Source organism: Cavia porcellus, unplaced genomic scaffold, assembly GCF_034190915.1.
Source record: "Cavia porcellus strain 051 isolate PalLab524CR breed Dunkin Hartley unplaced genomic scaffold, mCavPor4.1 scaffold_30, whole genome shotgun sequence".
NCBI classification, from domain to species: domain Eukaryota; kingdom Metazoa; phylum Chordata; class Mammalia; order Rodentia; family Caviidae; genus Cavia; species Cavia porcellus.
In genome coordinates, this window is record NW_026947513.1 from 7,698,862 (window position 1) to 7,836,364 (window position 137,503).

General features: G+C 45.9%; 1 protein-coding gene across 1 annotated transcript; it reads right to left on the reverse strand.

Moving 5' to 3' along the window:
• Positions 1–11,971: 11,971 nt before the first annotated feature.
• Positions 11,972–111,863, reverse strand: Sel1l3 (SEL1L family member 3). The gene is made up of 24 exons (XM_063240637.1): positions 111,645–111,863; positions 99,402–99,972; positions 88,021–88,147; positions 86,303–86,424; positions 85,504–85,619; positions 82,269–82,327; positions 74,073–74,205; positions 72,003–72,135; positions 70,461–70,601; positions 58,866–59,077; positions 57,005–57,184; positions 47,276–47,395; positions 45,394–45,534; positions 41,804–41,866; positions 38,486–38,662; positions 36,283–36,410; positions 33,504–33,587; positions 26,755–26,845; positions 26,540–26,624; positions 25,351–25,460; positions 21,269–21,396; positions 20,558–20,660; positions 20,403–20,475; positions 11,972–13,098 (listed from the first exon to the last, which is right to left on the reverse strand). Exons 1-24 carry the CDS (start codon positions 111,807–111,809, stop codon positions 12,959–12,961), a joined length of 3,402 nt encoding a protein of 1,133 aa, XP_063096707.1. The 5' UTR covers positions 111,810–111,863; the 3' UTR covers positions 11,972–12,958.
• Between the last annotated feature and the right edge of the window lie 25,640 nt (positions 111,864–137,503).

Sequence of the window (137,503 nt, forward strand, 5' to 3'; positions counted from 1 at the left end):
ATCTCTGAGACACATGACACCTTTTTCCAGGTGCAGACAGGAGGCCTGGTGTGCACCTCAGGACAGACTGAAGGACAGGTGCTGAGAAGGACAGTTTAATAAATACAGCAGTGCGGAGGGGAAGGGAAGTTGGGGCCAAGCCCCTGAGTTGCACTGACCACCATCCCCCTTAACCTGTGGCTTCTCAGCAAGGGGCAGTGCCTAGTTGAGCAGTTCAGTCACAAGAGGTGACAAAAAATGTGAGTCAGGTCAGTTCCTGGAGACCAATCCAGCCCGCCTTCGTGGAGAGAAACTGGAAAGTCTGAGCTCTCCCACGGTGCCAGTCAGCTGTGCTTCCGAGTTCCTGGTTTCCTTATGTCACCTTGCAAAGAAGGGAGTAGACTTGGCCTTTCTAGTGACTCAGATTTGCCCCCAGATAATAATCTCAGTCTCTCTGAGTGATGCTTTGAAGCTGTCGTGACTCTGCATGGTATCAGACAGCCACTTTTTTCAGTTTCTTGATCCGAGGCGAGACCTACTAACACATGGGTGACTGCTTTCTCTGGCTTTCTCTTCGAAAAGTTTCCAGAAGGCAAGTCCAGATACATAGAGTGACTGCTGTCACTGAGCTCACATTTGGCTGAATATCTGAGTCATCAAACCAACTGGGGCATGACAGTCATCCTTGTCAAAGGAGCCCTCTGCTCCACTGTCCCCCACTGTCCCCTGAATACCACGTGCACTCTCTCCACGCCCCTGCCCATCTGATGTGTTCCCTCCCTTCTGCCTGACCTTGGTCCTGCGCCTGAAGGCCACCCTCGCTGCTGCCGTGGGGTGCCTTGAAACACTTCTTGTATTGTGTTGGTAGCTGGGTTGCAAATTTGTTTACATGATGCTCAGATGGGTATTTGGAGGGTAGTTTATTTTGGCTACAATCTAGTTTTTCTTTTGAGGGTTGCATCTCCTGGATATTGATGGAGGTGGATGGGAGAGTGGGAGTTTCGCATTTAGTCCATATAATAAACTAATTCAGTGTGTTTGGGTAGCGCTCAGTTTCTGAAGATAAAGTGCTTACTCTGTTAGAGAACCCTGCTGCACACACAGCTCCTCTACAAAGCAGCACCAGGGGTTGTGAATGACGTGGTCCCAGCGGGTGCCGCTGGGCCAGCCTCCGATGTCAGCACCTGCCGTGGTCCCTTCTCTTTATTTGGGCATTGCTTCCGGACACTGCAGCACCTTCCCGGAACTGCCAGGCCCTGCTTCCAGCTTTATCGGTTCCCGTAAGTGCAGCTCCTCTTAGTCCTGACAGTTGTTATCTCAGAGACCTCCGACATCTCCTTTAGGGCACCTGGAAAGCGTCCATCCCTGAAGAATGCTAGGAAGTCTCGGGTAAATGGGCTCAGGCTGTTCCCCTTCACTGCAGCTGGGGCCGTGGCCCCGCAACCACAGGCCCGAGGCTGGTTCATTACAGAAAGAGGTTTATCCAGTTCACGGTCCTGGAGGTGGAAGACTGGCATCCACACGTGCTGGGCTGCAGTGGGTGCAGCCCTGGGAAGCGTGGCAAGCAGTGTGGACAAAGAGAGAGTCCAGTGCCCTCATAACTACGCTCCACTCCCACAAGAACCAATCCAGTCCTGCAGGTGCTGGCCAGGTTCTCTTCCATGAGGCTCTGCCTCTTACAGCCCCATGAGCTCACCTCTACCAGCCTGGAGAGCTCACACCAGCTTCCTGGGGGACAAATCACCCCGACACAGCAGTGTAGGTGAATTCATACCCTTTACTATGGAGCAGAGCTTCCAGCGTAGGGACAGATCATCATTCCTTTACGTAGTTTTTTGTTTATGGACATTGGAATTGTTTCAGGTCTGGGACTTTTTACGGAGAAAGCTGTTCTGAATGCTGGCATACAAGTGGATATATACTTTCATTTTTCTTGGGTAAACACGCAGGAATGGAACAGCTGGATTCTATGGGAAGCAGAGTTGCCAGATTTAGCAAATAAAAATACAGGGTACTCAGTTAAATTTGAGTTTTAGACAAACTGTGAGTTTGTTTTTAATCTTGTGCAATATTTAGGACTGATACTGAAAAATTATTCAGTATGTTTGAAATTTAGATTTAGCAGTGTGTGCTTTATTGATGTGGCCACAGTAAATTTGGAAGTCTATGCTCAATTTCTGAAGAAGCTGCCAAAGTGTATCTCCTAAGTTGTCGCTTTCCCAGAACAGTAAACAAGAGTTCCTTTCGCTTCGTACTTTTTTTTGTACTGAGGATTGAACTCAGAACCTCACGCTTGCCAGGCAGGCGCTGTGCTGCTGTATCCCTGGCACTTGGTGCCTGTTCTTTCCAACACTCATTCTTATGGCTAGTTTGGTAGAGGCTATTCGGTTAATTTGCCCATTTTCAAATCTTCCGTAATGGGCTTTTAGTCTTTTATTATTATGAGGTTGTACATGTTCTTCATATATTTTTTACAAATTCTTTGTCACATATATGTGTTGCAGCCTTCAGGATTGTGGTTTGTCAATTTTTTTTTTGTGCAAGTCTGAGAAATAGGAGTTTTTTTGCCTAGATCAAGTCCAGTTAATTGATAATGATGTCTTATGTGTCCCATTTTAAAATCTTTGCCAAGTTTGAGGATAAGTTTCTCTTAGGAGTTTTACAATTTGAGCCTGAACATTTGTATTCTTATGTGTGTATTTCTGCAATCTTTATTCTGTCCCATTTATCAATATGCCCACTTTTATGACAATATCACACTATCTTACTAGTTATAGCTCTGTATAGTAAGTCTTGGAATCAAATGTGTTAGTTCTCAAACTTTTTTTTGTCTTCCTCCTCAATAGTGGTTTTGCTAGCCAAGATTCTTTGCATTTCCATATAAATTTTAGAATCAGGTTGTTAATTTCTACAAAAAACAAAATCCTGCAGGGATTTTGATTGGGACTGCATTAAATGCATGAAATCAATTTGAAGACGATTTGCATCTTGAAAATATTAAATCTTTTGATTTGTGAATATAGTATAGCTCTTGGTTTTATTTATTTTTTCCTTGTTTTTTATGTTGTAAATATTTTCTTAAATTTTTAATTTCAGGAGTTATTGCTAATATATCAAAACATATGTATTTTTAATTAATTAATTGATTAATTAATTGTGTTTGTGCTAAATGTAGTGGTGCACTCCTGTAATCCCAGCACTCTGGAGGTGGATGCAAGAGGATCATCATGAGTTCAAGGCTAGCCTTGAACTCACAGTGAGACCCAAAAAAGAAAATTTTTTTTTGAAACAGGATCTTGCTTTGTAATTTCACTACACAGCCCAGGTTGGACTCTAACTCACAGTGAGCCTCCTGCCTCAGCCTCCCAAGTGCTAGGATTACAGACATGCATTGCTATACCTGACATATGATTTGTTTTTGCATGTTGACATTGGATCCTGCAACCTTGATAAGCTCATTTAGTTTGTTATAATATCTTTTTAATATATTCTTTAGGATTTTATTTCTGTAAAGAACTTCCAGTACAATACTGAATAAAGATGAGAGTGGATATCCTTATTTTTTCTTTTGAATCCAAGCCCTTTGCACTGAGCTACATCTCCAGCTCTTTATGTAACTTTTTATTTTGAGACTGGGCCTCAGTGAGTCCCTAAATGGCCCAGCTTGAGTACGGCTGAGCTTGAATTTGCAATCCTCCTGTCTTGTGTCTTTGTATTTTTCCTGTTATAGTGTAGATCTTAAATGTCCACAAATGAGCATGTGTTGAGGCCTGGCCCCAGCCTGTAACAATTGGGAAGTAGTGGAATCTACTGGGAGACCAGTAGAGGGAGTTAGGTCATGAGGGTGTGCCTTTTAGGCCCACAGGATGCCAGTCAGTTGTGTTCTGTGCTTCCTGATTGTCATAGAGTGAAACAGTCTTCCTCTGCCACAGGTACCTTCCTGGGGTACTATGCTCCACTAAGGCAAACAGTAGGCACAAGAGACCATGGACTGCACCCTCTGAAACCATGAGCCAAAATAAATTCTTTATCCTTTTTTTTTTTTTTTGAGACAGGGTCTCACTACGTAGCCCAGGCTGGCCTTGAATTCACAGTGGCCCTCTGCCTCATCCTCCTGAGTGCTAGGATCACAGGCATAAATTCCCATAACTGGCAAATCATTTTAAAATGTGGTTTACAAGGCCCTCTTTGCGTTGACTTCTTCTTTTCAGTGCTGGGGACTGGATCTAGGATGTTTGGACTGAGCTACATCCCTAGCTCTTTTTTCTGTTTTGATAAGGCTCTTGCTAAGCCATTAAGTTGACCAGGCTGGGCTCACACTTGTGATCCTCCTCCTCGGATTCCTAGAGTGCTGGGTTACAGGGGCTCCTTATAGGCTGATTTATTGAGTTACTTTGTCACAGAGACAGACAGCAGGTGAACAAAGCTCCAGACCTTCGAGGGACAGCGTCAGGTCTTTTGTAAGTAAGTAGAATGTAGCCACAGGTTTTATTGTAGATATCATCTATCTATTCTCTACCTAATCTGTTGTGTTTTTATTAGAAAAGAATATGGGAATTGGTCAAATACTTTTTCTGCAACTATTGAGATGATCACATATTTTATATTTTTAAAATCTTTTAATAGGAGGAATTGCATTGCTTTTTTCAAATGTCTGATAACCTTTGTGTTCTTGAGATAAATTATTGTCAGTCATGATGTACTGCATTGTTCTTTTAATTAATTGCTTGTTTTAATTTGCTGCTACATGGTTAAGGATTTTTGTATCTATGGGTATTGATCTAAGTTTAGTTTCCTTTCCCGTGATCTGATTCTGAGTACGAGGTAATGATGTTGTCTAAGATAAATTCATAAGTATGTTCTATTTTTTGAAAGTTAGTATTGTGTTTTCTAGAAATGCTTGACAGAATTCACCACAGAAAAAATTTGAGCTTGGAATTTTCTTTTTTCTTTCTTTTTTTTTTTGGTACCGGGGATTGAACTCACAACCTTGCACTTGCTAAGCAGACACTGGTGCTCCTGAGCCAAACCTCCAGCCCCAGGATTTTCTTTTTAAGGTTTTGAGTTATTAATTCAGCTTCCTTAAACTCATAGGCTATTCAAATTATGTTATTTTTAATGTATTTTTCACTTTTGTGTACTTTTAGATATTTTAATATTGATCTCCATAGTGAGACCCTATCTCAAAAAATTATTGACATAAATTTTTCATAATATTCTCTTATTATCCTTTTACTGTCTGTAGGACCTATAGAAGTATTTTTCTTTTAAAAAATTTTATAGCTTTGGCTTTTTGAGACAGGGTCTTGCTGGGTATTTTATGTTGTCTCAAACTCCCAGAAATTCTGTCTCAGCTTTCCACGTGCTGGGATAACAGACGTGCACCACGGTGCCTGGAGAGGGATCTTCTTCCTCCCTCTTCTACTGGTAATTTTGTCTTTTCTCTAGAACTCCATCAATTTTATTAAAACTTTCCCCCAAAGAACCAGATTTGGGTTTTATTTGTTTGTCTGGTTTCAGTTTACTAATGTCTTTTCTATTCTTCCCTTACACTTACTTCAAGTTTCATTTGGTTTTCTTTTTTTCATACAGGAGAAGTTTACATCATCGATCTGAGACCTACCTTATTTTTTTTAATAAACATTTAATCTTATAAAATTTCACAAATGTTGATTTTTTTATTATTTAGTTAAAACATTTTCTCATTTCCTTTTTGAGTTTTTTCTTTGACCAATATATTATTTAGTAGTTAATTTTCTGTTTTCTTACTATTATATTTTATTTTTGTTGATGTCTACTTTATTTCTATTGTGACCAGATAATATATTTTGTAAGATTTTTATATTTTGAAACTTACTCTTAGGTTGTGGTTCAGGAGATGGTCTATCTTGTTGAATATTCCACTGCCTAAAAAAAATGTATCTTTTACAATTTGGGGCCATAATATTTCATAAATGTTAATTAGATTAAGGTGATTGATAGTGTCATTCAGATGACGTATATATACATATATATGTTTTTCTATTATTGAGAGAAATGTGTCAAAATCTTCAACTTTGTAGATTTGCTTTTATTATTTATGCTGCTTTATTTCATATCTTTTTCGAGCTCTTGTTACATACAAATATAGATCTAGATATCTATGACATTTGTAAATGCATTTAAATGTCCCCCAAAGACTTATGACTTGATGTCCAGTACAGAGGTGGGGGTTACAAAAATATTTAGATCAGGGACTGGGGATTTAGCTCAGCGGCATAAGCGCCTGCCTTGCAAGCAGGCAGTTGTGAGTTTGATCCCCGGTACCGATAAAAAGGAAAAACGTACACACACCAAAAAATTTAGATCATGTGGGCTCAAATTTTATCAAACAGATTAATCCATCCATGAAATCATAATTTAAAGGCATTATTGGGGTGAAGGGGACAGGTGGCACGGCTTAGCTGAAGAGACCACGGTGGTGTGAACTTGGGGACGGTACCGCCCCCTGCATGTGTGGCTTTTTCCTCTGCTTCCTGGCTGCCTTATGGTGAGCAACTCCCTTCCCTCTGCCATGCCCTTCCGCTATGACCTTTCTGCTTTCCCGCAGCCTAACACCAATATCACCTGCTGACCATGGACTGACACCTCTGGAACCAGGAGCCAAAATAAACCTCTCTTCCTTTAAGTGGCTTATGTCAGCCATTGGGTTACAGTAACAAAAAGCTGGCAGCAAATATATGTCTAATTTTCTCTTTCTAATTTACTGATCTTTGTTTCATGTCACCTATTGCTTTTTTTTTTTCCCACCAGACTTCAATTCACATTACAAAACTAGTGACAAGAATAGCTTGATACAGGCACAGAAATAGCCTTGTGAATCAATGGGATGGAACAGAGGTGAAGAAACAGCCCCAGGAATCCTTGGCCATCCAGTGCCTGACACGGCCAAAAGCATACACTGGATGAAAGACGGTGCTAGCAACCCACATTGTTACCGTACAACCTACATTCCTGACCTTGCAAGGACTATTAAAATAAACTCTAGGTGATGCAGGGCTGGATCGATGTCTGTCAGATTCCTGATGAGGAGGGCTATGTGGTACTGGAATGCTGAATTCATTGGACTTAGGAGGGAGAGACGCATTCTATGTACTCTCTGGTTCACCTGAATATATCCCAAGTTTTTACTTCCACTTTTTTTTTTTTTAATCGGTACCGGGGATCGAACTCACAACCATGCGCTTACAAGGCAGGCGCTTATGCCACTGAGCTAAATCCCCAGCCCCTAGTTCCACTTTTTAATTTGGTCTCAAGTCCTCTTTCATCTCCACATTTACTGATTCCTTTATTTTATCAACCTTTTTTCTTTCTCTCGGACTCATTACACCACAGAGTATTATAATTTGCTCAGGGAGGTGATGGCGGTCTGGAGAGAGAGGGCCATTGGGCCACTCAGGATGCTGGGATAGAGGAGCTGTGGGGCCAGGAGCTGATCAAGAGGGGGTGGGTGCTGGCGGGCGCGGGGCAGTGGGGGCTCCTCAGCGCCCAGGGAGGAGGACAGTCAGAGCAGGTCACAGGACGGAGCTACCCATGTCTCCAAGTCTACTGTGCCTGATACTAATAAAGCCAGAGTGGTGTCTTATTCACTCCATACTTTTTAATGTGTTACTCTTAGATAGCTTAATCCATTCAGGTTATTCTAGCAGAGTAACAGCCTGAGCTGTTGAAATAACAAATATGTATCACTCACACTTCTCCAGGTTAGGAGGTTCAAGATCAAGGTTCTGGCAAGATCATTTTAACTAGCGGCCTCTTCTGGGTCACAGGGGGCTGCCACCTTGCTCTGTGTGCATGCGTGTGGCGTGGGATTTCCTGTCTCTCCTTCTATAGTCACTAATCTCACTACGAGGTCCCCAGATGAGGGACCTCAGCTGACCCTCATTCCCACCAAAGGCTCTGCCTCCAAAGAGCAATCACAGTGGGGCGGGGGGGAGGCGAGTCATAAACACTGAGCGCACAACAGAAGTCTTACATATCTAATAAGGCCGCTTTTCTTAAGCTCATGAGCTTGGACTTTTCTCATCAGTTTGTTCTCTGTGCTGCGGCAGCTTTTAGCTCACCTTTTGGCTGTTATCCTCACTGAGCATATTTCCAATACTAGAGCTTTCGTACCCTTCAAGGATGCCTCAGCACCCTTCATTTTAAAGGGAAACCGAAGCTTGGTGAAAGCCAAAAAATGAGAGATTCTGTGGTGCGCAAGCCTTCCTGGCTTTCAAGGCCACCAGCTTGTGGCTGAGTGAAGTGACTGTGGCTGATGTTACTTTGTTCTGATTTTGTGTCTGCCTCATGCCGGGACCTGGGGCGCCCACAGTGAGTCCCTGAGCTCACACACCTCCTCGTGAGCGCACATCTTCAGGGCTGTGTGCAGACCCCACTGTGACTTCAGTATTTTCCCCTCCTCACATGGTGCCTCTCCATCTCTACCTCTGAATACTTAACCAGCGGCTCTAGTAACATCTGACAAATGATGTGGGTCAGTACTTCTTAACCAGGTGACTTGGCTCCTTCCGCTCCAGGAGACATTTGGCAATGACTGAGACATTCCTGGTGTCACAGCTGAGGGGTGCTACTGGCATCTCACAGAGGTCAGAGTTGCTGCTAAATACGCTACAATGCCCAGGTCGGCTTCTCACAGCACAGGACTCTCCAGCCCCAAAACAGAATGGTGCTGAGGCTGAGGAAGCTATGTGTCTATCCTGAAGGAAAAGAGTATTCACATATATATGGTTATATATAGTGCAGAGTACATATGTATGCATGTATGTGCATGCACACAAATCTGTTATGCATATGTGTGTGTATACACATGCATGTACATAGTATTCTTTAGGGATTTGTTTGATTTTTGAGACAGGGTCTTGCTATGCAGTTCAGGCTGGCCTTGAACTCACTGTGTAGCCCAGGCTGGCCTCAGATGCATGGTGATCCTCCTGCCTCAGCCTCCCAAGTGCTGGGATTACAGATACGTGTTACTATGCCTGCTATGGGTTTGGTTTTTAATTTAAGCAAATAACATATACACCTAATTCATTGTTTTCATCATCAATTTTTGAGCACTTTTGACATCCTTGTTTTTATAAATCCAGTTCCAAATTGGGTGTGATGGTGCATTTCTGTAATCCCAGCACTTATAGGCTGAGGCAGGGGGATTGCCACAAGTTTGAGGCCAGCCTGGGGTGCATAGTGCTTTCAAGGCCAGCCTGAACTGCACAGTGAGATCCTGCCTCAAAAAAACAAAAACAAAAACAAAACAACAAGAAAATCGAGTTCCTTCCTTGACTGCTGAATTACTTTCCATCGTGGTTACCCTCCATACATGGTCTCTTGGTGATGGACAGCGGAGTCCAGCCTCCTCCATGTCCTCACTCTCTGCAACAGTGAGGGCGACCACTGTCACCTGCATGCATCCCTTCTTCCATCTGTGCGGTTGGTGCAGCCCGTTTTGGGGGACGGGCTCGCCAGGGTCATGGGCACAGTCTCCCTGCATCCTGCCACGGTTCCCCCACTTTCCCGCCACCAGCGAGGCATGCAGAGTTGTTTCTCCACATCCTTACAATATTATTTGTATTTCTAATTTCCTTGATAACAGGGAGTACAGTGTTATCTTTTGATTTTAATTTAATTTGCGTTGTGAGTTGTAAGGCTCTTTTCTCCTCCCATGAACTGCTTATCACACACTTGAAGCATCTTTTCTGCCAGGTTTTCTGCGTGTGGTGTAGCTGATCAACACATATTCTTCATTTATTCTAGATCGTTCCCCTTGGTGGTGCTGGGTGTCATATGCCTTCTTCCCACCTGTTACCTACTTACCAACTTTGTCTTCTGTTTTCTCTGACAGAAATCCTTCCTTTGAAGATGAGAAATTTGTTTATTTTTTTTATATTGCTTAAAAAATTTTTTTTCTCATTCAAAATGTGTAAAATAGCCTCTTACATTTTCTATGAGCCCTTTAGTTATACCTTCATAGTTATGTTTTTAATTCATTAGAAGTTTTTATGTATAACTATATAGATCTATAACATATATATTAATAGTATGCTATATAATTATATAGCACATAATACAGTACAGTAGATAGGCCATATAGTGGAGTCATACACTGTTATGACTACTACATATATATGTGTATATATTTTCCAAATATGATCAGCCATATTGCTAAAGTCTACTTACCAAGTGTTCCATTTTTGGCCCAGCCAATTTGTGATTCCTTTTTATCACATACCAGATTTCTATCCATTTGTTCCTGGGCTCCTTTATGGTTTTCCATTAAACTATTTATCTATTCTTGCACAGCTTCCTCACTGCTTCCGTTACTATGGCTTTGTAGTTTAACTGTACGTTAGACCAATTCTCTTTACTTGTGTTCCGTCTAACTTTCCATAGCTATGCATGTGCTTCTATCCTCCCACATAAATTTAAAAAGCTCTTGATCAGTTCCTCACCATATTCACAAAATTAGGGCTTCGGCTGGGATATCGTAGCTTAATCACAGTTGTGGGCCAGATCTGTTTCACAGTCTACTGGCCTGCGCCACTCCGGACTAAGAATGCCATGTGCAAAGGCAAGAGGCAAGCACCTGATTCACCTTTGCACCCACCTTTTCCTTCCCCCACTCCACACTGCCTCATCATGCAATTTTCTTCCAGCCAGTTTGGACGCCGACCTGGTGGGAACTAAGATTACACCTTCTGGAGAAAAGAGGAAGGCTGAGGTTAGGCCCAGAACACAGAGCCCTGAAAAGCCTCCAAGGAACATAAGTTTAAGATGAGCCAGGGGTTGACATCTACCAGCTTCACACAAGTGATATCACGCTAGCATTTCCCAGCCTGAACTGGGAGTGAGTGGTATTTGGATGGCTGATGGCACACCTGAGTCCATATTCTGGAGCTCGATCAGTCTCTCATCTTGTTCTGGGTTGATGGAATGGCTGTTTTAAAACTGTGGCAAGAGAATGATTTTCCTGTCATTTGTCCTCACATTGGAAGGGGGTGTAATTTTCCTCCCAAGAGAGTATTTGACAATACCTTTGCCTGTCACCAGTGGGAAGATTGGGGATGGGAGAGCAGATGCTACTGACAGCCAGTGGGTCGAGGCCAGGCATGCTGCTCAGCAGCCTTCGATGCATAAGATGTCCCCCTGCAACAAAGAATCATCTAACCCAAATGCCAACATGGTTCACACCGCAAAACTCCACCTTCAGCAAAGAGCTGATGGCTGCTCTCGCACAGGCACGAGCTTGACCAGAGCCCGGCAGGAAATCTGAGGATTTCTGGTGATAACTGCAGCTGGGAACTCTTAGCAGCCTTTGTTCCCAGCAGTGGGGAGTAGCTGTTTGGCTCCAAGACAGGTTGGAGCCCAGTAGAGTCCACTATCTGGCCCTGTAGATTTCTCTTCCTGCTAGAAACAGCAATCACTTCAGGACACTGCTCTGCAGGTGTTATGTACATAACCATATGGAGGCGTCATGAGGCCTGAGACATACAGATTTCCTTACCCCCCCCCCCCCATAGCACAGGACCCTTGGATCCAGAGCGGGGTCATTACTCCTCAAAGTTCCTGAGCTAGTAAGTTACAGAACCAGAATTTGTACCCAGGACCACTAGGCCCCAAAGTCTGGCTGTACTGTGAACAGGACAAAGCACCAGACCTAGGAGAAAGGGGGTGAAACTGGTTTAACCTAGAATTAATTAATCTAAAGCCAACTTCGGAGCAGCAAGAAGCTCCAAAACAATGCATGACCCTTTGAAAACAACACGGGGCCCACACCTGAGCGCAGGATCCCAAGCAGAGCTGCCTGCCACCTTCCTATCCCGAGACGTTAATGGGTTACAGAAATAATCCCTCTTGTCAGGAGGACTTTTTTTTTTCCTCCTAAGGAGAATGCGTGGACCTTAGCACTTTGTATGACACAATAACTACAAGAAAAGAAAAAGTCACTTTCCGGTAGTCAACTGTATAAAAATAATTTTATTTACTACCGTAAATAAAGTAGTGCAAAGAGTAGTTTGGATCCACAATATTGCATTACTGGTTTATTTACTACGCTAGCAGCACACAGTATACAGACATTCTGCTCTTCCTTGCCCTCCTACACACATGCATACACACACGTGTGCACATGCACACACACACACATGCACACACACACGCGCACTCCCTTGCCCAAACTCAGGCAGGCACAGGGCTAGGAGATGGGACTGAGCTAAAGGCTTGTCTCTGCATATTCCACTGCTGCCAGTCTATTCTAATGGACAATTCATGGAGAAGACTACACTTAAACACTAAGAATTTCCTAGATGTTATTTTGTCGATTGCAATTGAAACATAAAAGTTATCCAACAATGTCATCAAATGATTCGGAAGCACTATGACCCTAGAAAAATTTGAGGAGAATAAAATGTAAACCAATTTACAAAGCCATCACCGTCCCTGCGTTCCCAGCCACTATTTATTCCAAGGCGCTCTGTAACTGCCGGGCTGTGGGAGTCAGAGGAAAATCTGCCCGCCGGGCTTTGAAGAGCAGGCAAACGTGGGTCCTGTGACATTATCAATCATGTAGAGAAGTCACACATTTCTGTTCTCTGATAAAAGAGAATAAACAAAGGACAACGGCTCTTTAAAGTACCTCTGTGTATGTAAGAATCTGGCTGTGCAAACTGTGACTCCCAAAACAGTCACTGGGAACAAAGCCCCTGAGGACCAACTGACCACCCACGCGCCCTCTGGTGATGTCCCTCAGGTTTGTTTGATAACCTTTGGTGTAATGACTGTCTACTCTGGCCTGGCCCTGTAATGTGACTGAAAAAGAAATGACACGGAGTGCAAACTGCGCATCCAGCTGAGGAGGTTTTGAAGGTGTTTATCAGCAGAATGCCCTGGCCCCTGCCTTCCAGTACCAGCTGCTAGAAGGACTCCCTTCGACTGAGCGCGCAGTTCACCCTCGTGGCTCTGTGTTACTGGTGACCGTGGGCTGATCCTGGTCCAGGGCACCTGTGGCCGGAGTCACAGCTGGAGCTGCAGTGGAGGCAGTGGTGTCGGGGGAGACCCGGGCTGGTACTGGAGGGGAACTGCTGGCTGTAAAGACACAGATGAAACAGTGCTTAGCACTCAAGACATCCAAGCACACCCAGGAGGGATGCTTCCGGTCTGCGCTGAGCAGACAGACAACTTTGGACCTCTTTATCTGGGTTCTTTGGACTTTGGTGCCCCTTTCTCTAAAACGGCAGGTTGGAATGGATGTGCAAAGATCTCTGGTGGTTCCAACATCCTCGGATTCTAAATTACCGCATTTATGCTAGCATGTCTGTTGGCCAAAACTCTGCTGATCTGTTTCATGGGCTGTGGCCCTATCTTCTGTCCCCCATGATACAGATGCAATGCAAGCCATAAATCACAGCAACCAGTTAGAAAGGACTGTTGATCTTATTCAAGTTCATATTCCATTTGAATGAAATGCCAGATTTAGTTTCGATTATTTTATTTAAATAAATGTGTGTATGAGCTGTAAAACATAATTACTAGGCTTAATTGTCAATCTATCTTCAGTAAGGAGACTGGATGACCACCGATGGTAGAGACACACAAAGTTTTATACTTTTTTTTTTGTCTTTTTCTTTTTTATTGTTACCGGGGATTGAACTCACGACTGTCTGCTTGCAAGGCAGGCGCTTATGCTGCTGAGCTAAATCCCCAGCCCCACAGTTTTATACTTTATATCATTAAATTTTAAATGGGAGTGATTTCAGCCTCCTGAGGTCAGTGGCAATGTCCAGGAAGAGTTTTGGTCATCATACTCCCGAGGTGGGGGATGCTACTGGCATCTAGTGGGTGCAGCTGCTCAGCACCCTAGAATGCACAGGGCACCCCACAAAAAAGGAGGTCCTGGCTTTCAATGTCAACTACACTAGGGATGATAAGCCCCAAGATTAAGAAGTTCCCCAGTTAGGACTGTGCACTCTGGAACCTGCCTTCTCTGTCCTTTAACAGTTGTGTGACCAGGGACATGCTACCTCTCCTCTTCTGCTTTCCAAAAAAATGGAGAAAAGTATCTCTGCTGAGTTGAGTTATTACAAGAATTCAATGCATTCATGCATGTAATGTGCTAGAACGGTGCCTGGTGCTGGCGAATGTTAGAGCTCCTGGCTTGCAGGGGAAATGGGTGAAGATGAATCTCAGGCGCGCGGCTTACAGGGACAGGAGACTTGGTGCATTTGTTCCTGAGCTGCCTACAGTGCTTTGGGGCCCAGCAGGCCTAAGAAAATTGCACAAACTTCAAAGCCAGAAGACCAGCTGGGCAATTTCCTGTCCCCTAATTTCTCTGACTCTGAACCATGGCTTTTTTTCCTTTTTCTTTTGAGACGAGGTCTTGCTATGTAGTTCAGGCTGGCCTTGAACTCACTGGGTAGCCCAGGATGGACTCAAACTTGTGGCAATCGTCCTGCCTCAGCTTCCTGAGTGCTGGGATCACAGGCATGTGCCACATTACCCAGCTTCTTTTATCTGTGAAATGGGGCTAGCAATTTGGAGTCGTGCCATGTAGAGTCAGCTCAATAGCCTTAGATTGTATAAATAATCACAAGCTTGTCTTTTATAAGTGATCTTCATTAAGCACAGCCATATTTTAATCTTACGCAGTTTTTAGGAAGTGGGGTCATTTTTGAAGGTTCCCAAATATCCTCCCTGAAATGTATGGACTTTAAGAAGATATTCCTATGCCGACAGCCTGATTCCTACATAAAACCTGATTTTTACACCGCTAGTATCTGTGGTCACCTCCAGAAAGCCTCAGAGGGGCCTCACTGCCCCTGGCTTTCCTGGATGTGGACGGCACTTCTCCACAGCGCCCTTTCCAGACCTGCAACAGACGTGGCCCAGAGTCTGCTCAGAAAGAGCAGAAGGGCGTAGGTGCAGGGTGCGCAGCAGTGTGGTGTTTCTAGGGTCACCACAGCCATCACTTTGACTGGTGATTTAGTGACCAGAGACCTGGTGATGAGGAGGTACAAAGACCAGCAGTCCGTGCAGTCATGAGACCTTGCCTGCGGGGCAGGTTTCATTTATCTGCTCTGAAAGGTGACCTTGGTGTAGATACCAGAAGGTGGATGTTGCAGTTCCAAAGTGCTCACATCTCTCCGCCTGTCTCCCCCCTGTGAATGGAGGGGCCTGGAGCCCACAGTGTCCTGACTCCCCTGATCCTAGGACCTCTCTTTTCAGGGACCTGTGCAGACGTTAATGTGACACTAAGCATGGATTTTCAATCTCAGGGAATGTTTAAGTCACCATGGTAACAAGATAAATCAGCAATCAGTTTTCTGATTAAAACAAGAAGTGCCAATGTGTAAATGGAGGAGGAATGCCTAATTAGCATCACTGTTTAAACCCCAATGAATGAACAATAGAAGCGCTGCTGTCCCTGAGTCAGTTTGTTATTAGCTGCGTGAGGACCCCTTCCCTCCGCTGGGCTTTGCAATCACTGTTCCAGTCCCCCTGCTGCCTGTCCTAATTTTAAAGTGGTCTCTTTGTCTCTGCTCACCTGGAATGCGTGCTAATTTTATTACTGGACTGGAGTCAAGGTAACCAGGAAAATCAGCGTGCTGTTTTAAAGAATTACAGAATATGTTTCAGAGCCAAACAGAAGTGATTTGGGCACTGCTTGCCTCCTAGGGGGCCACTTTCTGTACATTAGCAAGACTAATCAGGAGCTGGCCTGACTGCAACCGCTGCCTGGCTTTTGTATGGCTCGTGATCTGAGAATTCACATTTTAAATAACTGAAAAGCCAAAAGAATACTATTTCATGCCATAGGGGAAACAGGTGAAATTCAAATGTGTCCACAGTAAAGTTTTATTAGAGACTCAACCACAGATGGCTACTTCCAGGCTCCTTTGGCAGAGCGGATTCTCAACAGCCCTGGAACCCAAAATATTTATTATCTGGCCCTGTACTGAAAAGGTTTACTGACTTCTGCTGCAGACCACTGTAGGAAAAACATCTGCTTTCCAGCTGACCAGATGTGAGTATAAAATAAAAACATAGGGGACTACATTGATCTTTTGTTATTGTTGTTTTTCTGACAGGGTCTCATGATATAGTTTAGGCTGACCACAAACTCACTATGTAGCCAAGGCTGGGTTTGAACCTGTGGAGATCCTCCTGCCTCAGCCTCCCAAATGCTGGGATTACAGGAGTGCACCACCTTACCCAGAGCATATACTGGGTTAACCCTGGAACGGTAGAATGTTTGTGAGAATGAGGTGGAGATGTGTGCTGAAATCTAATGTTATGAGTAAGATCTAGTCTATTTCATTCAGGCCTCTGGATCGAGCAGGGTCCAGGGCAGGCATAGGATTCCCATCCTGGGACATTTCTTCTGTGTGGAGGCGCTGGTGGGGGCCGAGAGCAGTGAGACGAGGCAAGACAGGACGAGGTCTCACCACGAGATCTCTCTGACTTCAAGGCGAGTGCTTTTTTCAGGAGCATCACTTTGTGACATTTTACTACGTCAGCAGAAACTCTGGCTAGTAGCATTTCATTCTCTCAGGCAAACCATTTAGCCAGGGAGGAGGAGACAGTGTAAAGGAGTAGCATCATCCCCGGCTGCCACTGGCACAGGCCACCTCACACCTGGGAGCAGGGCTGTGCAGACCCCACTGTATACAGTGCGTTGGATGTAGATGGGAAGTTTACACCCTCAGCTCAGGGAGAGTCTCCCAGGAGCAGAGATCTCAGATTCTTCCTCCCTGATTTCAGGATATTCACATATGCATAACGAGGACGGGATTCAAATCTGAATGTGAAGTTCACGGATGTCTCATCACTGCCTGACAAGCCTGAAGGCGACTTCATACAACAGCACCCCCGCATCTCACCTGCAGCCCATCCTAAGAGGTCGGGCAAGTAATTTTCCATCTGTGGCATCGTGTTGCTGTGCAAAAGTGTTTGAGATTTTGGATTCTGGAGAATTCTGGGTGCTGGATTTTCAGAGGGGGGGTGCTGATCACACAGTGGGACAGGGCCTCCCTCGGGCACACTGGGTCCTGCTGTCTCCCCGTTCTGCCTTTTACCTCCCTTCAGGCAGGCAGCCGGCTGGGCTCAGGCTTTTCTGTCTGTTCGTTCGCTTCAGGGAGGGTTGTGGCTGGACAAAGGTGGTGGTGGATTGAGACACATTTTACTGTGAGATATTTTTTGTTTTTCAAAAGCCTGCTCCATTAAGGTAATTATGCTTGGCGTCCTTGATAGGGAGGGAGAGGGAAAGTGCTTTTGAGATGTAGTGAGGCGGCGAAAAGAGCTTTCTGGAGTCTGGGAGCAGGTCGAACCTGGCTGCAGGCTGTACTGCAGCACAGGAAACAGGACCAGAAACGGGAGAAAAGGCTCAGTGGTGCTCAGCTTTGGCAAAAAGACGGAGCTGCCATGTAATGCTTAAGTCACAAATTCAAAGCACTGCCTGGTTGATGAGTGTTCTGCCCTCAGGCTGGTGACAACCAAGTGACCCTAGGGCTACCCCAGACCCAGGGACCTTTGTACAAGGAGCTATTAGCCTCAAAAGGACAGAGCTGCCCTTACCTTGACAGCTAGAAGACAAAACAAGTTCCTTTAAAGGAAATAAGAGACAGGCAATATCTGCTGTGCACCTTGTTGGTACTTTTGATAGATTAGCCAATGGCTTTGTTTAGATGCTTTTAAAAAGAACCTTATGCTTTAGAGCCTCATAGTATAGCAAAGCAAGAGCAGCAATGGGAATCCTTTCAAACTATGTAAGTGTGGGCACCCCCTGGAGGCGGCTGCTGTAATTGCAGGTTAAACACTCCACTGGCCATCACTCCTGGGGTGTGCCTGGCTAGTATGTGGGTATCTCTGAGTATTGAACATGTGATCATATTTGGTTCTCTCAACTACAGTAGACAGTAGGTGCACTATAATTTTTTGTTTTACAGAAAAGGAAATCAAGGCACAGACAGGATCCTATTTTCAGGTCACACAGCTAGTGGCAGGGCCAGAATTTGGTAGCCAGTCTCTACCGAATGACAAAGATCTCTAATTTCTAGCTACAGTCCCTAGCCCATGTTGCACATGGGAAGTTCCTAAAAGCCGTGTCCTTTTTTAAGACTGTGACACAGCACCCAGATGTCATTACCATACTTACTGCTGGACCTCCCACTGTCCTCCCCTGCCCCTGGTCACTGACCATGGAAACCATCTGCTCAGCACAGGAATGGCAATGATAAAAGCAACCTGGCATCTACTCCCCAGGGTTCTGTGCCTGGTCCTCTGCACCACTGTGCTAAGGGAGGACCTTCTTATTTCAAAGAGACTGGCACAATCACCTTAGGATGAGGATTGCCCTGCCTGGTCAAAGTGAGGAATTATTAGGACCACCTAATCCTAGAAGCCCTCTGCACACCTCCTAAGCTATGTTTAATATGATCCCTGTGGGTTTGTGCACATATTAACATTCAGAAGCACTGGGCTAGAATTTACATATGGAAATAGATTCTATTTTATTACCGTTTGTTTCTTTTTATTTATCCTTTATATTGCTGCTAGGGCCCTGGATTCATTTTAAAAATATGTGTGTGGATAGGTCAATTATCATGAATGTCATTTCAAGGTATGAAACAACATGTGACAAAATATTCCTGATGTGAGGGGCAATGGTTTAAGAAAGTCAACAGCCAGTGCTGAAAAGGATGATGATTCTGAAAAGCAGTTTGAAATTCTAAGGCACTACATCTGTTCTTGGCTTCTATTTCCTTACAGGGGCAGGCAACTTCGCCTCTCTGGCCTCAGTTTCCCCATCTGTCACAGGTAGGGTACAGAATGACACTGGTTTTAAGATCTTATTCAGACAGAGCTTCCCTGGGTTGGTTAGAAGGGAAGAAGGCAGGTATGGGAAAGTTTGCAAAAACAAAGAGAATGTGTGAGGGAACAAGGAGACACAGGAAGGGAAAAAATTAACAAAGGACAAGAGGGGCAGGGAGACAAGAAGGCAGAGGGACTGATAATGAAGACATGGAGACAGGGAAACTGGCGACTCCTGATAAAAGCAATTCCACCCGCCCATGAATTTTCATGGCTACCAGCTGGCGTGAAATCATAAAGACAATTTTCAGCTCCTCTAAGGGAACTGCATTTGTAGTAATCATGACAATATTTCTGCAGAGTAAAAATGACACAGATAATTTGAAATGGAAAATACTGACAAGATGCAAAATAAATGTGCTCTACCTGGCAGCGAATTTAGGGATGGGATGGAATTTGCCTGAGGGAGATTTATTTGCTGGCAGGAGACAAGGAGGAAGAGTCACACCTGGAGGGGCTGAGGACGCCTCCCTGTGAGGCTCCTCAGGTCAGTCAGAAGGAATGACCCCCAGTTTGCCTCTCAGAGACTCCCTTCTGTCCAAGGAAGGAAAGGTAGGCTGCATTCCTTTGGCTTCTCATTAGCCCCTACTCAAATAACCACTATTTGAAAGCTCAAATTCCTCGTCTGCCCTATTGTAAAAGCCTCTGTTGGTCTTTGTGAGCCATTCTGTGCTTCCGGAGCCATCCAAGATGGCAGAGAACAAGAATTTCCCACCAAGAGCAGGCTGAGCACCTACTAAGTGTGAAGTATCATACATGACTGGACTAAAAGCCTTCCGGAACTGAGTCAGCCTGCAGCACAACAGCTCGTGCTATGGAAAGATTTTATATATACAGCTAATATTTAACTTCAATTGTCATTTTGGTAAGTGTCTTCTGTGTCATTCTCTCATGTAACTTTGTTTTTCATTTTATTTTTCTGGGAAGTAGCTAGTGTTAGAACCTCATTTGGTGGATGAGACACTGGGAGATCAGGAAAGATAGGTAACTTGCCACAGATCACACAGCTAATGAGTCACTAAGTCTGGATTCTAACAGAAATGACCCGGGCACCATCCCCTTAATTACTACCCCATGCTAACTCAGAAAAATAATAGTGATTAGCGGAAACCAAGCTAGACCAAGCCCTTCTTGGTGTCTCTCTCTGAGGCCATGTGTCTGGGTGTGTTTATTCACTATGTTTATTTGACCTCTCACATATTTGGTTGCTTGACCAGAATGGATGAGAAGGTTTCCCTCAGGAGAGGGCTCTGGAGTTGGTTTTTCAGACACACAGGAGTTTTGATAGACATTTTAGTTCAATTTCTTAAATTCATTTAAAAAATGAGAGAAATCTTTGAGAAATCTCAGCCTTGTGAGCTCCTGGGAGATATTCCAGGTGGGCCCATCTAGCACACGGGCATCCTAAAGGAAAGGATGTAACCTACGCCAAGGGTGCAGGAAGGGAGAGTATCATTTCTCTAGCAGGGAAAAAGAATCCCTAGCTTTTCAACTTGCCCCAGCCTTTCGTAATAAGTCTTTACCTGAGACAGACTGGATGTACTGCACAGTCCCGGCGATCAATATGGAGAGCAGGAAGGTTCCCAGAAAGTAGATCTGCAAACATCCGAGGCATTCGTCAGGTGACTTTGACAAAGGGCAGGAAGCACAGCGCGGGGCTGGGGGATGATACACCTACCAGGGCAGAGTGCAGGACGGCGCCCCAGATAAGCCGCAGGTGGAGGTACAGCCAGGCCAGCGAGCAGGGGCTGAAGGACTCCTCGGTACTGTGGCTCCAGCACCTGCAACAAAGCCCAGGCATTTGCATATGTTGCAGGCTTTAGAGGCGCTACTCATGACTGACCTCTTCAGAGCCTCCAACCTACACCCTTCAGCTTTTGTGCAAGTGAGCACACTCAGGATGAGAAACAGAGACGGAAAGCCTCTGTGGTGTGGGCCTGACTGGAACTCTGAGATCTAAGCAAAAACCTCAGAAAAAGGTTACTTTCATCGTGTCCTTAATTATCAAGGAGGACTCAGCACAGTGGCTGCCAGCACAGTATTTCTGTCAGAGTGCTGGGCCGAAGTCCGGTCATGGGACATGGGAATGCCTCCCTATCTTTCAGAGAAGCAAGGGGCTAATCAGATGCATTACTTTTCTTCTCTCATGGAAAACCTTGGTCAGCACTTGAACTTCAGAGCAAGCATATTCTATATCTTGGGCCTCAGCTACCAGAAAAGAGAGATTTGGGTCTGGCTGAGTGTTCTCTCGTAGAAGCAAATCTTGGGCCCTTTTTCTGACACCTGACAACTCAAGCCCAGGGGAAGGTTAACTTGGGCCTAAATGCAAACCCCACCCACTCACTTGGGTACCCCAGACCTGTCAGTATTAAAGAGGTTTTGAACTCACCTTTCATACAGTTCTCGGAGAATGGAGATGTTACTAGAATGGAGTGTTGGATCAATTTCCAAGAAATCCAAAATATGGTGTGGGATTTTAGCACCTTCTTCAATTAGCAGGGCCAGGTTAAAAAATCCCTAAAAATAAGCCACAGACAGAACTCATCAACCCTTACAATAAAAGCCAGACATAACCCTTCATCAGAATGTAAACTTTTACAACCTCTATTTTTTTTTTGCAGTCCCCAGAGCCAGATGGTTTTGTCACCTCTATTGATGAATTGCTTCCCTAAATATATGCATCTGAGAAATTTATTTCCAGGAGAACCAGAAGGCTTTCAAAGGCTGCTGCGTCCCATCTGCTCAGCAGCCAGTCAACCGGGAGATCTGTCCTTTCCCGCCACTGCTCTCAAAGCTGAACTTGCTGGAAAATGTGCTCAACCAAACCACCACACTGTGCGAAGGCCACGTCCATCACTTACAGGCTGTGTGTCTGGTCACCGCCAGCCTGTCAGAGTCTGACAGTGTTTCTGTGCTGGGTGTTCTCAATGCCTGATGTGCTAATGTCTCTCCCATGCACAAAATACCATACAGGCGCTTTCTACAGCGTTCCTAGGTCAGTGTGGAAACCTTTCATGGCTCCTCTGTAGTAATTTTCCTGTCCCTTCCTTCTGGATTCTCAGAGGTAGAATCTACTTACTAGGCTGTGCAAGTCCAATTTAAAAGCACAGCTCAGGATCCTGACCTCAGAAACATGTCACAGAGCGTGCATGATACTGCTCGGGGGATCACAGACTGTCTTGTGAGCACCTGACCATACCCAGAGGCCAACAGAAAACAATGTGGTACTTACTGCCAGCGCCTGATAGTGAAATGGGATTGTTGCCCTTCAAAGAATTCATGGGCATGTTTTCATGGCTTTCCTCCCTCCTATGGCCTTTCAGTTGCCAGCAATAATAATCTAAGCAAAAATCACCAGATCATCCACTGGAGGACCATAATCATCCTATGCGGCAATTGTGATGAATACGATTTAAGCTGGTGTTTCTAAGAATACACTCTATGCGAAGCATTGGTCTCTTTCATATACACTACACTCTCTTAGTCTTCATAATAACAGATAAAAGTTGGCACTGTTAACTTCCCTGTTTCACAAACTGGCAACTGAGGCAAAGAGAGGTTAAGGAACTTGCTCAAGATCACACAGCTGAAAAGTGGAAGAGCTGGGATTCAGAAGGGAGCAGACGGGACTGGAGTCTCTATCATGCTGCTAAAGAACCTCCTCATAGATTAAAGCATTAAGTGTCTTTAAGATGAACATGCAGCACGCACACAAATGCACACGGCACGTGGCCGCAGCGGAACATACAATGTTTCTCTTCTATTGACAGGAAGAAACAGCTAAAAGTTGAGATATTAGAAGCAAAGTTCAAAAACCTAAAAACTTAAAGGTTCTGATCAGTGGAAAAACAAAATCAAACTAAGTAGGGGACCATTTGTGTACAATATAATAAATCACATTTCATTATGTTCCAGGCCAATAATTATGACTTGAATAAAAAAATCAAGCCTCCAACAAATAAATCAGTGAAGAATAAGAATACAGAATTTGCATGAAAGAAAATACAAAGCATACATTATCATCAAGGATGGGTGAACATGTTTATTTTCACTAGTTATTAATTAAATGTCATTTAAAACAATAAGGAAGTATTCGCTTGTAGTCATTCAGTTAGTGAATTTAAATCATCTACTGCTGATAAGATTCCAGGCACCCAACTCTACTAAGCCACAGCTGGGTGGGTATTAGCTGGAAAACCCTTTCAGAAAGCAGATGACAATACATTACCTCGAGCTTACAAGACTAACAGTGAGTCAGTAATACTATCTTTCAGGATACAATGACATTATTTAAATGCAGAGAAAAGATGGACACGTGAAAATGTTCATTGTAGCCCTCCAGAGAGTGCTGCACAGTGGAAAACGACTAAGTCTTCCTCGGTAGACTACAGATCCCAGAAAGGGAAGAACACTGCCTTTCCACCTCGTGTCTCCACCCCTACACACTGGCTAGGGCTACATGAATACACGTGGAATCAATGAAAAAGTTAGCAAATCAAAGAATGAACATCTGTCAATATGTAGAGCATAAGAATTTACAGTCTCTCATCTCCATGGAATGTGGGCGGCTGTTAAGAGTAACATGAAGAGACTGTGCTACAGGTAGTGATGAGAAAGAGTTACAGAGTGGCGTGCAGGCTGCAGATAACATGGCAGTACGTGTGCCCGTGGCAGGGGCTGGAAGGCAACCTGACAGGAAGGAGTACAAGTCCCTGCCATGGAGATCTCGATGCACTCTGATTTCTTTGAACATTATCCTGTATTGCTTTTGCCACTTTATCTTCCTGAAAAATAACAATCAGCATTGAAAATCGAATTATCCAGACCTAGTTTTAAAAGACAGCAGATACCTTCTAAGGGAGTTTGTCTTGATAAACAATCAAGTAGTAGCAACTCCTTCACTGCAGAAGGAATAGTAAGACAATAGATGATGTTGGCTGAGTGAACTTGGCACTGGGCTCAGCCCTCTTACACCAAGCAGCTCATTCAATCCTCACACCCAATGATGTGGATGCCATTATTACTCCAGTGGACAGATGGGAAAGTGGAGACTCAAGATTTAGGGACTCACCATGTATTAGCAGCTATAAATGGGAGAGATGTGGGCTTTCAACCTATGGACGTAACCACCCTGATTCACAACTTCAGCAGCAGCAACAAGAACAATAATAACAACAAGAAAAGATCCAACTAGGCATGAGTTTCCAGCTTTTGCTGTGTGATCAGGATCTAAAGTACAGCACTGCAACTTGTGTTTGTGGGTGAGAACTATTCCATTTCCAACATGATCCTGACCCCGAGATCTTCAGAGGAGAATTATCAAGTGGAGAGGAAATGGAGGAAGTAGGGACTTCTCAGTGGAACACCATACTAACAACTGTTTCAGGCAAAATCTGTTAAAATTCCTGTGCAAAGTTTCGAGGACAAGCAGAATATTTGCAGAGTTGCAAACTATCTCCCCAAGATATTTTTAAATCAGACAGGGACAAATATTTACTGTCCAATGGAACCCTCCTGAACCCAATAGAAACTTCTTAGTCAGGTGATTAAAACTCCCCTGGCCAGTGGTAAGACAAAGGGACATCACACAGCCTTGCTGTGATGGGGACACATAGCATCTTTAGTGTTTGCATCCCAAAATACATAATCTCACCCAGAGGAGACAGACCGAGATGGAGGGACACTCCGCAAAATACTTGACCTATCAAGGACATGAAAATAAGAGCTGCCTGAAGAGATGTCACACAGTGGAGAAGACCAGAAAAAAAGGTGGCAACAGAATGCCATGTGGGATCCTTCACTGGGCTCTAAAGCAGGGAAGGGGCATTCGTGGGAAAACTGGTGGAATCCAAGAAAGTCGAAATCGGGGCTGCTACTTTCCTTGTGTCAACGGCTCTGTGTGGCCTTGTGAAGTCACACCGAAAGAAGTCAAGTGGAAGGCGTTCAGGAACCCTAAATGCTTTGTGCAATTTTTCCATGAATCCAAAATGATTTCAAAATACAAAGTTTCTAAAAAAAAAGTCACTGAGAACACAGTCTTGTCACTTAAGTGTTGGCTCAATTGTCCATGTAAACTACTTCACACTTGTAGGGTCTAGAGTTTTTAATCTCGGGAGTTAATTTGATGGGATCTGGTAGAGACACCTTAGTGTTAGAGCCAGAGAGCCAGGGTGAGGCGACCCTGCTTTGCCTGTAATCTGACCATCTTGCCTTGAAGGGTTCATTGCCTTGTCATACCTTGGGCTATGTGATGGGTACAAAATCTCCAGCTGGGACTGCTGTGAGGAAGGTGTGTGGAACACACAGGTGCTCAGCCAAGGTGCCCACTGTAGCTTTTGTCCTCAGGGAGTTGCTGTGAGGGGCGGGTGCACAGGGATGAACGAAGCCTGCATATTCCGCCGCCTGCGGGCAGTATGCAGGAAAGGTTTTGAGGTCCTTGGGCCCTAAGAGCTGCTTTTTGTTAGTGTTTACCTGGGAGTCTCCATCCAGGGCTGCCTGCGCGTACATCTGCACGGACAACTCGAGGTCTTGGGACTGGTTTTGGTGGCCATAGTAGTAAAGGTCGCCCATTTTCAAATATGCTGCAGAGCACAAAACACATCTGTATGTCAAATGGCTTTACTTTATGAGCATTTTTAGGATCAGTCCATTCACTCATGGATAAGGGTTTCGAATTTTCTTGTGTCAGCAGGAAAAGAGCAAGCTCTTGCACCAAACAGCTTCATCTCTAGATACACTATATTTCCCAGGTAGCTGCCTGCGCAGCTTGGCTGGTTAGCGAGACTCCCAGCCCCTCCTCCAAGGTTGTCTTTGCCCTCTATGTCACATCTGCAATCTTGCTGCCTGAGTTGGAGGCCTCTTGGCTCTCTACTTGGTTTGAGCCATCGTTTTGTTTTTATCTGGGAGGAAAAACATCTGTTTGAGTACTCAGATTGGCCAATGTCTAATCAGAAAACCAGAACCCAGCTCAGGTAGCTTCAAAGAGGGTTTCCTCATGGGAAGTGGCTGCAGGTGTTGGCAGCATTGAGTAGGCAAATGAGAGTGAGCGGTCAGAGGTGGGGACAGAAGGAACCACCCATCACTCCAAGGGCCGGGGGAGGGGACGAGGGGGGGTGGACCGGAGGGCGGCAGTGACATTTCCAGATGCTCACAGTGCTGTGGAGACTGTGTCCAGGTGGGGTGGAGCCTGGGGATGCAGCCACTGCCAGAAACTGGGCCCAAGGCAGAGAGAGAGGTGAGGAAACACTTGGACTTCTCCTCTCCTCCTACCCCGGCTCCCACTGCATGAAGCTCGCCAGACGCACAAGAGTCTGGGGGCTGCTGACCAGCCCCTCCCACAGAGTGCCCAGCAGGGTAGAAGGACATGGAAACACATCCCAGGGCAAAAGGGCAAGGGACCCAGGCTGGAAGTTGCCTTTTCCTTGGGAATGTGTTTGCTTTGGAAGGAAGGGTGGTCCCAGCCACCATGAGGAAGGGATAGGAGCTGCCCACGGCTCGAGGCTGTGAGCCACTGAGCTGTGACCTTAACAGCGAGGATTTTTCACTCTTTCCTAATCGTTTAGAAATATCACACTTCCCCCAAAGCTGTTCTATGGTCCTTGTTACTAAAGATTAAAAGCTTCCAAAGCTTCAATTTAGCACTCTTTTTTTCTATACATACCAAATGAAGGAGCATCGATTTGGAAAACAGAGAAATTATAATATCTCCAAACACAATTAACACCCAAGTATCTGCCAGCCAGGTCCTAAGAGGTAAAGGGGAGAAAAAGTTAATTCGTGAATATTTTGGCCAACTGACTAATTTTGTCTCTGTAAAACTCAATTCATTATCCTTAACCTTAGAGCGTCTACTCAGAGAAGAATACATTTACTTACTGGCCTCTCCTCACAGATGTGTGCTAAATTTGTCTGTGACACTTCAATTCCAGTTTCTGCTGCTAAAACATAATACAGCAAGGCTTCATGCCTAAAAATAGATGATTAATAATAAATTCCATATAGTGGCTCTTACTAATATTCAGAGAGCTTTATATTCAAACAGAAGAGGGCACAAAATAAGCAGTTTTTTAAAACCACAAAATCATGAGGTTTTCTTTCTTTTATTTTTTAAATAAATACTGTTGTTAAAAATACTGCATGCACTGATTTATTTTCTATCTAAAGGCTGAACTCACAGATAAAGCTGAAAACTGGCTGATACAACAGCTACCTCTACTGGTGGGATGGCGCTCCGAGCGAGTGCCAGCTGGGACTCGTCTCCCTCCTAGTTTCTGGTTTTTGAATACTTCCTTCCTCACGTTGTATGGCTTGTGTCTAGATGTCCCCCAAAGCCTCACGTGGTCACAGGTGGAGCTTTTTCAGAGGTGCGTCTAGAGTGACGCTGGGGTTGATTCACGGAGCAGGGCTAGGCTCAAGGGCACTAGGATTAAGGGCATGAGTAGCATGCATAAGGTATAAGGGACAGAAAAACCGTGGTGATTTTTGCTTGTGTGCTTTTGCCATCTTCTGCCTTCTCCTGTGTGATGCCCCTCTGCCAAGTCACCCTGTCTTGGAGCCAGCCGAGGATGGACTGAAACTGCTGCCAGCTCTGAGCTACACAGACCTTTCCTCCTTTAACTTCTGGGTGTCAGGCCTTTTGTCTCAGCAACTAAGACAAGTGGTATTAAGGACAAAGCTCTGGTTTTACAGTTTTGTGAAAGCTGTGGTAGGATGTTGGATTCTGAATCAGCTTAATTAAAACTGAGCTGCTGTTGTACATTAGAGGTCTGGCCATTTACAAGGGGCTAGGTAAATGCTGGATACCAAGAATAACTCAATAGATGCAAAACAGAGTGACCACTGTTCATCCGGGAGAGATGGCACAGGCTCTGGGGACAGGGACACACTCCTATACACACTGCTGGGGGAAGTTCTGGGAGACAAGGTCCACACCAACGCGGGGAGTTTTAAGAGCACACGGCATCCGGCTTTACAGTTCTTCCCTGACAGGGATACTCTAAAGAAACAACCAGGCAGACGTGCAAAGATTATGTTGTCAGAGCTGTTCATACAAACAACCACAACAAAGAAAACGGGAAGCGAATATCTGAAAATCAGTGAAACATTCAATTAGCCCGTGGGGTAGCCACTTTCAGATGCAGCCATTAAAGTGATGTTATGGCAAAATGTTCAAAACCACCACAAGATTTTATGCAAAATTTTTCATTCAGTGCAGCAGAAAAAAAAAGTAGAATACAAAATAGTGTGCCCTGGTTTTGCAAAAACAAAAATAAAATTGAGCAGGCACAAATACACACTAATATATATATATGGTGGAGAAAAACAGCCTCTAAAAATTATCTACCAAAGGCTAACAATACTTGTCTCTACGTAATGAGGATGCAAGTAGTTTTTGTTTTCTTCTTTTTATTTATCTGAATTTGTTCAGTTTTCTATGTGTGAATCAGTTTGTGAGTAAAAGTTTAAGCATAATTAGTTTCTAAAGCTTATTTTTCATTCCAAGTAGTTGACATTAACAGCACTTTTTAACTTCAGCTTCACATGGGAGCCAGTTTAGGGGAGCATGGGGTAATCTGGGTCAGGGAAAATAAGGTAAACACATTCTAGAATCTTTCCTAAACTGCTCCCAGCAGCTTCTGGCTGATCTCTTCGAGACAGGGAGGCAGCTGGGAACCAAATTAGGACAGCCAGACCTTCAGTAGGTCACAGACCATGTCACTACAGAGTGAGCTGAGTCCCAGCCTCTGAGCTCCTGGGGCAGCTACCTATCAGCCGTGACTCATGCTAAAGACCGACAAGGTCAGCTCGGCCGTCTCCCCTGCACAGGCGGTCAGATAATCAGCCGGCAGCTGCAGTTACAGGCACCACCCTTGAGGCCTGGGGCCTTTCTTACTCAGCCTGCAAAAATCCTATCTGGGTACCACATCCTTTGAGTACCTCCATTTTAGTGGGCACACCAGGGAGACGCCTGGCATGCAGGCTCTACTTGTCAGCAACAGAAGTCTGTTCCTAAAGTCTGAGCGTCTTAAGTGTCTTCGGAGTCACTTGAGCTTCTCCCTGTGCCTCCAGTTCCAGCAGGGACACGTGAGGGAAGGAGATGGTGTAGGTCTGCAACCCACGGGGCCCCCGCCCTGCTGTGGCCACTGGAATGTGGCTCCCATTATTAAAATGAAATCAATGAGCTCGTGGCTGGCTGTCAGAATTGGGGCACGGGTTGGGGGATGAGTCTGATAGCACAAGAACATTCACAAAGATGATCTCTTGTCTCTCAAGCTCCCCGAGTGGTGGGGGAGCAAAGGGAAGGACACATTTTATAGGAAGCCTTCAGTTCCATTATTATATAAATGGGGAGGAAATTTCACAGAACTCTCAGTATTTCCATCAATCAAGAACTGAAATCCATCAAAATGCAGTGTCTAAAAACACTGATGTTAATAAAAGCACTGAACAGAAATCCACCTCTGTCTTCCACATGGCAGAATCAACCACCCAGTGCCCGAATGCACTGAAGTCACCACCTTCTGTGTCATCTGCTGTAGGCCAGCGCTGCGAGGGGGCCAGACATGTAAGCCCAACCTCCCAGCTTATTAAAGCTCTTCAGACATGACGCCTCCGCACAGGTCCTTCCCACACAGCCTCCTGGTGTTCACTTAACTGTGTTTCAACAGAAACCATCTCAGAGTATTAATTACAGATATTTCTGTGCTTACACTCTGAAATAAACATTTACTCAGCACTTGCTAATTGCAGGAAGCCCAAAGACAGGCCTCGAAACTCTCTTGCCCTGCCATGGAATGCCTCCAGGGTTAGGAAGATGGCCAGAGTTTCAAGTTCTGTTCCCAATACGCCGAAGTGGAACTGTTCTCAGCAGAAATGGGAATGGGAGGGATTCGCAGACAAGAGTTTATGGCTGCGTTTGCTTCCCCTTTTCAGATCTGACCCAGACCTGCCCGCATTTCTACAATGTACACCTCAATCATCAGTTCTCTGGCTGTGGCTGTGAATTGTGTCTTTTGAGTCCTTCTGAGCAGCTTCTCAAGGAATTACATTCTTTCCTGAGTGCTCTTTTCTGCCAGCACCTGAAGCAGCTCAGACCAGAAAGATGGAAAGAAATCCTGGGGTCTCAGTGGGATTCACTGCTCTGTTGGAAAGAAAGGGTGAATCGCTTTTATCCGGAGCTCTGCACATTTTCCTGTCTTGCCTCCAGACTCCTGTACACTGGGCCACACCTCTGGGGTTAAGAATTTTGGGTATGTTTAAGACAAAGGACACTGAAACATGCAGCTCATAAAAGGAATACGCATCTATGAGATGAGAGCAATGAAACATGACAGTGGCCTTTCCTGCTAACTTGGTATGGTGTCTGAGGTCAGCCTCGGGCCGGACAACAGCATCTGCTGCATGATGCCGACACAGCACAAAGCCCCTCGCTCTAGCACCTTCTCCTCTGCGTAAATCTCGGAACAACACGGAAAATCACAAGCTCATAAACTTACACACGGAATCTGAAACCAGTATCCAGGATAAATTCACACACGAACACGAACAAAAGGGGGCAGATGGGAGTGGGGCAGATGGATGATTTAGTCCTATTAGAGCAAAATAGATGTTACCAAAAAAGCTGCATTGTGGTTGGAGCACACATACACTTCCATCTAACCCCTGTGGAAGTTTGGAGGCTGAGTGAGCAGGTAGCCATAGAAACACTTTGCCTCAATATATCTGGAAAAAGATCTTCCCATTGTCATGGGTACTGAGTGTTTCTTCTTGCTGAAACAGAGATTTTATACGGCTGTTATCCCAGCACTCGGGAGGCTGAGGCAGGAGGATCATAGCAAGTTTGAAACTAGTTGGGTTATAAAGTAAGCTGAAAGCCAGCCCAAACTACATAGTGAGACCCTGTCTCAAAAAGACAGGAAAAACAAACAAACCAAAGAAACCGAGAGGTCTTGAATCAGATGGAGGCTTATCTTTAACCATCAGTATCAACACTGGCAAGGATGTGGAGAAATACAAGCTTATAGGTGGTGGGCAGGAGGGTAAACTGATAAAATCATTTTGGAAAACAACTGGCATTGTGTTGTAAAGTTGAACAGGTGTCTCCCCTGCCACCCAGAGTCCCCAATAATATATGCAGCGTCTAAAATAACTCTTCTTATGTGTGCTAGGAGGAACGTAAAACATATTCATGGCTGTATTGATCGTAAAACATACAACAAGCTGGATGTAGCAGCACGACATGCCTGTCACCCCAGCACTCAGACGGCTGAGTTCGGAAGACCATTGTGAATTCAGGCCCAGGTCTGGCCTGTCTCAAAAAGCAAAACCAATCAATAAGCAAACAACCCTGCCAAAACACTGTAACAACAACAAGAAACAAACAATGCAAATATAGATTAACACAAATTGGCATGCAACTTGAAAGACAAATTACAGCACAATACAGCAGCAAGTATGAATAAACTTATAGGTGCAGGCATCAAAATACAAGAATCCCTGAAACATACCAATGAGTCTTAGAGCAGCTGAAGAATGATGGCTGGTATGATAGTAATACTTAAAGGTCAGAAAAAGCCAGTATGATGTGATTTTCTAGACTTATCCAGAACTTTCCAATCTCTTTGCTTTTGCACCTGTAATTCCCTTCACCACAAATGCTGTTCCCGGCATGGCTAAGTGGAAATTCCACTGATTCTTCAAGACTATACTGTCCACTACTTTGCCATCTGAGGCTATCCCAAGCTCCCAAGCCATACAGCATCTTTTCCTCCTCCGGCTCCCCAGTGTTCTTCACATGCTGCTTATGGTTATGCTCCTCCACTAAGCTTCCAAGAATTTCCCAGACGCCCATGTGTGGGGCACTGGGTTATAAGTCACAGGACAGCTGACAAGGAAAGAGCCACCATGATCCATAGAAGACACAAAGGGGTGCAGAGCTAGGGTTCCTGGAGGACATCCTGAGTGCAAAGGCTCTGAGTCTAGACCCTGGGGCATGAGGAGGAAGATGGGACAGCAAATGTCCCTGAGCCTTGTGACATTCCCTATAACTTGGGAATGAGCGTCCTGCATCTCAGTGTTTGCAGTAAAATCTGCAGAACCAAGTAAAAAACACACATGATGCAAAATACATTAAAACTCTCTTCCCTGCTACCAAATTGGGAAAAAAACAACCAACATTGCATTGTGGCTAAAAATTCTAAGAAAACAGCCACAAACATCTTAATTCACCTAACCCTTCATGGTAAATTTTAAATGTGCTAGCTGAGGTGTTTTATGATATTAAATTCAAAAGTAGGCAAAGCTAAGCTACTAACACAGTTCTGTTTACAGAAAAAAAGTCAGATATCATGTGTGTGTGTGTCTTCCCCTTTTGGGAAGCCTGGAATTCACACTGGATATCTGAATCCATAGTTCACTCTAAGAAGCTTGTGGGGAAGAGAAAATGAGGTTGAAAGAGAATGAGTTAAGTCAAATTTGGGAGTTTTGTGTACTGATGTTTACCTGGGAGACACAATAAAACACCTCCAAAATAGTAAGGTATCTCCAGGTGGGAAAATGCATTTTCATTGGAAGAAATTTCTTCTGATTGTACAAAGTGAGGTCACAGAGAAGGAATTTTCAGAGGATGTTAATCACACATTTCTATTTGGTGCCTTTTCTTATTGGGCCTGTTTCCCATACAGGCTTTAAGATTCTTGCTCACTAAGATGCTACCTGTTGGTTACTTGCAGCAATGGACCAAAAGAGAAGATGGGTTCTTTTGGACTTATACTGTAATTCTAATTTTTAATTAAGGTTCAGACGAGAGTGTGACTGATGCTGAATCTGGGTTAATGTCTTTGAGGCAGTGGACTGAGGGACTGCTGCAGATTTGCCTCTCCTTTTCAGTTATTACTGGAACACCCCAATCATTCAGGCAATAAACCAGCCAGGAAATGTGGCCCAAGGGAGCACGAAGACGGCTGCTAGAACCGACTGAAGAAACAAACAGAAAAGGAAGTCAGGTAGTGTTTGGAGAGGGGCCCACTTATTTGTCAGTAACAGCAGACAGGGCTTGAAGGTCTTCTGCACAACATCTCGTCTTTTATAGGACAGGACAGACAAGACACACGGCTCCATGACAAGGTCACTGGACACTGGAAAGAGACTTGAATAGTGCCAGCTCCTGGTCTTGGCAGAGGCAGTGGACTGTGAGTGAAAGGACAGGCTTGGGCCCTAGGCACGGTGATTTCTCTTCCTCTTCCTGGGCCAAGTGGAGGTTCTGGCTGTGCAGTGGCCTAGCAGGGAGAGGCAGAGGGTCTCACCTAAGACCCCCGTGCTGCCCCAGGCTGTAAAGCCAAGAGGACAAACTCAAAGGAAAGCAAAGCCAAGGTGTCTGTGAGTCTCTAGTGTGGACCCTCCCCTCAGAGAACTAATTTTTGTGTATAATTAAACATGGAGATGCTATGTTTTCCAATCAACAACCAATTAAACTGCGAAACTCTGACTATCATTACTGGGAAGCTATGATTTCTCTGTAAACCGCCTTTTCAGCTGTATTTTAGGATTCCACCTCCTAAGTCTGTACTGACAGCTTGAAAGCTAAGGGTGGAGGAAGCTCACCGCAGTTCTGGCCCCGCACTCACCAGAAGCCCTCCAGGTAGGCATTAAGGGCTCTGCGGAGGACATGGCCCAAGTATCCATTTTTCTCAGCTACGTGCTTTGCCCATCTGAAAAGGAAAAGAGAGAGAAAATGTGTAAACTGGGGCAAGTTAAATAATCACCTTTTCCTCCAATGATCTCAATAAATTCCACTTGGGGATTATTTTGCTCCTTAGAATTTTTGTAAAGTAACAAACCAGAACTGAATGTTAAGAAGGTAAAGAAAATACATTTTGAGAGTTTGTCATTCAGTGCCTTTCTTACAAATGTTTAGTAGTTCCTATTTTACGGAAACAAAGACATGCATAATGAAAAATACCTACAACATGGAAAAAAACAATCTCCACCAAGAGTTCTGTTCCTCTCACTACTAAAATGTTTACTGACTTATTGTAAGGTTTCTCTACTTTGTTTCTGTTCTAGCAGGGTTACTTAATAATGAATCGCTCATTGGTAATCTTTAGACTTAAGTCACTAGCAGAATAGTATAAAAATATGTAACAAGCAAATAGAAGGGGAGCAGAATAATTTTCACAAAGGAAGATCAACAAAAGAGAAAAAAAGGCACAAAACAAGCCAGGTAAGACAAATAAGAAATGGATAGTAAAATGGTAGATTTTAGAACTAAATATATTCAGAGTTACATTAAATATAAATGGACTAAATATAACAATTAAAAGTTAAAATTATAGATAATAAATAATATTTAAAACTCCATTTACATTAATTACATGTTTTCAAAAGACATGCATTAAAATTTAAAGGTCAAAGAAAGATTGAAAATAAAGGATGCAAAGAAGACATAAATTCCAATAATAAGATATAGTGTAAACTATATTAAAACCAGACAGAAAAAGACTAAGTCAAGGATTATGAACAGACATAAATAGAAAGTTACAAAATAATAAAGGGTCAATGAGAAAAGTAAAACAATACTAATTCTGTATGATCTAATACCACAAATTTGAAATATATAATGCAAAATTGACAAAGCTGAGACAGATAAGTCTACACATAAAGGTTTAACACACCTTTTTTCAGTAACTGGTATAACAAGCAGAACCAAAAGAATCAGAAAAGATAAATAAAATGTAAAAGACATAATTACTGAACTTGAAGTAACTGATGCATCTATGTGGACACTGTGCTCCTCAAATTTAGAAAACACTTTATAGGAAACCAGACCCAAATGACCATGTATTGGTCCCAAAGCATGCCTCAGCGGATTTCAAAAGACTGAAGTCATTGAGAATATGTCCTCAGATCACAGTGAAAGTAAGCTAGAAATCAGTAATAAAAAGATAACAAGAAGATTTCTGATACATGGATATTCACACCAAATATCCTGCATAACAATGACAAAAGGCTTCAAATCCGTCTAACTGAATTTGGTTCAAGACAGCTTTAATTTCAGGTGTCTTATGGGAAAGCCCCTTCTGGAGAGTCAGGCATAGGTATGAATTAGCCTATAGCAGAGCTCAGCGATTTTTTGTTTTATCTGTAAAGGGCAAGATAGTAGATATTTTAAACATTGGTCTCTGTGGAATATTCTTCTTTCTTTGTTTTACCACTTTTTACAACAAGCTGAGCTGGGGATATAGCTCAACGGCACAGCACCTGCCTGGCAAGCACAAGTCATGAGTTTGATCCCCAGTACAAAAAAGAAACAAAATTATACAAAGCATTCTTAGCTCTTGGGGTTACATGAAACAGGCAGTGAGACGCATTTCACTTGTGGGTATAGTTCGCCAACCTAAGGAACATTTCCAGATGTGCAAAGACCTCAAAATATGTATCCTGCTCACCATTCTTCAGAAAACTACTGGAAGATGTGTTCTACCAAAAGGGAGATGCATGTGAGAAAGGAGAAAGAGAGGATCCAGCAAAAGAACCCCCAAAAGTAAGAAAGATAGAGGTAGGGGTGCAAAGAACCCCTATGATGGTGACAAAGTCCCTCTCAGCTGACAGCATCGTCTTGCACAAGACCCAAGCAGAGGTGTCACCACGAACATTTACAGAATACCTGAGGGGTGTGGACATATTAAGAGATGGTTTAGAGATCTAGAGAAGAACTTAAGATAAAAGTGCATAGAGGATGGTAAGTATAGAGAAATCTATGCAAATAAACAATGACAATAATTCTTATTCCCTAGAAAAGCTGATCAAGAAAGACAAAGAGACCCTAATACACTACCTGGCTCATCTGTGAATAGCAGCTCATGGTCATAACCACACAAAGCCGATGCTAATCTAATGGAAACGACATAAACTCATGGGGAAGGAACTGCGCATGTGTGGGTGAGTGGAGGGGACAGAGCAAAGAGAAGTTTATCTTTTTACTTTATGCTTTTGTACTTTTATCTTTCCCAGGGAGGCAGCACCAGGCAAGATGATGAAAACAAGGAACAGTGGGCTAAGTATGCTGTTTAGAGACAGCCAAAGAAGAAATAAGTAAAAGATTAGAAGTGATTTATTCTAGAGAGCAGAAAATAAGACCGTGTATGTTGGGGGCAGAAGGCAGGAGTTTCCTGTTTTTCCTTGTCAGATTACTTTTTAAATTTTTGATTAAAAACTTAAATCATTTTTTTGTGCCCTATTGGTTCTTTGGCTTTCTGATCTAAATGCATGTCATTATTGTAGAAGTAAAAACTCCATGTTAAAAATGCAACCGAAAACTTGTAAGAAAAGGAAGTGCAGTTTCTGAGGCATAGCAAACACAGGACGTGGCTTTTCCGTCACAGGTGACATCTGTCGGATGCTTACACCACGGCCTTCTCAGGGTCTCTGGGGAACGTCTCCAGGTTGCCTGTGATGTAGTAGAGCGAACACCACAAGGTCCCTTCGATGTGTCCCCCTTGTGCAGCCTTGTGGAAATACTCGCCAGCCAACGTCTGCAGAGAAAGATGAACACCGTCACACCCAGGAGTGTACGGCCCGTCCTGGCTGCATGGTTTCCCTTGGTCACTGCTGAGAAGTCCTTTAAGCCTGATATTATCACAGACCAGAACTTCTGATACTGTTAGGGAAACTAGGTCAAGGAATAGTTCCAGAAAGACAGCTCGTCCCAGAAGCCAGCCTCTGGGAGGTATGAACTCGCTAAAAGCTATTCTGTGATTAATTTTGCCCGATAAACACAACTACCTGTAACGATGAGAGCGGCTGCTGTGTCTTTGATCCTCATGCAACCCCTGCGTGCTGGACGGGAAGACCGGGCCAGAAGTCACACTGGGTGAAAATCCAACCATTTGCTTCCTAACCTTGCTTAATACCTTCCTGCCAACCCACGCACAAAACAGCATTTCTAGTAGGAAGGTGAGAATTAGAATCTGACAATAAAAAAATCCACGCCTGCAGATGTGTGGGAGCGTTACCAGACATTTGCAATGCATAAAAAACCCGTGCTGTGTACAATCAGAGAGAGGCAGAGGGAGAAGTGAAAATAAACACTTAGGTGAGTACACAGACTTCCACTGGTCACCATTATTTTTCAGAGCCAGTTAACTATGGTTTCTAAAAGTATGGATTCTGCAGGCAGACAGGCTTGGGCTCCAGTTCCAGCTATGGTCCTGATCAGCTGCGTGGGCTTGGGCATGTGAGTTAATCTCTCCAAACCTCATTTTCTGCAGCTGCAAAATACGGCTTCTGATTGTCCCCAGTGGGAAAGGATAGGGTGAAGATAAAGTGTGGTGCCATATTCTCCAAGGTTAGCCCTGACTTCATACCGAATAATTTTCGTCTGCCCTCCTCCCCCACCATGAGGCCACCACTGCAGTCTCATCCTTCCCAGTAAACGCTACCTCCCTTCCTCCGCCTCCAACTCCTCTGGCCAAACACACTGGAGTCATCGGACTCACTTTTACCTTCAGAGCGCCTGTGGTCTCAGCCCCACCCTGCTGCTGCCTCTTCCACACCATGGAGTTCCCTCACTCGATTCTCAGCATTAACCCCGTCACTAGCCCGTCTGCCTCTGGGGAAGCAGGAAGAGCTGTTTCAAGCGCTGTCCATTGTTGCCCCACTGGAGACCACTGAGGGTGGCTTCCTACCTCCCCGCAGCAAACACTGAGTCTCACTGAGTCTGGGCCGTGATCCGCGGGCATCGTCTCTCGTCCTTCCCCAGCACTCCTGCTAGCCTGCTGCATGGTGGCTGCTTCCTTCCTGGGCTCTTTGTCCCAGCTATGTGCTACTCAATCTTCTCCCAGATATCTGCACAATGTCATCTATCAGGAGCGTCCTCTGGTCTCTTGCAGTCTCCTGCCCTCTTCGTGTCCTGTCCATTTCCCCCAACACTCGTCCCTACCTGCCCTGTGAATAAGCACTGTCTTACTGTTTTTCTCCCTCACTGAGATGTCGGCTCCATCAGAGTGGGCACCGTTTTGCCCGCTGCTGTGCCCCCAGGGCCCAGCAGCGTGTTTGTTATAGGAAGGAACTCAATGAATGCTATGATGGTGATGGCACTCAGCCTCTTATTACCACCATCATCGTCACTGCTAATGGAGGGCCTGACTCCAAGTGTGTGACTCAAAGTCACTTAACCTTTCAGAGCCTCGATCACCTGCTCTGAGCTGGACACAGTTCTAGCAGGTATTTATTTTGGAGGACTGGGTGCGCGAGCCTGCATAGTGAAGCACAGGAAGCACTCAGTCCACGCTGGGACTGTCCCTGCCATCTCCTGCCGTGCAGCCCTGCCTGTCTGCCCCTCCTGCCTGTGCTGCCTCCCTACTGGGTCCTCACCCCAGACCTGCTCAGGTTGTGCCAGCCACCAATCCTGGCCTTTGGCTAAATGCCATCCTTTGTCCTTCACTGTCGTGTCCGCCCAGTGGACCCTTAGCTCCACGAGGACAGCACCTGGATCTCAGGTTACATCCTTATGTCCTCACGCCTGGGCTCATCAGCTTCGCATGCCCTTCCCAAAGCCCTTCATGTAGTAGGCCTGGGCCAGCTGCAGAGCTGGTCCCGATTTACTCACTAGATTCCTTCCAGGAGCTCCTGGGAAAATGCCATCCAAATGCAGGACTCCGAGATTGTACGAGGCATCTGGGTTCCCCATTTCTTCTGCTTTTAACCAGTACTTTGCAGCTTTGGCATAATTTTTCTTGAATTTATGGTAATACCATCCCAAGCCATTAACTGCTTGGTGCAATCCCTGGATTTTAGAATGAGAAAGAAATTACTTTTTTTTAAAAAACGTAATCTAAAGAAATCTGAAAGCATTTACCATGGAAGCATTCGGCTGGAATCTAGCAAAACCTTCCCTTTCTCTTTTCTGGGGCAGATGGCATTAAAGAAAAGTAGAGTGCCAGAAGACAGAGCCCACCCAGGAGGCTCCCCGGTGGCTCTCGCCTAGCTGCTGCTGGGATTTCTGCCCTTTCAGCTCCACAGCCACGCTGGCCTATGTCATGGCTCAAGGCCATGGCTCTCCTGCGAAGCCCTCACCTATGGTGGCCTATGAGCACCTTGCAGGATCAACAGCGCCCTTGAAATTCATGAACATCAACTGTAGCAGGAGGCCCAAAACCTGCCCGGCTGGGACGATTTCTAGGTGATCCACCTGTCCATCTGTTGATTCCTAAGCCCTGAACACTGCTGAGCCTTCCAGGCAATGCACGTGTGACAGCCCACGTGCCAAGCACTGGCTCAGCACCCCCACTCCTGGTGCAGTCAAGGTCAGACGGGGGAGGGTATGGATGTGAGTTGGGGCTCAGGTCTGCATGGCACAGAAGAGGCCCTGTTAGCAGACTACTCCAGCTTTGAGCTCCCTGCTCTGCCCAAGTACAGCTGGCAGGCTGCTTCTTCTGCTCTGGGTCACAGCCCAGCCCAGTTACCCCTGCATGCCTAGGTAGACAGGGCTCCCCTTCCTCATTCTGAGCAAGCTGCCCCTCCTAGATTTGACTTTATAATCTGGGTGCTAGGAAGACCTGGAGAAGAAACCAACAAAGCCCAAGGGCAAGGATACTCCATGCAGAATGGATCCTGGTTTCTGTCCCAAACGCAGCATAGGCACTCAGTATCTATGTGCTAATTGACTGGAAAGCAATGCTCTGAATGCTGATACAAAACAGACTCCAAATCTGCTCAACTTGGGATCCAGAGCAGGGTTCACACCTCCAGGGTGTCCAATTTGAGAGCACTGCACATGTAAGCACTGTGGGTCCAAGCGTGTGCGTGTCCTTCTTGGGCCTGGGGAAAGGCACGCTCCCGGAAAGAACTGCAGAATGCAGCTGGGGTGAGGCCAGGCCTTACAGCAGCAGGGCCTGGCTCGGGACAAGCCTACAGGACATATCAAATGGCTGTTGCAGCACCCACATCGAGTGGCCACAGCCTTATTCAGAGGCACCTGTTGTCCGCTGGAACCTTTTCCAAACTGCCCTTTAGGAGCTGCATTGGAACTCAGGTCAGGATCCTGAGGGCAAGCCTCATCTTTGTTCTTAGACTTTGCTCTGGACCTGGCTGATCAACAGTTCTGCCTGACTGTGACTTGTGACTAATTCTGAAAATCCAGCTAGATGCAGCCTTCACAGCATGGCAAAGTGTAGGGGCTTAAAAGTGCTTGATGAGTACACAGAGTGAGAATCATCAAAAGTCTCTCAAGTAGACAACAAAACTGGGTTTCCCCAACACTTATGTAAGCGCTGCAAAGAATTCATGGAACTGAAGCACATTAGACATCAATTCACCACTAGGGGAGCTAAAGAGATGCAAATGTAGCCAAGAACTGTGGTGCTCTCCAGTAACCTCAGTGCTTTTGGAAGGCTGAGGCAGGATGAAGGCAAGTTCGAGTCCTGCTCGGGCAATGTAATGAGAGCCTGTCTTAACATACAAGAAAAGCAGAAAGGGGAGGAACAGGAAAAGAAAGAATTAAGATGTGTTAATTAAGTACAGGTACCAACTCCCCAAGAAGAATGTGGCTATTTCGTACTACAAACATGTGCTAATACAAAATGAATTAAAAATAACAATAAAGGGGCTGAAGATGTAGCTCAGGGGCTGAGCGCCCACGGCTGGCACTTCCTTTGCAGACTTCTGAGACTGTGGGTTTGGTCCCCAGGGCCTGCCCCTCCATACTCAGATGCAAGTTTCATGCCCACCCAGCAGCCCTTCACTGCCACTCTTTGAGGGGTCCCAGGACCACTGTGTGTCTGCCCATGGTGTGTGCTGGGGTATGAGCAGGTGTGCACGTTAGCAGCCTCCCAGTTTTGGGTCTTGGCGCCTCCTGACCATACCGAGGTGGAGGGAAGGCTCTGGAGCCTCTCACTCCCTACTCCAAAGTCCTGCAGCACAGAACAAGGCCCTCTGAGCTCCAGGAAAAAGAACACGCAAGAAAACTCAGTGCAGTTCCCTGAGGAGCCTCCAAGGATGAAAAGGAAACATTAGTGGCCATGAGGACATAGGCACATCCACGAGCCATAGGAGCCACAAATATCCCCCCCAAGTGTAGACTCAGAGTGCTTTAGACAAACCTATTTACTTGAATTTTTTTTTGAGGCAGAGTCTCCCTATGTAGTTTAGGCTGGCGTCATACCTATGGTAATCCTCCTACCTCAGTCTCTGGAGTGCTGGGGTCACAAGTGTGCACTACCATGCCCAGCAATGTATTTGCAAATCTATACAAAAGCATTATATGTGCATGTGCTTGCAGTGGGCATGTATGTGTGTGTGGGGGCACGTGTGTACATGTGAAGTTCATGCAGTGGGTGTGTGTGGTTGCATTTGAAGATATGCACTTGTGTGTGCATGTGCTTCTCAAGGCTATTATCACCTCCATCCTGTAGAGATCTTTGGAGCCCAGCTCACTTGATGATACCGCTGAAGTATAAATAGTGACAAAGCAAAACTATTCCTGGACCTGGTAATAACCTTGGCAAACAGCTCCATTCTCCAGGCACAAGATGCAGATGGTAATTGGACATGACAGGGTTAACCTTCCAAGGAATTGGGCTTTTGGTTTCCCTAATTCAATGGCGTGTATACCCATTCAATTTCAAGGAGCCCCACTGCTTGTTATCAGGGTAGCTCCTGATTATAATTTTAGCCTTCAAACAAAAAATCCCTGAATTCTATTGACTGGAAGGTGAATTCAGCTTTTGAATTTTCTGTTCCTATTGTGGCAACTTTCTGTATGTGTTGTAACTCAAAAATGACTAATCACTGCGATGTCGGGGACCCCGCCTCGCCCCACTTCCACCTCAGGCTTGCTAGAAAGAGGCTGGCCGTTTCCTTTGCAGACTTCTGAGAGCACGGGTGTGGGTGGTGGCACTGCTTCCCTCTGAAAATACGCGTGTGTTACCTTGGAAGCTGCTTTCTTCATGAGCTCTAAGGCAAGCCGTCTGTTCTTTTTCACTCCTTGACCCTAAACATTGATAAATAGCAGTGATTACTAGGAAAACAAGCCCAGGATATACTCACAAGCATCACACAGACACGCCACTATTCCACAAACAACACAGATAAATCTCAAACCTCAACTCAGTCTTAAACATATCTGTGCAGAGCACTGTTCCATCACTGCCCCGCCCCCACCAGCATTATCAGTAGTGTGCTCACAGTCCTGGATCAGAGGCAACTCGCCTCAACCACCCTGCCCAGCATGGATGCCAAGTCCCCACTGGCCACTGTGGGAACCGTGTTCCTGTCACTCCACAAGTACTAGTAGGAGAGGCCAAGAACTGAGTTAAATGAGTTTGGTCATTCTGGATGCTTCCCTCTGGGGATTATCTCATTTGTCAGCTAGATAAAGCACTTTATCTGGCTTGGACAGTCAAGAGGCTGTCATGCACAGCCTCATGGATCTGGCTTGTGTCCCTTGGATGTAACCTGGTGGCTTCAGGATCTGCTTGGGAACTTGCTATGAAGGAGACAGGACCCCCAAAATCAGTTGTCTCTGAGGCAAGTGACAGAAACTAACAGGGTTCTTCCAGCACAATCCAGATTTTCTAGGTGATCTGCACTCCACAGATAGACGTGGGTTTTGGGTTTTGGTTCCAGAAAGGAGCTCTGTGGACCCTGCTAAGGAGTCTGGAGAAATGGTGGACTCAGCGGCAGGTGAGAAGGGTCCCTTGACACAGGTCTGACAGTGCAGACACGGGCAAGGTGCGCTGGCTGAGAAGAGCGCTGCTTCAGTGTACCAGCCACTCTCCAAGGGCCTCTGGGAGCCACTGCTCCTGGGCTCCGTCAAGGTCGTGAGGATCACACAGGACGTGTCGAGGGGCTTTGCAGGAAGCCAGCTACTGTCCACTCTGTGTTAGTGCTCGGCTTTCCAGGGCATGGGGACAGCACCCTAAGCACTCCTGTGTTCAGTAACAACACCATCTCACCACATAACCATCACAACTCGCTGGGGGTGCCACTGTCACCCCTACCCAGAAAGCCTCCCAGAGTCACACAGTGCACAGGCACCAGCAGCAGGACTGGAGCCTAGGCTAGTGCACGCTCAAGTCCAAGCTTGTAACCACCACACTGTTTCCTCTAAAACCTTTTGGTTCTCGGCTCATACACTGCAAGGACTCAGAGGACTCACAGGATACGGGAGACACACAAGTGTGCTTGACTCTCTTCAGGACCCCATACAACTATGACTCTAACTAAAGGCTCGATTATATCTACCAAGCTTCTGCCAGGCTTTAACTTACCTACTTAATAAAACTGATGGACTGCAGCAATGGGGATGAGGAAAATATTTCCTCAGAACTGCACCATTACTTCATTAGAGAGGGAGAAGAGAGGCACTGAAGGGTACTTGGAATAACTAGACAAGGGATGAGAAAACTTTCTGGGGATTGCTGGGAAAGCATCAGAAAGAAGTGTTAGAGCCTGGTTGAATTTAAAGTTGAACATTTTTCAATTCTTCGTTTTGAAGGAGAAAACGTGGGGCCCAAAAGGTGGACACAGCCACAGCCTCACAGTTACAGCTGCAATTTACAACCCAGACTCCTGAGTTACAGGGCACGGATGTTTCCAGCACACTTGCCATTTGATCAAAATTGGGATAACTTCTTGCACAAAGACTACGTGCAAATCTGAGTAATATCTGAAGATGCTAAAAAAGAGACATGTCAAGTCCTGGTGCCTGATGAGTACTCAGAACTATCCACTGAATACAGGGATGGAGGACAGTTATGATGGTCAAGGTCAAAGCTCCGTCTTCCTATGGATGCACCTAGGCCCTGGACAAACCACAGCCACCATCCAGGTACCTTTTTTGCACACAGTACACTGGGTGTCCTCACACAGAAAAATCACATGATTGCCCTTTACAGTGGAAAAATCCATTTTCCACATGGTGTTTTATCACATGGATTATATGTGAAGACACCTCCTAGACAGGGGAAAAATCTCCCCCAAAATGCTGACAAAGGGTACCCTCAACTTACTAAGAGATAACATAGTAAGAATGCAGGAAAGAAAAAGACCTTTCAGATTTGGGAAATCAGACCCCATAGAAACAAGTCACCAGCACAGGCCTTTATTTATGCCTCTTCCAGATCGGGAGCTTCTAGCCACCAGGATGTCTCTCTCACTCAGGGCTTTGTCTTCTCCACGCTTCACTCAGGGACCAGCCTTAACCGCGGTGGCCCGGTGTCTCCCTACGTCCCATTGCTGCCCTCTGTCTCTCCTCTGGTGTATGAGCCCCCAGAGGCCTGGATGTGACTCATGCCTCCATATGTCCCTCACCTAGCACAGAGCCTGGCATTTTGTCAGCTCTGAATAGATGCTTATTGAATAAATACATGGATGCATTGGCATATGGCAGAGATTCAAACAATTTCTGTGTTGATCTGATGCCTGGAAAGAGAAGGTCTGGGCTCTCAATTTGGAAACCATAACAACCAATAGGTTTTCAGGCTTTGATGGGGTTTAGAGGGTAGGAATGTAGCAAAGTCACGGTTGTTAATCAGTGAGTGGCCGCAGCTGCGGTTCTGGAGTTATGCCTGGCCAACTGAATACACATACTTGTTTGAAGACACTCACTTTTGGGGACAGCTGCATTCTTTGGGCATGGACATAAGGTCCAAAGGTTTCCTTATCAAAGCCAAAGCTCTTTACTTTTCCAAGACTGTAAATTTATGCCCGTGTTTGGGGGTGAAGAGCACAGATTGTGAAGCCAGCCTGCCTGGATCCTCATCCCCTCTGAAATGTACCAGCCAGGCAATCTTGAGTGTCAAAACCTTTCTGTGCATGTATATATATATTGACCACAGTGTGAGAAGCTGTTTCTCAACTGGTAACATGGCCATGAGGATTAAATATATTAATCCACACAATGTAGTGCTCAATCAATCAGTGTGAATGATTTTCTTTTGTATAAGGCACAGGTTACAGTTCTCGAAGCCTTTGGTTGCACTGTCTCATTCCATTTGCAATCATGATCACCAGAAATCCGAAAATCCGATGGCTCCAAGGACATCCACGATGGCTGTGGAAGTGGGACTGACCCTCAAGTTCTTTCTGATCCCTCCTCCTCATTCTCCCATGGGCTCCAAAACAAAATCTCTTTTTCACCGGCAAGATTATTAGGACCAGCCCAAGCATGCACTTGGTTAAGTGACAACTCATGAGGACTCCAGTGCAACTGTGCAACCTCTACGAGCCCAGTGGCACTGTACAATCCAGAAAATATGACCCTGACCCTCAGAATGTCACAGCACTTGCAAAAGCACAGATAACCCAGGTGCCAAATGCAAGATTAACAATGAAAAATGCAATCCAGGGAAGAGTTTCTTTCTGACTACCTTCTTTCTAGTGTTGATCTTGCCATCAAGAGTGACAAAAGCACGCACTAAGTTTCTTCACAGACTCCGTTTGCCTACAGGTACAGGAAACTGTCGGGGAAAGCTATTAAACACTGCATGATTTCAGCACCAACCAGGCGATCCTCACCTTGAACAGCACGATGGCGTAGTCATATATGAGGGCAGGGTCCTCGGTCTCCAGGGCGCCCTTGGCGTACCACTCGATGGCAGCTTCGGGGTTCTTGGCCACACCCTGCTGGCCCCAGAACAGCATCTGGGCCAATCGTTGCTAAGAGACAATAGCAATTGGGAATAGTGACTTCCCTGGGTAACACTTACTGTATGACTTTAAAAAGTGAGCACACAAGCCTACTTTAAGATGCTTTATGTTGAGAACCAAGTATTACATAAATATACTTTATCTTTTGATGGAGGGGCTAGAGGCTGAAGGTGGATTTACATAAATCCAGGCCCTCAACACAAGTGGTGCACACGTGTGTGTGTGTGTGTGTGTGTGTGATTGTACATGTGCATGTCTACTGCCCACAGGACTGAAGCTGCATAGAATCTGCTAAAACTTGGTCAGTGATCACTGAGCTGGATAGAACCCAGTCAGCAATTCAAATTCTGCTCTTATCAACACTTGTTTGACTTTTGGGGTTTTTTTTGGTAGAGGCAGGAGCAAGTTAGGGGCAGTGATCATTATGGAGGTCTCTACGTGTCCGTATCATTAGGCATCATAGCACCAGCCCCCTACCTGTCATTTGTCCACCCGTCCAGATCCACCACCAACTTGGACAGCTGGGAGCTGTCAGGAGGCAAGAAGCTCAGGATGCTGTTTGTCTTTACTCATCCCCATGGGCCCACCTAGCAGAGCTCAGTGCAAGTTCACAGATGCTTCTTTACAGAGATCTGCAGCGGGATGCAGGGAAGAGGGGTGGGAAGGGGGTGGGGTCCCTTCTGGGAAAGGAGATGCAACGTTGGGGGCATCTAGTCCCACAGAAACTGCAGGCTGGGGTCCAGTGACCAAGAATAGGACAAGGGCGAACTGTGTTTCTTTCTGCTTCTCCTGCCACATCCTTCTCTGTTTTTTTCACCAAATCCCAAAGGATCCCCTGACATGCTAGGAAGGTCGCCGCGGAAGGCAGGCGGCAGACCAGCCCTTCAGGTCCCTGAAAGGGTAGTTTTGTCACAGCCTCTGATGCTTGCTTTTGTTTTTCCCCTCTCTTTTCCCTTCTCTGCTCTTCTGCCTGCTCAGCAGCCCCGAGGCTCCTCCTGACTCTGTCCCTGGGAGGGCTCAGCAAAAGCCAAACCCTTCTTTTGGGGAGGAGGCTTCATCTCCACACAATCAGCCTCAACAGGCCCCCACCAAGGGCTTCTCTGCACACTGAAATCAAAGCAGGAAGTCAGACAGAGGACGTTTCCCCCACTCTGCCCCTTCCTGCGTCTTCAAAAGTCCACCCAGATGACAAGAGACGTTCAAGCACAAGGTCAATGCTTCTGGCCTGACACCCCATGAATAAATGATTTTCTATTGTTCTCCCAGCTGAACACATAGCCTTGTTCTCAACGCCCATGTGATTTCTCCCGCACCCAAGATGCTTCCTGTTTTCTATCTGACTCTGCACTGAAATAGCTGGCAAGTTTTTAAGGCTAGTTACAAATCGAGTGGTGCCCCGTTCTTCTGTGTGGGTGGTAGCTCTGTATTCTGGCCCACTTGAAGTCACAAGTGGTCACGTGACTTGCTCTGGCCAGTAAATGTCCCTAGTGACCTCTGCCACTAATGAGCAGAAGCATTAGAGTCACCCTGTTATGTGCTACAGTGTGTCACGTTGCAAAGGTCTGGAAGGATATTTGGAATGGCTGTGGTCAAGTGCGCTCAGAGGGACAGTCTCTGACAATTCCTGCTGGTCATGCAGTGTGAGCCACAAATGAACCAGCAATGTCTTAATCCTCTGACGCAGGGAAGTCTCATCACTATGGCTCTATCAAGGCTGACAGAATCTGCAAGACAGCAGACTCATTTCTACCTGAGCAGCTGCGTTGCCACGGGTGGCTTCATGCTTCAACCACATAAACACGTCACCATCTTCTTTGGTTTGCACCTTGAGTATTTCATCATCCTTTAATCTAATGGTTTCAACATACGCCTGAAAAGGAAGGAAGGAAAGAATGAGGGAGGAGGAGGGGGAGGAGGGGCTGGTGAAGGGAGGCAGGAGGGAAGGAACTATCCTAGTGCTATGGGCATGCAAAAGGCATTGCATTATTTTTAAACCAGCAAGTGCTCAAGCAGAAGCCGTGTGAATAACTGAAGTAGGAGCCATGGCACAGGACCAAATTTTTTTAAATGAATGTAGATCTCACGTGTCTTATGGGCATTTGTTCCTATCAAAGCGCCTGCTCTGATAGGCCAGAACTTTCCCCACTTGCACCTCTACTTCAGACTTGCTGGGAGGTCCACCTGGAGCTGCTGGTTTCACAAAAGGATAAATCAATATTTTCTAAGTGTGACCTTATTTTTTATCCCAAAGTATTACTATTCTGCATGACTAACCCCTTTTATTTCACAGGCTTGGCTTCAAATATCTTTTAGCTGTTTCCAAAACATCTTAAATCCACCCTGAAGAGAAGAGGGCACGTTAACTCTCAGAATTGGAGAATGTTTCAGAGGCTCTAAAGATGAACCCAAAGAAAAGTTAACAAAGCGTCTGAATCTGCACACAGCCTCCTGGGTACCTGACTCCTTTGAAGAAAACAAGATTCCTTTTGGTGTAGCCATTCTGGCTGCTCATTAGAAGCCTGGTCCTGGTGTTTCTCAGGTTCCCCTTACACATGACAGTCTATGTGACAAGGGCAGGAAGGGCCCTAAGCAAGGCTTTCCATTCCTGTGCATGCCATGTGCAGCTGGTGAGAAACTAGAGGAACCAACAAGGGAAAGAGGCCTCAGAGACCTGGATCTCCCTTCCAGGAGGTCCAGGAGGCTTCCAGGCTCGATCTGCCTTCCAACAGTCTCCGCAGTTAAGAAAGGGACTCAGCATCACAGACTCTAGTCCGAAACACCATTCCTTACAATGTCACTCAGCTGCTCGCGGCACTGTGACCAACTGAAGCCAGGGGTCCTTCTCAAGGTCATCAGGGGGCTAGACTTGGGGGGTGAGTCAGGCCACTCAGAACCCAGCAGAAACCCATTTCTGCAAGACGTCTAACTTTGGGACACCATCAAGCTAATATAGAGTAAAAATAACCACTGCCGAGAATAGTGACAGACATCTGTAGTCTCAGCTATTCACAAGACAAAAAGAGGAAGATGGCAAGTTCGAGGCCAGGCTAAGCAACTCAGCAAGACCCTGTCTGAAAAAAAACAATGGAAAAGAAAAAGAGAAAAAGAGGTTAGGGGTATAGCTTGACACTCCCTGGGGGTTGCACCCCCAGTACTGGCCACAAAAGAAGAAAAAAAGAGAAAAACAAAAGAGCAATGATGGCCCGCCTTCTATTGCAATCAACTATACTCTGAATGTTGAACAAGTATTTCTTCATTTAATTCTCAAGACAAAATGGTGACCCCAGTTTATATTGCTATTCCCAATTTATAGGCAAAGAAATGGAGGCTCTAGAGTCAAACATCGCACTTCCCCTAACCCTCTTCTCCTGTCCCCCGCCCCCCGTTAGCAAATGGGAACAAGAAATCTGAGCATCTCCTGGGAGGTTGACCACAGCAAACAAGGAAGATTTTCTTCTACCATCTCTTTGAAGGCAAAGATTTTTATTACTGTTTTGCTTTATCCTGATTAATGGTACTGCTCTATTCAATATTCTGTTTGGATAAGTTCTATAATGTTCTGTATTTCATTTTATTTTGATATACGTGATTGAAAGAACAACTATTGTAAAGATAACAAAATATACTGTGATACCTATTACTGTTTTCCGGGTAACCTGCTGTGAAGCTCTGTACCAATTTCACTGTACGATCTTACTTGGCTTTATTCTGTCTTGTTCTGTTGTATTTTACTACTTTCAAAATAAAATTAAAAAAAAAAAAAAAACCAAAAAACAGAGGCTCAGAAAGTGAAACAATGGAATCCGGGTCACTTTGCAGAGCTGCCGCTGGGAGCTGGGGTGGCCTGACCCCACAGACAGAGCTCTTCAGCACGGGGAGCACGAAGCTGCCCTCTGGGCCCTGCATCTGTAGCTCTGGTTCACTCCTAGCCAAATGCATGACCAAAGGGTATGGAGGGTGTCACATGAGCGCCCGTCAGCTCCGACAGTATCCAGGGGACACTTTGTCTCCTGTGATGAGCCTGGAAGCAAGCAGAAGTTCCAGCTGCTCTGTTAAGGAATTCTCATGGGAAGTCTTTTATGCATCTGGATGATTTGGGCATTTTCATTTTCTTGTTATTTTCTTTCCTCTTCCTTCTTCTTGATGTGAGATATAAATGAAAGAGCTAATACACAGATACAGTTGCTACCCTGCAGGGATTTACAGCCCCAAGTCTCTCTGCTTCACTCTGGCCCTGGTAAGACACCGTCACAACCCTCTCACCCGTGTGCCAGGCACGGCTCCAGCTGCCTACCAGATGGTCTCAGCCAGTCCTTATAACCCCCTAACACGGTCGCCATCAATATTCACATTCCACGCGTGCACGTACGAGGCCCAGGCAGGTTAGCTAACTTCCCCAACATTGTGTTTTAGTTGTCAGATTTAGGAGTCACATCCAGGGTGGTCCATACTCTTCACCCAGCCTTACTATCTTGCCAGGGACTTGCACATCTGGGAACAAGCGAGTTTCATGGTCTCCCATTAAACATGGCAAGCTCTCTCTAACAGCTCTGCTAACACAGTAGAGACCATGATTCCAGCGGAACCCAGGCAAGCACACATAGGCTGAAGAAGGAATACACTGGCTTTCTGTATCCCTGTCCCCGACCCAGACACTTCCCATGGCCCAGGGTGCATCGTGAGCTCTGTAGTAAGACAGGGCCACTAGGAACACGACCCTTCCTATCTGATCCAGGGGATTTGAGCCCAAACTCACCACCAACTACCTGTGAGCCTTGGCCAGCTACTTTATTTATTTGATAGTCATTTTCTGCATCTATAAAATGCAACTTAGCCTAAAAGCTGCTATATCAAAAGCACTCAACCAATTAGCCATTATTTATTTATTTTTGCAGTGTCAGGAGTTAGACCTGGGTTCAAATCTAAGATCCATTACTCATTTGCTGTGCAACTTTGGGCAAGTTCTTTAGCTCTCAGAAGCTCAAGTGCCATTTCTGTAAGATGGGAATAATATTCATACTGACTTTATAGGGGGTGCATGAGGATTAAATGAGATGTTAATGCAGGAGCCTGGTGGCAAGCTCTTAGCAAATGGAAACCCCATTTTCCAGGGCCTTATTTTGTTCTAAAGAATAAAAGCTCAACAACAGTTTAGAACATTGCCTTCTTATTGTTATTTACAGCTCTGTACAGCTCTGAGTCTTATATTGTGAGTATGAAGATCCACCCCAGAGAACTAGATGCTTAGAAAACAGAAATGATAGAGGCTGTTGGGGCAGCCCCACTTGAGAAAACTCATACGTGAGCTGGGCTTTAGTTTGCACACAGCGCATGGCCCCAATGTGAGCTATACACCACTGTGGCCCCATTTTACGGCCAAGAAACTGAGGCAGAGAGGTCACAGAATTTCCGCAGGATTCACACCAGTGAGGCGTGACCTGGGACCTGGACCCATGCACACCGGCTGCTGCACCAGGGCAGGGGATGCTCGGGGGTCACGAGAGTAGCGAGTAGCACCACAACAGAGCCACAGGCGGGCTGGGGTTTAGTTCAGTGGCGTAAGTACCGGCTTGGCAAGTGCAAACTAGTGAGTTTGATGATACTCCGGGGTACCAAAAAACAAAACAAAACAAACAAACGAAAAAATTCCCAAGCCACAGGCCTGGGACCTTCAGTGAAAACAATACTTACAAGGCCGTCTGGAGACAGAGTGACCTTAACATAGAAAGGAGCTCAGTTACTCACTGAACAGCACTTTGTGGTCAGGAACAAAGCAGTGGCAGGGGTGGGTGGAGCAGAGGACTCTGGCAGCAACTCGGGGTCCCAGTGTGCCAGCTCTGGGGTCATCCATGGCTTCCTCAGTGAACTTCTGTTGGCATTTCTTTCTTTATTTATGGCAGTGCTGGATGGAACCTAGGGCCTCATGCGCGCTAGGCAAGTTCTCCACCACTGGGCTACCTCCCACCCCCAGCACTCTTGCTGCTTTTATAAAATCAGTGTTTCCAGGATGAGCAACTCAGAAGTTTGTATCTCAGACTGCAGGGTTAACAGCTGCTGCCAGGTACCAGCAGGCCCCATGTCTGTCAACTCCGCCACCCTCGGACCACAAGAGCGCCATGCTGACCTGGGAACACTGAGCCAGGGGCTTCCCTGCCTTGTGCTCCGCTCAACCTGCAGGCTGCCAAGGCTGGGTGCTATCAGCCCTCAGTCGCACTGATCTTCACGAAGGCCAGAGAGGGGAGGGGAGGAAAGAGAGAAAGCAAGAGAGGAGGCAGGGAAAGAAGAAAGATTAGAGAGCAGAGAAAAGGAGGGAAGGGTAGAAAGAGAGAGAAAGAGGAGAGAGAGAAAAAAGAAAGGAGAAAGAGAAGAGCCAAGGAGGGACATAGAAGAGAGAGGGGGTGGGAAAAAAAAGGAAGGAGGGAAATAGGAAGAAAGGAAAACACAGAAAGAAAGAGGGAAGCATAGGCGGAACAGGAAGACGGAAAAGGCCAGGCAAATGTGAACCATCCAGATCATAGCCAGAGAGGCTCTCGCTGGGGCAGAGCTTCTCCAGGAGCATCTGCCTTCTGCAGAGGGACCAGGCTGCTCAGCACCAGGATGCAGGGGGCCAGTGGCGGCAGCCTGCATTTCTGCCTGCAGAGCTGAGGGAGCTGCCAGGAGCAACCCACCTTTCAGAGTAGAGCAGAGCAGAGTGTTTAAATCAGCTGCAGGGTTTGCCTCCCGGTGAGGGGGAAGTGTTTTCTTTGTTGAAATTGTACATTTTGAGAACTTTGCTAAGGATGGGGAGAAACTGGGGCAGTGGAGAGAAAGGGGAGTAAAATACCCCAAATGCAGAACATCAAAGGGTGTGCTGAAGGCCAGAGAGATGGGGTTTACAGCCGTGTGCTGTGGGCACCCGTATCAGTATGAGACACTAGTCTCATCACAGAGTACAGGCATCGACAAGACAAGGCAGTCATTTGACCTCTAGCCCTGATGGACTCGGAGTCACAACCCACCCAGCTTTCCTTCAGTTGACATGGGGTACCAACTATCTGTAAGCACTACGTGGGTGCTGGGGACCCCAAGTGAATGCCCGAGGTTCTTGCCTTGGGAACTGATATTGTCCGGGGGGAGCCAGTCCTGTAATCCTGAGCCAGACCCAGGCCAGCAGCAATGACAGAGATGCCCCTGGGTGCTGTGATGCCAGTGAGGGGGACTTAGCAAAGCTCCTGAGCACGTGTTAAAGGAGGAGGGGTCCGTGGGAAATGGGGCAAGAAGCAAGCAAGCCAGGATGAGGTGTGACCAGCATGGCACAGCCAAGAACTGGTGCCACTGGGGTCGGCGGGCCAAGGTAAGTGCTGAGGATGAGGAGATGGAGAGCAGTCGGCCCAAGGGATGCCTTAACTGCCTGTGATCAACTGCACTTGGTGTGTTCTGGCTGCACACTGTAATCACCTGGGGAGCTTTTAAATGCACACACATGTACACAAGCACAACCATCTCAGGATCCACTTGGATTAGTACCAGGACATCCACAGACAACGAACTCTTTGGACGCTCAAGTTCCATATATAAAACGGCGTTGTATTGATCTGTAACCTGGGCATACCCTCCACACAGTCTGAATCATCTGCAGATTACTTGTGACACTTGGTCCAGCAGGTGCCATGCAAACAGCTGTCCTATTGTACTGCAGAGAGAATAAGGACAAGGGGGAAGTCTACCTGGTCACTATAGACACATTCCCTTTTCAAATCTTGGCAATCGATGGTTGGTTGAAGCTATGGGCGTGGAACCCACAAACACTGAAAGTGAACTCTGTACACATATTAAATGCCAGGGCTACCCTCCGGTACATCAGTAAGGTGATCTGAGCTGGAGCCTATGCATAGGTGCTGGTTTAAAAAAATATATATATAAATATATATCCTATTAATTTTACAGATTGTGTTTCACTGAGACATTATCCTAACGCCTATAGCATACTTTGCTCAAATCCACCCTCAATCCTAGCCTCCATGGGAGGATGGGAGGTCTGTAAGCCCCAGGCGATGCTGACACTCAGCGGCTGGCAGTGTCTGGTGTCCTCTGTGTCCACAGCCCATCTGGCTTCCTGGAGGAGAAACAGGAAGGGCCAAGATGCAGACAAAATGACCCATGAGCAGGTGTATCTGTTTGCTATGCTGCCACAGACCGTGTTGTTTAACAACAAGAATTTACTTTTTTCTTTTTGGCAGTTCTAAAGTCCAAGGTCACAGTGTCAGTAGGTTTGGTGTCTTCTGAGGGAACTCGCTGTGGTTTGCAGGAGGCTGCCATCTCCTGTGACCTCATGTGATCCCTCTGTGTCATCTGTGTGCTGGTCTCTTCTCACACCAGTCCTCCTGGATTAGAGTCCCACCCAGACAGGCTCACTTTAACTTAACCTCCTCTCAGAACGTGTCCTCTTTCCCTTCCTCCTCTCCTTTTTCTTCTTTTGCTTCCTCTTCCTCCTCCTCCTCTTCCTCTTCCTCTGCTTCTGCGTCTTTGTCTTCGTCTTCTTCTTTTCTTCTTGTCTGTCTATCTGTCTCCAATTATAGGACAGAAGCCAGGGCCTCACATGAGCTGGACAAGTGCTGTGCTGCTGAGCAAGTGTGCCTCCTCATCTCTAAGTATAATCCCATCAGGACGCACAGGGGCTTGAGATTTAACATAGGGATTTTGAGAGGGCACCAGTCAGCCCATAAGCAGAGACACAGCAGCTCAGAGGAGAGATGAAGAGCAAATTATGCTGGCATGCGGGTGGGGAAGGGAGAGAATCTGGTGCATAACACTGCTGGTATTCCTGTTGTGTAGGACGAGGAGGGGGAGAGATGAGTGCCTGTTCTGGCACAGATGATGGTGACACCAGTGGCCACGCATGCAGGGCGTAGAAGGAGGGGCCTGCGTGTTCTCTCTGCACTATGCTTGACTGAAGACAGGGACATGTAAGAAAAGTCTTGGCTGGTGTGGCTACACCTGCAATCCCAGCACTCTAGGATGCTGAAGCAGGAGGATCAGAAATTCAAGCCCAGCTGGGGCAATTTAGTGACTTAACAAGATCTTGTCTCAAAACGAAAAATAATGAAAATAGGTGGGACTGCACCTCAATGTGAAGGCCCCGAGTTCAATCACCAGGCCTGGAAACAGACAAACAACACCACGGCCAAAGATAAAGGGTGGAGTGCCACGGGTAGGGTGTGGGTGAGACTCCCAGAAGACAGGGAGAAAGGAACTCAGCACCCAACCTGGAGGGAAGGCAGCTTCCAGGAAATGGGCGGAATGAGTGGAACTCATTTACAAGTTAAGCCACCAAAGAAACTAACAAAAACACCATTCCTCTTCTGTTTTATCTTTCTGTTTCGTCCGAAGCAGAGTCCTTCTAAATCATAGAGAAGTGACGAGAAGCAGAAGCACTAATAAAGAAGATGAATGTCGGGAAGCACAGTTACATGAAAGAGAAAATGAAACAAGAATCAAGGAAGGGGTTATTGACAGATCCTCGGTTTGTTAATTAGAGGTCTGGCTTTCCTGAGCTCCTCATTTGCTACATTATGCTGGTGAATTAATAGGCATCTCAACAAAAGGACATTTAAATCAAAGTATGACACCTGCTTAAATTCTCAAGAAGCCATTAATTACACATTCTTAGGAAAATGAGCTATGACACAACTCTTCTAAGTGTATAATTCCTATCTGCGATTCTTAATCACATGACTTTTCAGCTGCAAGATGGATCTTTTTTCTGTTCCTCTCCTCTGGTTCTGACCAATTAAACATTTTCTTTCATAATCATAACATTTCACATGCCAAATCTTCAAAAGAAAAGGAGCTTGTTAGCAACATACCATTTCCTGCTTCTAATTTATGCTGAATTATTATTCTTAAAAGAATAATATATACATACAGGACATTATTAATACATTTGGGCTTCCTGGAAAGACAAAAGCAATATTACTTTGTGGCCTGATTTTGGAAAAATGTTCTTTCAGGAAGATTCTTTTTTTATAAAATGAAAAATGTTTATGATTAATAAATCAACTCCTGCCTTGGTGAGGTTAGGCTTTGCACAGTTTACATGCATGGAGCAAATAGCTTGATTAATGTACAAATGAGGCGGGCGTGTAGTTTATCTGGAAGGAATCATCGCTTCTGAAAGGAATTAGAATGTCTACAAAGTTGGGCTCTCAGTCTTTACAGCTTCGCTCACATTTAATGTCTGTGGGCAGCATATATATATCTTTGACTCCTTTATTTCATGACTATACAGTGCTGCTATCGATTTCATTCTCAGAATCATCCATTCCCAAATATCACAGTGCGAGTTTTTGCACTATGAGTTCGTGGCCCAAATCCAGGAGCACAGCTGAAGCCCAGCAGTCTGGTATCCAGTTAGTCACCAACCCCAGGATGCAACAGCCCTACCCCCTCCAGGCCTATGGTGCGGCCTTCTCACCAGCAGCGGCAGGTCAGGCTCACAGCCCCAGCAAGGGCAAGTCCTGCCGCACGGTTGTGCGCTGTCCACAGCGGCACACACCCAGCCACCCATCTGCTTGCACATTACATGGCAGGATTGAGACGCACAGCCAAAGTTGGAAATATTTACTATCTGGCATTTGGAAAAAAACTGTCAACTTCCAAAGCAGCCTGTCTGCACTTTTCACTCTGCTGCCTCACGGGCTCCAATCACGAAGCCAACTACCCCCTGCCACCGTCTCCTCACCTGGAATGCACATTTGCATCGTCCTGAAGCAGCTTTCTTCTTATTTTTACACTACCGCTTTTACTTAGATCCTTTAATTCTCTGTTCTCAGAAAGAAGACTGGAAACAAGTCGCCAGTCTGATCTCACACGTTACTTTGTGTTTTGCAGACACGAACTACTAATCAGCAATCATTCTTTGCTCAATGAGTCAATTTGGAAGGGCTCAGTCGGTGCCTCAGTCTGAGACACCACTTCAGGCTGCTGTCTGTCACTTGGGTGTGTTAGGCTAGCAGGGTCATGTGTGGGGACAGACGCGTCTCAAGATCCCCGCACCGGGATCCTGGCCTCGTGCAGAACTGGCTTCTGTGTACCGCAGCGCCGGCTTGCTCGCTGCGCACTGCACTGGAGGCCCGGGGAGACTGGAGTTTGACGTAAGCCCCCTTAACATCTCCTGATCTCATCATCTCACGTGATCTTGGCACAAACACAGTGTTTCTGGTGTACTGCTTTCTTTTTCAAAATCAAAATCTGCAAAGCCAATTGTACACTTGGCATTACCAGTTACAAGGAGCTCCGCACACACAGATGTGGCCCGTACCTGCAGTCAGCCTGAACACAGTCAGGAGATGTGAACTGGGAGTGCAAGCAAGCTTTCTCTCCACTCACTTAGGCTCCTCCTCTGGCAGCCAGGGACTAAGCCGGCCACACTGCAGGCTGAAAAGTACTGCGGAGGCCCTGGTAGGCAGGGCTGCAACCGATTTCAACACCTCCCCCGTACCTGGTCTCCCTGCAGCGTGTGCTGGTCGAGGGGGGTCTTCATGGCAATGCTGCTGTAGTAGGCGTAGGACAGTTCCCAGTCCATCGGGTAGTTGTCAATACCCTGGTAGTGTTTGTACCCAAGGTTCATTGAAGACAGTCTCTCACTGCCCTGGCCTCCGACCAAACTGTACAACATGCCCTGTAGGGAAGAAATTGGCAAAGTCTTCACAAGAATGGAGGTCAGTCATAAAATCCTAACACTGACAGGTGGTACAGCCCTCTTCCCATATATAATCCTAGCCATCTCCAGAAATGCTAACCGGCTTATGTTTAAAATAAAACTCTAGAAAAGAGGCCAAGCCCAAATTTCAAATGGCTTACAAATTCCAAGGTATCCGTCCTTCTGATGTTTACGAGCTCAGGATCCCCTGACCTGTGCCTTTTCTTGGTAGAAATGGGGACCTTCTCTGATTTCTCTCAGTACCTTTCTGTGTATCAGCCAGCTGTCCTAAAAGACCCCAGGGATGCTTCAGTTGTGTTATGCATGAACACACTGTCTGAATGGGGGTCTGCGCCCCAACTTCACACTTTCAGAGTGTTGGTCTGGAAGGATCCTTGGAAACTGGCTGGATCAATTGCCTTGTTTCATACTTGAAGAAACAGAGCCCAGAAAGGTGAGATCATTTGTCCCCAGTCAACCAGGCATTTCTTGAAACACAGCTAAAAGTCTCTGCGCTACTGCATCTTAGTGAGGACTTTTCAGAAACTGAGGAAAACATGCCATGAACCAGGAGCAGCTATAAACTAGAAACATCACAAATGGATCACTGGGAAGGAACATGGGCACCTCCCGTATGTCTAAACAGTGCGTGTTCCCCCAAAGCAGAGATCTGAAAACTGAAAGTGATCAGAGATTGCTTGAGAGCAGCTCTTGAAATAGTTAATTTTAATGTCAACTCTAATGTGCCTTTGGGAGCCCAGTGTAAACACCATTTCTTGGCATGCCCGGAAGGGGTTTCCAGATGAGATGGGCTCTGAAACTGTTGGACTGGGAGAGGCAGATGGCTCTTCCCAAAGTGCTACGCCTCATCTCACCCCTTGTGATCCTAAATAGAACCCGAGGAGAGAAATTTATCCTTTTGCTTCTCGCTTGCCTGCCTGAGTGGGACACTGGTCTGTTCCTGCCCTTGGACTAGAAGTCACACTATCAGCTCCCCTGGTACTCTGGCCCCCAGGCCTGGTCTAGAAATACCCTCCTGGCTTTCCTGGCCTCCCACTTACAGATGAATGATAAATCAGGGGACTTCTCAGCCACTATAATTGCATGAACCAATTCTTCATAATAAATCTCTTCCTAGATGTATCATCTCATTGGTTCTGTTTCTCTGTAGAACCCCAACTAATGCACCTAGGAAAAGGTGACTCTAAATGTTAGACATAATCAATTTGGACTCAAAATCAAAAAAAGGAAACTGTCTGTTACAGTGTTTATTTTGATGGTAGAGGGCTGGAGGTGACAATACTTTGCTTAGAGGTGCAAATGACTTCTCGTATGTAAAAGTAATACGGGATAATGGTCTCCCAGTTGGAGTACTCACACCAATATGGAAAAAGACCCCTCTTCTCCAAGGACTGAGAGTGTCAGAAACCCTGCCCAAACTGTCCCTCAGATGGCGTCCAAACCATATCCCTGAGGTTGTGTGCAGAAATGGATGACGAATATGACAAAAACTGGGTATCGTGTATTTACAAAGCCCCAGGATATTTATTTTGGGTGTAAAGATTTTTACAGGGCCCCGAGGAGTGGCAACGTGTCCTGCCTGGCACGGGCATAATTTGCATGGGTGACTGATGCTTCCAGAACCCACGCAATACTCCACCTGCAGCGGATCCCGAGGTACATTTAATCCAGTTTCATAGAAGACTGCGAGGTAGTAGGATGCTTTATGGTATCCGCAGCAGCTGGAATCCATCAGAAAGGGGATGACAGAGCTAATTTGGTGAAGTCCATCAACTCTGGAGAGTCTCTTTACAGCCTTCTCAAATATCCTCCCACCGATTTCTAATACAGATTCATTTTGGTTCCTTGACACTGTAAATAACACAATTCACAGCACACAAAATTAATTACCATGAGATCGACGTGACTTTAGAAAGAAGAAGGGAAAGCAATTAAATCACTTGAGTTATTGATATAGTTGGTCTTGCAGTACCTTGAAATATACCACCTTCTAGGGAGGTAAATTAAACCCTTTGGGGACGCCATGGTGTCACTCTGTAAATAGCTTTTTCTTTTCACTAAATGACAGTCTAGTATCCTGGGAAAAGCAGATGTGCCTCACATAGCTGAGAGTCCTCAAGAGAGTAATTTAACTCAGTGCAATTCACCGCCCAATCAGGACCACCAAAACTTCCAGAGACTTTTTCTCTCTAGAACTGAAAAAGGATGTGTTTTATCCCAGAAATAGTTCATAGGTGCTGCTCTAAAAAGCTGAGCAAAAGAGTCTTATTTTGAGGTGTTTCCTTGTTATCTTTTGCCTCTATTTTTTTATTACAATTTTTTTAAAGGAGAGTCTACGTTTATGTAGGGCTTACAAGATGCCAAATACAGGGTTAAACATCTTATGCAAAGTATGTCACTTGACCTGAGGGGTCTTATGAGGTCAGTACTGTTATCAGCCGATTCATTTTTCACAGAACGGGGCTGAGACGTGAAGAAACAAAGTAAATTGTGGAAAAGCTACAAAGGCTGGCAAGCGGCTGGGTCAGCCCCTGAAGCTAGCTTTGCAGGTCACCAAAGCTAACGTTCACATTCAAGTTGCTGCATTTACACGTGGAGAGACTTGTCACACGGCTGCTTGGAGCCACAAGATGCTTCCTTTGACATAATTCTGCCATATATCTATAAGCTTATCAATATCTAAGCCCAAATGATCAAGTTCAATGGACCTATAATGGAACTGAGAGTCTTCTAAAGTCTATATTCATTATTCATCTCCCTTACTTACTAATTTAGCCAACAAATGTTTAGTCTTTACAACACGCGAGGCCCTATCCCAGGTGCCATGTTATAACAGATCCTACAGGATAGAACAGATGTTATTTACTTGTAACCAAGGACTTAAGTTGTATGTAAATAATATCAACCTGAATGTCAAGGTAAATGTCAGTTTAAGACTCAAATTTTACCTGCCTAAAAACTGTTACAGCCAACATTTTCATTTTCTTCCTTCTACCCAAAATAAAAATGTTATTAAAAAAAAAAAAAAAAACTTTCAGGAGGGAGCCAGAGACTTGCTGGGTTCAGCGTCCCACCAAGGAGTAGGCAGAGAAGGGTCGTCAATATTGGAAGGGCTGGGATTATATTTATCTAAGAGCAATTCCTTTGCAGAGGTTCCTACTAAAAACGGAGGTCAAGATCAGAAGGACTGCGGGATGAAACTGAAATCAGAGAAAGCACTTATGAGCTGGAGCTGGTCCCCGAGGGACCCAGGTGCACCAGCTGTCCCGAGTGGGCGTGGACCCCGCTGCACCGCGGGGCCCCAGCACTGTGTGGCTCCTCCCCCACCAGCTGCTTCTGCTTCCCTTCCTTTGATCCCAAGCACCCAGCACAGTTGAGAGTGAAAAAATTACCTTACTGAACAATGGAGCAGCTCTCTTTTTGCCCTCTATTTTCTTTTCAGCTCCCTACAGAATTAGCTGTTTGTGGTAAGAGAAATCAAACAATGCAGATTTCTGTAAAATAAAAACAGAAGTCTCCACCTTCCCCAGTCCTCAGTTACCAATGAAGCTAGAAACTGTGAAAGGCTCAGTGCCTAAGCTTTGAGACTTCTTTGCATATACAAGAATTCACATACACATCTATTTACATATATGCATACATATTTTCTTTCCAACAATAGTGTATTCTGCTACTTCAGATTCTAACTCTCAACTTGGGTTTTAAAATTACCTATTATGAACAACTTTCTGTAGCCATCAGAAGTTTGTGCTTTCTAATGCTTTAATAGTAAGCTGTCCCTTGCTATGCATGGATGACTGCTTCCAGGCCCCTTCCAGATACTGAAATTTCTTGAAAGCCCAAGTTTCATATACGAATTGGCACTGTATTTGCATATAAACTATGCATATCCATCCATGTACTTTAGGTCATGTATGATTATTATAATATCTAATACAATGCAAATGCTTTGTAAACAGATGTTACACTGTAGTTTTAGGAACTAATGACAAGAATAAGTGTTTGTACATGTTCATTCTAGATGCAATTTTTTTTCTTTTAGTGGTGCTACAAATTGAACCCAGGGCTTCATGCATGTCAGGCAAGGGCTCTACCCCTGAGCTACACCCCATTCACTTCTCCAAATACTTTTGATCTGTACTAGCTCACAGGCATAGACTCCTCGAATACAGAGCACTGCATTTTATAGCCGCCACCATTTTCCCAATCAGTTCTCTATTTTTAGCCTCTTGCGTGGCTTTGGTGATTTGGTTACAACCAAGAGCACAGCAGTGGCCATCCTGGATGCTGCCCCATTCACTCATTGGGATGCATCTGAAAGAAAACGTCCTTTTCCACCAGAAGTTGGGGTTCTCGTTATGATTTTCCTTCGCCCGGACTTTGCCCTGTTCAATAGCGACAATAAGAACCTTTTCTACTGGGCTCAGTAAATACAGTAGCCTCCAGACAGGGCTGCGACATAACTTCTGAATAACTGCTATTCACATCTTATTTTTAAATGTGTGCTTATTTCAGAAGCCTCTCTGTGCACATCCCCAGCATCGCACCGTTGACACTTTGTTAATGATTCATCTCTGCCTCAACTGATCTGCCAGGCGCCTAGCTAAGATGACGGTTTTGCCTGAGGACTCATGAACTGGAGCTTTGTGGCACCACAGAAGGAAGAGATTTCAAACCAAATGTTACACTTGCCTTGCTGACCCCTGGCATAAAATCCCAGAAATTATTAGCAGGGGAGCTCAGGTAGCTGGGCATGCTGGACAAAAGCAGAGTCCACTGCCAAGTCTAAACTCTTAGCACTGGGAACTCTGCAGACTGCAACATGGACAGGAGCTAACGGCCTCCTTATTTTTTTTTATATGTTAAAATTCTAAATTCCTCCAAAGTATTACCAATCAGAATTTGCTCTGCAAAAATCTAAACAATTTTATGCCTTAGTCAATGTAATGAAAAATAACAAAGTTTAAGGTAATATTGCTTATTTTGCTCATTTGTTAAAGTCCAAATTCCAATAGTTGCCTGAAATCAAAGCCATGAGATCCTTAGTGATACTGAAAAACTGGTGATTTTAAAAATCAGTTTAACAAAACTGTTAATTTCACCCATCTGGTATAGCGTGTGCATTTTTTTCCTAGTTGATCTGTAACTAAAAATATTCTTTGTTTATGGATATTAATGGTGTAAAGGAGAAACAAGCAAAAGAGAGAGGAAAGATCTATTTCCGATTTTCTTTCTGTACCAGGAGCTAAGGAACAAAAAGCCGCAACCACCTGTAATTAGCCTCTGCTCTTTTCCAAGTAGCAAGTGTTGTTTATTTTGCTTTTTTTCCCCTTTCTGCAATAATGCCGTAAGGTCACCATCTGTGTGCTCATAGAAGAGACGAGAGGTACCACCAGCGGAGGGAGCACTTTGCCAAAGGCCCCAGAGCAGGAGCCGGGATCTGGGGTCTGATGGGGAATTCAGATGGAGAAAGGCGCCCGCCCCTTGTGAGAGGGACAGAAACATCCATAGGAAAGTCATTTTTAGTTTCCAGCTTGGACAATGCATAATGCATCCAAAGTAGAAGTTTGAAAAAGGAGAAAGAGAAAATGTCGCTTAACCATTAAAAGGAGTGTTCTGCACCAAGTTTTACTGGTTTAGAAAACACAGCACATTCCTCATTTGCATCCTGCTCCTGGAAGCCCCAGGGATTCCCAAGCTTAAGGAGCTGGCTTCTATCTCCCTCAAAAGTTAATTATTTGCATCTTTTGGTACTGTGCACATTGTTTGGATTTATATGTCACTTCTCTTCCTCCCTTTCCTGCTCCTTCCCTGTTCACTTCTGTGCTCCCAGTTTCTCCCTCTCTGTTTCTCTCTGTGTCTCTGTGTCTCTCTCCCTCCCTGCTTGCAGGACTGTTATTTTCTGGATGGGAAAATCATAGCCATTCTCTGTTTTCTTCTTCATGCTTCTGTGCATTTAAAAAAACCTAAAATGTATGCTTTGAAGAAATAATAATAAAGATGATTATTATTCAACAAACAGTGAGAGATCCATCTTAAAAAGAAAGTATCCAGGTGTTGTTCTGTAACACAGCCCTACTTCTATGATGTCTTTGCTCTGCATTTTAGGCACATAGACACTGTGTAATTATGGTCAAAAACAAAATGGAAAACAAATTAGAGTTTTGCCAGTGCCATCATCAGGCCCTGGAAGCATCTGCGCAGAGAGGGACACTCTTCCTTCCCCTATGTGCTGTGTCCAGGCGGCGGCATTGGGAGGCGAGCTGAGCCTCCAACCTGGCCTCCTCCCAGCAAACTGCTTCCTGGCAGATCCGAGACCTCTTGTGGTCACAGGCACCAGCTCCATGGGTTCAGTGGTGCCCAGTGTGGGAAGAAGAGAGAGAAAGGAGTAAGCAATTCCAGTTTGGGGGCTGATATCTGTCCCGAGGGGCGGGATGTGCTGGCCAGCTCATGTGGCTGGCTCACCTGTCCCTCCCTAGCTCCATGTCACCTGCTTGGAACCCTGGGGCCTTTGTGTTCTTCTTTCCTGCTCCCTGCCAGCCCCAGCCCTCTGGCCTTGAGCTGCTCTGCCACTGCCATTTCTGCAGCCTCTCTCGGGCCCATTCCCATCACAGCTACCTCACCTTCCTGGAAGCCAGAACCCCATTCAAAGGGTTTTTGAGTTCAAACAGTTCCATTTTGACAAGGAAGCTGACAGAAGAGTCAAAGAAAGAAATAGCCTGTACGACTCTTAAATAATGAAAAACGTGCACAATGAAACACTATGCACTAGCTTTAGAGAAAACTCAAATGCTAATAGGGTCATTTCTATGCCTAGGCAAGAGTCGTTTCCCTAGAGAATTAGAGGCTCCCTGGAAACATCCTAGATACTGATCCACCTGGATCCCCCGCCTGGAGTTCTGACCTGGGGTCTCCCGCTGGATGCCACCCCAGAGCCTGAACACAGACACAGCAGCACAGGAGGATTCCCAGGCCAAGCAAGGCAATCAGGATGCAGAGCGCTGGCTCTGGGATGCCAGGGGCAGGGAGGGTCAGGGGACGCATCTGTTGGCACTGCAGCTGGCACCACAGAGCGCTGCCATCTTTAATTCAAAGGTTTGCCGGCTCCAGGAGGTGAGGGACACAGCTCGCTGTACATCAGAGTAAGACAGCAGAGCTGGGAGGGCCGCACTTCATGCCGGGTTAACATCAACTGTCAACACTTAACGAGCCTCCCTTCCACCCCAGGTGCTTGGCACGAGCTGTGTGTGGGCTGGTCCCGCTTTGCAATGTGGTTACCCCAGGGCCTAGCACAGGGCTGGGGTACCCCAAACCTGGATCTCAGATTGCGTTTGCATGTGCCTTGGGGCAGCTTCCCACCTATAGCTCAGCCACCAGCCTATAGACAATAGGAAGGCAAGAACCAAGAGCCTCGCACTGAGGAGCTGGTTTGTAAGTGGGTGTGCTCGGGTCTGAGAAGGATTCTGGGCTGCTTTTGCAGACAGTGGAGAGCTAGCAAACAGGATGCTGCTGGACCTGGGAAATATCTATGCTTACAGAGTTAGAACAGCCCTCTCCTGAGAGGGCATAGGCTCGGGAGGAGGAGAAAGAAGAAAAATGTAAAAGAATGGAGAACAAGCCCAGCATACTCAGGAGTCTGGATGGGAGCCATGGCTTGGTGAGTGCAGACCTTGAACCTGTGTCCCCTGGAAGTCACATCCCTCATTCCTTCAACGGTTCATTAACCCAACAGAGATGGCTTGAGTACAGTATGTACGATGAGTCCTTACTCATTTGGAGAGTGTTCAGGTGCTCTATAAACAGTCTTTAATGTGGGGACCTTCAGGGCAGCCTAGGGACTCTTCCAGTCTCTGAGGACTCTGAGCAGCTGGACAAATCGACCTTCTTGATATGGGAAGATGTCACTGGGAAGGGGATTCCTACAAAAGGGCAAGAGGGCATGGCAGAAGAAGCCATGGGCATGTGACACAAGAGAGGACACAAGAGGTATGTCTGGGTCGGGACTGCAGGCTGCTCGCCTGGCTAGGAACAGAGGGATGAGGTAAGGGGCAGTGTGGTCTTTGAAGAGCATGGGACAGAGGTGCGGTGCAGGGCCACAAGGACGAAGGATTGATTCATCAAGCATCTGACGACACATACACAACATTCTTGTAGGTGCTGTGGGCACTTGGAGATACAAGTCAGACACTTCTGCTTACTGCTGAGTGAGCGACAGACACATACACAGTATCCCACAGGGAAAAGGCAAGGCAGATCTTGTCCACACGGGGCCTTTCTGTCCAGGAGGCTCTTTCATAGACATTGTGCCACTTTATAACAGCACTGCCTTCTTAATCCCTAGAACAACAGATTCTTTCCAGGATACAAACTTCCCCTCATGCCTATAAAGATGGCTACTATTTAAAAAACAACAACCCCCAAAACAGGAAATAACAATGTGAATGTGGAGAGATGGGAACCCTGGTGCACTGTTGGTGGGAACAGAAAATGGTGCCGCTGCTATGGAAACGGAATGCAAGTGCCTCCAAACAATTAAACCCAGAGTTACCACACAACCCAGCAGTTCTGCTTCTGGATCTGTGTCCAACAGAACTGAGAGCAAATATCTTTGAAGATATTTGCCATATTCACAGACACATTGTTCACAATAGCCAAGAGGTGGAGGCAGTCCAAGTGGCATAAATGGATGACAGGTAAACACAACAAGCAATGAAACATCATGCAGGATTGAAAAGGAAGGAGATTCTGACACATGTGACACCATGGGCAAAGACACTCTCCTAAGTGAAACCAGCCAGTCAGAAGAAGACAAAACTGACAATCCCACGTTATGAGGCCTCTAAGGCCATCAAATACCCAGAACACGATGGCAGCCTCGGGGGGTTTGGAAGGAGAGGGACTTTTGAAATGAGTGTAAGATTCCAGTTTTTCAAGACACTGAGTACCGAAGGTCTGTTGCACAGCGATGTGAATATACTTAACATGACTGAACTACATAGTTCGAATGGGTAAAATGGGGAATTTTATCTTATTCATATTTTGCCACAATTAAAAATTAATCCAAAATGACAAAGGGGACAACTGTAAATGTGTAGCAACTGTTTTCTGCCTTCAATATTGTCATTCTGGGAATACAGGGAAGGTAGTGGCCATGGCTGACTCAACTACACAAGGGTGTGGCAGCTTTCCGTGAGCCTCCCTTTGGAAATGAACCCAAGGCTCCCTCCCCCGCAGAGCTCCCATCCTCCTCTGAAGTGGACTGCTGGCTTGCAGCAGAGTGGATGACCCATCCAGTATCACAGCATCTTCTCACAGCATGGTCACAAAATCCAGGAAAAGTTATTCCACCAATTAATTCTTCAGGGGTGCTAAGTGGGAAAGTGTGTTCTTTGTGTTTGGCCTGAATAACTCTTGTTTGAAGCACAGCCTTTGTTTGTTCTTCATTCTATCCTGGTTTATTGGGTAGAGGGGCTCTCAGTCAACACTCATTTAGTGAATGAATGAATGAATATGACATTTGCGTGACTTAAGGACACACTACTGAGTTAAAGCCCTCACATCTAGTACTGTACCTGTTCAGTTCCAACAGTCAAGAGTCCCAAACACTGAACATCTCACACTTGAGTCTCTTCTCATCAGTCATCTCAGACAGGAAAGATGTAATAGGATGAGTATCATCGTGTGCTTCACATTACTATAACAAACCCCCATGAGACACTAACTTTACAGGACAAGGAGGTTTGGTTTGGCTCACAGTTCTGGAGGTTCAAGGGCATGATGCTGGCATCAGCTTAGCTTTGATGAAGGCCTTATGTTGGGAGCACATTCAAGAAAAAAAGAGATCTTATTGTCAGACAGGACTGAGAGAACAAGTAAGTGGTTAGGCTGATACTTACAGCAACTCAGTCTCTCCAGCACTCAGGATCCCACAAAATCACTGGGTCCTTTCAGAGGCTGGTGTTTCCTCCCACCAGGCTCCACTTCTTAAAGCCTTCTTCACCCCATCTTATGACACTAACTGTCCAACACACAAACCCTCGAGAGACAAACTGCACCCCAAATATCATCAGTTTTCTGGTAAGCTCTGTTAACCGACAGAACAGGACAGGTCAGGACAACAGCAGAAAACACAACTCAAATCCAATTCCTGCAAACCAGAGTTGTTCAGAGTGTGCCAGGATAATAACAAGACCCTAAAGGTAGTTCGACCTCGGAAAGTAGGGTATTCAAGAGGCCGGAAATGGATCACATCATACCAGTCTTACTAGCCTTCTTAGAGACCACAGTAAAGACATGTTGAAAATGTAAACATATCTTTTAACCTCAACTTACAAAATCAAATTTTCTGCATATTTATCAGCCTTGTTAGGAAACTGGGCATAACACAGCCACCAATCCCTCTCCTGGGTTAGCTGGAAGATGCTATTATGGCCCCAAGCAAGGGCACTGTGCCAGGCAGAGGGACAGATTTGAAGGAGTGTGTGCCCTCCCTCTGCAGGAGGCTCCCTGATCTCTCCCTTGTAACCTAGAAAAACAGGCAGAAGGGGCCTGGGGGTTGGTTCTGGAGATTCACCCACCCTGGCTCACTCCTTTCCCAGCCGTTAAAGCAGAGGCAAGCAGGTGGCTGCGTGCTGCAGGCGCAGAGGCCACAGTGGCAGGGGAGACCTCAGGATAAGCTCCTTCCTGCTGTTCCAATTCGGCTCCAGAAGCTCCCAGCTGGCAGATCTGGCACAAACATCGAGTCCTAAATCAGCACATCTGGCTTCAGGACCCACCCTCCCCACTGATGGGGGCCTCAGAGCCTAACCGAGGTCACTGAGACTTGAGTGCCAAACAGGTCTAAGGCATTGAAGTTGGGGAAGTCTTCAGCCTGGAGCACTCATGATTTAGTTTTTAATTAGATTCTATCGCCAGGTCTCTGTGGAGAATAAAATAGTCCTAAATTCTTATAAGCAGAACTTTGAGCTACAAAAATAATATGAAAGCATTCTTATTGAGAGTATTTTCTTTAAAAAGGATGGATTGTGAAAATGATTCACTCCTGTGCCCAACCAGCGAGACTATATTTAAACATGATCCGATCTCAGAACCTATCTTGAGTGGGTGTGGTCGTAGCCCAACTCACCTAAACTTCCCAGCACATAGTTCCCTTCTCCCTCTCCTGTGGATCTGTCTTGGAGGCAGCTGTGCCCTGAATTATTGCAAATCACCTTCTGCCAGGAATAAGAATGATGGCATGACAAGTCCTCAGCAAGGGGACATCTGGGCTCCTCAGGCACAGGTGGATTTGGCAGTGCCCAAGGACACTGCAGGGCATGGTAAAGGGAGGGACAACTCATATCTAGTGGGTAGAACCCAGGAAAGCAGCTAAATGTCCTCCTGTGCATGGGGGAACCCCAACCTCAGAATCCCCTGGCTGCTTGCAATGGGCTCCCCAAGGGCTGGGGCTATAGTAAGTATTTCACATTCACATAGACTCTGAATCTGATGCCAGGAGACAGGTATTTGCCCATTCTGCAGATGAGGAAACCAAGGGTCAGAAACACTAAGTCATAGTCTTAAGAGCACACACTGAGTGCTAATTAATCTTGGAACCTGTCTACCTGGCTCAAGAGGCCACACTGTCACAGGGTATAACTGACACGGTCTCCCAGCCTCACAAGGGCCCACATCCCAGCCATCAGGGGTCATTCAGCACCACCCTCTCCAGCTGCTTTAGCTCTGTCTGTCACTGGCCCACTCCAACCTGCATTCCTTCTTCCAGGCACCATGGCAACGCACTCCCTTTAAGGATCCACCACCTTCTAGAGAACCTCTCCTTTCCCCGTAACAGCCACCAGATAGATCACACCTCTGCCCCTGCCTAAAACCCTGCAAAGGCCCCAGCCTCCTCCGAGGCATGGCCAAGAGTCTCTGAGCTGCTGACTCTCTCCAGGCCCTTCAGCCTCTCTAACCCTTCTGCACCACACAGCACCCTGTCTTGCCTCCACTTCTCCACCTCCACCCTGCCTCCAATACCCAGCCCACCCCAGCTACCCACAAACACTAGGAGCCTTGAAGAGTCAGCTCCAGCAGGCAGAACTGGCCACGCCTTCTCTGCACCTTCACTTCCAATGCTTTTATTGAAATGCGCTACAACTTGTCTCTGCTTTCAAGTCTGTCCCTCCAGGGCAGGGACCCTGTGTTATCTCTTTTATCTCTGGAGTCCAGCCAAGGAACTGAGTGGTGGCTCAGCAAGTTTTGAAAGAGTGAAAGAGGAAGTGTCCCCTGTAGCTTGTGTTTCTCCACAGCAGGGGGTATCACTCACTGCAAGGATAATCAACCATGCCAGCCTGATGGGGCACCCTGGGCACTGCCTCACCTAGGAAGTCGGTTTCAACATCACCCGGACTCCGAGAGCTGGATCTGTGCCCAGGAATGGCAGGTGATCCTGCACACTACCCTCTGCTTCCCCCTACGCACTGTCTCTGGCCTTGTGTGTTCCAACAGGAATGGTTTCGACATCCCTGTGGCTAGGCAGTGCATACTTAATTCATTAAGCAAACCAAAACTGCAGCGAGCCCAAAAATAAGCTGGCAGCATCTGGGAAGGATACACAAGTTCCTGAGATGATGTTACTGCGGATGTCAAATCAGGAGTCTCAGCCTAGAGGTGTAGCACAGGGCAGGCCCTGGGTTCAATCCCTAGCACCATGCAAAAAAAATTACACACAAACCAGGAGTCTCTACTTAAATGCCTACGGGCCCAGACAGGTCAGATCCACGGAGGTAGGAGGCGGGAGGTATAAAACAGGAAGAGGGGCTGCGGATGGAGAGGGAGCATGTCTGGACCCACACCTCACCCCCTGGATCCCTGCCAGTAGGAATAGAAGGCCAGGTCCTTGGATTTTTCAAGAGATTTTCAAGGTAATTAGGTTCTTTAAAAATACACAACAAGCTATTATGCGAACCAACAGCTTTTGGAGATCAGCTCCATTGAGCACTGTCCATTTGTGGCCTTGGCTTTAGATAAAGAACCACTTGAGCCATTCCTGAATTTAAGGTTTTGTAATTAGCGTTGGAAATGTGCACAGATATACTGAGCGCTGTGGACACACAAGGGCAGAATTTAAATCTGAAATTAAGCTGGAACGCTTGTGTTAAAAATAACATGGAGCCATAAATCACCGAGGGTGAGTGAGAAGCAGGGATCCCCCACTAACAAGCACCCCCAGCCAATGCAAAGACTCAATTACCAGTCAGCAAATCCATGTCCAGCAAGGCCTGCAACAAGCTGGGGTGCTTGTCTTTCAGTCCCTTCTCCCAGGGGAAGGCTCTGCATGTCGCGGGTCTCCCATACTTGTGCCTGAGGTCCAGGTAGGAGTTTCGGAGGTCACCTACACAGAAGCACGAGACATCACACTCTCAGGAGAGGCAAAGCACTATTGGAGGTCAGCTGGGAACTTCAGGAATCTGAAATTGGCCCCCACTGCCTTGGCCTTGAGGTCATTGTTCAGAACCAAGTCCAAGGGCAAGAGGCCAAAGTCATGCATGGCTGTTGACTAATTCTGGAAAAATGAGCAGCTGGCCTCCGGCTGGCCCTTGGGAGGCCTGGGATCTAGGTCACTTGATTGGTATGTGAGTAGAAGAAGGGACCCCAGTGAGGAGAGGGAGGCGAGAGAATCCAAAGTTGGGAAAATCCCTGAGGCCACTAAGTAGATTGGCAGGCAAAGCGGCCTCCCGATTTAGGGCGTCTCCTCTGGTATTATGCAAGCTACCACGATCAGTTTCCCTCCTGCTCCGGATGTTACTATTCTTACATATCTTCCCCCACTGACAGCATCGTATTTTCTAGCTGATTCAGTGGTGAGAGCAGCAGCACAGGGCAAGACAGGCTCTTCTTGAATGAAACTGCAGAACTGCTGCCCTTTACATTCACCTGTCATCACCTCTGGTCCCGTGTGAGGCGGAGGGGAGAGGATGGTGACACACACGTTTGCTACAGCCTGGAACGGGGAGATACGCAGGCTGGACTGAAATACTCAGCTCACTCTCTCTGGCTGATGGCAAAGGCCCCACAGGAATCTCATTTCCAGAAGGAACATATGCAACTGGCTCTAGTGCCACCAAACCAAACAAGGAGATTTGGAGCACAGAGAAGTGTGTCAGTGCCAACTCCAAGCAGGAACACAACGAGATGGGACCGTGTTTTGTAACTCATCAACAGCAAGGACGAGTAAAACGGGGTCCGAGTACACATGAGCCTGCACAGAAGCAGGCTCTCCGAAATCCATTCCTTCTGTTCAGGTCTTCCAGGAGTCAATTTCAAGGATGTAAAAAAATAAAACTAAAAAGCTAAGCCCCAAACAATAAACTCATTGTTTAACCATTCTGAAAGCTAATATTCAGATATTAATGGCCCAAGACAAGAGGGCACTGATGGGGAAACATTCCTAAGGATTAATTTATCTTCTGATGCATTTTTATTTTCATAGATTGGCCTTGTGGCTAGGAATAATGTCACACATGGCTTAAAACACTTCACTAGTATTTTTAAACACAATCAGGTAATGCAAGAGTTACAAGGTGTGTTCCAACCCTCTTGGTAGTTGGTGGTGGGATTTTTGGGAATTCAGCTCAACGGTACACTTCCATTCAGTTCTACCTGTGAAGGCCTCAGTGTCACTCTTGTCCCCAGAGGTAACAGAGCCAAGTCATACGCAGTCCACTTTAGTCTTGGTGGGGAGACACCATTGATATCAGGGCTCCAAATGGTTCCCGAGACTCCCCACACTTACATGCTTCCTGCCTCTCACCACCGAGCTGTACCGTGGATGCATACGAGGATATTATTTCTTGAACCTCAGCACACCGCTCATAATATAACTCGATTTGTTCAGCAAGCTGCTTTTCAAGGAAGGGATTAAGGATCTACAAGAAGGCAAGAAAATCAAATAAACAGCAATTGTCATCAAATACCCATCGATCGATCTCTTGCGTCTGGGTTGACTTCATTCTCCCATGAATCACCAGGTGGCTTGTTCGTTCGCCTTGGAGTTGCGAATCAAGGTTGTGATTATTAATTCAGGGACACACCACCTCCACTTCCTCCGTGTAGCATCCTTTTCTCTGCAGCGCTGCTACAATGGCTGAATTTCCCAGAGGCCAGGGCCCAGACCTCCACCTTCTCCTTTCTCCCTGTAGTCGCTGTCCTTAGAAAATTGAGTTGCTCTCCACCCCCGGCTCTCACCTGGGATGCCAACTCTGCCTAGCTGTGCCCACTGCCTGGGACCCTTCCTCCCACTTCCTCCCACTTGGCAGGCTCCTATTCAACCCCTCAGAGCCGCATGGAAGGCCGCTGCCTCGGTGCATACTTCCCACCTCCTTCTCCTCCTCCTCCTCCATGGGGGCAAACCAGCCTGCTGTGGGAGTTAAACCATGCCTTGCATTCTTCTGATTTTCTGACTGAAGACCCAGAAAGACAGCTGCTCAGGGTCAGGGATTTATCTTAACTCAGTGTATTTGAAAATGCAGCCTTGGACCCAATAAAGAGCATGAAATTATTTCAATGGGTTGTAGCCAGCAGGGTTGATGTATCTTTTGTTTTTATAAAGTGGAATACAGAATAATGGAATCCACTGAGCATAGCAAAGGGATATACCCATGCTTAGCAAACTTTTTGTTTCAATTGTGTGAGTGAGAATATGAACTGTCTATGCTACTGAATAACCTGCCTTCGAACAACTATTTGTTTGTTTGTTTGCTTGTTTGTTTTGAGGAGGGTTTCACTATGCTGCCCAGGCTGGCCTCGAACTCATAGTGCTCCTCCTGCCTCAGCCTCCCAAGTGCAGACATTACAGGTGTGTACCACCATGCCTAGTTTTTTGTTTGTTTTTGATTAGGTTATTTTTGCTTTTGCTTTCTGTTTTATGGGTTGGGGGGGGTTGTTTTGTGTTTTTGAGACAGAGCCTCTTTAGTTCAGGCTGGTCTTGAATTTACTATCTAGCTCAAGATGGCCTGGAACTCTCAGTGATCCACCTGTCTCAGCCTCCCAACTGCTGGGATTAAGGTGTGCACCACCACATCTGGCTCAAACAACTTTTAAAGCTATCATCCTAGTTTAGAGTCTGGCATGCAGTAGGTACTCAGTAAGGATTTACTGCACAAATTTCTTTTTTCCTTTTCAACAGTAGCTCTAGGACGTCACCCATGGTGGTAAAGCTTCCCATTTTTCCTAATTATGACTTTGTGTAGTGACTCTTGGATTTTCAAACTCGGGTGCCATCACTGCTGTGCAGGTCCAGGGAGGGACCTGCTTCCCCGACCCTGCCGGAGCAGGCCCGGAGCCCTGGGAAGTTCCCTGGGCAGTGGGTCTGGATGTAAAGCCAGTGCTGCAGGCTCAGCTCAAAACACAAAAAGCCCTCTAAAGCTCTGCACAGCCACAGCCAACCAAGCAGGTGCCCAAGGCCAGCTTCCGCCAAGAGCCACAAACAGCACTGAGATTCTACTTTGCCATGATTGCCTGATACTTTAAATAACAGCGAGGAAAAGAAGCTTTACCAAATAACTACGATCCTCTCCTTTCATTAGCTTAATCACTGGATAGGCAACAGCCTGATAAAAATCTACTCTATAATTAAGCTAGTAGTTATTAAAACAGGGGAAGTAAATGGTTTCCATTTTATGAGTACTAAATGAACCAAACGTTAACAGAAATCTATTATTGCATTGGCTGAGGGGAAGCCTCAACATTAATTATGTTTGGTGCCAGGGCTGACGCTTGGTCCAGAAAAATCTTTTGTTTACATAGTGTTCGGAGCCCCACGATGGCACAGCCCTCACCGTACAGGCTCGGATCCCCCACTCACCTGTGTGGGGTGCAGGCTGCGGAGGCGGTAGTACTTCAGGGGTCCAAAGAATCCTTCAATGCCTGCCACGTACCTGCTCCCTCCAATAATGAAGTACCCAGCTGTGTCATTGTAATGGAAATCTTCATAGAAGCTGGAGAAGAATGCAAAAGATCAGGAGAGCCTGGGCTGAAAACAGATTGCTTCCAGAGAGTTTCTTTCATTGACCCTTCTTGACTTAACCCAAATTAACACAAATCCTCCCAGGGTCTCAGCAGAAAAGACCACCCTGAGGTCAGGTGGACTTGGACGAGGGCCCCAACTCTGCCAGTTATCAGACTGGTAACTGTGGTCCAGTTCCAAGGTTTGGTAAGGAAACAAAATATTTTCTTTTGTGAAATGATGGTTCCTCACTTACAAGATCATTAGGGTTAGGCAAAGACATAACATAACTAGTAAAGCACCCGTCCTCCAGGAAACAGTCATGTGTTGACTCCTGGTATAGGTGACACTGCTTGGAATCCATGGACTTATGGGGAATTGTTGGTCTTAATGGGAAATAGTTGAGTCTACAATAAAAAAAGTTGCCGAAGGAATATCAAGCAGCGGTGGGGATAAACTTAAAATATAGACGATGGATAAAGGTGGAGGTAAATTTGGTCAAGGAGGAAGCTACAGCAAGGATAAAGGGCAAAGACAAAAAGGTCAGCACAGAGGAAGGCCAGAGATCCACATAGCCCCGAGGGTCTGGAGCATCACAAAAGGACGGGGGAGCGGACTGGTGCGTGGTCCTGGCAGCTGTGCTGACATTCATGAAAGACGGTATCACGGGTACACCAGAGAGGGCAGGCCAACCACCCAGCGAGCCCAGGACAGGAGCTTTACTGACACACGGCTTTCAAGAGAGAAACAAGCACCTCAGAGATCCCCACCTTATATTAAGTAAATGAAGACAGAACATATAGTTTTTATCTATGAAAGAGGAGAATGTATTTTTTTAGGGATTTGCATAAACTCAGTATAAGGAATGTTCAAAACGTAAGATGAATGTTTAAATTAAAAACATTATAGTAATCCATTCAACCTAGCTAATTCACCTTCTGGATATTTTCCCAACAGGATTAAGACATGCACACCTATGTTTGCAGTCACATGATTCATAACACCTAAATCTTGGAAGCAGCCTACATGCCCATTAACAAATAAATGGAAAAAGAAAATGTGGTATTTATATATAAATTATTAGTATAATATAGAGTATTACTCTGCCATAAAAAGGAAAAACTTGAGTCATCTGTAGGAAAACGAATGTACCTTCAGACTATAATATTATGTAAAATAAATCAGATACACAAGCTAAATGTAAGAAACCCAAAGTACAAATAAATTAAAGAGAAAAATAGAAACAGAGAGGAAACTTTTGCAAAAGGGAAAGGGATCGAGAAATGGCTGGAAGGGTTAGGGGAAGAAGGGGAAGAGAATGGAATTAAAAAAGAATTAAGATGTATTATATATGTGGACCAACTCCCCACAATGAAAATAATCGATATGTACTGTAACCATGTACTAATAATTTTTTTCAATTATCACAGTAAAAGACACATTCCTATCAGTCCCCCTCAAAAGACTCTCCTCCACTTTGAAGACACTTATCCCATCATTCCGCTTTCTGCTGCTTTCTGAAGCAGTTCTGGAATTCCTCTTTCCTGAGTGTCTTTACAAGGTATGATTTAAAAAAAAAAATTCAGTGCATGCTCCTGCTGAGCGCCACCTAACGGAAAGACACGCTCATAAAAACATTACAGTGAGTCCTCATCCAGCTTTTCACTGGATCTGGCACCACGCAACTTCTATCTCTTCTCCAAAGACAAAATGATCATAAAAGGCAAACATTTGGAAAAGATTCCGGACATCAAAGCAGCCATAGCAGCGTAGCAAAAGACTCGGACGAAAGAGGGCTTGCAGAACTGCTGCAGAAAGTCGCACAACTGCTGGGTTAGGGTGCTCCAAGTGTGGAGGAGTATTTTGAAGGGGATTCATGGCAATGTGTCTTGTACTGTGAGAAATTTTTTGAAATTCAAACATTCATCACAGTTCTCAATCACACTTGAAACTAACAAAAGTGTTTCCCCACCAGTGGGCGTGGGCTTGGGGTGGGAGTGGGAGTTGGAGGCAGAGTTGGTAGCAGAGCATTCGATTAGTTTCATGTAGCTGTTTCTTTTTTCCTTTCTTTCCTTTTTAGCTTTGATTTTAAAAATCGTATGTAGTTGTTGCCTATTTAAAAATTAAAATAGGAATAGGGGACGAGGTGTGAGCAGAGCATATGTGAACAGTGGGGCTGAGGGGAGGGTCAAGGCAGTAAGCGAGAAGTCAGGCAGAGAAGGAAAGAGAACAAAGCACAGAGGCCAGATGGACGCACAGAGGAAGGAAACGCAGTGTCAGGCGGGCCGCCAGCAGCCTGGGGAGCCCAGGAAGCCAGGGCCAGGCTGACCTGAACACAGCAAGCACGCCCCGTCGGACCATGGAAGCCAGGCAGCCCACGTTACTCCAGCATGAGAGGGAGCCTGGCACCGGTAGGTGTGCCTGGCGGGACTGGAAGCAGGGAGGCTGCAAAACTGGCCAGGCTCCAGCCACAGCAACCCGCAGCAACCAGTGCACACTTCATCAGCTTCCCGCTCACACAACCCAAATGGAAAGGAAGCGCTTTGTCTCGGGTTTGTCTTTTCTGAATCTTAGTTCAGGAAGACTAGAAAAGGATGAAGAATTTTGTCCTTTTCACAGGCCACTATGAAGTCATTAGCTCCTAGAGTAAGAACTGACTCCACTTTTCAAAACCCTGGAAAGACTAGAATGACCCAACAACTCCCATGAGGCTGTGCCTGGCACCCCATGACGGGAATCAGTTTCTTGCAGTAGAATTTCTCTTAGGGACATCCCCGAAACAGACCCATAGTGACCTGAGGTCCCCACTCATCCCAAAACCTGTTCGCTGACGCCTGGGACACACTGGATGCCCCCAACTGCAGGGTGCTCTCCGGAGCCTTCATTTCCCCATCTTAGAAATAGAAATGGTAATGATGCCCACCCACCAGGCTATGTGAGGGTTCAAGCAACTACAGGCTGAGTGTCCCAGTCCAGAAGGCTTGGAACCAGTTTGAGACCCTCCAGATTTTGAAGGTCTCTGAATTTTGCAAGACTGGCAAAGACTTTTACAGATGAAACTTATCTAATGTAAAAATCTGAATTTAGAAATGCTCTGAAGTCTGAACTTTTTTTTTTTTTTTTTGAGCATCTAAATGGCTCCCCAAACTGGCAAGGTGCTCAAAAATTGTCAGACTTCCCAACTTCCTGGATTTTTAATTTTTCTGGTTAGAAATGCTCAACTTTTAATACATAAGCAAAGCTTTTGTAATAGCATTGACACAGTAGGCACCATAACTATTAGCTACAGTTATCATTTGCCTGGTCCTTTGCTGGACTTTAAAAAAAAAATTCGGGTTTTTTGAGACAAGGTCTCATTATGTAATTCAGGCTGTCCTTAAACTCACTTGGTGGCCCATGCTGGCCTCAAACTCCTGGAAATTGATGCTCCTGCCTCAGCCTCCCAAGTGCTGGGATTACAGGCATGGACCACCACATCTGGCCCACTCTTGGGCTTTTGTTCCCATTTTTCAAATTACTCTTAAAAAGAGTAAGATGTGTTTGTTCTCAAATCTGCCAGTGGAAATTGTTTGGTGACTGTAATGGTCCTATTTACTTAAAATAGGAGTGGGGAAGAGTTTTTTTTTCTCCAGAAGTAATTTTTGTAAGATGATCAATAAACAGGTTGCTAAAAATGGTTGTGGAATTTAGACAACTGTAAAAGCTTGGGAAAATAAATTGAAGAAACCTAGGCGAGTTTTGGGCTCACATAGTTTCACAAGTGTCTTTGTTTTCTTTTGGAATAAACAGAATTGAGTGTTATTTATGCAAAAAAAAGCCTCAGGGAACTCCAATTTGCAGATCAAAGGAAAAACCCTATCTAAAAAAATAGGCAAATATATACACATCTATAGATGCCCTCATTTTTCACAGAGGACACAGTCCAAGACCCCCAGTGGCTGCCTGAAGCCTCAGATACACTGAATCTTACATCTACTACATTTTCTTATGCATACACAAGTGATACGGTTTAATTTATGCAGTAGCCATACTGAAAGATTAACAGTAACTAATGTTAATGTGGTGCAGGTACAACAATATAGTGGAATAGAAGTATATGAATGTGGTCTCTCTCAAAACATCGTATCACTGCATTTACTGTGTGTGTGTGTGTGTGTGTGTGTTGCTGGGCACTGAACCCAGGGCTGTGCACAATGCTATGTAAGTGCTCTGCCACTGAGTTACACCCATGGCCCCTTTACTTACCTTTCTGTGGTTACAAGAGAGGACAGTAAAGAAAGCACATTATGGCCTCTCTTTGGCATTCCTGCATTGCCAGCAACACAGTGGCTGCTCTTTGGGACCATAATTAAGTAAAGCAGGGTTACCTGAACAAAAGTACTCCTATCCCTCAATGGTTGATCTGATAACCAGATACTAAATCACAAACAGGCAGGTATCACATGCTGCATGGAAACGCTGGACCAAGAGATGAATCACATTGCAGACGTGATGAAGTGGGGCGGCACCAGTTCATTATGCTACTCCACATGGTGGTCAGCTTACGACTTCTGTTTATTTTGGAAATTTGCCATTTACTATGTTGAGACCTCAACTGACCATCGTTTTCCAAAAAAGTAAAACCTCAGGAAAGAAGGGAACTGTTGTATATTTTTAAATTAATATAAAACGTTTCAGGTAAGGATCTATTAAAAGGATCTCTGCATTCACTGAGTTTTTCAACTGATAATAAATTACTCAGTCCCTTTAGCACCAGATGCTAGTCTTTTAAAACTGTCATCATTATCAACCATCGGGACATCTGTCTGGCTTGAGCTCAAGATGCATCTCCACCTCCACGCTTCCACATTTTTCCCTCTGAAATCCTCAGGGTCTGCACAAAAATCACAAGAGATTCCTTGTTCTGTGTGCACTGTTCAATGGTCATCAATTTCACTGACATAAAAGCTGAGCCAGTCTGTTCAAAGCCCAAATCCATCTCTTCGGAAAACCTCAAGTGTGCCAGGAACTATCTAGACTCTTATCTAGATGCAGAGGGTCCTGGGTTATTACTGAGGAGCACAGTGGCCTGAAAGAATCATCAAGGTTGTGAGGTCAGCATCAATCAGAATGAGGAAACAACTCCACGTGGCTCCCTTGTCTGCTAGAGGAACTTGCCTTGACAGACCCTCTGACAGTCACTCTCATCTGCAGCAGAAGTCCTCAGGGCACGACTTAAATCCTGATCCTCCCTCCCTATCTGTGGCCATCCCAGCATTTCACCAGAATTTCAATTTTAAATTTACTTGTGAATGTATCTATTTAATGTATTCCTCTCCTGCTAAATTTTTTTTAGCTCCCTGAAGTCAGGGAAGTGTATATTTTTTGTTTATCATTTTATTCCAAGACTCAAGCACTATGTCTGGCACATGATATATGCTCAATAAATGTGATGAATGAATGAATGAATTCAACACTCCAGAGGCCTGAGGTTATCACCTGTCACTGAGTATTCCTGACAACCTCTTCTTTGTGCACTGCACTGTGCTCCCAAGCACTTAATTCATGGCCTTCCTACACCATTTTCATGCCTAACAGTCAAGGCTATGTTTACACTGCAAGAATTAGCAGAAGGAGGGCTGTGAGGCTTTCCTGGGACATCTACAACCAGGAAGGCTGCGATCTTTGATGTTCTTTAACTGCCTGGCCCGCTATGAAAGGGAGGTTCTCTCTAAGAATGAAATTTTGGATTCCTAGCCACAGGGACCCAGGAGAGATCTGCATATCCCGCACAGCCTGGTTCTACTCATGGGGCCCCCAAGAGCACAGAAAGGCCACTGAGGCAGTGACAAAGCACACTCACATCTGACAGTAGCACTAGGTAAGGATACCGAGGTATTTGATGCCTTGACTGGGATTTTGAATTGGTATGCACTCAAAAATCAGTTACTGATCCCGAGAATTTTATAGGGTCATATTTTATAGGGATCTTTATTTAATGTTTGGATATTTTGTTCATCATGGATTATTTGCATTCATTTTGATTTTTAAAAATATCATATGAAGATTATTTTTAAACATTGGGATTGCTGTGGCGTTTACCTGTGCCCCCTCCTCATTCTATGTTGAAACCTGAACCCCTCAACCTCAGATGACTTTACTGGAAACTGGGTCATTGCAGAGGCAGTTAGGTAAGGTGGGAGCAACATGGAAAGGTGGGCTCCTAATCCACACGAATAGCATCCTTTTCCACTGGGACATCTAGACACAGACAGACACAGGGAGAGCAGCTTTTGAAGGTGGAGTTTCATTGCCAAAGCCAAGGAGGTGCTGGAAGCCCAGAAAATGGCTTCTTCCTGGTGCCTGCTGGGAGGCATGGCCCTGCCAAGACTGCCATCTTAGGCCTCTAGAACCGAGAAGTTCTGCCGTGAAAGCCACTATTTTGGCACTTGGTTCCAGCAGCCTGAGCCCTGATTTCTGGGCACTCTTCAAATTTTATGCTCAAGACTTGTCCCTCATGCACCTCACCCTAGTGCAGCCTGAGATCACACAGAGATTCTGTGTACAGTTCACTCATGTTGGCCTCCAGATTTGTAAGATTCAGAGAAAAGGAAGCCTTTACACAGGAAACAAAAAGGAGCTTGTGAAATTTAGTCAGTTGTCATGACTGTCTTAAGTCAGGGGCAGGGTGACAAGAAGAAGGAGAAAGCCGCCGTTTCAGCCATCATGACCTGAAACACAAGTCGGCAGGTAGTATCTTAAACCTGCTTCCCAGAGCACAGGGCTGGAAGAGTGTCCCGAGGGCCGCAGAGGGTCTGAGTCTTCAGGGGCTCTGGGCTTCTCTGTGCCTGAACTCATCACAGCAGCCCCATGGCCACTGTTAGAAAACAGGAACCTGTGGCTGTTCAACGCTTTCAGCTGACAGGAACCCACCGTGCTCCGCTCTCATACTCTGGCTGGGCCCTTCACCTTGTCCTCCAGGCCTGGATGCAGCTATCAGTCACTTCTGGCCTTCTCTTTGCGGGCTAAGTAACACTTCCTTAGCCTTCCTGTGAGGCTCTAATCCTTTAATCCAGCCACGAAACCAAGACTTGTTCTAGGTACCCCGAGCCTACAATCAGTTTGACTGCAGTGTAGGAAACAGGAATGGGTTTCAGAAGAGGAAAGAGAATCCCTCTCCTTTCCAACCTCCACCCGCTCTGCTTTCATTTCTTTAATAGTCAGTTTCTGAGAGAATGCAGGTTGTGCGCGGCTCGGTATTGCGGCCCTGTCTGGAGAAACATCACCCTGCTGCTGCAGGGAAATGACTGAAGACCAAAGCAATAAACCACTTCCTTAGTGCCTGGCTGTCTTGACACATTTTTTTAAATTATACATTACAAAACTGGTAATTTTTATCTTTGATCTTTACACTTATTCTTAAACATTCAATTATACATAGATTATCCAGCTATGCTGGAGTATCTCACATTCTTAATGAAGGTCGCCGTGTGGTTCTGGTACCAAAAAATCCACCAATATATGTGCACATGGGAGCAAATTAAAAAATTATAAAACGCAGTTGTCAGTTTTCATAGCTCTTGAAGAGAATGGTTACATAAGGATGAAAAGTTACACCAATATCAATAGTTGCATACATTTCCAATCTAGATTACAAACATAAATATGAAGTCTGTCTGCTTTTATGCTTTATGCTAAGCCAAAGTTACCGACCATTCTCAATAAGCAACATTAATCCTTTGATTTATTTTTTTTTCTGAAGCCTTCATAGAAGATAATTTTCAAAGAAAATGAATTATGAAGCGCCATGAAAGGAAGAATTTACAATGAGACATGGAGAGAGGACTAGTTTTCCTTGCTTAGTAACGAAAAAGGTTGTGGGGGAAATCGGGAGAGTTTGTGCACAGTAAAAGAAAAAAGAAAAGTACAAAGACTAGCTACAGGGTAGAGAAGAGTCCATGCATGCAAGGGCTGAGTGAGAAGGTATGGAATAACATTAATGTTAAACCCTAAAATGTGACAGTTCCTTAACCCTCATGCGGCCAAATTTTGAGTGAAAAGAAAAATAACACTTACCTAATAGTCTGATTATGGTAGCTCTTCAAATCCTGTCCAGTGCTGATGGTTATCACTATCTGTGTTGGGACAGATACAAGGATTAAGTTATGTCTCAACCCTTTACATTATTAATATTAATATAACATATTATATAGTCTTTGGTATAAATTACATACACATATACTGTGTTACATAGTCTGTACTTGATCAATCACTGTGAAGAAATGAATTTAACAGTTTACTAGTCATGTGCAAATCTTAAGAATTAACATAATGTTAAGTGTATTAATCACTGTCTTGTCACTGGGACAAAATACTCAGTATCTGAAACTTGAGGAGAGATTTAATTTGGCTTATGGTTCAGGGGGTTCTAGGGATTCAGTCAATGGTCAGCTGACTCCAAGGCAGAAACAGTACGGTGGAGAAGTCTGGGCAGAAGAAAGCCACTCACCCCTCCGCAACCAGGAAGCAGAGAGAAAAGGAGGGAGCCAGGGAGGAAGACAGACCCTCCGAATGTCCAGTTCGAGCAACCCCTCCCATTCAGCTATGAACTCATCAGTGTATGACTCTGCTGATGAGTAAGGGTAGCCCCCCATCCAATCACCTTTCAAGAGTCCCTCTCTGAACACATGAGATTTTAGGGGACAGTTTAAATCTAAACATTTAGTTTCCTCAAATGACTGCGTGTGGTTAAAAATATCTAAGACACAGTTTCTGCAAGTGGGTTTCAGACGCTCCCAAACGCCAAGCCGAGGTTCATTTGACACATTTGTGTTTACATCTTGTTGCACAAAAAGGCAAGGAAATGTGTATGACACCACAAAGTGTTTTTGAAATTTTATTCTGATTTCAAGAAAGCCTAGAGGGGAAACGAGATGGTGTCGTGTGTTTCTCATGCTCTGCTGCTCCCACCTCCCCTCTCTAAGCCACAAGACTCCTCAGTCATTTCAAAGGAAGCGGTGCTTTTGCCACGAATGTTGTGGGCTGCCTCTTGCATGTTACTGCACCCTGGATTGCAGCATGAGTCACTGGACTACAGGGCCACTTTTACCCTCTCATTGCTTCCACAGAAAGTGTTTAGCAAACCTGTGCTCCGGTCTCAAAGGCGAGGAAACAACATTCACAGAAGACAGACTAGCCCATTAAAAACCAACCCAGCCCTACCATACGGCACATGGGTTCAGAAAAGAAAACGATTCAATCTAGTTGCTTCCCGAATCCAATCATTTACTTTAAATGACTTGCCCATTTGGTAAAAACAGACAGCAGGACAGCCCCAATGTAGGTGGATTTTATGGGGGGGAATCATGAATAATGGTTTGAACTAATGTATATGGGGGAAGACTAGATGACACAGAAAAAAACAGGGTCAGAGTCTAAGTACACTAAAAAATAACGTTTCTTTCTTTTCATCTTTTTGACCTTCCTACTTTTATTTTTTTGTAATCAACTCACTGAGTACTCTGTCTTTAAACTTATATCTCTGATTAAAGGATTTTCATTTGTCTGTCCAAAAGTCTTCCATGACACCCCATTGCCTTCAAGTTGTACAAATCCTTTGATATTCAGCATTCTGCACCCTCTAGCTCAAAAGACATATTTTTTTATTCTATTAGTTTTCCACAGTCTGCAAATTTCTACTCCATTTGCTGTGGTTTGAACGTGTACCTCAAAAATTCATGTGTTGGAAACTTAATGCATAAATGCATATGTTGATGTCATTTGGAGCTGTGGTAATTAGAGCCAGGAGAGGTCATGCTGGTGGGGTGCCCAGGATGGCACTATGGCTTCATAAAAGAAAGAGAGCCCTGAGCTAGCAGAGTCTCTTGCTATGTGATGTCCTCACCTTGACATGACACAGCAAGATGCAAGCAACAGTTCCTATCTCTAAAACTATAAGAAAAAAAGTCTTTGGCATTTAGATTACCCAGTCCCAGGTAATCCCTACAGCAACACAAAAGGGACTAAAGATGAAACTAGCTAATCCCTTAACTCCCAATAGCATGCTTAAATATTCCCTCCTCTTTCCCATCTGAATTCTCCCCAAACATGAACTCTCTCCACAAAACTTTCCCTAAGCATCATAGCATGAAATGTTGTCTCCCTTCTAGAAATCACTATGAATCATTTGGCAATTAAGCTTGCTTTATGACTTCTCTTCACGTGCCTAATGTGACTTCCATAAATAGTCTATAAGCCACTGGAGCCTGGTGCCTTACATACAGCAGGTGCAAAATAAGATCTGTGAATATGCTCTGATGGGCTAAGCCTGTCTCAGTGACACAGAGTAGAGCCAACCTCCTCCTCAGGGGACAGCAGCAGCGAGGCTCACACATGTGGGAAGTGGGGACGTGGACCACAGCTATGTCACCTAACATTTCCAAGGAAACAAGCAAACATATAGAAGCTCCCAGCTAACATTTTACAGTCTCTCCAGAAAGGAAGCAAGAATTGACCTGATTTATTTTCTCTTCAAGTAAAGGAAATGTGATTAACCTAAACATCAAGGGAAGACCGTGTATTATCTAATGCACAAGACAAACCAAATACCTCTTTCAGTTTGGTTACAGGAAAGGCATGAATCAATAAGAAAAGCTGATGGGAAAATAAAGTAAGCAGAAAAAGGTGTATACTGGTATCCAGTATGTGGAGAAATGGAAGTGTCTTCAATTATAACGACAGATTTGCCATAATCCATAAAATCTGTGTTATCAGAGTTTGAAACAGTTATATGCAATGTTTTACGTACCCACTGGAATGATCATTTATGTTTACTGCTTATTATGAATTCATTTAATGCCAAAACGCAGTAATTGTTTCAGCTGCCAAGAAGAGTCAAACCATTTCTTAACTGAACTAGCCAATAAATTTCCTCTTTTGTTTGGTTTATTTTTTTGAAGTTGTGGATCTGATAATATGCAATATAAACATGGCCAATACCATTTTAGCATTTATCTCCCTGGGGGAAAAGCAGTGAATTGCTCAGATAATTGTGGCTATAGAACTCGCTCTATTATTTACTCATTCACAATATACTCCTAAGGAAGCACTTTAAAAGTTAATTAAATGGGATGAGATTCTTATGATTTAAACTTCCATCTATAAAAGTTTGATTTAGCAAGTGCAGAGTTGTAAAGAGAGTCTATCATTTACTGCAAATTTGCTTGCAGATTTTGTTGCTCCCTGCCATCACAGCCATGCTTAATCTTAAGTGAAAAAATGAAAATGATTTGCAGATGAAATATTCAAATACCTGGCCTCCAGTAAAAGAGATATCCAGCCGAAACCACTCCTTCAGAGGGACAGTGAATTTAGTTTTTACAGCAAGGTCTTCTCCTTGGACAAGATGCATTTGAATATGCAAATGACCTAAAAGAAAAATTAAACCTTATGAATATGACAAAAACATACCTAGGAGTAAATGAAGTAGATGCACCTTTTCAACAGTTTCAACTACAAGACTAAATCACATAGAAAACAAACCAAAGTCAAAAGTACACTTCTAAGTGCATTTCTTTGTAAATAAGACTTTTTTAAAAAAGATTCTAGGGGAAAAAGTTTAATTTGAAGCTCACATTTGGCTAACATAGTCTTTCTGGCATGAATAGTAGCCAGTTTGTTTCTTCCAAATACAAAAATATCCACACATACATGCACACAAGTGCAAACACACGTGTACATACATACACACAGCTTGTAAAACAGCTGGAGTCCAAGACCCATCTAGATTTATTTTCCCAACCTTTACAGTTGTCTTAATTCCACAACTTCTCTTTAACCTCTCTTTACTGCATCTACCCCAACTAATCAACTTGTTTGTATCTTAAGAATAAGTTTTTTCATCCCCACTCCTACTTTACTTTATTACATATTTAAGTAAATAGCATGATAACAATGATCCTTCAATTGCCCCTGACTAATTTAAAAGCAAACACCAGCTTGTTGAGTTGTTACACCAACGATATCTTTCTTATTATAGACAGATGTATTTGCCAGTAGACACGACATAGGAAAATTACCATAACACTTTAAAGGTTCTGTTTTATACTCACCTTCCTCAGTAAGAAACACAGAAGGTGTGCCATACATCTCATTAGAATCAACGAAGTACAGAACCCCGCAGAGATTGGCCTTGCAATAATGGAGTAAATAAAGCCACAATGAAACAGTAAACCTGAAGGAGAAAAAAATTCTGCAGATTGATATCATCCAAGAACAGGTAATTATAGTTAACAATGACCGAGTAAATTGCTTTCTTTCCAATGAAGGGATGGGTTTGTCTTAGTGTTCATCATGGGAGATCAGCTTGCAAAGCCTCATTCTTGAGACAAAGGATGTAGTTATAGTAACTGCAAAGATGAGAGCTAAGCTTCATTGTACAGAAGGAGCAGGCATTCTAACCTGCACCAAAAACTGTTTCAGAGCCTCTCTGGGATCTTAAAAGGCTTACAAAGGCAGATGTAGAATAAAAATTTGGATTTTAATAAGAGGTGATTTGATAAGGATCTATTCAAATACCTATGATTAAAAGGAAAAAACATAATTAGGGCTTTTTGAACAATTTTGCTTCTTTCAAAGATAAAAAGCCCTAAGGTAGAAAAATGTAACAATCCACAAATGGCATCACTGTGTGATAATTAGGACACACATACAGTATTTTAATGCTCGTACCAGGTTGTTCAGTATCACAGTTCTGGCTGACCAATATGAAACAATTTATCTATTCTATTCCAGGACTTGTGGCTGTTTTAGTTGGAAAAAGATTTGGTACAATTGTAATTTGCGGAGTGAAAATAAAGTAATAATGGTCCACTTGACTAAGACACACTTATCCGAGCTATGTGATCCATCAATCACTCAGCAAATACTTGCAGAACACTTGCTTGATGTTACACGTGTGACAGTGACCAGCAGTTCAAAGATGAAGAGCTGGGAATGAGTTCGCTTCACACACAAAACAGGATTCAAGGTCAAAGAAATGCACTGAGTTGTCTCCATTTACCACCGTGACCAACTCACAGCTTGAATTAAAGTGGAAGTGGCCCTGGGCTCCTTGGGGGAAATAGCCAAACAAGCCCTTTAGAATATCTGGGGCTTTATAATCTGGCCTCAAAATCAGTGGCAGGATATGAAGCAGATGGTGTCACATAGCTCCCTCCTGACCCACCCAGCCGAGCAAGCTCATGAAGATAAGTTATTACAAGGAAGCTTAGCAAGAACATACGCTCAGTAAAGTGACTCAAGATCTCTCTGCAGCCAGGAACATGGGAAGAATTAAATCATTCTGCTAAATCCATCTGATCTGAGGTGAACCAGGAACCATGTGTAGCATCTTCAATCCAGCAAGAGGAAAAAATAGCTATATGTGGATTTTGCTAAAATCAATGGAGGAGATCAGAAGTTGCAAGAGTTCAAGCAGCTCATCCAATCTTCCAGGCAGAAGAGACAAAGCCAAGCTGCAGTGTGTGCTGGCTCTGGCTGGCTGCCCCTGAGACTTTGCAAGGCCTTGGGCTGCCTTACTGCCTACTCTGGCTTGCCTGAGACCAACATGTAAAGACTCAGACAGACGGGGGTTCCCAGGTGCAAGAATAATTCAAGAGTACTTTGAGGATTCCAGTTTTTAGGTTCGGTCTAAGTAGTGCAGACCCTAACATCTGTGGGAAGCACCTTGGGGAGGATGAGCCCTCCTACAGAATCCTTCCAGGAGACCACTGCAGCCCTCAGACAACATAAGCACTGCCCCACCAGCCCCTGGTGTGCCCACCCTTACACTGGGTAATCCGTCCGCTGGCATCGGGTGGCCTCCAGCTCTCGGTTCTGAAACCTCCAGAGCTTCTTCACGATGCCGGTGTTTTCACCACTGGAGGCGTACGGGAAGTCGAGGAAGGCAACCACATCTGCAAACAGCAAAACAGCCACCTTCCCGTTATGCCCAGGAAAGCACTCTTTCCCCAGCCACACTTCCTGGCACCCTCTGCCTGGCTGCAGTCAAACATTTCAATGCGATGGCCTAAAGATATGAGCAAACATCCACAGAACACCGAATGTATGCCCAGCACCACGCTAAGCACTTCGTCAAGACTCTCCTCATTAGTTTTCAAAACCCTGTAAAGGAGAGTGTACGATTAGTCTCATTCTAAGGACAGAAAGCTCAGGGCTAAATTCGCAAAGTTTGAAAGTGGTAATGTCCAATTTCAGGTTTCAAGCTTAGGCTCTTAACCATTTTATATACTGCCTCCTTAATGGCAGATGTAAGGAGAACATTTTTAATGTGTGCTTAAAGATGGGTTATCAGGTCCGTAGCCCTCATGATGATCCAGACACTGCTATAAATATTTTCAATAAAGTAGTTCATTTAATTCTCATTCTCATGCTCAGCCTAGAGAGGGGGAAATAGAGGCATAGTTGCCAAAACAGTAACTAACACAGAGTATATGCCAGGCAACCTGCTAAGCATGATGCAAGGATAATTTCACTAAATTTCACATTGAGCTAGAAAGTGGGTGCTTTTATTATGCCTATCCAACGGATGCAACATTAAACCTTGAAGAAAGTTAAATAAGAAGAGGTGGGTAGCTGGGTGTGATGGTACATGTCTGTAAACCTAGCACTGAGTAAGGCTGAGGCAGGAGGATCCCAAGTTCAAGTCCTCCCTGGATGATTTAGGGAAGGATCAAAAAACAAAATAACCTATCTTAAGAGTAAAAAGCAAAAGGTAGAGGAATGTGGCTGGGTGGTAGAGCACTTCTGGGTTCCATCGGCAGTACTACCAAAAACAAATCGTGAAAGCAGAGCTGGCTTCTACTCAGGCAATTTGGTTTCAGAATTAACACTATTAAAGCTTCACTGTTTCTGTTTGTGTGCTGTGGGCTTCCCATGTAAACTCAATGCATTACCCTACACCAGAACTACTAACCACACCCCTTAAAACTGGTGAGGGGTCCACTTTATTTCATAAGTGTAGGAGAATTATTTTCTGTGGTTCCTGAATACATAGGACTGTTCAATCACCCTGAAGAGAAAAATAAAGCATTTAGTACAGTGTGCCTGGAATGCCACTCTGCATTTCTGTGACTTCTGCCAAGCAAGGGACATGGCAAGCATACCCAACTGGACTTCAGAGAAGTGTTATCTAAGGGACACTGGGCACTGGGAAACCGCAACAAGACCTGCCTGCTTGGCCACACACTAAGTCAGTTAGTTACTCCTTGGAATGAATGCCAGCCATATAGCAGAACAAATCAAGCTAGGGATGTCGCTGTTCCCGGAGCCCGATCTATAACCCTTTTCCATGCAGAACAGAGCGTTATAGACAGGGCATGAGCTACAATCCAGTTAGCCACCACTGGACACTCAAATACTTCCCCATGAATGCTCAACCAGCAGGGTGACACCGAGCCTCCGGAATGGTGCTGTCCTTGAGCGTGGTGCCTTCTGCAGATCTCCCGAGGATTATTACCAGACCCCAATGTGCTTCTCATGGACCCTTCCCCAAGAAACGTCTCCTCCACTGCGTGTACCTGTTAGTAAGCTGTAGTTAATGCAGCTCCCTCTCACAAGCTGTCTCCAGGTATTTCTTCAATGTCTCAACAACCTACTCCACTATCCTAGCGCAGCTGAGCTACGAACAAGACAGATGTCCATAACAGATCTTAAGGGGAAAACTGAGTTATTTCAGTTCTACATTGGAGTGCCTACTGCCTTCAACATGACAAAGTCTAATTTTCTGTTTTTGTATTTCTCTCACCAGAAAAGAGAGCTCACTTATCCCAAGAGGAGAATAAGGATACTTTTCTCTTTCTTAAAATGTTCCTTGACTTAAATACCCCAAATTAAATGATGGAACAGTCTATTTCTGGGGGGTTCTTGGAGGCAGAAAAGCTGGCTTCTATGAGAGTCACCAAATACCAAGATTGACACAAATTGCGGGTGCATCACCCCGTGTGCCACACATTCCAGATTTTATTTCCCAAAAGGAAACAAAAAAACTCACTAAGTAGAAAAGCACCTTTGGTTTTAAATAATTTCACAAGAACAGACTTCAGAATTTCAGCCCTGTGATTGTGCATGTATATGTGTATTTAATAAGATTAAATAACCCACTTTCCTCTACTATACTTACCTAGAGGGGAATTTGGATCCCCAAAAGGGCAAAGTTATCAGTTCCACCAGAAACACCCTTCCTTTCCCCCATTTTTTATTTGTTTTTGTTTTGTTTATGCAATCTGAGCTCAGTTTGGGCACACTGGACTTGTTGATCTGCTTTTAGCCTGATGATGGGAATCAAAATGAAAACAATATTGCAAAGGTGTATTTGGAATCTGAGGAAAAAATTCCCCAAAGAGATTGCCATCAGCTCAGTCATTGTTTGGCTTCCGCTGTGTGGAATGGAGCAGAAGAGACCAGATGGTCATGTTAGACCCCAGGAAAGCTTCTGTGGGTGACTGCTGTTATCTAGTACATAGCAGAAACACTAAGCAAAGCAAATAAAAGTTGAATCTGCTGGTAGAGATTTCAGGAAGGAAGCTTCCAAAGTAGAAGGAATTAGAAACGATGTTCCTAATAATCGAGTACCACCCTTATCAAGGATCCAAGCACAGCAGGTCAAATGAGAGAGAGCACCTGCACCAAGACTGTGCAGGGGAGAACCTCAGACCCAAAGATCTAAAATAGTTTTACATAAACTCATATTTTTGCATCCACCAAACTACAGTAATGGTTGTTTTTTTATAAAATCTGTTGTTTTCATAGTTCTACAATTTGGAGGCCTATTGTAATTTTCCCTTGGCAAAATGCCTTTCCATTATAATTAGAGGTAATTAACAAGAATGGAATTATGGAACAGGAAGGACTGTAAAAATTCATCTTGCCCTGGAAAACATACAGACATATTGTCTAGTACCTGAATGTGGCGGCTGGGAGGGATATAGACAGACCGCTGAACTTCTGATGGGGTTGTACCCCAATAAATGTTAATGGCGAAAGTTAGGTGTCAAAAATTCAATACTATAGATGTGGTCAGAACATTTATATTTGCCAACAATTGGGTGATCTCAACTAAACCACAAGCTTATTTTATAATATAGTGCTTATGTAATCTATTAAATACTGAAAAATGAAAAACAGAACGGCCGTAAGGATATGCTTTTGTACATGGGAACATGGAAAACCATAAGTCAAACTATCATGAGTTGGGGACCATCTGTACTGCATTAGTGATGTCTGTTACAGCAGTGCAATGGGGAATGATCATACCAGTGCCACCCACCATTACAGAATTTATAGGCAGGAAAACTTAGTTCCAAAGACATTTAATGGTAATTTCTTCCATATGTTCCATGAGAGGAGAAAACTCATCTCCTTCTCTATTCCAATCCCAGAGTTCAGAACAGTGCCAAGCACTTGAAAATAAATATTTGGTGAATGAATGAATAAACGTAACTGTGGCCATGTCAGGATTCAAACCTGTTTCCCTTTCTCCCCACACTTTCCATGACTCTCTGTGCACCACACTGCTAAGCCAAACAATGGTCACTCTGGGGGAGGGGTCATCCTGCCCCCAAATCTATTTCATTGGCTTTTCTTGAATTAGGATGGAAAACTAGACATTGTTAAACCACAAACAAACAAACAAACAAACAAAATGCTATGAAAGCAATGTAATTTGATTTTTTCAAATTTTAAGGCAAGAAGAGGTGCTGGATATTAAACAGTGCAGATGCCTTCATTTGCAGACAACAAAACATGCATGTCTGGTTGAAAGCTAAGTAGCTAAGAAGAGGCCCAGCTGTGATTCAAAGCTGGTTTCCTCACTATGAACTAACTGCATCTCACAGGTATCCCAAGAGGGCTGTGGCGGATGTCCAGGGGCCGCCTACACAGGGCCACTGGCTGCTAAAACGCTGAGCATTCCCGTGTTGGTCAGATAAGCAACCTGGCTTTGAACTTTCAAGGTCCTTTAATAGGAATTCCTTCCCCGACCCCTCCCGCAGGCCACACTTGGCTCAGCTGTGGCCTCCACAGCCACCCTGTGTCAGCGCTCAGGCTGGCCCTTGGTGAAGTGGCTTGGGGCCCCAAGAGCCCCTTACTGCTTGTTAAATATTTTGAATCTCATCCCTCTGTGGGAAGGGTTGAGGGGCTCACACAGTCCTTTCTCTGGTTCCCCAGCCCTGACACAGAAGCCTTGCTTTGTGGAAGGGCTTCTGCTCCTGTAACAAAGCCCTACTTGGGATGCACTTCCAACACCCCCAGGAGTGCCACTGAGGCCTCTAGCCCACATGTGAGAGGCTACTCGGTCTCCATGTAAGGAACCACTGTGAATGAAACCAGGGGAAGAGCGAGGAAGATCTTCAACCTCGGGAGTGAAGCTGCAACACTGCAACTCAACAAAGCTTCCCAAATGCAAGGCATTAAACAGGCAGTGGTGATCAAGTGTTTTAGTTTCTTTGAAGCAAAAGCCTAAGAATAAAAATCCTATTTTCTAACCAAAACCATTCAAATCAGAACTTCCCCCCAAAAAAGGATACTGGGAGATGAAATGGTTACTCGCGAGCCTGTGGAATATTTACAACCAAGAGTCTTGAGAATAAAGTAAATTCCACGCCTGGTAAGTTATTCTCCAAACACATTTTTATGTGTGCACAGAGACCCCTGTACAAAGGTAATCGGTGAAGCCTTTTTGTCAGAAGGAAAAGACTAGAAATGACCTATATGACCACCATCAGAAGAAAAATTAAATAAATTATGGACAGTTGAGCTATGGAACGCCACAGAGCTCTTGAAAAGAATAAGGTCATGCGATACGTACTGATACAGAAAAATCTCTACTGCATTGCTAATGAGTACAAGGCAGTTTCTAGTATCCTCTCATTTGCACATGAAGATGAGAGGCTAAACTTGAGGCTTCTGTGTGCAGAGTATTTCTGGAAGAAGACATAAGAAGCTGCTGTACACGTTTGCTTCTGGGAAAAGGACCAGAAGTCTGGGGTGGGTGGAACTTAATTCTTCCCTCTAAACCTTTTTACACTGTTTGAATTTCTTACCAGGTACATGTACTCCTTTTGCAGGGAAGAAAGAAGAGAAGAAAAGCTCTGAACACTTCCGTGCAGGCGAGGAGAAGGAAGCAGCCTCCACCAGGGCCTCTGAGGCCGCTCAGCGCAGCCCAATCCGCTTCAAAGAGACCAAGTCCAGTGGGTGAAGGAAAAGGGATGATTCACATCGATAAAAATTCAACTGTAAAAAAAGTATCTCTTCTAATTTAGAACCTGGGTTAGGACTGTATTAGCATATTTCAGCGAGGCAGCACAGCAAAGTCGACGGAATCCAGAAGTTTGGACTCCTAGTTAAACAAACTCCCAAGAGTCAGTTTCCCTCTTTGTCAAGGAAAGGACGAAAATAATACCGTCTTTCCTGTGGGACTACTGCGAGGATTAAATGAGACAGTGTGCATGGAAAAAGTGTTTTGAAACTTGCAAAGGGCAATGCAGATGCTAGGCACTAATTAATGTTATTACTGAAAAATTCAGACTACTGTGATTAACTGGGGGACTGGGTCTATGGGTTGGTTTTTACTTTTTAAAGTGCCAAATATACAGCTTATAATTAGAAAAACTATCATCATGTCACTGGTTTGAACAGCTCTACTGCAAAAACTTTTTTTCCTCCCATAAAGATAAGTCAGGTCTGGCTCTAACATGTGACTTAACTTTCCATCCTTTTGTTGTCATGGAATTTTGTTATGATAACTCATGCTTCCAGTGCATGCAATCTGAAGATAGGAAGGAATTTGGGATGGGCAAGAAAGGAGAGTGGAAAAGAAGGAAGTGTTTTCCAAGAGTTTCTTGTTTAACGCAGAAATGGCCACAAAGGTAGATGCTAGAAGGCCTCACATCCTTTGCTGTGGCCCTGAGACCCTCAGCAGTATGCTGCTAACCTGGATCGCCTGTGTCCTACCTGAGATTTCACCTCCAAACAAACACACAGCAAGCATGCTGCTGGCCCACAGCTCCTCCTCAGGGCAGACAGCAATGAGCAACTGTACCCCCTTTCTCTGGGGGATGCAGACACAGCCCACTCCCGCATCAGGGTGTGGGTCTCCCTGTGTGCTGGGGCTGGGGTTTCTCTTCTGCCCGGATACCCTGCCTCTATCCCTGCTCTGACCAAAGGTACTGCCCATCCTCCAAGTCTCTGATCCAATGTCACCTTCTGTGTGAAAAAGCCCACCAAGGTATCCAAGGAACACACAGAGTTGGCTCGGTAGCCTTTTTCTATGATGAATGACTTAAAATAAGTAAATAAATAGCTTCACAATCTCATAAAGCAGAAGAGTTCAATAGGTATGTGTGGGAAGCAAACTATCCAGGTTTATCTACCAGTTCCATCATTTTCAGCCATGTGACAGTAGACAAGTTATTCTTCCTCTCTGGACTAGTGATCTCTTCTGTAAACAAGACAAGAGAGTAGGGGAAATTCAACTAGATGCCCAGGAAAAGCAGGTCACATAGTGCAGACACAAAGTAGTGAAGAGTGACGATAGTCAGTGGGCACTTGTTCGCCTCCCATGTGACCACCCTAGAGAGAGGCCCTGGGGTCTGTACCTTCAAGCCTCCAGCCTTAGAGTTACGAAACCAGTCCCAAGCAGGTGCTCCATCTTTATTTCATTGGACTGAACACAATACACACCTTCAGAGAGGTAGCAACTTGGAGGGGTTACCAGTGGAGAGTTCATTTCTGATCAAGGATATAAAATTAAATGAGTGCATATTTGTGTTCCCATGCGGATTTCCAGGGCAGGGATGGAGGGGAGGCAGAACTGGGCCTGGCTGTTGAAGTATGGGTGTGATTGTGTCAGAAAGTCATGGAGGGTGGCAGTGGAGCGTGGTGGGGCTGGCTGGCCCGTGGGCTTGGGGTCCCGTGAGGGAACCCCAGACTCCTCAGTGAAGGTGAAGCTGAGCTTACCAGGGTGACAAAGGTGAAGCAGCCAGCTGAGCCTGCAGCGTGGTGCTCAAGGGGGTCCCAGCTGGGAAGCTGTCACGGGGGTGCAGGGGACCACAGCCATCTCCCACCTCCTTACACTTTCGCTAGGAGGGCGTCAGCGCGCTGTGGCTGTGTGACTGCTGTGTGATGACGGTCACAGAGAAGCATGAGGAAACTGTCCTTCCCCCTTGGCTAAGCTCATGGATTCCCTCAGGCACCTAATTTATGTGGGCACTCTGCTGGGAACTAGAACTCAGCAGATAAAGGGCCCTGGCCCTGCACAGCTTGTGTCCACTGTGAGAGATCATCAACAGGCAAATCAGCAAGCAAATCTATGTAGGCTTCATGATGCCCACGACGGTAAAGCTCTGAAGGAACTCAGGTTGGAGAGTGACAGAGCAGGAGACAGAGATGACTGGGACAAAGTCACTGCCTTCACAGGCCACAAGGGAAGCCAGCATTTGAGCAGAGGTCTGAAAGGGAAAGGGAGGAAGGAAGGTAGGCAGGATCTGCAGAAGAGCAGTTCAGGTCTGTCCAGGGAGAAGCGAGCAGGACCTGCGGCTGACAAGGGTGGCGAGGGGACAGGGACTGAGCCCATAGGGCATGGTGAGGGGTGTGGGCTGAGGTGACTCACAAGGGAAAGAGGGGTTTGAAGCAGAGATCAGCTTGCACTCTGCTGGGGGCAGGGAAGCCAGAGCTGGGCACCTGAGGTGGTGGCTGGCGTCCAGGAGGGTGAGGCTTGCACAGGGCGACACCTGTACTCGTGGCGAGGTGGGACTGAGCAAATGACACGTATAGGCTCAAGCTGGAGCCAGCACTGGCATGGGTTTAATCAGGAGAGAAGACCCTGAGGTCCCAGGTTGGCATTGGAGTCACCAGCCTGCGTGGCTGATTTCTTTCTTTCATAAAGTTTGGGCAAGAGTCAGGCATACATATGACTTGTGTGGGACAACAAATAAGGTCTGTCCCTTCCCCCAAGGAAACGGACAACAATACGTGGAACCATGGGCGTTGCCTGCCTAACCACCTTTGGCCTACAAGGGCAGGACGCAGCAGCAGGGCAGGTGGAGGTTCAGGCACACCGTTGAGCCTTGCCCTGAGACACGTGCATCCCCGAGGGCTGCTGACTGCAGGTCCCAAGTCACCCAGCTGGGCTGGACAGGAGTCTACAGATTCCCTTGCAGACCAGAGGCCTGGTCAGGGCCTGGCACAGGACATGTGGCCACGGGTGCCCCTGTGCCTGAGACCTAAGCCCTGGCAGTGGCAGAGGCATCCCAGCCCTCTCCTGCAGCATCCCAGCATAGAGACTTCACTTCCTCTTCATAAGTGAAGCCAGTCAGGGGTGGCACAGCCCCACCTTTCATCAGTGGGGACACAGACTGTGACAGGACGGAACACAACGGGTGCCCCAGGCTCAGCACTATGTCTCACTAACGTTATCTGATGTTCTGACTCAACTCATTCATCAACAGCTGAATACAGAACAAGCCAGAGGCGGGGCCCCTCCATCTCCATAGCAGACGCCCAGAGCAAAGGTTCAGAGGTGCTTTCCCATGGCAGCTGCCCATTCTCCTTTGACTTATGCTTTAGAGATAGGACGAGGAAATGCTCTGCTTTTTGGTCAACAAATCACAGCTACAGGAACAGAGCTGGCTTGACTGGTATACGGAGCACCCCTCCATTTTGGTGATTTTAATTCTCTGAAAGGGTTTTCCTCTGTGATATGATTGGATTAGATTGGTTCTCATGCCAAGCACAATGCTCTAAGCAATGGGGAGAAAAACCTCCCAGTGTCTTTTCCAAGCCTCATGCATAGGGAAAGGGATGGCAAAGGAGAGAAGAGACATTTCCCACGAGAAGGCCCTAAGAACAGAGCCCATTCATAAATGATTGCATTTAGAAACCTGCATCTTGCAAGTCAGCCATTCTTCAATGTATTCATGATTTGTCTATCATGAAATGGAATCATTAAGCCCTGACAAAGTCAGAGGCAAAGCAAAAGCCTGGCTGTGTGTGCCCCGCACCTCTCTCTGCTCAGCAAATCAGGTGTCTCCGGGGAAGGCATCCTGGGAGATGGGAGCAGAGGGTTCTGCCTGCACACTGACTTCGGAAATGCATCCAGCTGGACGTATTTCAGACGTGAATTACCACCGGCTCCACCCAAATGTGTACGCACACAGAGAGGACCTGCCTCCCTCTAGATGTCTCCGCATTGGGAGCACCACCCAAACTCAGAAGAGACCAAATGTGGAATAAAATTGTGCAAAACTACATACGTGCATGCAAATGCACACACACACACACACACACATGAATACACATAAACTCTAGTAGTAGCTGGGTCTGGTGGCACATTCCTATAATTCTAGCACTCTGGAGGCTGAGGCAGGAGGATGAAAAGCAAGCTTATCTTGGACAACTTACTGACTTAGCAAATGCTGTTTCAAAATTAAAAAACAAAACAAGGGCTGGAAGGTAGCCAGTACAAAGACCCTGTGTTCAATACCCAGCGTTAAACAAAAAAAGCTGGTGAAGCATCAATTCCATTTAGTTGGTGGCATTAGATCAATGATAGTTCCTTGATTTTGATCCTGTATTATAGTTACAGAAGATGCCAGTGAAAGAATCTGGATGATGATATACAGGACCCCTCTATTAGTTTTGCCACTTACTGGAGCTTTATCATCATTTTAAAATAAAGAGTATGTGCTGACACATGGATTGGGACCGACAAAATCGGTGGTTTAAGCTTTCATTACATGCAGTCACTTTGTACAGGCCCATTTCCCCAGAAATCATGGCCAGAGGTGACAAGGAGCTGATCTCCAGCGGCAGAGCATGGTGTGCATGTCACTGAATCCTGCTGAGTCCTGGGGAGGGGTCTGCTGCTCCACACCAGAGCCCAGCCACAGCCAGGACAGGATCCAGTCTACGCCACTGTGCCCCTGGGACAGGTGCTTGAGTGTCAGGTTTAAAATGCAGACTTCAGGGTCAGCCCTGGTCCCCAAATCCTAGGTAGATGAAGGCCTGGGAATTTGCACTCACAGCAGGAGCACTGAGTGTTTCTGCCACAGGTGCTCTGTTGCAGGTCCCTTTGGGAAATGACAGATGTGAGGGATGGGGACTCATCTGCCTTGAGACCCCAATAGAAAAGCAAAGTTGGCAGGAGCTCAGCATCCCCACAGCCAGGAGGTGCTCTTATTCACGGAACAACATCAGATCCCCTCTGAGCGCACCCTTCCGGGGACAGCGCCTGGTTCTTCAGGGAGGTTTGAGGGCCCCAGGAGCTTCTGGGAGGTCCCACAGACACTGTCACCTGGCACATGGAAGGAAGGTGTAGGTCTGGGCTCTAGCATCACTAGAGCTAAATTTTACTGAATGCTGATGATATGCTAAGCAATTCTGACTCATTCAACCCTCGACACTCTGCTCTGAGGGTACTACTTACTCCATTTCATAGATAAGAAACTGAGGCACAGAGAGTTTATGAATAACACAGACAGAAAGCAGCAGAGCAGGACTGAAGCCAGGCAACAGTTATCAGACCACCTTTCTGTCTAACACAAAAGTTCTTACAGGGGCTCATTCCCTTGAGGATAAAACATGCTGTTCAAAGCAACAGAAACTTCCAATTGGGTGTGGTGACACAGGCCTGCAATCCCAGCATTCTGGGAAGCTGAGGCAGGAGGAGCCCCAGTTCGAGCCCAGCCTTGGCAACTCAGTGAGAGCCCATCTCAAAATACAAAATTAAACAGAGACTAGGGTTATAGCTCAATGCAAAGGTCCTGGGTTCAATCCCTGGTACTGCAATAGTAACAAAAGAAACTGGGGGCGATGGGGGGAGCAGGAAGGTCTTTCTGGTCTTTAGGTCCATGGTGTTAATGCTCCCTCCAGCTGAAAGCAGAGCTGGACCTTTCAAAGGCTCCCGCCACGGCCCCTTTATCCCTTCCTCGCTTTCATCTTCCATTCACTCTTCGCCTGAAGCCTCTCTGCTCTGCTCTTTTTCTCCTTTTGTCCCCAAAGACCAAAATTACAGACTCGGGGTGCCCTGTGTGCTCCTTGTCCCCGCCACCCCCATGCCTACTGCTAATCCAAGCATCGTCTCCTGCCTCCCTGTGACGACGCCGGCTAGCTGAAGAAACACAGACACAGTTCCTACCACGGCTGACCACCTACCGTTCTCCAGCGGACACTGTGGGATCTTGTTTGCCCAAAGCTTCCAGATGTAGCCCATGTTCCAACCAAGGCACACCTGATGGTCTTTGAAAGGCCGCTCGAACGGCGGGACCGTCTGCAGCAGAGTGTAATTCTTTGCCACGGTGTGTGGCAAGTTCTCCTCCCATTTCACGTTCAAGTCTGTGCCACTGTATCTGTGAGTAATCCAGGCTCGGAGTATCACTGCAGACACCGAAATGGAGTGTCTGATGAAATAGTCATCTCTGTAAACCATAATGCTTGGAAATTTCACATGTACTATTTGGGTCCTGCTGGTGTGAAGATGCTTCTCATTTTTCCACCTTTTTTTGTACACGGGGATGCTACTTCTGAACTCGGATGAAACAACCGCTTCCACATTGACAACACAAGGCTGGGAGCATAAATACTCAACTGAGACTTCAGACACGTTGCGTACCCTTCCTTCAAAGACAGTAAAATAAATAAAGTCTTCATAAGTCATGCTTTGCTCCTCTCTGGGTATCACCGATGTTGTCAGGGAAGTCTGTCTACCCAAAGATGGTACAAAATTCTGAAGAGGAGAAAGAGTATATAAGAAATACAGAAAGTTAAAAAAATCATCATATTAATGCATGCATTTTCCTCAGTACTTTTCTGGGGGATAAAAACACCAATCTACATAATGGAACAAATGGGAAAGAGATGTCAAAAGCTTTACTGGAGCACTGGAGAAAAACCAACACACACACACACACACACACACACACACACACACAATGAAAATTAGGCCACACTAAACTCCCTCCCCAGGCTCAGTAGCATCTTTTGATAAGATGTGACTTTCAAAGTGACCACAACCAGGCAGTAATTTCAGAGCTGGCTTCCAAAGGGAGGAGCCAGTCCACAAGAAATCCAGTAATAACTAAGCCTGCCTTAGAAGGCAGCAACTCAGCTTTTCAAACTATCATCTTGACTTCAAATGGTGGGCAGACGCTATCAAATCAAAGGCAGAGAGAAAAGCTCAAAGAGCATCCAGGAGGGCAGTGTCCCCTCAGCCTGGGGACTCCAGCCTGGACCCTTTTTCTCCCCTAGGTGTGGAGCCTACATAAGCAGCAGCATGGATGGACCAGCAGGTGGTTCTCCTCGCTCCGAATCACACACAGGCAGCTTGGACCACGTCTGTGTTGTCTCTTTCACCACGAACGCTGCTACATGTGCCAAGAAGGATCTCAGCACTGTATTTGCTGAGCTAGTTCTTTCCATGGCCAAGCCCTCCAGGAAGCTTAGTTATGAAATCAAAGAAGGCCCTGGAATATGGGTGGTGAGAGCTCTTTTAAAAAGGACATTGTGATTCAAGTATCTAAAGCATAATAGCAGGAAGGTTACTTTGCATCACTTTACACCCTTTAGGACAACTACTATCTTAACAAAGAAACAAATTAAAAGTTACAAGGACATGGAGAAATTGGAAGCCTTGTACACTGCTGGTGGGAATGTCAAATGGTACAGCTGCTATGGAAAAGAGTTTCTTTATAAAATGCAAGGTAGAAACCACATGACCTGACCCAGCAATTGCGCTTCTAGATAAATACCCCAAAGTGTTGAAAGCAAAGACTTGAGGAGGTGTTTGTACACTCATGTTTATAGCAGCATTATTTACAGTAGCTAAAAGTAACTCAAGCATGGTGGGTCGATGGATAAAGAAAATCGCACACAATGACACAATGGAGTAAAAGCATGATATATGCTATAAAGTCAACGAATCTTGCAGGCACACTAAAGGAAATAAGGCAGACACAAAAGAAAAAGCATTGCATGGTACGCTTATACCAGGGTAGTGAAATTCAGACAGAAAATCGAACAAAGGTTGCCAGGGCCTGAGGGTAGGTGTGTGTAACAGGCTCAGAGTTCCAATGTGCCAGAGCGGGAAGTGACGATGGTAGTGCAACATGGTACTTTACATGAATGAGTTTTATGCTGTATTTCTACCAGGTGTTTAAAGAGAAAGGTCTCTGGTGTCCTCCAAAGAAAGACACGGGCCTCCTTTGTTCCATTTGCCTTGGCGCTGTGGAGGGACAAAGGCAGAGAAGACCTGAAGTCTGCTCTCAGAGAAGCATGTCTACAAATAGATACAAATAGTAGTATAGACACAATGTGGTCTAACAAGTGGTTGGGTCTAACAATAATCAAACTCAAAAGAGCACAACACCAGTAGAAAGTAATACTGACTGAGGGGAGGGGCAGGACAGGCTTCATGGGCGAAAGAACTTGTCAGGTGGGTTTTGAGGGATGAAGAGGAGATCTGCAATGGTAGATGCAAGGGGAAAGCAGGGCAAGCAGGCAGAGAAACACAGACACACAGGACAAGACAGCAGCTTGGTGTGAACGGAGGGAATGGGGTGGGGGTGGAGACACAGACAGGGCCACAGCCAGGCCACAGTCCTGGCTCCTGACAGCAACGACTCCCAGCTCAGAAACTGGGACTGGACCGGCAGCAAAGGCCCGTGAAGGTGTCCCTGAAGGGAGTGGCGTTTCCCTTGTAAAGTAACTGCTGTCCAGTGGAAACAAAACCAACAATCAGCAAAATGAACAAACAGCACGGGTACCGATGAGTAACTCGTCACTCATTTTAAGAGAAATGCAAAGCCATACTATGCCAATCTGGCGTTTAATCCAGAGAGCCACAGAGATCAAACAGGCAGCCACTGTAGGGACTGGAGCGCAGCTACTGCTGGGCAGCAGCCGCTATGTGGCCAGCCATGCTGCAGCCACTGCCAGCATAGACGCACCCGCCCTCTGGTCCGATAATCCCCCTTCTAGGCATTTATCCTGCGGATAGCCCTCAAATCTGTACAAAATGGGGCACGAACAGATTTCTTCCACGGTGGTGTTCTTTGTAAGAGCAGAGACTGGGAAGCTTCAATGTCCACCGAGCCAGGCCTGGCTAAATAAGACAGCATGCCCACCCCTGGAGGACTACATAGCTATTCACAGAATGACCTTGTGTGGTAACAGAATGATCTCTCAAGAGTTTTTGGGGAGTGAGGATGGGTGCTTTGTTGTTGCTTTTAAGCACATTCAAAAATGCCATATTTGGGTCTCACACACACACAGATGAAAATTATTCACTTTGAAACACAGTGTTGCTTACTCACATGATGCACAGGGGTAAGGATGTGGGGACCAGAAGCCAGAGCAAGAGGGAGCTACGCATTGTGCTACACCGCTTGTCTTTTGAATTTTGCAGCACATGAATATTCAAAAAGGGGCAGAACAACCCGCTAAAAAAGTGAAAATGGAACCGTAGTTTCCGCAAATGGCAGGAAGAGAAGGGAGGGCTGGTTATTCCCTTGGCTTAGTCATGGGAAACTGGTGGGAAGAAATATGTAAAGAGCAGTACAGTCTACACTGTCCGCCCCCGAGCGAGAGATTTAATTGTTTTGTGGTCTTATTTATGCTGCCAAATTACAGAGAGGAAACAAACACAAAAATAATTTCATAATTGGAAGAGGAGAACGGTAGAGGCGATGAGCCCTGGGTGTCACCTGGCCGCCTCTCTCACTGTCGGGATGAGGAAACAGCAATAGAGGGGTGTGAGTACACGTCGTCGCCAGCTGCAGGGGCTGCACAGTGAGCTCCGGGCTGCACCCACAGAAAGGCGCCCAGGGTGGGTGCCCAAGCTGGGTGCGCTCTTCCTCCCACTGGAGCCCGTATGCGCTCAGACCCGGTCACCAACGACACAAGGCCTTTAAACGCGAGACAGCTGCCCCCAAAGCCAGCGATGGCTGGGGACAGGGCACTTCCTCACCAAACCCTACCCAAGGAGACCACAGTGGGCACCGAGTCCAGAACGGGCCATGATGTACTAAGTACCACATTGCATCGATTTTCAAAGCGTTACTTCTCCACACCTCTGCCTCCTGTTCTCGGCTACCTTACAACTCACCAGGCTCAGTTCTCCCACTCTGATTTTGCTCTATCCCATCTGTAACTCCAGTGAAAACCTCTTTTCAATGAAACGCATCTGACTTCACCAGATTTCATGGCAGAGTGCAGATACTAATGACCCAGCTCATTCTGACACCTGATTGCTAAAGATACACAGTCGTACCTTCCCACGTTAATAAGCACAGCGCAGGGGCCTTGCCAGGCTCCCTCCAAATTCGGTTTCAAACAAAATCTCTGTATCCTCATATGAAGTTTATTTTATTTTCACCCAGCTCAAAGTCTCCACACCAATTCTAGACATGTGCTACCCGACACAGTGGTCACACGGCAGATTAGACACTTGCAATGTGGGTGGGCCTAACCAACATAGACTTGAACTGTAACCTACACAGCTGATATCAAAGCCTTGGTATGAAAGAAAAAAAAGTCTGTGAAATATCTCATTAATAATTTCGATCCTGATAGCATGTTAAAGAATAACATTTGGGTACATCAAATTAAATAAACATTCAAACTAGCTGCTTACTTTTTAATGTGGCAACTACTGAATACAAAATCATGTATGTGACTCAAACTGTCTACCTGATGACATTACTCTACATTTGAGATCGATAGACTTTTCCTGTGAAAAATGGCCAGGTGTATATACAGTCATATCTTGGTATGCAGGAGACATTGGTCCCCTAATCTCCAAGGATACCAAAACTCACAGACGCTCAAATCCCATCTATAAAACAACATCATATTTGTACAAAACCTACGCGCATCCACCCGCATATTTTAAATGAGTGGCTGACTTACAATTCCTAATACAACAGGAATGTTATGTACATAGCTGTTATACAGTGTTGTTTAGAGAATAAGAAAAAGTCTGTACAGGTTCAGTACAGATCCAATTTGTGGGTGTGTGTGCGTGTGGGAGAGGGATCCTAGACTGAATCTAGGGATGCAGAAGCTACCAGGATGGAAGGTCCACTTACGTTATAGGTGTTTCAGGCCACTAAGTACAGGTCTCAGTTAGGGAACTCTGCCGTGCCGAAGGATAGACACACAACTAGACAAGCACAGCTGTCTTCACAAAGCTCTGTCTACAAAAACAGGCAAGCCAGCTGGACTGACCCACAGGGCACAGTTTGCTGCATGGTCTGCTTATCGGACTTTGATTCTCAACAGTTTCGAGGCACACAAAGTGACAGGAGACAGGCTTCCAAGGGAGTTACTGGGCAGGAGAAGCGGGTGACCAGCTAGGTTTCAGACATGTTATCAGGCAGTGGGTGCTGACGTCTTGCTGTGGCTTGTTTCAGAAACAACCTAAGTTGAATGAGAATTTGAGGCTAGGTTGAGTGAAGGATATGACTGAGAGGTGGGGAAAGCGTGGGTGACATTTCCAGAACCAGACAAGAGTAGCTTAGGAGCAATCTCAGAGACTGGGTAAAGTTTCTGTCATACAGCAGGGATGACAAAGAAAGCCTCTTGAGTCACGCAGGCAGCTTATTCGAAGCACAGTCTGAATTCTGTGACAAGGGCTGCAGTCTTCAGCTCTGGGGCAGCTCTACAGCGGAAGGTGCTGGCTCCGCCTGGCTTGGAGCAAGCCCAGGGGCAGCTGCTCCCCCATGAGCTGTGGCTACCTCCACCATGTACAAAACCAACACCGATTAGCAACACATCACACTCTAAATATTGATTAAGCTGAAGCTGATTTCCTGGCTCAAGTCATGTGTACGGTTATAAGCTGTTTCCTGCCAGGAAAATAAGGCAATTAACTTGAAGAGTTCCAGCTACAGGCATGACACGTGTCCAACCTTCACAGGTATTTCCACATGCCAGGTTGCATTAATATGAGCTAAACAATTATCTGCCCATTCTTTTGTCTAGAAATTATGAAGTCAGAGTCCATGTCATCATCACATCTCCAGCTTCTAAGACGGAGCTTGGCACGCAGTACGAATTCAGTTAATATTTTTTGGTAAAGTAAAACCCCAGGCATGAGTATTCCCACCAGGTACCTCAGTGTTTGTCCCAGGTCACTGCCCCACAGCCCACGTGACTCAATCTTGAGATTTGTTCCCCGTCGTAGGATCCCAGGTTTCCAATGAGGAGCAGTTTCCACGCAGCCTCATTAACTTTCTCCCAAAAGCCCTTGTCATTTGGCCTCCAGACCCCTAGGGGTCACAGATGACCTGGGGCCTGAGATAAAGGGAGGTGGCACTCTGGGACCCACCTTACCACACTTCTCCCCAGTATTTGGTGTTTCCAGACCTTTTAGACAATGGCATCACGTTCTGGAACTTTTCCATTTTCACACACTGAAAGTACAAATTAAAAATTTTTAAATTTCCAATCCTGCTTCTTCTTGCTGGACTCCTGTGCATCCGTCAGGTTCATCCACGTTAATGTGATAATGAGAAAACACAGAGGCAGTGTCACACAGCTGCATTTCTACGCCAGCTTTGGAGATAAGCCTTAAAAGTGCAGCTTGCGTGCTCTGCCGCTCTAAGCACACTCTTCTGAGTGAAGGGGCACTTCTGTGTCCCTCAAATTATTCGTTAAGCAGCCCCATACATGCTCACCTCAAAAGTTGCCCATCTGCTCTGCACATGCAGAGCTGGAACTGAAAGATGCCTTCAAATACCCGTTGCTAGCGAAATGAGCCTTAATCAACTCAACTCTGGCAACATCACATGATCACAAGGCATGGACACTTTTGCCTTTGTGTATTTGTATGTGTGTTGTCGTCTTTTTAAAAAACAAAAGCAATGGACCAGTTCGTGTGTGTTTGGGACAGGAAACCTAAATGCATTCACTCGTCTTGGGAATCAAGAAACATGAATTCATGTATCGTTGGAATAGGAAAGTACGAATTATCAATAGGCCTAAACTTCTTTTAGTATGACTGCATTTGGCTCCTTTAAACAAAATCAATAAGTAGAGCCTCGATTCAAACATCCCTGTGCCAAAGTGCTGGGAAACTTGGCTCTTTTCTCTACATGGCCCACTTGGAATTTAAGGAAGGGCAGAGATTACAAAACCTTAAATCCTTCACATCTCACTATGGGAAGTTCATTTGCACTTACACATGTACCTGGGCAGGCTTGAGCCATGAGCAGTAACTGAATATCTGCTACCCTCACTCTTATCTATTACCACCCCCCACCGCATCAGTCACCTAAGACCTTAGCTCAGGAGCGCCTTCTCTCCAAACTGGCCAGATCAAACTTTCCATAGGTCAAAAAGGTAATTGTATTGGCTTAAAAGGCCCATTTTCTTCCAATTTCTGCTGACTAGATATAAGCAAAAAGTCTGTTAATGTCAATAGAGCATGCAGTTAAGCAGCATGGATGATGATGTCAATATGGACTTTAAAAATCAAACTGTGCCTTGGGAAACATTTTCCAGTCAGGCACTGCTCCTTCCTAAACCTGTGTCGAGCTGGCCAGAGAAACCATCAGCAATGATCAATACCCCTCCCTGGCTGCTTGCAACCCACACCCAACACTATTCAGTGTGCTGCTTCCTTCTAATTCAAATTGGACAAAGGTAAATAAGGAAGATTTGGTTTTATTTTCTTGAGGACTTACTGTGTGCTGCCACTAAGACAGGTGCATTGAATCTTTTTCTTCACTCTCTCAACCTCATCCTCTCGCATACAACTTTAGAGAAATTCTCACTTCAAGCTCTACACAGGAGTCCCAGGAGAGTGACAGCATTCCTGTGACAGCTGAGGGCATGGAGCGGATTCAGAGTGGGTAAGTAGTTTGCTCAGGGTGAACCAGCCACTGAACAGCAGACCCAAAATTCAAATGCTTACTAGCTGATTTTCAACTCAGAGATGGTAGGCTTTTCACCTTCCAGAAACATCCAAAATGATGTTCTCGGCTCATCCACTCTCCTTTACCACTTTCTGACCACAGGTGAGAGAATGTTGAGACTTAAGTATTCCCATCTTGGAGGAAGGGGACCTAAAATTCCATCTTGTCCATGTGCCTCAGGCCCAGGGGAAGCAGATGTCACTCTATGCAGAGACACACGGAAATGAGCCAAATGGCCAGCCTGAGTGACCACTTCCCAGGTGGCTGGGAGGCCGGCTCTGCCCCACAGAACCTCATCAGCAATTCCTCGCATGCTCCAGAGCCCTCCTGTCCTCGGTCCTCTTGGAGGGATGGAACGAGCCAATAAACGGGGGATTGGAATTCACTTTAGGCTATTTATGGACTCCTCAAGTCAATCCATCTTCTCAGCAAACTGCCTGGGTTCTTTATTTTTTTCCTTCTACCTTTGCTCTGTTTCCTGTGCTTTTGCTAACAGGATACCAGAAGAAATAGGCAAATACCATAAATAGCATGGGAGATTTTATGATTAGGATGCACAGAACAGTATGGGCTGCTATGAAGTTTCCAGACGAACTTTGTATTTCAAACAGCCATAATCACGCTCCCTCCAGCTGAATGACTGAGGGTCTCTTAGCTTGTTTTGATCTCCCTACATCCTGTGCAGCACACAGTGAGGAGCTAATGAGTATTCCTGGATAGATAATGGATAACATGTAGCCACTCAGAGACTCCACACAACCACAGTCTGCCAAGCATCCATACACATATCCGTGCTGCTAATATCTTATTTCTTTGTCCCTTGGTTGTCTAAAAAGTGCAAATGTCCACTTTAGAGTAGGTCAGCACTATAGCTGATACCAATATTGGCCACTTTGAGATTTTCTCACTTAAGGAAAAAAATTATACATTTGAGATTAGAGTTCCAAGTAGCCTGGATTCCCCTGTAGAAGTCCCGTGTCACAGATGGACTGGGGCAGCTACAGCTGGTTCTGGCCTAGCATAGGTCAAGGTAAGGGTTAAAGGTGCAGGGAAACAGTAAGGAGTTTTGGGGCAGGGTAGCCCTGAGTAGAGCGTACTCCTGAGCTCCAGTGACCTCGTGGAAGCCATTTCATTATCCTTTTCTTTCGAGGCCCACATCCTCACCTGCATCTTGACCTCTGCTGCCCTCTGAATTTTCTGGCAGTCACTGGAACCTGGGATCATGTTTGCAGAAATCTGCTTGGCATCGTTCCGTGACTTATCTTTCAGGCCTCATCACAATTATTCATGCTTTGGCAGTATCCTAGCTACAGTCACAGTCCTCTTTGTGGGTGATACTGAAGGTTACTTTGTCCCAGCCAGTAGAGAAGGAAGGGGCTCCTCTCCTCAGCATTGTGACTCCTGGGGGGGGGGGGGTTGTGCTTCTGCTAAGGGCAGGGACCAAAACCACTTTCAACCTCCAGCTTTCTAGGCAGGCCAACACAGAACAGGAAGCAGTCCCCAAATCAGAGACAATCTAGCTTCTGAATGCATTCCAATGCACACTCTCTAATCACCTGGTACATGTTACATGCACTCAAATGCTAAACTCACAGATTGCCTCTAGACTCTATAAAGACACAATCGTTTACCTTTCCGTTACCCATGGCTAATATTTTCTGCTTTTGCCTTTTCTTCTCTTTTTAACATCCTGCTTCTATTCTGTGGCCCGTGCTTCCTGCTTTGTACATTTTGGGTTACTTTAGACATGACCTCACATCCCCGCCAATTGCACAGTAGCTTCTAATTGCTAGAGCTCTGCTAATGGACTGCGCATTTATGCATGGGGGTAATAGGTTACAAGAAGCAGAATCCAGAAGGCAATAAACTAGCATAGGTTCAAGCTGGGGCCCTGAGGTTAGGCATACGTGGTTTAACCTCAGGCTGTCTGTGTGGCCTAGGGCAACTTCTTTAACCTCTCTGAGCCTCTGTGTTAGCCCATCCCAATGGTGATCATAATAACTTGTACCTCACAAGGTTGTTTCTAAGATTAATAGTGTATAATGCTTATAAATGACTTAGCACAATCAAGCTATTATTATAATTACTCTTTAGGCTTCCAAATTCTGGCAGGGCCATCTCCTGTAGCATCTATGGTAGCTGAGATCCTTCCAGCCCAGCTCCCCTGCTCGGCCTCTATACCGGCCCCACCTCTATGCCCCGCCCCTCACTTCCTCCAGGAAGCATCCTTGGCTGAGCAGCACACAGTGTTTCACACAGAGGCTGACATTTTTCCCCATTCACACTCCTAACTTCTAAAATCAAAAAGCCTCTCTTTTTCAAAACCCTTAGCAGATCTCCAGGTAAAACATACCTGGAGAGCACAATTCCCAGCACCCGGCCAGACACTCAGATCAAAACACAGAGACCACCTCCAAAGTCAGGTTGTCGATTTCCCCTTGTGTACAACTTTCTGATGCAGATGCGAAATGGCTTCCTTGCTTGTCATAGTATTTCCTCCCCAGCATGGCATCGGCACCCATCAGAGAAGGTGTATAGCACTTGGGGCCAGGAAGCACTGACAGGTCCCCTAAAGGACGTCAAAGATCAAGATCCATCCCTTCCCAAGTTGCCCGGACGCACACTCATGCTCCACTTATCTTCCACTTATCTTCCACATTACTGGTTCTCTACAACGTCTTTCCAGAGCTTTGCTGGGTCCGTCCCTTCTCCAAGCCAGTCCACCATTGTGTCATCTCCTGCTCTGATTTGCCTTTGCAAAAATCCCCCTTGGCCAACACAGAACCCGTGTGGGAGCTCTGTTCTCTGTTGCCCCAGAGCACCTAGGTCTTTCTTCAGGTTTCAGGCTTGTTAGTCTGATTTCCTGGCCCATCCAAAAGTGGTCTCCTTGCCAGGCCACGAGATGCCCATATGAAACTCCCTAGCCCACCTGCAGGGCAACCTGGCACATTCTGCTCAACCACAAGGTGTCCGCTGCTGTGGGTAACCAGCATCGCCTCTCGTGCAACAATCATCTGTTTAAACTGACGTGCTGTCATTTGTTATGGCAGTTTTATTTATGAGCCTGTGTGCTGTAACCCTGTGGCATAAATATTAAATAATAATATCCCTTGGGTGAAAAAAAAATCACTCATGTTATCTGACAACTTATGAAAATATGAAGTAAACCCAACCACAAAATTTGGTATTGCCTGATTTCTGAAATACGAGTGAAGAAATGGATTGCTCAACAGGTAGAGGCAAAGGCAGAATTTCCATTTTTACACTCTTTTGCTTTAAGAAACGCAACATCCAAAAAGTAAAGAGTGTTTTAAAAAATACACGGGCAGGGTGTCAATTTTTGGTGGAATCAAAATCTAATTTCTGCCAGGATCCCCTAGGCAGTTTTTAGCTTTTAAGCAAAAAAGACTCTAAATAATGACAAAGTCACACAATTGAGAATTCTGGACAATGACACTGCTCAATTTTTTTTTTTTTTTTTTTTTTAGTATTCTGTGAATTTCCTATTACATCAGTTTCATGATTCAGCATTTTCCATTTCATTTATTTACAGTAATATATGGTAAGATAACCCTAGGTTTCTGCAGGATCCTGGAACATAAGGTAGGTTGGGCCATTAGGGTGCCGCCTTCTGTAAATTGACTATTGTTTAAGAGAACTTGAAAACAGGAAAAAGCCATTAAAGGAGCTGAAAAATTTACCCCCACGGGGTTCTGATGGTCCTACTGACTCCAGTATTTAAAATGAGTCGGTTCTGAAAAAAATAAGGTACTGCCATTTGGGTGATGAGTACAACAGAAGCTGGAAAGTGTGCCAATTGCAAACTGACACGCGTAAGCCTAACAAAGTCTCTGAAATGACACTGTTCAAGACGCAGCTAAAGTCACCACTCGGGCAGTAAGCATGTTACAAAGAACTAGATTTCTTCCTGGCATCCACAACTTGGCTGGAGTGACCAAAGAGGAGTTCAGGAGCGCTGGAAATGCGAGGTGCGCTGGTGTAAAACCGTCCCGGGCCACGAGGACCCCGGCAGAAACTAAAGGGAGGGTCGAGGATGCCAAGTGTGGAGAGAAAGGGGTGAAGCTGGACAAGGGAAGAAAGGGGATTTGGAGCAGACCAGAGCGAAGCCCGGGTCGGGTCCGGAGAGCCGCGCACGGCGCGGAGGGGAGCAAACGCGGGGCGGCCGGCGAGGCCCGCAGGTGGAGTGGAGGGCAACAGGGGTCTCCGGGGGACCCGGCCGGGCTCCGCAGCGAGAATGGGAGGCACACGACGGACTCGAGCGTGCGTCGCCCCGCAAGTCCGCTGCACGCGCCACTCTGGGCGCCCGGGGTACCATTCAGGTGCCCGAGAGCCCGCCGTTCCGCGGCGGGGAACAGCGAAAACTAGCAGCGCCGTCCCCGCCCCGCGTGGCGGGGGTCCCCGGCCACCCCCACCCGCGTCCCCGGGGCCCCGCGCAGGGAGGACCCCAGCAGGGTCCGGCGCTCACCAGGTAGCAGAGCAGGAGCAGCGCGCCGGCTGGGCGGCCGCTGAGGCCCGGGGGGACCGCGCCGCTCGGGGGGCCCATGGCTGCGGCTCGGACGCCGAGCGCGGAAGGCGGCGGGGCTGGCTGCTGCCGCCGCGGCCACCAGAGCCCCGCGCCGCGCCGCTGCATGGCGAGGCCGCCCGGCTCCCGGCCGGAACAGGTCACCTGGTGCAGGGACCGGCCCCCGCCCGAGGCGCCACCTTCCCGCCCGCCCGCCCGCCCGCCCCCGGCCGGCCCGGCCGCCGCGCGCGGGGCCACCTGCCGCCACCGCCGGACCCGCCGGCGTCGCCACGGCCGCTCCCGCCGTCGCCGCCCCCGCAGCCCCAGCCGCGCGCGGCTCCTCCCCGCTCCCCGTGCCGTCCCCTCCTCCCCGTCTCCCTGCCCAGCTCGCGTCCCGGCCGCTCCCCCGCTCCCTCGGGCGGGGGCGCCCAGCAGGTGGAGCCCGCAGGTCCCGCCCGCCGGCGGGTCGCCGCTTCCCTTCCTTCCGCGCCCTCCTCCGCCCCCTTCCGCGCTCGCTCGCCGCGATCCCTCTCCGTCCCCCGCTCACCCACTCTTACCTCTCTCCCTCACCCCTCTTTTCTCCACTTTCTCCCTCTCCTCCGCACCTTTCTCGTCGACTCCCGCCCCTTCTTGGCCGCCTCCCTCCCGCCTGCCCCTCTCCCACCGCCCGTGTCCCCGCCGGCCGCGCAGCCCGGTTCCCGCCCTGGCGGTGGGTTTTGTGTGGTTGCTTTTTGGCCGGGGCGCCATTCCCGCAGAGCGCGGGGAGAGTGTGCCCCCTGGAGTTGGGTCACGCAGCCGCCAGCCTCCGGTCCTGAAGGCTGGATTGGACACCTGCCCACCTCCACCTGTCCACCTGCGGGGCTGGGGCCGCCTTCCCGCGCGCTCGGCTGCGGCCGGCTGCGCCCCACCCCGCCGGCTGATTGGCGACACGTTCTGGATGTTTCCCGAGGGTTTTGTGCGGTGCCGCCGCCGCCGCTGCCGCGCTCTTTGTTTTAATTGTCCAGAGTATTGGCGCCCTGAGCGGGTTTCTATTTGATTTGCATCCTTGTGCTCTGGTTCCCACTTTGGACTAAAAAGACAATGAATTAATCTAGGGCAGCACCATCCTACTCAAGCCCCAAACAAAAGGGGTGAGGCCCTACAAATATGAAAACAGCCTTTTGAAAAATCAGGACACATCATACTCTGGCCTCGGGGACGCAGGTTGGGACTGGCTATTCACGACAGGTTCTGCAGCCAAGAGCGGACTGGCAGTCGGGGCCATGGGTCCCCCAGGGCAGGATGCGCCTTGGAGCTCTGGGAGGAGCTTGGCAGTGTCCAGCGGCTCTGCTCTGAAACAGTTAACCCACCTTGGAAAGTTCGCAGAAGCTTCCCTTTGGCGGGTGTGGATTTGTGCGGATGATTGGAACTAAGAATAGATTGGAAGCCTGACAGGACACAATCTTTTCCCGGTAGAAGTGTCACGAGTGGGTCGTGTCCTTACAGACAGGGGGCCAAGGCAGGCCTGGTGACAGTTGCCAGAGCTGGACAGCTTAGCCCCAGGTGCCTGCACCTGCTCTAGGCTCTCTCCCTCCAGGGCTGGCCACACTAGGATGTCGCTGGCAGCTGAGTCATTCCTGACTTTTTTTAGGTCAGGTAAGAGCTGTGGCCCTGTCTGAGGCCCTTGGCTTCCAGTCACAAACTCCAAGGCAAAGCTGTACGCCAGTGGTTCTCAAACTTCAGCCTGATTTGAAAATCTTGCAGATGGCTGGAATCCACCTCTAGAATTTCTGTTTCAGTGTCCTGGAGCTTGAGAAGCTTCCAGTCTGACAATCTCCAGGTACTACTGTGGCTGCTGATCCAAAAACTGCTCTTGCAGAACCCCAGGCTTCCAGGAAAAGGACTTTTCATTCCTACTGCTCTCAGCCAGACATCACCACATGAAAGCACTGGTGATGGTGAAGGGGGGTGGTGACAGATGTTCCCACTCTCCTGTCCCACTTCCACAAAAACAAAGCTCTCAGAATTCTCCTATGTGATATAGAAAACTATTCATTGTATTGAATGTCCAAGGGAACAAAAGATTGAGTCGCTTTGTCCCAGATCCTGTCTCTATTTTTCCTATCAGGCCAAAATACAGATTATACTTCTGTTGCACATGCAGGAGAAATGTTGGTCAAGGGACTTGCTGAGGCAGCGCGGTGTGTGTGGTTTGCGCCTGTCTTCCTGGGCCTCCTTCGGAATTTCTCACCTTGCACCCAGATTCCCTTGGTTCTCAGGGACTGAAACGGCAGCCTTGGGATGTTTGTAATCAGGATTTATGCAATCACCCATTTCGAACCTGTGCAGGGACTGAACACTGCCTTTACCCAAGTGGAATCCAAGTGGAGACGCCCTTAGGGGGCTGGCTTTCTTTAACCCGGTACTGTATACCCAGTGGCTCACTTGTTTATCTTCTGTTGCAGCGGGCACCACCCAGCCCCTGGGATCCAGTGGTGGCAGGACCATTGACGTGCCGGAACCTGGGTCTCCAGCAATGACTTGAGCTGTTCTGCTGCCCAGGGCAGCAGGAGATGAGGTTGCTGGTTTAATCCAGTTTGGAGAGGGGAGCAAGAAAGTCAGGATTTCTTTTCACAGTGGAGTATGACATTTTGATATGCAAGAGAGTCACTTATTACCCCAGTCTCCCCTCTAGCAGTTTGTGTCAGTAATTTGAGAGGTGTGGTTTGACTTTACAAGAAGGCTACTTATTGAAAAATAAATATACTTTCCTTGTGGAAGGGTTTGAAATTCTACTATTCATTGGTTTGAATTAAGCTTTAATATTCCATTCAAATCCAAAAGCCTCTGGGGGAGACAGTGAACTCAGTCTCCCCCATGCCTGCCTTAGTGTGAGTCAGTTTATCACCTCTCCCTTTGAGAGACTCCTTAGGGAGGCCTGGGAAGAGAACAACTCCACATCCCAGCAATGAAAGAGACCAAGGTGATGAAGCCTGGAGTGAGGTCCCGATCTGGACATTGATGCCCAGCAGGAGGAGCACCAGGGGCCTGGGGCGGACGCGAGGAAGCAGGTGCCCCAGCTGAACATAGCTGCCTTGCTGCCTGCAGCCTGATGTCCTGGCCAGGTGTCCTCAGACTCTGAAGTGGCTGAAGACCAGTAAAATCTCAGGGACCAACACAGTTGGTCAACTGTTAACTTGTCAAAGAAAAATGTTTTCAAGAAATAAACTAAAACATGTTATAGTCTATCAACATCATTTTATTAAGACAAAGTCTCCCCTCATCCACCCTAACATTTGTGCTGAGGATTGAACCCAGGGCCTTTACCCAGAGCTATAACCCGAGCCCTTTTTAATTTTTTATTTCCAATTTTGAGATAGGGTGCTATTAAGTCGGCTGGTTGCCCAGGCTGGGTTTCATCCTCCTGCCTCGAAACCTTCTAAAGGGCTGGGATTACAGGTATGTGCCACCAAGCCTGTAATCCCCAGAAAATTAGGGAGGACCCAGTGATTTTAAAAAAGGACCTTGACACAATGTAATTTGCAAGTAGGGTGAAAAACACCTACTTGGGAGCTAATAGGAATTGGACTGGGGTGTCCAGGCTGGAATCTATTTCTGGACAGTTTATCCAGAGAAAGGGAGTCTGTCCCCACGACTGCTGAGTTGTGGGACGTGTGGGGGCAGTGGGTACCCCGAGGAGTAGAGAACTCCCTTCTGCCCATTCCTTTCCTGTCCTGCATAAACCACTGGACTCAGGCAAAGGCCATCAGCTCTGGGAGCTTCCAGCATGACCTCAGTCAAAACGCAATCTGCTAGCTGTCGCAGCCCTGGGCTAATTCCACTGGCTTGTGGAGGCTGGTCTGCCTGTTCTCTGAGGAGACCGCAGGCACCCCAAGCAAGCGTTTCCCCGTGTGTCTTTCTGTGTCCTCGCTGAGTGTCTGCCCCGCACCTCCTGCATAAGAGGATCTCAGGCTAGCCAAAGAGTAAATTGAACCCGACTCCTCTTTCACTTTTTTCTTTCTTTTCCCCCTCCTACCCCTTCCCTGTCTTCCTACCCCACCCCCATCTTCCTTCTTTTCTTTTTCCATTCGCCCTGGTCTGCCAGTCTGTTTCACAGAGCTCTCTGGAATCCTGCAGTCATCTTGCCTTCTCTACCCTCTCCTCCTCAGTATAATTTCAGTTATTCAGAACAAAGATGAATGAACTTCATTTCCTTCATCTCCAAACAGAAGAGAAGAAAGCAAAAACAGAAGGGAAGCTCGCTGTCAGCCAACCATTTCCCACCCCGTGCTGAAACCGTGGCCCTTGGGTTTTGCCATAGATGAGCTCTGGGATCTAGCAGAACCCTGCATGCCGGTTTTTATGTCCAGTATTTCCATCGTTTTGTGGCCTTCAGACTTTACCTTCCCTAAACCCATTTCCAGCCTCTGCTCTGTGTTCCGCATCCTCCGCGCTTACCAGTCACCTCCTGTTCCTCTGACTACTCCCCCAGATGCCAGCCTGGGTTTCTCAGCCCCAGACCGTCTCCTGCGCTTTGGGGTCACTGACCCTTGGCTCTCCTGGGGGCCCTGCAGTGCTATAGCGAGGGGGCGAGGCGAGTGCATGTGGCCCAGCGCTTCTCCCTGTTTTATGGGATGATGAAGGTCTCGGAATCATTGGGTCTGCAGCCCTGGCATGCTCCGGGGTGAGCTCTATTTCTAGGCCTGTCAGATGAAATGCTATTGCTTCTAGTTATTTTTGGCTCTTTGCCCTTCGGAATAGGTATGTGCTCAGCTCAGTTCTTGCCCCCACCCTGAGCAGGGGAATGGCAGCTTCTCTTAGCCATGTCTTCTGAGTGTCGGGAGCCCTTGGCCTCTTCAGGAGCAGAAGCTGCTGGGCTGTGCAGTGCCCAGGTGGGCAGAGGAAACCCATTCTGTGGCCCTCTTGGACTCCTGATGAGGAGCTGTGTGGGCTGACACCCTCAGGTAGGTACAGCCAGATGCCCAGGGGCTCCTAGGTCAAGCACAGGTCTGCTTCTGACCTGTGGGCATGATTATAGAAACTCCCACTGTCATCTTGGGGACTTGGGCATGTGTCAAGAGACCTTTGCAGACCCACTTGGGAAGGGACTGGGAGATAAGAGTGTCAGTGTAAATCACTGGAAAGGGAGCAAATAGACTGGGAAGTCAGGAAAAGCCGGTTGTTCCTACAAGTCACAACAGTTTCTTACAGCTGCATACTGCAGCAGAGCTAGTGAACCCTGGGCAAGAGTCAGCACCAACCCAAGGCTTTTAGTCTGTCCATTTATAAACAGCATCAAGCGAAAAGAAACTTCATGAGCAGCTGGACACTCGGTAAGTTCCACATAAAATTAAGAACAGCATAGCAAAAGGATAAAGACCTGATCCCCTTAGTAACTCATTTCTTTACATCTTGTCATTGAGAGATTTTTTTTTAAAGTTCCAATCAAATTTCACTTTGATGGATTAACATTAATTCATTTAATCCTCATGACAACGCTGAGAGGCAGGCATGAACACGATTTCCAACTTCATTTTATAAATAAAGAAACTGAGTCATATGAAAAGTCCCAGGCTGTGGCCTGGAGCACAACCAGTTTAGATTCTAGTAAATGGATTTATTTTTAGTGGTGGGAACTGAGCCCGGGCCACTGTGCATGTGAGTCCATGCTGCCATGCAGCCCTGGTTCTGGCAGTTTTGCTCAAGGACTAGTGCTCACACCACTACCCTGAGTCCCTGCTAAGAAGGGGTGATGGAGGAGCAGCTAGGGGTCTCACCACATGTTGGGGAGCCCTGCCTGGGCTTCGTACTTGGATCTCTGTGATGCTTCAGACAGTGCTTGAGAGCATCTGTCGCTGTGTTGGACACACCTGTTCAGGGGCCACCCAGAAATTCTGGCTGTGTCAACTGGGGATTGAACCCACGGTGGGTTACACTTTCAGCCTTGTTTAAAAACTATATGAGACAGGGTCTCACTAAGTTGCCCAGGCTAGGTTGAAACTCATGATCCTCCTGCCTAAGCACCCCAAAATGCTGGAACTGCAGAATTACAGGCATGCACCACTGGGCCTGTCTTCTAACTCCAAATCACTAGTCATTTTTGAACCTTAGTCTGCACGACTGTAAAAATGGGGTTACTGCTGCTGATCTGTCCATTTATACAGTGGTCTGAAGGCTAGGTAAGATAGGATAGTGAAAATGCATGGTGCATGACAACTGTCAAGCACTAGACAAGAAAAAAGCATTGTGTATTATTCATACTGGCCAACTGCTAAAAAAAGCTCCCAAAGAAATATATATCTCTTATAAGAATCTTAGCCAGGCATGGTGGGTGTTTACTGTAATCCCAGCACACTGAGAGGCTGGAGCAGGAGGATTGTAATTTCAAACCCAGCCTGCGTTAACATAGTGATTTAGCTCTTCCGTCTCCCTCCCTACCCCCTTCCTTTCCTCTCTCTTTCTCTTTCTCTCTCCACAAGCTCACAATCTATCTATCTCAAAACAAAAGAGGTTGCACGCGTAGCTCAGTAGATCCTGGGTTCAGTCCCTATATTCCCCCACACAGGGAACCTGGGAAATAAGAAATGCATAAATACCACCTATAGCTCCTCTCCAAAGATGATCACACCAAGCCCACATCCTCCGCTGTGGCCCTGCGGGAAGTCCCGCTCCGGCTCCTCAGGAATTTCTCCTGGGAACAGCCCCGCTCAGTGCGAGTGGTGAGGAAGCCTGAGCCAGCCACGGGAAAGCAGAGCAACACTCAGCCCGCCCGCTGCCATCCTGTAGCCCAACCCAGGAGCCAGACCCACGAATGAGCAAACCATCTCGAGCACCAGGAGTCCCCAAGAAAAGACTGTTCGGATGAGTCTCGCCAACTCACTGAGCCATGGAAGATAAAAATAAAGTGTTGTTTTTGTCACTAAGTTTCTGAGTGGTTTACCCACAGCCATAAATAACTGAAACCTTGCACTGGCTAATACTGTTTTAGTATTTTAACTGAATGGTATCATTAGCTCTGAGCTTCCTAGCATTCAAAGCCAAAAGAGGACCTCGACAGAGCATATGAAATTTTTATCTTGCGGTACTAGGAGTTTCCTGAATGGAGAGTTCATCTTACTATCTCCTTGTTGAATCAATGAAAATTAAACACCCATTACATGAAAATCTCTTCTGTGTTTATCAAGATTACAGTTGCACATAGTGTACTGTTTGCCCTGCCAGAGCAGACCAAAGAATTGTAGTCACCACGAAGAAGAAAATGTCCCTTATTCCTGGCCTAGATCTCTCAGGCTAAAGCTCGAGCCCATTTTCTTCTGTTTGGTTCTCAGTGTGTCTTGTACCTCCCGCCTCCTCCCTGTCCCAAATGAAGTCACAAACAGCCTCGGTGACTTCAGGGTCCTGAGCAGGCAGGATTAATGATTAAAATAGAAATGCTGAAAATAGTTGAAACTGAAGCAGATTGGATGATTTATTCAAACTCTGCAGGAAAAATTACTATTCGGCCCAGAATTGAAATTTAGACCTGAGTTTCCTAATCAACTAGAAAGCAACTCTTCCCTGAAGCCGACATCAAACAGAAAAAGGAGAAAATACGCGAAATCTGTGCATGCATGTCTGTTCTTGAGCCCTTCACAGGCTGTGCCTATGAGGTCAGGAACCATGTCTGATGGCCCTCTGGACAGCATGGAGCTTGCCTGGCCTTGGTGTTTATTGAAGCCATCTCCAGTAAGCGACCTGCGAGGTCTGCAGGAGGAAAGGCATGAAGGTGAGTGGGAACGTGTGACTCCCACTCTGCCCAGTGTGGCTCCGGGGAAAGGGCACCCCTTGCCTCCGGTCCCTTTGGGAAGATGGAAAGGGAGGTGGTCATAGGAAGGGGAGCAGCTGAAATTACAAAACCGCATGTCAGGGAACACCTGGGGCCATCAGGTGGTGGCAGAGGCCAGGAAGGTTCTGGAGGTTGTAGACGATGGTTATTCCAGTATTTGGGCTTTGAATTTCTACCTTCCATAAATTTCTGTTGCTTCTGGCCACTCAAAATGTGACACTTTGCTCTAACAGGACTAAAAATGAATACATAGCTAACTCTTCATTTTTCACACATTTTTATCCAATGTTGTTGGGCACCTACTATGCACTGGGCTCAGTGCTGAGGTCTAGAACCCAGACCTAAGGCTCAGCACGGATATGAAATACACTGAGATTCCTGATGAATTACCTTGCTCAGCTTGTTGTGGCTGGGGCTTTCCCCCAAGCATCCCTACCCATCCTCACCTTCCTTCAGGTTTGTGCCTGTGTCCACAGCTGTCTTAGAGACACATGGTGTCAGAACCAGAGGTCAGCTTTACTGATCCCACCAGACCCCTGGTGTTCCAAGTGTGCAAGGCGTTGGGCTCAGACACACCTTCTGACTCCCTGTGTTAATTCATGTTATAAATCAACTCGATGAGTCCCAAGCATTTGCCAAATAAATATTAAATTGTTAGTGACCGGTTAAGGCAAGATGTTCCACTGCCCAGAGGTCCTTGAATGGAGAACAATCCCTAAAAGAGACAAGTGAATTTCCAGCAGCAGAATGCAGTATGGGAGTGTAATGCAGACAGGGAGCTTTGGGAAGAGAGGGCAGGGTCTCTGGCCCTTTATCTCTCAACCCTAAAGCAACTTCTGCTCCAGCTCCCAGGGAATTCTGGAAGTGGGCCGAGGAGAAGCCCGCTGTCCTGTGTCCTTTGAAAGGCCGTGCAGGCTGCGACCGATGCCCTCCTAGATGCAGAAGGAAGCTCTGGCCTCATTATATGCATGTACCACGACTGCTGTTTTAAACTCCAATACTGCTGAACAATTCAGAAATAGATCCATTATAGGTCTGCTTTAGCCCCAGGGCTTCAGCACAGGTCATAAGAAAAATGCAAGTTTTCACAGTAATTCAAACTCTTCAGAGAAAAAGGGAAGAAATTCTCTTCAGCACTTCCGCCCCCCACTCCTCCCCACCCCCTGTCGCCTGGCGAGCACCTCTTCATTTCTCTAGTGCTTTGGAATAAATAGCTCTTACGAGGAACTTGAAATCTAAATTTTTCTTCAGCTATTAATTGATAAGAGCAGCTCATTTTACCTTTCGTGCTCTGAAGTAAGATTATAGTGTAAATAAACCGGGTCGGATTTAGCAGGATGGACGTGAACTGTTCTCTAATTCCTCTTAATCTCCAGTAAAGAAATAACTAGGATTTGGACGTCAACATTCAATAAACAATTATGTCATTCCTCACCTTCTGTTTAAATTAGCCTCACTGTTCCCTCCAGAAGAATCCAGGGAACCCCTAGACCTCAGTCTTGCAGTGCAATCTCTTTTTGTTGTTCTAGGTGATAAAAGAAAAGTCAAGGTTGGGAGGGATTTGATTGAATTCGTATTAATTTTTAGATGATCAGGGATCTGTCTGACTTGAATCCAACCAGGGAAAAGGGGTCAGTAAACAAAAGTTGCCTCTCCTGCTGGTAGCCTCGCTGCACTCAGCATTTCCGGAGACTGGGTTCTCATTTGCAGAGCACATTAGAATCATTATCTAATTATTAATCTCCCCTCCAGCTCTTAGGAGCTCAGGATGCCGGTTGAAGCTAATGAAAGCTTTTACCTGTAGCTCTGACACGCAGTCACGGAGATTGATGCAGCACCCACGCTAGGGCAGGCACAGGTGGAAGGGACACAACGGAGAGAGTCCGGCAGACGGAAAGGAAGAACAGGAAGGAGAAAGGGGACCCAGGAAGGAGGAGGAGGACAAGCCCAAACTAGATTGTCACTTCAAAACACCTCATTAGGAAAGTGGGGCAGTAAAGGAAGAGCTCACCAAGTAATCTGCTTAAACTTTAATTAATTATTCATTTATATATATTTATGTGGCACACTTTCTCTAGGGAACCCAATATGCTTTGCAAACATATTGAATAATTAACTCTCAAATCTGAGTGGAGAGACAGAAAATAATTCAAGAGCTGGCCGAGTGGACAGGAGGGTGACCAGTCGGTGTCTCACTTGGGACAGGCAACACTTGGGGCCACTCACCTCGGGCTGTGTGATGTAGGACTCCTCGGGGGCATCTGTCCTGGTGCCTTCCATGGTAAGCAGGCGAAGGCAGAGAGACAACACACACGTGAATATGAGTTACCATAAAAACCGAGAGTATTTGAAGGGTATTAGTGAAGATTAAATGCAGTACATTTTTTAAAAATACTGCCTTAAGAAAAAAATAAGAAGAAGTATTTCAAATCAAGGTTATCGATTACAGCATTAGATAAAAAGAAATTGCAAAGGCCAAAGGCCATATGATGGACAATAACTTTTACTAAATTGCATTTAAAGACTTTTTGAGTTCCTAAAATTGTATCCTCTGTGCACTGCTGACAGGCACCAGTTTTTAAAAACATCTGTAACCAGAGTGGTTTAAAACCTCTCTCCAGAAACCATGCACGCATTTATGAAACTGGTGGTGAGCAAAAAACCCAACATAATACAGCAAAGCTTAGGAAATATAGATAAACACACAAAAAGCACGAGATGAAAGTGGCAGCTGCTCGGACGCAGTGAATGTGGTTTACAGGAGTCACAACAGAGAATTCTCACCTTCCTGGGCCACGTTCTTCTGGTTACTGCAAGAATGGGCTTCTGTTCACTGTACCTTGAAACAAGATGACTGAAATCCACCTATAAAGGAAGACAGACCCAGGCTTTGGAGAGATCGGGGTAATTAAAACCAGGCGTGGTGATTTGTAATCCCAGCACTCCAGGAGGCTGAGGCAGGAAGATAGCAAATTCAAGCCCAGCCTGGGCAACTTTGTGACTTAGTGAAAATTTGCCTCAAAGTAAAAAATTTATACAGAGGCTGGTGATGTAAGTCAGTGCAAAGGTCCTGGGCTCAATCCCCAGTACCAAAAACAAAACAAAATCCACCAGCTTGGTTTTCTTCAAATATACATCACTCAGAGACACATTGCCTGATAGCTCATGTTAAGCTCTGGTGAAGCATCTACAGAAGTTTAAATGTAGAGGTAGAGAGGGATGCCGATCACAGGGAGAGAGATTTTCTGACATTTTTAAAATGAGAGATGACCTTACCCTTAGCTGACTATCAGGAAACTAAAAAGAGGAAAAAGTGGTGAGTTGGAAAGCCAGAAACTTTTTTCAAAAGCAAACAAAACCATTCTATTGATTCCCAACTCCACCTGGAATCCCAATTGCTTTCAACGTCTATTTCTATTTAGTTTACAGTGTGTGCGTGTGTGTACGTGTGCGTGTGTTACTGCAGATGGAGCCCAGCTCCCTTCACATGAAGGACATCATAGGCCTGTTGTTTTTATTTTGAGACAGGGTCTCACTAAGTTGCTAATTGTCCAGGCTAGATTTGAACTCAAAATCTTCCCACCTCAGCCTTCCAGGATGCTACAAGAACTTTGCTTTCTCTCTTTCTTGTTTCCAGTGGTAACTTTAGCGCTGTCTCGTGCTCAGATCGAGTATGGTTCTCTAACTGCGCTCTCAGCTTTAGAGAGAGTGGTCTGGATATGTGTAACCCTTAAGATCTTGGTGAGAAATTCTGGAGGTAACTGGATTGTGTGGGCAGAGTCCCCATAAGCCACATTACTGCCTTTAATAAAAGGACCCCAGAGCTCCTTGGCCCCTTCTGCCGTGTGTGGACACAGTGTGGTGTCATCTGTGACCCGGAGGGTGGCCCCTCACCTGATGCCAAATCTGCCAGCGCTTTGGTCTTGCACTTTCAGAGTCCAGAACTATGAGCAATAAATTCTGTTGTTTTCAAGCCACCCTGTCTATGATATTTTGTTATGGTAGCCCAAAATGTTCAAGGCAGAGGAATAGAGCTAAAACCTCTAATCTGAAATACCAGAAGCTTTTCCAAATTATGGGAGCCGTTGTATCATTGATATGCTTAGGTAGTATTTTATTAATCACAGTATGAATCTATTTATGGATTTTTGCTGTATCTGTTATACATTATATACATATATATAAAACATATATAATAGCTTTACAGCTACTTACTGAAAGGTTTAGACTTACCTGTACTCATGTTAGCTCACCAGCTTTAAATTCATGGTGGTTAACCGGTACTTCTGTGATACTTCTAAATCTTGCATTTCCAATTATATAGAAGGAGCATCTGCTTACCTAACCAGTTCAACAAAGATCTAAGGAAAATACCAGCAAAGACCTGGCAAATGCAAGACTGAAAAATCGTCAGACTCAGAGGATAAGCCCGGTTCTCCTTGCCTCTCACACACACCAAGGAGGACTGCAGCCAAGGGTTTCAGTTTTATTTTCCAAAAAGGACAGTGGAGATAGATCCAAAGAGATTTAGCCCTTTTCAAGGTCACACATGGCCAGCATGGTAAAAGGCAGGAAATGGCTGTCTTCCGGGCACAGGCCTCACAGCCCAGGCGGGCAGCCGTTGCCACCCCAGCAGAGGATGCCGGGCAGCCGGCCCCGCTCAGAGCTTCTCTCTCTTGGGAAATTTTACAGCTTTCCAATTCCTCCTGACTATAGTTAAGCATCCAAATGATTCTATTATAGCTTTTAATACTCTGTCGCCTCCTCCTCCCAAAAAAATGGAAGTGGGGGAAATATTTAAAGTCGAAAAAGCCCAGAGAGCAAACAACCATTTCTCTTCTTATTTCTGTGTGAATGAAAAACAGCAGTGCAAAAAAACCGGCTGTTTTTGCATTTCAAACTTTAAATTAGAAAGCTGACCTGCAGAGACCCATTCCACTTTCTTAGTAAACAGCGGGGCCTGGTCCTGGTTGGGAGTTCTGAACAAGGCTAACATGGGATCTTTTTCATCTAAATAGCCGGAAAAATAAAGATGACTCTAGGTTGAAAAACTCTGATGACGTTCTATGGAAAAAAATATAACCTGAAACAATCCCCGAATTACTAGCAATACTTGTTTTCATTTCATGAAGCCTCTACCCCAGATCTGTTAATCAGAAACACTCTCTTATAAGGATGCAAAGGGACAGGGGCCTTTGCCCCCCAGCAGACATTGACAGTGTCTGGAGAAAGCTAGGAACGAGGGTGCTAGGCCACTGGCGTTCTGGGCAAGGGCCATTGTTGTTAAACATCATGGATACACAACAGGATAGAGAAAACACTGACTCCAAATACCAGTATAGCTTAAGAGGGGAAGCCCTGCTCCATGGCAACCAGACGATTTTTTTTTTTAGACAGGATCTCATTGTGTAGCCCAGACTGGCCTTGAACTTGCAGCTATCTTCCTGCCTCAGCCTTTCTAGTGCTGGGATCACAGGCGTACACCACCACACCAAACTGGCAACCATGATCAACAGATAATAACAGTTTCCTTTCCCCTTTCTCCCTGTTCCCACATTTCGATCCCTCCAAGATTTAAGGCTATGTTTTCATGTTATGCATGACAATAATTTGAAAAAAGATTTTTCAGATCTTTTGAATCTCTAAATGTTTACTGTCTGGGATATGGAAATGTTATTACGGTGTGTTTTATTTCTTGAGCATTATAAGTTAGTCGGGAGCGTTAATGTTTTGAATTTGTCTGATTGAATCTTGGTTGAGAATTGAAGCCTCAGCACACGAAAGCCACATGTCACTTTTTAGGAGTGATGATGCCAGTTGCTTGGGTGCGTCGTGTTCTATTAAAGTCGAAACCAGGCTTCCCTGTCAGACTGTTATGGAGAAACGTGGCTGCCAGCGTCGAGCCCAGGCTTCCAGTCTGGGAGGCTCATTGTGAGCAGAGAGGAGAGCAGATCTGGACCAGTGGAGCGTGGCCCCTCTGCCACCCCTGAGTCCTCCTTTTATCCCCTCGGACCTGGGAGATCAGCCCGCCGACAGCCAGCAGCTGTCTGGAGACACCTGTAATTGAGTCGAGATGCTGAGCAGGGAGAGCAGAGGCAAAAGAAAGAACTTCTTTTTTTCTAGCAGCCCAGTACCCAGCCCCAGCTGTGCCACTGAGCCCTCCCTGCCCTCCACCCAGATTCCCACATGTGCTAACTTCGCCCTCAGATAAGGACAAGGCTCCTTTGTGTCCTGCAAGTTCATGCCCACACCTTTCCCCTCTCCGCCATGCACACTCACCTTCGTGTCCTCAAGTGAGTCTCTCTTTCCCCCTGCAGGGCCTTTGCACAATCTGTTCTTATTCTTTCAAGCTGCCCCCTTCTACCTCTTCACTGAGTTAACTCACCTGCTCACTTAACAGATACCACCCCGGCCATCGCCTCCTCAGAGACACTGCCAGGCCTCCCAGATCCAGGCCTTGTAATACCCATCTTCACTGCACCGCACTCTCCCTACAGAACACTGGCACTGATGTACTCCTGCAATTCCTTGTGATTTACTGGAATAAAATCGGATTAGGACACATCGCTGTAACCTAAACACCAAGTTCAACGTTTGGCCCAGAGCAGGTGGGTGCCAGGTAATGGGTTTTTGCCTCAGCATCTAATTTTAAAAAGGAACAAAATGAATGAAGGAAAGGAACCCTCCGGAGACTGCCAGTCAGGAGCAGAGCCATAGTGAGGAGGCGGTGTGCACGCTGAGGTCCAGGTAGCCATCTGGCTTGTCAGCAGTCCTGGAATTTAGATCATTGCAGGGAACAGGGACAAACCTTGCCTACAAAACATGGAACTGGGAAAAAATTGTATACCTCACTTAGCGAGTCATAAAGTTGGAGAACGACTCCCACACTCTGCTCTATGATGAAACCAACATCCAGAGGCTCACACCTGGTTCCCCTAGAACTTTCTGCTCTGCCTCCGTCTAGCCCTGCTGCTTCCTAAATACAAATACCCACAGCCATGCCATCCGTTTATATTCTTCTCGGCCGGAAGTGGACCTCTTTTCTTCAGTCGTGTGCTGGATGGCACCCACAAGGCCAGCACTGCTGCTTGAGACCTTTAAATGTGACTTTGAGAAATGAGTCTGTCTTAGAGGTACAAGCTAGAGTCACTCTGATGAACATGACTGCAATGTTTAAAATCTCTAAATAAAGAGATGTGGCACTTTTTGCATATTCATTGCCAAAATGAATATTATATAGGATGCCTGCTTTTGTAAGCATTCAAATAAAGCACAAGGAGAGAATATAGATTTACTTGTTATCAATGAAACAGCTCCAGGTGACCACGGAAGAATTTTTCCCTCCACTGTAAGAGCAATAGGTACACAGAAGTCAGTTCTGCGCATTAGTCTCTGGGCAAAGCTTTATTTTTACATTATTGTGTCATTTTATGCACAGCCTCCCAGTGCCTTGTCAGTGACAGCCACTCATTAAATCATTTAAACTATCATATAAAAATAAAGATGGATTTTAAGCTACACTGAGCCAGGCAGCCAGTTAGCAAATACTGATTGCTCCCTGCAGGGTCCCAAGTATCCTTTCAGGTGATGGAGGTACATGGGAAGGAAGTAATGGTCTGTTACCTTGAGAGGACTCAGTGACTAACCAAAGTGACATAAAAGATGAGCCTGCAATCAGACTAGTAGTATTTGGACAAACCCCACCTTCGCGGAAATGACTGAAGGTCAGCAGTGGGTCAGTCCTTGGCCCCAGCCACAGGGGTGGCAGGTGCAATGCTGCGGAAGGAGAAAGCCAGTCCATGAGACTGAGTGGTTTGGTAGAATATTAGACAGCCATGAAACTGAATGAGGAACCTCCAACAGGTCAACTTCTTTAGTAAGTAATCGAGGTCCTCCACCTGGGACAGGTGAAGCCACAGGATAGACTTGGCTGCTCGTCCACAAGTGTCATTCTCCCTGCTGCCCAAAAGGTTTTGTAAATTTTCAACATCGGTGCCACTGTGATTTCATGGAGAAGAATAAAACAAAACTGAAAAGATGGAGCAACAGGAACTCTCATGGGTTGAAGACAAAAGTGCAGATTGGTTGGCTAATTCTGGAAAACTGCTTGATTACATCTGCTAAGTTACATGTGAAAAACTCCATCATCTTGCAATCCACTTCTAGATATATATAGATTCATATTCTTGTGCACCAGCAAAAATTCACGACGCCATTGGAAGCAGCATTGTTGATAAATAACCAACAACTGGATGCAACCTAAATGCCTGTCAACTGTGATATGTATTATAAATAAACTTTGATGTATTTGTGTAATGAATCACTACATAATTTTGCAAGTAGTGACCTAGAGTTACACACGGCATAGATGACTCTCTTAGATGAATCTCATAAACATTATATTTAGAGAAAGAAACCACACACAAGGCAATTCATAATGTCTGATTTTGTTTACATGACATTTTTTAAAAAGTCAAAGCCAAATAACAGTATCCATGACCAGAAGAGTGGCTAGTTTCCTTGTGGGGAAAATTGCCGGACCACAGGGAGGTTCCTGGGGACTTTGTTTACTTGATATTCGTTTTGTGATAATTCACTAAGCTGAATGTTTATTTTTTGTGTACTTTTTGGAATGTACATTATAATAAGTTATATTTCAGTGATCAAAACATTTTCTTTAAGGCATTTGCATTTTTGAAAATAAAAACATTGGGATTCAAAGACATAGACTGCTTGTGGGTGGGGCTACTCCCCACTCCAGCTGCCTGAACCTTGCAGGAGTTTGTGTTTACCTTTCATGGTTAAGTTCAAGAGCCACTGGCACAGGTGTTAGGATGAGGGTTAGAGACACCAGGTCTGAGCCAGAAGCTGGAAGGCAGGTGGAGATTGGCTGAGTTCTCTTTTCAGCCTGGGGCAAGGGAATTCATCAGGGACGATTCCCTGCGTGCTGCACCAGATGTAAGCGCCAGATCAGCATTTGCCTGAAGAGTCTAGGATAGAAGTCAGAGGACAAAGTTGGATTAGTGGCACCCGTGGCAGGGCTAACAGGTGGAGAAGAAGGAAGCACCGGGAGCTATGCTGCATAGAAAGCTGGTTAGAAAACAAAAGCATTGAGCTGAAAGCTGGGGAAGGGGCTAGTGGCTTTCTCACTCTAAGCTGCCAAGTTTCAGGGTGAGGAGTCCAAGAATTCTGCATTCTAAGCTAGGCTTGCAGGTAGCGAAGGAGGTGTGTGTGTTATTTATCAGGGCGGGATGACAGGACACATTTTTATGGAGCAGTTTGTTTGCCTGATTTATAAGTTGTAAATATTTGGACATATGGCGGCTGGCCCGCATTCGTACTTGTGCCTTGGGACCTGAGAATATTAGGGATGTGCCTGCCAGAGCTGCGCAACCCTCCTCTAGGAGAGGCTGCCTTGCTGGCAGAAGCACATCTTGGCCACTTCTCCAGCTTAGCAAGAGTCTTGTGGAACATAGATGTCACTGCCAGGTATTTGCTGTCCCTCATCCCTCACTGGGAGCAGACTCCATGCTGATAAGCACAACTTGTGATTTGTGATGGTTTGGACACAAATTCCCCTAAATTCACATGTTGGAGACTGTATCTCCAAATTCCTATGTCAATGGCATTTGGAGGTGGAGGATTTGGAAGGCAGTTAGGGTTGGATGAGATTGCGGGGTGGGGCCCCCGTGGTTGGCATGCATGGCTTTATAAAAGGGGGAGAGGGGCCTACTTGCTCAGTCTCACTGTGTGGGGAGGGATACCTCCTATGCCCTCACCAGACACCAGCACCAAGCTTTTGGATATTCCAGCCTCTGGAACCATGAGTTTATAAATAAACCCTGATTCTTTACAAATTACCCAGTTTGTGGTATTTAACTGTAACAACAGGAAAATAGACTAAGACATGGTCCATTTGTGCCAATAAAAATGTTGAACAGGACAAGAGCAAGTCTGCAATCTTGTGGTAGTGTGTTGGAGATGCCCCTAAAACTGACAATAGCTCACTAATCCACGAGCTTTGGAGGAGGTTGTATGACCAACAACATAACCATAACTGGTTCTGTCCTATCTATGAGGATGTAGTGAAAAGTTTTTAAATTCTGCTGTGAGCAGTATACTAGGATCCATGGCAGGGTGTTGGCCTTATCCTTGGGGTCCTGCCCACATTTGCCTGCCTTCTGGTGCTCATCGTCTGTCTTTTCTGTACACGATTCTCCATCTTGTGCTCCACTACTGGCTCAAGGAGAGTGGTTGAACTTGAATACCTAATAAAGATAGAGGTGAGCAGTAAAAAGGAGAAGGAGACAACCTTCAAGGTGACCAGCAATGTTTCTGGTCTGATAGAAAAGGTGGCAATGATTTTGGGGAACCCAGGGGAAAGGGTCAGCAGACTTGATTCATAAAATGCCAAATCACAAATATTTCAGGTCTTGTGCATCAGTCTCAGTTACAACTACTGACCCCTGCTGTGAAACAGCCAGTGTACAATTACCAGCTACAGACCATACTGCATCACAGACATGGCTGTGTCCCCATGAAACTTTATTGACAAAAGTAAATGGCAAGCCAAGCTTAATATACACTGCCTTGTAGTTTGCAGATGCCTGTTTTGAGGTGTAAGTGTTCCTTGAAACTAAGCAATAAATGTTGGGAAATAGATTACTTCTCTGAATGAGAAAAACAACTGTGACAACAGAGTGACCTGGATTTAAGGTGGACCTCACCGAATGGCTCTGCTCTGAAGCTCAGCTCCCATCAGAGGAATCCATGTCAAACCCCGCTCTCCTGTACCTTCCCCAGCCTTGGAACCCTCCAGGCTCGTGCTCACAGAGTTCACCTTATTTTCCTTGCCACTGTCCCATACATCACACTGTCCAGCTCTTCTCTGTCATCCTACTGGCTGTGTAGAACCAGACTCCAGCCCTTTCCTGCACTGCCGAGAAGACTTTGCTCCTTTCAAACTCTCACTCATCCTTTAAGACGGCATCCGAGTGCCTCTTCCTTGAATTTTTCCAGGCATCCCAAGGTTGGGTCAATGTCCCCTCTTCCATGTTCCCTGGCGCTTTGTACAGAACCTCGCTTCCTCAGCCCTGCTTCAGTGACCTCTCCTAATTTATCTCCAATGGCTTGACCTTATCTTGTACCGTCTTGTGTTTTAATCTGCTCCTGCCTCACTGGGTTGTGAAGTCTTTTCCAAACACAGGCTGTGCCTTATTAATCCTTGTTTACTCCTGGGGTAGCACTGAATTTGGCCTGGAAAGGGATGCGGAGCACATATTTGCACACTCGTTTAACTCACTGCAGAATCTGGCTGAGCTGGGGCCACTGGGACTCTGAAATGAGTCACAGTTTAGATTGTCTGCTATTTTCATAAGGCATTTCAGTGACTTAATAAGCAACTCTTCCTGACAAGGCACTTGGGAACTGTTCATAAATGATGAAATACTAAAATCAAATCAAGTTCAGAGGTAAATATATAAATCTGTACTCCATCTCCATCCAATGCTTCCTTGAAACCACCATTGTAAATTATTTTGCACATGAATTTTCCCTTTTAAAGGTATCTCTTGAAAATCTCATGCTTATATTGGATATGGGACCACGTTACACCTTTTTAAATTTTTTTTTCTGAGAGTTTGAAAATTTGATCTCCAGTTCCATTTAGAACACAGAGCAGTGATTTACTTGTGGAACCTCAGTGGCCCTGGAGTGTGACTGTAGTTTTCCAAAGAGCTTCCTGGATGATAGCATAGCATTAGATCCAGGCCAGGACAGGCTCATGACATTGCGATCACCCAGGTCAGTTGTTATAGTTTGTATCTAAAACGTTTCCCAAAAGTCTCACGTGTTCAGAGATGGGCTTCTGAAAGGCAGCTGGATCACGGGAGTGTGGTATTTATCCGATTAGTCCCCTGATCAGGGCCTAGCCGAATGTGCTGGTAGGAGTGAGGCCGGGTTGGAGGTGGTCACTGGGGCGTGAGCTGGAAGGGTCTGTCTTCCTTCCTAGCTCCTGCCTTCTCCCTCTCTTTCCTGGTTACCATGGTTGAGCACCTTTTCCTCTTCTACGCTTCTCTGCCACTGATTCTGCCTTGGAACCAGCCAAACATGGGCTGAAACCGTAAGCCAACATAAATCTCTCTTCTTTTAAGTTGTAGGTAACCCAGCAATAGGAAAGTAACTAAAACAATGACTTCTCCATGGTTTACTCAGGGAAAAAAGTGACTTGGTGTCTGAAATAAATACACCTGGAGTCATTTGAAATGAACCTTGCCACACCATCAGAATTCCCATTGCATTTACTTTCTGGTTACTGTTCTTTATGCAAATGAATGAATGGGACTGAGGAGACACACAAGCCTGGGGTTGGGACACTACAATTCTGCACTGCCCACTGCCTCACTCCACATGGTAAGTGGGGGACTATGTCCTCTTATGCCCACCTTTGTCCTAGCTTGGACTTGAGTGGGCACCTGGGGCAGTGAGATCACCTTTTTATACCCTGCACACAGGAGCCTTATAGACCCAGAGGAAGTTGCACCAAACATTTCAGATTCTCAGCATATCCATGGCCCTGATGACCCCATACTTTTTCCATAACTTTGTATGGCTTGTTTGGCCCAGGACTGCTTGGGGAAACATTAGACCTAGGAGACACCTCTGAGCCGGCAAGGTGGACTCCATCCTGTCCCAGTGATATATCTTCTTCTCTTGCCAGCCTCATCTGCTTGTCCCAAACCTGCCTCATCTGCTGTCTCCTGCAGGGCTCACAATGACCTCCTCGGGGCAGGGAAACCACACTCTTGAAAGAAACAGGGGAGGAGAATGGTCAAAGTTAGTTTCTTGGGCCAGGATGCAGCTCAGTGGCACAAAAGCCTGTCTGACAAGTGCAACATCCTAAGTTCTATTCTCAATACCAAAAGAAATTAGTTTGTTTTAGTCTTGTCTGATCAACACTGGGCCCTGGGGCAGGCAGGGCACAAATAGATAATCAAAGACTTTTACTTGTCTAGGTAAGAACTATGTAATCAGAGAATGTCTCTTTCTTTGTTTTTTTGAAACTTGGCTGGAAGGAAATTCTCCTGCTGCTCTCAGGGATATGAAGCATTTTCTCCCCATTTTTGTTTGGAAATTTTCATGCCATTTAAGTCATAAGCCTCTAAAACGAATCAGATAATTCTGTGTAAGTCAGTATACACACTGGCATTTTAAAATCATATCCTTAGTGAGTCTTTGTAGTATGTGTGTAAGAGATAGTATAGTGACATAGATAACTAAAATAACTGGGGCTGTGGTGTTGCCCAGTGAGAAGTGTGGTGTTGCCCAGTGAGACAGGGTTCAAAATCAATCCTTAACACGCATACACTTGTGTGCAAGCACATGCAGACGCACAAACCCCACACAACAGCAACAAAACCTTGCTTCTTTCTTGAGGATCAGTGAACCCAGGATCATGGTCCTTGACCTTCTCTACCCTGGAACTTCAAAGATGAGACAGTCCTCGGCCTCGACCCCTGTCTGAGGAGGTGAACTCTTCAACTGCCGCTAGCATAGGAGATCATATTTTGCTGGGTGCATAATTCCCATTCTCTAAGGTTTCAGCACCACTATCATGACTCCCAGCTCTAGCTGCACCCTAAACTCAGACCTTTCCTCCAGCATCCTGCTGGACATGGCTACACATCCCCCAGGAATCCTATCAGATCAGCCTGTATGAATGGGACGTCCCTCTGCCACCCCTCAGCCCAGCAGACCGGCTCTTCCCCAGCATTTTCTGCAGTATTATAAATGTTTCCAGTCATCCAGGCGAGAAATCAGCTGCCCTCACTCAGGAATTCTCTTCTGCCAGGAAAACAAGTCTTAATCTCTTTGTGACAAGGGCCCATGGCGCCTTGGGTTAGCCAGGTAAGTGTGAGGGGTGCAGTGGGGAGATGGCACCTTCTTCCTGCTTGTCTTCTGGGCAGCTGAATCTGCCCCTTTCCCTCTGCTCATGCCTTAGTTTGGCCCTGTGTGTCTTTCCTGGACCTTAGCAACAGGTGGGAGTACAAGTCAGAGCGCTCACACCCTGTTCAAGTCCTGCCTGGACTGCATCTTCCTTCAGTGATCTGCTGACCACTCAGGCCTTCTGCACCTCTGGAGGCTGCCCCAGCCTTAAATAAGAACAGTATCTATGGGCATTCGGAAAGAATGGGTTGGCAAGACCTTCCTGCAAGGAGTCAGATAGTAAATGTTTCTGGTTTGAGAGGATAAGAAGCAAAATTGAGATTATCATGTGGATGCTTATAAAGCTAAAGAAAAAATATATTTATTAACAAAATTTATCATAATAATATTTGTAACTCGTGAAAGCATTGAATACAAAATGGCTACTGGGGTGAAGGAGGTGAGAGAAAGAGGGAGATATTTATGAGAAGATACAAACTTTCACTTGTAAGGTGGTAGTTCTGGAGCCTGAATGTTCAGCCCAGTGACCACAGTTAATAATACTGTACTTTAGACATGAGGTTAACTAACAGAATAAGTCTTAATTGCCCTCACCTCACTGCTGCACACACAGTAAGGTGACTGTGTGAGGTGATGTATTAACTTGATTGTGATAATCCTTTCGCAATGTATATGGAAATCAAATCATCATATTGCGCCCTGAATACATAAAATTTTAATCTGCCAATTGCATTTCAATAAAGCCAGAAAAAGTAATAACAATTGAGGATAATTTTTTGTAATATAAGTCTACTAATGAGAACAACAGAGTTCTCTTTGTTGGGGAGGGGAAACATTTTGCTCAGATAGAATTTAGCATTCTTGCTCATCAAAATCCATTGCAAATGCACAGCTCTAAGAATCACTCTCAGCTCGTCCGTTGTACAGAAATAGGCAGGGGAGTGTGCTTGGCTCATGGTCCACACTATGTCCACTCTAAAGAGTAAAAGAGATACTGCAAAATGCTCAGCACATCAGGAGGACTCGCAGGGCCTCCCCACCTGACCGTTGGCTCCACTTTTAGCAGTCCTTACAATTCCTTTAAACTCTCTCAGCTCTCTGAGCTTGTGCCCATGTGGTGTCCTCAAGCCTCTACCACTGCCCCTTCCTCCACATTTTTCCATGTGCTATGGTTGGAATGTGTCCCCCAAAGTTCATACATCAGAAACAATTTCCGGTGCAACAGTGGTGAGGGCTGGGACCTTAAAGCTGACCATCATGAGAGCTCTGTCCTCATGAATGGATGAATGTGGTCATCGTGGATGTGTTCTTTATCACAAGAGTGGCTCCCTAATAAAAAAAAAAGGTTAGCCCAGCTCCCTGCTCTGCTGTCTTTCTCAAGGCTCTGTGTTCTCTTGCCCATGTGATCCCTCCCACTATGAGATGAGATACAGTCCCTCAATCTTAGACTTCCCACCCTCCAGCTATAAGTCACCTGCTCAGTGGTATTCTGTTTTAACAGCAGAAAATGAACTAAAGCAGAAATTATTAGCAGGGAATGGGGCTGTTGCTAAGTGTGGAAAAGGAGGTAAAGGATAAGAGGTGGAAGGATTTGGAGGAGCAGACTAGGTAGAGCCTACACTGCTATGCATGGAGTGTTAAGGGCAATTCTGCTGAGAGTTTGGAAGATAAACAGCTGTATGGAGAGCCTACATCCTCCTGGGGATTAGACTTTTTTTTTAGTCCCAGGGATCGAACTCACGACCTCGCCCTTGCCAGGCAGATGCTCATCTGCTGAGCTAAATCCTGCGCCCTCCTGGGGATTATGAAGTGGCTGTGATCAGAATGTTGGTAGAAATATGGATAGTAAAGGCCATTCTGATGAGATCTCTGATGGAACCCAGAACCAAGAATTGGAAACTGGAATAAAGCCATCCTGTTACACAATTGCAAAGACCTTGGCAGGACCATGTCTGTGCTCCAAGACACTGTGGGGTGATGAACCTGGGAGTGAGGACAGTATCTGGCAGAAGAAACATCCAGGCAGCAAAGCACTCAAGCTGCTGCCTCACTTCTTTTGGCCACATACAGTAGAATAAGAGAGGAGAGGAATGGTTTAAAGTTGGGTTTTATTTTTTTAAATGGGTTTTATAATTAAAAAGAGAGGCAGAACATAACAATTTGGAAAACTCTCAGGCTGGCCATGTAAAGAATTTAAAAATGTGCCAAGAGAGAGTACGGAGGGTGTGGCCAACTGCCTGCTAGCTAAAGAGATTGATCAGGGTGAAAGGGAGCCAAGTTTTAGTGATCAAAATAATAAAGGATGAAGTTGAAGTCACTGCAGGGATCTTCAAGGCAACCCAGGATCTCAGGGCCTTAACGTCATGGCTCTGTACCATCTCAGGACTCTGCTGTCTGAATCTCAGTGAAGAAGCCCCTCAGCATTCCCAGCCATGGTACAGATGGGTCCAGGTATGGTTCTGTCTGTCTGTCTGTCTGTCTAGGAGATGCAGGCTCTCAACCTTGGCAGCATCTATAATGCTGTGGGAACACAGAATGAAAAGCTATGGCTCAGGATGGTCTTTATTTAGATTTCAAAGGAGGTTGCAGACAGACTGGAGCCCAGACAGAAACTGTTGCAGGGCAGAGCCCACCCCCACCCCCACACAATGCCCATGACAACCATAGGACAGCGATCGCTGCGGAGCAGCCATGAGGTACCACGGGACAGCCATGCCTGAAGGTCACCAGCCTGCAACTATAGCTAGAAAAGCTGCAGGTACATGATGCCAGCTTCCAGACCCACCACGTGGGCAAAGTTCTGCAAAGCCAAGGGGGGAGGGCTGCTGAAGCTCTGCAGGTCCAATCCCTGCCCCAGTGCCTAAGACTGCAATGTGGAGTCCAAGGGGACTATCCTTCAGCCTCTGGACTTGTGGTTTTCTGTTGGGCTTTGTTGTTACTTGAGACCTATTATCCTATTGTTCTTGTTTGGTCCTCCTTTCTGGAATAGAAATGTCTATCCTAAGCCACAAGCCCAGGTATATTTGGGAAGTATGTATTTCAGAGGCTGCAGGAGAAAAATTTGTCTCAGGATGAATCATGCCTTGAGTTTCACCCATATGTGATTCAGATGAGACCCTGGACTTTTGAATTTTAGTTGATGGAAAGTTAAGATGTTAGGATTATTGGAATGAAATAATAAGGTTTTGTGTGTGAGAAAATCATAAATTTTAGGTGCCAGGGAAAGATTCTTGGTTTGTATGTGTCTTTCAAAGTATGTGTGCTGGAAATTTAACCCCTAATGCTGCATAGGTAAGAGGTAGAATCTTTAAGAGGTGATTAGGTCTGGAAGGCTCTGCTCTCATGAATGGGCTAATGTTATCAAAGCAGTGGGATAATTAGTATGGGAGTGGATTCCTGATAAGTGCAAGCATCTAGTCCCTTCCTGTTGTCTTTGTCTTGCATGTGATATCTTCTGCTACATCCATGCAGTAAGAAGGACCTCTCCAAAGGCAGCCCTTGATCTTGGACTTGTCAGTCTCCAGAACTATGAGCCAAATAAACTTGTATTGCTTATAAACTGCACAGTCTCCCGTGCTCCGTGACAGCTGCACCAGACCGACTAAGACACCATCCTTGAGGGACTGACTCACTTTCTTCCTCCTCAAGGAGCTGTTGAGTGTGACCCTTTAGAGGGAACAAGGCCCCCTCCTGCTCCTCTTGGCTTTGGTTGTTTATTCTTCTTTCATTTACACTGTGAGTAGAAGTGGTGCTTTGCTCATGACCTGTGCCTGGTCATGTCATATATTCAATAAATATTGGCTGAGTAAAAGAATGGACCCACTCTCAAATGGAAGACACAACAGAAACCTTCCTTAATTCCCCCAGTTCCCAGGGAGCTCTTTATCCTTTGAGTAACTAAAGCATTTGGCCCTCATTGATTTTCTGAGAGGAGAAACATTATGGAATGATGACTAAGTGCCTCAGCTCTGGGCACAAATCCCAGCTCCACTACTTCCTGGCTTTGGGGTTTGTGTAAGTTACTGAACTTCTTCAAGCCTCCATTTCTTTTTTGGGAACATGGGGATGTCTTCAT

Bases quoted from the DNA above. Each gene is read 5' to 3' on its own strand.
- Sel1l3 (XM_063240637.1), bottom strand. From the start codon at position 111,809: ATGCAGCGGCGCGGCGCGGGGCTCTGGTGGCCGCGGCGGCAGCAGCCA. The intron at 57,185-58,865 runs GTGGAGTATTGC...TCTTCCCTACAG, and splicing joins TACCTCGGGATCCGCTGCAG to GGCATGTTGTACAGTTTGGT. The intron at 20,661-21,268 runs GTGAGTTCAAAA...GCTTTGTTGCAG, and splicing joins CTCCGAGAACTGTATGAAAG to GTGCTGGAGCCACAGTACCG.